This window comes from Hippopotamus amphibius, chromosome 7 (assembly GCF_030028045.1).
Source record: "Hippopotamus amphibius kiboko isolate mHipAmp2 chromosome 7, mHipAmp2.hap2, whole genome shotgun sequence".
NCBI lineage: Eukaryota > Metazoa > Chordata > Mammalia > Artiodactyla > Hippopotamidae > Hippopotamus > Hippopotamus amphibius.
In genome coordinates this window covers 148,396,375-148,531,284 of record NC_080192.1, presented here as the reverse complement: position 1 = coordinate 148,531,284, position 134,910 = coordinate 148,396,375, and the positions used below count along the sequence as shown (strand labels likewise).

Here is a 134,910-nt window from a genome sequence, read left to right as displayed (position 1 = left end):
TCTCTAGAAAAGCACTACATCCCTACGTGGTGACGTCTGCTCCTCGTGACTGGCAGAAACCCCTGCAAATGAATGTGTTTGATTGGCATGCGTGCCTCCTTCACCAAGAATACTTACATACGAATCTTCTCCTTGCCTCTTTAGAACAGTTTCTCAGAGCTATCTGGGATGCTGTCTCCCAGGTTGCAGTCCTAATTTTGCCCCAAATAAACTCAACTCGCAACTCCCACGTTGTGCATTTTTTTAAGTCGTTTATATAATGGAATATTACTCAGCTGTGAAAAGGAACAAAATTGGGGCATTTGTAGAGACGTGGATGGACCTGGAGACTGTCATACAGAGTAAAGTGAGTCAGAAAGAGAAAAACAAATATCATATATCAACACATATATGCAGGATATAGAAAAATGGTACAAATCAACAGGTTTGCAAGGCAGAAATAGAGACACAGATGTAGAGAACACACATATGGACACCGAATGGGAAAAGGGGGGGGGAGGGAGGGGGTGGGATGAACTGGGAGATTGGGATTGCTATATATACGTTACTACTAATAAAAATAATCAAATTGTACCCTTTAAACGTATGCAATTTATTGTATGTCAATTATATCTCAAAAGTTGTTAGAAAAAAATAATATCTTTCATTGAACAGAATTTCTCAATTTTAGTGCAGGATGCTCTATCTGTTTCTAATTTATGGCCAGAACTTTTTGCATGATGTTGAGGTAAACTTTACTCCAAGTTCATGAAGATGTTTTCATTTAAACACTTTATTATTTGCCTTTGGCTTACGTCTTTCGTGCCGCCGGATCTGACTTTGTGTGTGCTGTGAAGCAGGGTTCCAGGGTCACTTTTCTGTGTGTGGCAGCTTGCTCTTTGCCGACCTCACTGCGGGGCCACGTTCTTGGCACAGGGGCTGATTGTGTGCGCGCGTCTCCTTCGGGATCCTGGATTCTCTCTTTCCACTGAGCTGTTTTCCTGGAGCAAAGGCCCCGTTTCAATTGCTATAACCTCGTGAAAGGTCTTGACAGCTGGCTGTGTGCGTCTCAAGCTTTGCTTCTCTTTTCCCAGGTTGCCCTGACTGTGCTTGTCTTGTATTTCCGTTTAAAATTCAGAATCACTGTGTCAGTTTCTGAAAACTTGCTGAGTTTATGACTTTCTGTTGTTTTGAGTCTCAGATTAATCTCAGATCAGTGTTCATTCATCCACCTCTGGAGCGCGGCCTCTTCCATGACATCAGGTCCTGATGCCTTCCTTAACAACGCTTCAGAATTCTCAGCGCGGAGACCTTGCACGTCTTTTATGAAATTGGTTCCTGGATATTGGTGACTCTTCATGCTCCTCTAGGTTGTATCTTTTTACATCTTTCAGTTGTTATACTTGTTGTGTTGCAGAAAACCGATCCCACGAGAAACCAAGCACAACACTCAGGGAGTTGGAGAACTCAGGTTTATTGAGCCGGCGGACCCAGGTGAGCTAACGCTCCACAGTTCTGGGGCCCCGTTTCAGGGGAGTCTTCTCCTCATATAGGTTAAAACATACAGCTATCATTGGTACAAACTGATTGGCTACAAATCACTATAGGTCACGGGCAGTTACAGAGCGCGGGAGTTGCCGGGGGTTACCCACATGGTAGGGGGTCCTAACAGGAACTTGGAGGAGCCGGACATTCCATTCCCATCAGGACTAAGGTCCCAATGTGCATTCTCACATTGGTTGCAGGTTGACGTGAATGGTCACTTAACAAGTCTATGTGCAAAGGGTCTCAAACAAAGGCTTGGGGTGGGTGCCTGAGAGCGAGACAGTCTTCCCTTATCTGATCACGCTTCGTCATTCATTTCACTGTGTAACAGAGAGTGGCGAGCAGGCCTTTGCAAGATAGAGGAGAGGAAGCAGTTACAAGTATGGAAGTTTCCACTTCCTCACCAGTGGCTGATATGTTGACATGTACTTTCAAAATATTGACACAGCAGCCCATTAACTGATACCTTCATTAATGCCACGACTCATCGCTTATCTATTTCCGTACTTTAAGATGATCTCCATGCTCAGTAATGACCTGTGTGGGAAATACTAGCTTTGTTTTTCTTCCCAACCTTCAGGCATTGTATGTACGTAGCGGCAGTTGTGACATAAAGAGCTGTGGGGCTGTGGGGAGGCGGGTGGGGGAGCACCTCTTCCTCAGTCTCCAGGAGGTCGGTTTCCGTATTCAGTCCTGCGAGCCACAGGTGCTCCGAGTCTTTTTCAGAGGTTTTCCGGAAGGTCAGTGTTGACTTAATGAATATATGCACAACGTGAGAGTTGCGAGTTAACTTCTACTTGGGGCAAAATGAGGACGGCAGCCCGGGAGGCAGCATCTCAGGTAGCTCTGAGAAAGGGCTCCGAGGAGGCCAGGGGAGGAGCCAGGATGTTGTAGAGGTTTTGCAACAAAGGACAGGTAGTCAGGAATGTCGGGAGATTATTGTTAAAGAAAGGAAACCAGATATCTCAAGTTGAGGGATTCAGTGCTTTCCTATTATGGGGAGATGCCAGCTCTGGGCTCACTGAGATCTTTCCTTTGATGTGCACCGGAGCTACCTGGGGCCTGTAGCCTGGGTGTCCTCGGGGCTCCCCACAGGGAGGGTTGCGATCCTTGGTGACCCTCACATCCTTTGTTTATTGATGGCAGGAAAGAGTCCATTTATACGTATTCCATCCATCACTGGGGAAGGTACCTTTTATGAAAAGGCTTCACTGTGAAGGACTTTTATCAGATGGTTTTTTGAGACTGGTTCACAGTCACAGGAGCGCGGTGCTGGCCTCCCAGGAGTCCCGTCCGCCCGCCCTGTGTGGTCCTGTCCCACCTCCATCCAGGGGTGGTCTCTGCGTCCCTAGCGTTGGGCTGATGAGACATACTCAGTTACAGGAAAACCAGCTCCGTCCTGGGGCAGGTTACCTCTCTCTCACCTCTCACTTTCTGGGGATGCAGAGCTGTGAGCGGCCAGCTGCAGAGGCCCTGGGGCCCAGACCGGGAGCCCCTGCCAGCAGCCCAGGAGCAGGTGGGGGCTGACGGGTCACCCGGGGCTGCCTCCCGCCTAGACTGCTGCCCTCCTCCCCCCGCCCCCCGCCCCACGGCCGACTGCAGCGGAACCTGCATCCAGAAGCACCCGCCCCCAGGTCCCGGATGCCCTGAGGTTTGGGTGTCTTATTACAGCCGCGGCCGTAGGTAACTCTTACAGGGTGCAAAGGACAGTGACTTTCAGGTGAGAAACTACATTGCCTTCCTAGATTCACTGTTCAAAAAGTATTTTCCTTTTTATATTTTTCTGGATTCAATATGGTAATACTTTCTTGAGGATGTTTGCATTTATATTCAAGATGGTGATTGGTAAGTAAATTTACCACGTTATAACCTCGTCACTGGGTTTTAGAACCAGCTTAGCCTGGGTTTATAAGTGAGTTAAATGGTGTTCCTTTTTTGTTTTTCTGGAAGAGTTTGTCTAATAACATTATTTTTCCCGAAATATGTGGAAGTCACTGATGAAATTATATAGGCCTAGAGTTTACTTCGAGGAAGAAATATTTTTAATAGTGAATTCAACTTTTAAAACATGTCATAATATTTTCGTGCAAACAGTAATGAACGGGGTAACCGGGTGGGCGTGGCTGTTCCAATAAAACTTTATTTATAGAAACAGGCCCTTGGCTACCCTGAGATCATTGATTTTCAGCAGCTTTTTAAAAATTAAAAAACGCGTTAAAAGATGTCAATTTTCTTTGAAACAGTGTTTCAAAGAGTTGTAACTTCATTATTCCTTAAAGTGCATTTCCCTGTGATTCTTACACCGCTGATCTGTGGTGACTGGGAAGTTCACTGATTATCTCTGAAGGAGAGGAGATGTCCCGCTGTCGTTTTTGGCTCATTTTCCACTGTAGGGTGTGTGACAGGGACACAACCCGAGTGATTTTGACCCTTTGACCTCTCCCCCTCCCCCCTCCCCCCTCCCCTCCTCCCCCTCCCCTTCCCCTCCCCCAGTCGTCCCCATCCCCATGTCCCCTCTTGCTCTCCGGGCTGCAGGGAAGCTCATCCTCACAGGGGTTTAACCCGCTCTCTGTTGGCCTCCGAGCCCCAGGTCCTCGGGTCCCCCTCCGGGAGTGTGTGCCCGCGAGCAGAGAAGCGTGTGTCCTCCTGCAGGTCTGGGGGCTCTTGTGTCGGTTTCAGCAGCTTCCGTCAGGCGTCTGCGCTGTGACCTGAAGCTGGTGCCGTTTCTTCCCGTCGCCGAGGAGGGGGTTCTTGTCTGCGGGTGCCGGTGCTGGCGGTTCTGAGGGGCGAGGGGAGCCAGAGGACCCCTAAGCCGTCTTCGGGGACGGCTGCCTCGCGTGTACACGCCGCCCCCGGCCCCAGACACTGAACCCCGCGCCTCGAGGCCAGCCACGTGGACGCACGTGACGCCTGACCCTCCAGCGCTGACCTTGTGGGCGGCTGGTCGAGGGGACGCTGCCCGGAGCCTGTGGTCCTGAGGGCAGCACCTCCGGCCCTGCTGCGGCTCCCCGCACCCCGGGAACCCCGTGTCCCGGAGGCTGACCCAGGGCTGTCTCCTCGGCTGCTTCCTCCCCTGGGCAGTCTCCTCGCGGGTGTTTGGAGGGCAGCCCTCCTGAGTTCTTCTGGGATCTGCGTTTTTAATGATCTGACTCTGTGCTGTGAGCAGGGGCTGGGGTTTCCAGCACAGACATCACTGGGACCGAGCTGGAGGGTCCCGGGAGCAAAGCCTGGCCCACGGCCGTGTCCCCTGGTCCTTTGGGCAGGACCCGAGGCGCAGCCTGGAGGGCAGTGATGCTGGACGTGAGCCCTGCCCCCTGCCCTGTGGGCCCTGCTGGGTCCTGGCTGGTGATCTCGTGAAGGAGTGTGGAGAGGTGATTGTTTCTGTAAATCCGCAAGTACGAAGCAGCATTAACCGACTCCACAGCAATGAATACGTCTTTTATACAGACAAGCAGGCGACGACACCACGTCTTATATCATCTGAGGTTGAATTCATGTAGTTTGTGGATTTTCTTAGAAGGTACATTTTCAGTTGCAGAAACTAAATTAGGAAAACACCAGGGTAAAACTGAATCATATAACATTTCAATCCAACAAAAGTTCACTTGAATATGCGATAAAATTAGGCATTTTAGAAGCTAAAAAAAGAATACTGCCAAGACAAGCTGTTTCTTTTTCTTCTTCTCGATCCCTTTCATTTTTATTTCATTCAAAAAATGTTTGCTTCACGCGTCCTGTCTGTGCAGCCTGTGTAGGTGCCGAGTATACCGGGATGTAAGTGCTGTCACGGGGTCCTCCCATTACAGGGTATGGTCCAGGGTCTCACGCAGACCGTGCGTGTGTAATTTACACTGTTAACCAGGGAGAGAGGTGTCTCCTGTCTTCCGCCAGCATCCGTGCAACCCCTGCAGCTTACTTTGCGATCTTGCAAGTCGGGTTACACCTCAGAACCTCCATCGGCGTCCGTGATAAGTTCCCTGAGTTTGATCGTTGGGATGCAGTGATGTAAGAAACGTTCATTTTGGTATTTAGGTATCTAATTACACGTTTATGTATTATTTCTTTATCATATGTCTTTGTGCAACCATCATGATCAGAAATACAAGCTAAAAGAGTATAAAGTGATGTATTGTGGGGTGTGTGGCGTGAAGTGGCCCACGGGAGACCACGAAGGGTGGGGGAGTTGGGGGGATTACATCCTCACACTCTTCACAACGCGAGGCTGCTTGGTGGTAGATGGTGATACAGGAAGACGTGTGTTCCCATCTCTAGAGAAAACACTTGGAGATAGAACAAAGCTGTATGGTTAAAACAGTTTTTTTTAAAAAGTGATGAAATGGAAAACGAGCAACTACTTAAAATTCATCCAAAGATGGCAACAAAGAAGGAACAGAAGGATGGAGAACAGATGCCAGAACAGAACGATGGAGAACAGATGCCCAAACAGAGAACAAGGCCAAACGTGGTGGAAGTAAGTCAGACCATGTGGACAGTCCCCTCTTGGGGGGGAGGGTCTAAGGACTCCAGTTAAAAAGCCGGAACCTTGACAAGACCCCACTTTACGCTGTTACAGGAAACACATTGAGAGGGAGACAGAATGAGAGAAAAGGGTCCACTAAGACATAGGTCCGGCTCCTCTGAAGTAGGACGGGGCCGGGGCGAAACTTCAGGAGGCTGAGGGGACGCACCCGGGGCCTGACGACCTCTGACTGAGTCTGTCCTTGCGGGTGGGGGGGCGGCTTTGCAAACCCAGCTCATCCTGCTTCTGCTGAGAAGTCGCCTCGGTTCCAGCGGAGGGCCGCTCCCAGGGTCACGTTTCCAGAAGCTGTCGGGCACCAGGTGTCCGCACACCACAGGGAGGCTGGAAGTCACTGGATAGGCCTAGTTTTTAACAATAGTGTTCCTGCAAGTTGTGTTTTCATGTAATTAGAGAAAGAATAAAATATCCCTGCACTCACCTTCCTGTTTCGCACACTGGCAGGCCCTGGTAACACGGCGGAAGTTAGCACGGTCTCCACGTCCCAGATGTCACAGTCGGGCGAGTGACTGAGGTTATTGTTGTCATTGCCGGTCGTGGGCAAGTACTGTTAGTGATAAAATGCTGTAGAAGTCAGAAACACATTAAAGACAATAGCAGTTAGATGTTCTAATTTTCATAGCCATTTTCTATTTTATTTCCTATACGCTTACCTACTACCAGGTTTTACCTCCAGTGTTCGTAACAAAAACTGTCTTGACATTTGCTTAAAAACATGCACCACTTTCTTTAAATTCTTCCGCTGACAGTACTGGTGGAAGGTGTGACACGGGGACTTAATGATTTCTCTTTATGCACTCGGAGCTGCACGTGGATGACGGTAGTGGATCACGTGGCATTAGCGTGTGACCCGCTTCGTTCACAGTAGTTAAACAAGGCATTCACTTTCCAGTCGTTAAGGTCCCGTAGGTTGAGTGACAGCTGTTTACCACTGAATCATTGCAAGGTTGATGCCTTCCCTGGAAACGCCAGGGTTTTTCCTTGGTGCCGTTTAGAACAAAGCTTCTGAACCAAAATGTGCATCTTCAAAGACAGACATAATAATTTCCATAACACCTTTATCAGTCCATTGCATCTGTTCTACGATTTTGATGAGGATTATCCTGTAGAAGGTGGAAAGTGCTTATTGTAGCTGATCATGGAAAACATATCTGTGTTTGAACTTATATTCAGTATTTTATAAACTGCTAAATACCTCAGCAAGTAAGTCGTAACGTAAAGGACCATCCCTGTGACAGGCCTGACTTTATCAGAAGCTGAACATAGACAGATACACCCAGATGTGTGCAGTGGGTATTCAGGTAGCTGGAGTGTCCTTTCATGTTTAGAGTTTTTTTTTATATGTTTTTATAAATGAAAAAATCTTTGTCTTCTAGTTTACATCCTAAAATTGTCTGACCTGTCTGTGAAAATGAACTACAGTGCCTTCAAATTCCTGCCCACGGATCGTGATGGTATGATCTGTGAGTGCGGGCTCGTCCTGGAGGCACCCCTGAGTCGGGGACCGCCACCCAGGCCCCAGGAGGAGACGGGTGTGGCGGAGGCTGGCTCCGAGGATGTGGTACCCAAGCCCCACGTTTCTGGATGAAACAGGAGGAGGTCATTGGCTAGAGAGATGTCCAGCTGCCTGGTGGCCGGTGTGAGGCAGGCCGAGCTGTGTCCCTCTCCAGTGAGCGATGCTTCCACGTGCTTTACCTGAGAGAAGGGTCGTTTACCGGGGTCTTATCTGCAGAAGGGGCGCTGTGCACCTGCTGTGCAGCCTGGGGCCGCCGCAGGAGGTCGCGCGGGTCTGATGGCTCAACGTAAGCTCAAAAGCACTGTGACCTTGTCAGCTTTGATGGTGGGCTTTTTCTCCTGACGTTCTTTTTGGCCAAAATAGTAATACTAAGTTAGGTCTGTTTCCCCTGGGACTTGGAAGAAGTGGTTAAATGAAGAGATTTTAGGAGAATCTCTATTCTGTAATTAACTGCCTTTAACCTATAAATATCCCTAAAGAATTTAAAAGTTACTGTATATATATTGCCAAACATACCCCTACAATTTTACATTAAAACTTCCTTAGGAAACATTTTTCAAGAGTAAGTGAAGTGTAAGCTTAAAGCAGCTCAAATCCTGATTTATCAGAACTTCATTATTATAACAGGTACTGCTTAAATTAGAAGTCTGGCTTCAGCGAGAATGGCCTAACAGAGGCAGTGTTGACAGTGTGTCCCTTTCAGTTTTATTGCACTTTGACGTGTTTGAGTCACTTTCATGTATGTGATCTTATTTAATGCATTATTGCATTGCTGTGTGGGTCAAAGATAATGTCCTTTTAAATCAAAATGAATAAGATAACCTGGTGTACCCCCAAAAAAATAAAAAATAAAAAAAAAAAGAAAGAAAGAAAGGGAAAATATTAGTCAACAGGGTTTTAGAAGGTAAAATTGGGTGGAAAGTTATTGAAAAAGAATAAAAATTTTCACTTACTTTTTCCAAAAGAGAAAAAAAAAATGAATAAGATAATCACGGACTCACATGTTAATATGCAGAAAGGACTGATGCAAAGCTGATGTCCGGAGAGGAGTGGTAACTTTCAGAAAAGGTCGTGTAACCAAGAAAAATAGGTCAGGTGAGCGTTTCCGATTAAGCAGATGTAGCTCGTATATGTGCACCTGTAATTTAAACCCTGCCATCCGAGGCACCGCTCGGGCGCAGGGGGACGCGGACGTGACCTCGGGGTGATGAGTGGCTGGGGTGTCCCCCGCAGCAAGTCTCAGCGGACGACCCAGCTTTCCTGGGGATGTCGTTTATGTTTCTAAACTTCAAACTCTTGCTGTTGTGGGCAGAATATTATCTGTCTTTCTAGGGTAAAGCTTTCTTTCTTGTTGGCTGTTATAAAATGAATGCATTAAGGTTTTGCCTTTATTTACCCCCAGGAGACAGGCAGTGGTTGTTCTGATGTATTTTTAGGGGAAAATTGCCTGCCTGTCATTTTTGCCTCCGCAGCTGAACTCTTTGGGGCCGTTTCTCGCTAACATCCGGGTTGTGGGTTTTCCTGGCTCCACCTGCTCTTCCTGGTCTTCTGCCTGTTGAGGCCTTGATCCTTTCCTTTTGTGTGAAGTGCTGCAGGACTAACAAAGTTGATTTTTCTTTCTTGTGCCAAAAATGGCCTCATTTTTACGGACATGTAAATAGTGTGGAAAGATAACCTACCAGAGCAAGCCCTGGACTGCATTCTCCTCCCGCTGGTTTGAGACAGGCTGTTAGGAGCGTCCACAGACGCCATCTCATTGACTCACCCAACCATCCAGGGATGTTGCGATGATCTAGTTGTACCCGCCAGGAAACGGAGGCTCCGAGCAGGAAGATGGATGGTCTAGATGTGTGTGGCCAGCATGTCACAGAGGCTTACGTCATCTGATGCTTCTTCTGTGACATCACTGGACCTCTCTACGGGATCTTTCCATGTTTTATATATTACAAAAGAAATTGGTCAAGAGTATATAAACCTCAGAATTTCAGTTGTACCATGTACAGAATGTCTACAGTCTTTCCGGGGATATTTCGTATGATCTTTCATATTTGGTAGATCTAGTAAACCAAGATCAAAGAGACATTATTAGAAATTTAGAATTCTTTATTACAAAGTACTGTTTATAGTGCCCTTAGGTGTGCATTGCACTAAATTAAAAATCTTTTCCTCTCCTTGTCCCCCTGAATACACTGGTAAGGGATGCAGCTAGATCATCTTCCTCTACTGTGCGAGTTCATAGCTCTTTATGTGTATTTTACTTTATTTTTAGCACTTGATATTCATGCTTTAATTCATTTATGTCAACAATTCAGTGAAGAAAATATGCTTATTTCTGAATAAGCAAGGAAAATGCATTAAGACTGCCTGTGTACATTTCTCTGATCCTCCTTGGTAGAAAAGCCGTGAACACTTGGTGAGTGAGAGGTTGTCCTCCGTGTCCTGTTACAGAACAGGCTTCCGTTTTGTGTGGTCCTCCTGGAAACCGTCAGCTTTGCCACACTCCTAGCAAGCACGTGGGAGTGACTGGAGAGAGTTACACAGTTGTCAACTTTAGTCTTTATGGTTTTTCTGAGTTAGTGAGCAGACTGATCCGTGCCACCTCCGATCGTATGATGGGAGACCCATCCTAGCAGTGAGTGAGAGCGGACAGGTTAAACCATCCGTAACAGGTGAAGTGTGTGCGGATTGAGAATTGTGGACATTTACATAAAATATTGTTGTTTGGAATGTTATCATTCTAAATTTTCTCCATACATTTCTTTACATTTATATTTATGTACCACTTAATTTTCTGTATCTTAGGTGCTGTCGTGCTCTTTTCTCCTCGGGAGTTGATATCTGCGGACGCTTTTCTTGCCGACAGACTGGTCCCCTAGGTGTATGAGGTGTGTTGGGTCTGGCAGGCTCACAGCCAGTGCCACTCCACTTTACTCTTGAAGAGAGTGGAGGACGGGGGTTCCCATCCCCCCCGGGGCACCTGTCTGGGCACCTGTGGGTGGATTCCTGGAAGCAGAGACACCTGATCTCAGACCAGGCGGGAGAGACACCCGTGTTACTCCCGGGGACCTTCCAGGAGGCGGCCGGCACCTGCACGGCTGCGTGTGGGGACGCCAGGCTCTGCTCTTCTTCCTAAGCCTTTGCCCACCGACGCGTCAGAAATCATCAGTCACTGTTGAGCAGGTGTGAGCCGCTGGGTTACGGGCTAGGTTGCCTCTCTTTTCTCATTTACTGTGCATTTGACTCCTGCTGTTGGGAATTCCTTCCCGTGTCTTCGGCGCAGAGTTCATAGGACGTCCGCTTGTCCCCCTTCAGTTGTCAAACCGTTCCTGTGAACCTGGTGTCGGCCACGGGCATGTACCCTCGCGTGTGGCGTTCTTGTCCCACGAAAGCGGCATGTTTCCGAGCGGTGAGTTCCGTGGATCTTGTTTCAAGAACGTCTGGCTTTCGAGGGACGCTCACCCCACAGTGTTCCCACGCGCACACTAACAGTTTCTTCACAAACTTCCATTTTGTTTTTCTGCGTTTTTACAGGGGCTGATCTCTGGGAGTGTTTTTGAAATGAGGTGTGAGAACCGTGTTTACGATGGTTGAAATCACGAAGCGACAGTCTCAGGATATTTTGGGGACGTCCCTGGTGGTCCAATGGTTAGGGCTCAGCGCTTCCACTGCCGAGGGCTCAGCGCTTCCACTGCCGAGGGCCCAGGTTCAGTCCCCGGTCAGGGAACTAAGATCCCGCACGCTGTGTGGCATGGCCCGTAAAAGAAAGGGGGTATTTTGAACTATTTCCAATGATGTAATTGGAGTTTCCGGAGCCTCCATCTACCTCTTCCATCAGACTGTTTCGCGCCACAACACGTGGTGGGTTTAATGTTTTGTGGATCAATTGTCTTCTTTCAGCACCAGTCTTATTTCACAAAATATAACTTTGGTCTCATCAAGGTAAGTTTCACAGTCGTCTTCATGGGTTTTTACTGGCATTGCGTGCACGTGCAGATGCGTTTCTGGGAAGAGGGTGGTGTCCCTGTTTCCTCTACTTGCAGAGCGTCCCCTGTGCTCCTGGAGCCGACGGGCTTCTGCTGTGGGTCTGGAGACCGGCGGTGAGATCTGGTCCCTGCGCCCGGGACGCCCAGCTGCTGGCACGAGGCGCACGGTCCGATGGGTCGTAGGGAGAAGACAAAGCCGGGGACCGGGGTTGGGGTCCTGTGGCTGCTTAGGGGAGGCCTGTCCAGAAGGCCAGTCTCAGCCACGACCTCCAGGGGCCGCGGAGGGGCCGCGTGGGACGCGGAGGGACCAGGGGACGCGCCAGCTGAGGGGCAGATCCTGGGCCAGGCTGGGAGGCCGCCGCAGGGCTGGGACGAAGACCCGGGCCGGAGGAGAGGCCCTGCTGCGGGGGGCACCCTGTCCAGAGGGTGGGGGGCCTGTGTGGACAGTCGGCTGACAGGGTCTTCCTGGGTCGCTGGGGGGTGCAGCGGGGGGGGCGGTAGCCCAGATGCTGAGAGCCGCGTGGGTTCTGGGCGTTTGGAAGGCAGAGGCTGCGGGATTTGGCCGCCGGGCCCAGCGTGGGGGTGGGGGTGGGGGGCCTCGCACAGGGGCCTCTGGTGGGACAGGGACGCGGTGAGGACGCGCCCTTGCCGAGGGGGCGCCGGGGAGGGGGGCGCATGGGCAGTGCTCCTTTTGTTCTTCATTTTGGGGAGTTTAGTCTTGTTTTTAATCTTTTTGCTTTGGGGTTGAGTTTTGCTCTTAATAGTTTGGCTTTTGAATGGCAAAGACCAACATGTAGTTTGGAAGCAGTTGTTTCGTTTCTGAGGAATGTCAAGAAAGTGTGTTCAGCTATGTAAAGGGGGGCCTTGCTGACCTCGGCCGGTGCGAGGGGCAGCACCCGGCTCCGGGGCCCGGGAGGGACTTTGGGCCGTCCCTCCCCTGCCCCCCATCTCCTGTCCTCTGCGCCTCCAGGCGGGTCCCGTGGGGACGGTGGTGCTGGGATCCCAGGAAGGGGCTGCTCCGTTTGTATCACAGCGGGCACGCGTGTCTGGTGCAGTGGTGTCACCGACAGAGAAGGAGTGTTTTTCCAGAAGAAAGTGATGAGACGAAGATGGTGACTTGGAGTGGCAGGCTCCCCAGTTTGGTCGTGTTCCTGACTGTTTTCCATCATTTCGAAGGGCAGCTGGGTGTCTCTCGGGGCTCAGCTGGCACTTGAGACAGCAGACGACTGCACGTGGTTCTCCCCGAGCCCCGTCGCTGGCACGGGCGGACACCTTACGTGTTTAACCCGGTTTGAGTTCCGCGTCTGCCTTGCGGCGGCGCCGCCGCGTGCCTGGGCCTCTGCCCCGCTTCCCGCGGCGGCCGCGCGCGGGCTCCGTCCCCAGGCCTCGGGCGGAGTCGCCGGGAAGGAGCGCCGTGCGCGCCCCGCGCGTGGCTGTGAGCGCGCGGACCTCGCGCCGCTTCGCTGAGCTGGAAAGAGCCCTCCCTGCGGGGCGGCCCGGTCCGGTCCCGGTCCCGGTGCTCCTTGGTGCCGGTCCCTTCGGTGCCGGTCCCTCCAGCCCCGGCCCCGCCCGCAGCCCCCGGGCCTCTCCCGAGCGTCCCCGGTGCGCGGGGCCACCGCGGCGCGTCCGCGACGCCGGAGCAAGAGCGCGGGGGGGCCGGCCGAACCCCCCGTCCCCACAGAGACCCCCTCCGTGGGAGTAAAGCTGGTTTCACCAGAGGGTGCACCAGGACCTCTGACCCTGCGCGCGGGGAAGGGCCTCCTTGCGGACACTGGACACCGGCTGTCCCTCTTTCCTTAATCGGCCTCTGGTTTTCCGTTGAGTTCTGGATTCTGACCTCACAACCGAAGGCTCGGTCTGTGTGAGCCAGACCTCTGCTGCCTGCCCTGATCTCCCCGTACGTTCATCGCATGCTGTGCACCCGCATGAGCCTGTGTAGGCCTCTGTGCACGCGTGTGTGTGAGACTCCGTCTGTGTGCACGAGTGTGCACGTGTGTGCACGTGTGCCTGCTGGGACGACGCAGGGGGAGAGGCCGTACCTGGTCGCACCCTCGCTCCGGGGGCCTGGCCGGCGCTGCAGCGACCCTGGGGGCGTCCTCTGGTCTTGGCCTGAGGACCAGACTCCTGCAGCCCCTTTTCCCAGCATCCTGCCTCCCCCTCTCCCCCCGGGTTCAAGGCCAGAGCCCTGAGCGGGCATGAGAGGGCCAGGAGGGCCGTCCGGGGGCTCGCCCGGGGCTGGGGCCCACCTGTGCGGACCGGGCGCCTCTCATCCGGGGGCTCGTCCGTGACTCTGTGCGGAGGAGGTGACTTCTGATTCATCCAGGGGAGCCTTTCTGACTCGTCCATCCACCACCTGCTCAAACGTGTTTTATACAAATCCTATAGAAACTACTCATGAAGAGATGTTAAAAATTCCGTTCTTCTGTGTTAAATTCATCAGATCCTTGTCAGATGCACGCCTATGTGGTAAATACACAGGCATGTTTCAGGAGGCTGTGAACGGGGCAGGGTCCGTGCTCTCCGGCCTCACACCCTCCGCCGTCTCCGCTCTGTTTCAGACTAAAACCGGGATGGCCTTGTTGCACGGTGAAGGCTCTGGGCACGCCTACGATGTCCGCCTGAAGCTGACGAAAGAGGTACTGACAATTCAAAAACAAGATGTCATCTGTGTTAGTGGCAGCAATCACAGTGCAAATGTAAGTGCTCCCGCGGCCCCAGGCCCCAGGGGTGTGTCTCAGACTGGGTCGCCCCCGTCAGCCAGGGGGCTCTCCCAGACGGAAGCCCCCACGGGTGGTCCTGCAGGGTCCTCAGCCTTGTGAAAGGTCCCCGTTATCACAAGCCAAAGTATCTTCTCGAGTTTCTATTGTTTACACTCTCCCTGACTTTCTTAATTTCTTTATGAATATATTTTCCTTGAGGAGCTTTACATTAAAAGTATCCACAGACCCCGCAACACGAGACTAGACATGTTCTCACTGGAAACTAGAAAGACATGATGTGACAGATAATCTCCTTCCTGAAGGAATAGTAACCGGAGGGTTTCCATCTAGAGCGACAGGTGATGAAAGATACAGCAGGTGGTTTTCAGTGTCAGCCTGGTCCCTCCTCTGTGGGTGCAAACAGGGATTTTCACATAAAGCTTAGTCCTTCCCAGCTTCAGTCAGTTACATGTGAAATTTTCTTGAGGGTGAGAAACTTATGTATTAGATGCGTCAGAATATTGAATAAAGGTTAGGGGAGAGTGTTTTTGCAAGTTTCACCTCCACGTTTAACTTGGGACGACTGCGAATGATGTATTAAATACACAGTGTGCTGTATTTGAAATTTCCCGTTTTCCTTTCCGGCCGGGGGGACACGGGTGCGTTTGGTGTTTTGCGTCTGCACGTGTGATGATGTGTAGACGTTATCAGCAGCCGTCATCCCTGTCGCCTTTGAATCGACCCTCCCATTAGCTACAAAAATGGTGCGCGAGAAACCATGAGAGGAAGGGAGTTCCCTCTGCGTGCTTTTGGAAGGGCGGAAGGATCCCCGAAGCTCTCCCATCCCAGGTCATGGCTGGCTCTTCCGGAGGCTCTGAGACCCCTGTTTGTGTGGACTTCTGGGTCCTTGTGACCTTTGCTCCGGAGATGACGTAACCAGGGCGTTTGCACCCTGGTCCGCAGTCCTGCAGTCGGTGTGTCCTCATCAGGACCCTGTCACACGCCTGCTCACCCCAGTGTGACGGCCGGCCTCGGCTGAGGGCCCCTGTGGGTCCAGGATGCTGGAGCCACACGAGGAGGGGGGACACAGGACTCTGTCCTTCCGGGGTCCTCCCTGGAACCTCAGGCCCGGGCCCTGCACCCCGACCCCCAGAGCCCCCGGTGCAGAACCGCCACTGCACCTGTCAGCAGGTTCCCGCGGCCCCCAGGGCTGCTCTCTCTCTAACAGGCGGTGCAGTCTCGCGCTCACCTTCGCGTGGGCCCGTGGTAACCACCCCTGTGCCGATCTCCCCGCACGTGTTCCAAGTACCGCACGGCGTGGGGTGGGGGCGGGGGGCCGCAGGGGTGATTTTGTAAACAAAGGGTCACCCTTCTTAGTCGTGAACTTGTAACCTGTAGAGAGTCACAGACACGTTAGAGTAAAAACAGGTGGTGTTTCTATGCTGTGTTGTCCAGGAAAAGTAAAGGACACTCTTTAGAATTCAGTGTCAGGGTCTCTGACCAAGGTTACGTTCTTGATGAAAATTACCGGCTCCTTCACACGAAAAGTGGGTCTGTGTTCAGACCTATAAATTTATGTTTACAATTTCAAGTGATTCATTGGCGCCTAAAGCTTGATATTAGAATTTGCTGCTTTAAATGAGAGGGCGGTTCACACGCATTTGTTCCCAGGCTCTGCCGGCTGCCTCCTTACTCATCTGCTGCTTCCACAGGAAGCCCTCCTTTGTGGCAAAGGAGTGAACGTGTTCTTGAATGAAGAACGTGTATCCGGGCTGGGTCACTGGAAGGGGGAGTCAGAGGACGTTTTTGTACCTAGAACACACTCAGCTGCTGCGATGAGACCGTCTCCTCGGCCCCAGACACAGAATCGCACGGGCTCGGTGCCATTAGTTTGAGGAGCAGTTGGAACCCTGCATTCTTCAGTGGCTTATAGAAATAAAACCAACCTGGACGTGAGAGTTTATCACGTGTTTGGAGAATAACAAAGGTCGTCACGGCTGTTTGTGCAGTCAGCACCCCTCTGGGCGTCGGAACGAAGCGATTCTGGTTATGCCCTTGGTGTTGAATGTTTCCACGTAAACCTGCACCGGAGAACCTGGGGGAGAGCAACTATTTTCCATCTAAAATATTCTGAACAGCAGCAAAGGAAGATGAACAATGATTCCACAGCTGATCAGCCGCAGCGAGAGTGTGGATTTTACATCTCAGCAAACCTTGAGTCCCTGGGGTCCCAGGAGACGAGCACTGTATCACCAGATTCAGTTCAGCACACGCGCGCTGCATCTGCAGTACCGGCGGTGGCGTGGAGCCCAGGTTGGCTGGTCGCCGGGACCCCGAGGCCCAGTTAGTGCCTCACGCAGGCCCCTCACTGTCGCGCGGGCAGTTCTCGCTGCTGCTTTGATTTTCAAGATCGGTTTTTTTATTAGAAGATAATACTGATGATTGATTCTCCCATTTCAAGCTCTATTCTCAGTGGGAGGTCCACGCTCGCTTCAAAATCAACATGCTCTGTGCTCCAGCATTTACTCAGAAGGCGAGCCTGGAGGGAATTTGGTTCTCTCGAAACCCGGCACCGTTGGCGCTGGACGTAGCGCCTTGGGTTGCACTTATATTCTTGACTGTCTGAGGCTTGTATTTTGTGTTCTTGAAACTGCTGAAAAAATAGGCATTATATCAGTTAAGGATGGATGTTGTTCTTATCAGGAAAGAGGGAGAGAAAACTCAATTTACTCTTTAATAAAACCGATTGATTCTCAGATCTGCTGAGTCGACGTCAGAGTTTAGCATCGGCAGCTTCATATACCATTTGCATTCCTATCCGTTTAGATCATCAAGGCTGCGGATACAGAAGCCTCCGGGTTTTCTCATTACCTCCTAACAAGAGTGTGTGCTTTGCAGTTTGAAGGAATTGGGGTGTTCTCGTGTTTCAGGGTTTAAATTGCTTTAATTTTATAATTCTCTCTGTACATTTGACATATTTTATTTTTCTAAACTGTAAGTTTACGTCTGTGGTTTGAAGGTAGTGCGGCAGTAACATACAAAGAAAAAAATTAAAAGGTCTCTGTGTTGTGTTTGGTGCTGTAAGTCATAGCACATTTATGGTTGGAACGTGTTCTGGAGAATTCCAGGCCCTCATTTTACTGTTTGGGAAATTAAGATTCAGGAAGAGGCAGTTGGTCTGAGCTCACAAAGTTAATGACAGAATTAAGGCAGCATCTTGGCGACTCCTCTGCTGATTTATAATCCGGGGGTGGGTCTGATGAATTCTCTGGTTGGCACAGAGACAGCGAGATGTCAGCGGCACCGGGCACGGAAACCGCGGGGCGACTGTCCTCGGTATGTGAGCTGGGCCGGTGTTTGCGACCCCACATGAGCCGGGCACGGCCGTCAGCGTGGACATCGGGAGGCTGCCTGGGGCCGAGCAGAGGAGAGGACAGGCCCGACCCTCCCTGCTGGAGGAAGGAGCCTCACCGCACAGATTTAGAGCCTGAACTTGAACACAACGTTCTCCCTGCAGAAGGGGCAGTAAGAGTTCTTACCCAGTTGGCATTGGCTTCCGAAAGAAGAGGGGCAAAACCAGACCAATGTCCCTGAGGACCCCAACCCCAGCATCCCCTCCTGAGGACCCTCTAACCCCGACCTCCCCTCCTGAGGGCCCTAAGCCAGACCTCCCCTCCCTTGGGTCTGGTGCTGGGGTTGACACATCCCGTGTGGCGTGAAAAACCTCCAGCTGCAGAGGAAGTTTGAGGTGGTGTCAGGTTGGGGGTCTGCAGGGCCACACAGAGGGAAGATGCGGGTCCCCCTGGAGGACCTGAGATGACCCCCGTGCGGGGTCCCAGGCGCCCGTGGGGACAGAGCCCAGACGTGGGGAGGAAGCGGGGCAGAGGGGCCGTGGACACCTGGGGTCCCGGGAGACTCAGGCGCCCACAGGGAGCACACGTGCGTATCACTCTAGAGACTAAACCAGAGGTTCGGGTGGTCAGACAACCGAGGGAGGACGTGTGAAAAGTGACCCAGTGAATGCGGAACCAAAGAGAGAAAAAGCAATAAATGAGATCAGAACCTCAAGCTACCACTTAAGGAACATTTCAGAAATGGACGTCTGAGCTGTGAAGTAGATCTGAAGGAATCTCAGGAATGAAACACCGAGAGCGGGAAAACGTAGAAGACGGGGAGGAGGCCCCGCGCGCAGCAGGGAGCCGGTGGTTGGAGGCAGTGGGGAGGCCGAGAGAAGATGGGGTGGGGGGGAGGGGGGGCGGACGCCCGGTGAGTCCCTGGTGGGTGAAGGACCTCGGTCTTGGGTCTGGGACCCCCACGGATTCCAGGAGGGGCAGAGCTGCTCTCCTTTCCGTCCTGTTCGCTGTGTGTCATCAGGGGCTCACGCAGATCCGCGGTCTGCTCTCATCTCTCTTTTGGAAGCGTGAGTGTCCCGTCAGTGTTCAGTCTGGCTCACGGAAGGCTTGTCCGGCGAATATCCCAGATCGGTGGCCTGATGGTAGACGTCAGAAGCAGGTCTGAAGGCGCCCCGCTCTGTGCTCCGGGCCCCTGGTGCCTGGCCCTGACCTGACCTCCCGGGAACACAGGTCGGGTGGCGGCCCGGGTGCTGTTGGTGTGTGGGTGGTCCGAGGGCTGGTCCCACCGCTCTCCGGGTGTGAGCGCCTTCCCGCCCGGGCCCGGCTCGCTCCCTGCTTGGTTTCCCCATGTCTCTGCACCCCTGTGAGCCAGTGGCATCTGAGGGACTGAGCAGAAGTAGCCGCGTTTCAGATCACGCCCGGGGATCACGGCGCGCCTGGTGCTGCCCTGACGGCGGCCACGTGGTCCTGAGCCCTCAGGAGGCGTCCGCGGAGTGTTTCCTGTGCATCCCGGGGGTCCGCTGAGCTTGTTGAAATCGTTTTTAAAAATTCGATTTATGGCTTACATAGCAAGTCCTGTGAAGAATGTCGGCGAATTGCTATTTTAGTCCGGACGGAAGGACTGGGCGTGGATTAAACTTTCCAAGACCGGGAGCTCGTTACCATGACGCTGGACAGAGCAGTGACAGGTGCCGCTGAGCTGTGCACACAATCCCGCAGTTGCTTTTTCTGTTATAAAATAAATACATTCTTACTACTTTTATTTGTCTAAATTGATACCCTTTCTGAAGTCTCCTTTTGCTTCCTTTTGTTTGGGTCCATAAATCAGGAGCAGGTACCACTTCTATTTTAGTATTTAAAGTTTTTTTTTGAATTCTTACCATTAATCTCTATTATTATACTTCCTTACATGAGTAATTATTGATTTCCCATCAGACGTTTTGTCATTTGGCCGAACTACAAGTGACCTAGTAACAAAGCAACTCTTCTGCACTCACTGGACATATTTCCTCAGCTTTGTGTGTTTTCCTGGCTTTGCTATCTGTTCACTGACAACATTCATTAGTTTCTTAGTTTTTTCCATTTTCCCAAGACCTCAACTGAAAATCCATTTCCTTTTAGTTTCTGAAAATTGGTTTCTGCGTGTGTGTCCCCACTGTAAAGTGGCTCAGGGCCCCTAAGTGCTGCCTCCTCGGACGTAGTCAGTGAGTCGCTGGTCCAGAAGGTTCCTGTGCCGTCCGGTTGGTGAGGAGTGACCCCAGGGAGGTCTGGGAGATGCAGGTCACTGCACACCTGGGCCCTTCTTCCACCTGCAACGTGAAACACCACGTAAGACGGGTTGGTGATTATTCCTACAAACTGGGAGACAAGGAACAGGACAGCCGCCCTCTGAGCTTCTGTTTTTCCACGATTAGCCGCCCAGATGAAGAATTATATACGCTCTTTGGGGTGGGCCTGCATAAAACATGTGAATTACTCACTCATAGTACCGTTCTGTCCCAGGGGAGAGCTGTGTCTTCTGGTGAGTGACCGGCCTGCTTCAAGCTGGAAGAGACCCTGTGTGTGGGAACCGCTGCCTGGCCCTCTGCACGTGTGGGCACGAACGCCTCATTCCTGCTTGAGGTCTCTGTCGTGGGGTGGTCGCTGCCCTTTCCCTTGGGTCATTTCCAGACGAATTTTAATCGTTTCCATAGCCCAGGGCTGGCTGGTGAGAGAGGGTGACCTGTGTGTAAAGGGATGGAAAGACAGGAGGAGCCCTGACGCGCGCAGGTCAGTCCCGAGATGTGCCCTGGGAGCCGTCCCGGCGGTGGAGGCTGGAGCTGCAGGGTGTAACCAGGGCGGCCAAAGCCGCACTCTTGGGAGGAAGCGGGCAGTCTCTTCCGGGGGCTTCCAAACAAGCCATGAAACGCAGTCGTCTGCAAGTGTCCAGGAATTTCCTCTCGCCCTCAGGACAGCGGCTGACCCTGGACTCTGGTGGAATCCTGCGGTCCTGCCCTCGGCGCCGTGCATGTGCTCATCAAAGTGCCTGTGGCCTCGGCCCGTAGTCCAGTTCCCCTCAGCAAGGCCTGTTCTGGCTCTGACACCGTGGAGACCTTGACACAGTGGATAGATGGGCAAACACGTCATGAAACCCGCGGTTTAGTCTAAGGCTGAAATGATGGTTTATACGTGTTCGTGTGTGCACAAGCCACTTTATAAGGAAATTAAATCCAAAAATATGTTCTTCAGTGAAACTTTGAATGACTAAAATCATAAGGGCAACATGCTTTGCATAATCTGCTAAACATTTTTATTATTTTCCTTTAATTGTGCAGTTTTCCAACATAAAGTTGACAAGTAGTAAGCAGAATCCCACGTGATTACCGTGCACATTTACCATACGCCGGCACGCTTGCTCTAAATCTCTCCATTTTTTTAAAGAGATAAAACGTGCGGATGCTGCTGAAGGCCCACTGTACTGATATTTGTATATCATTATACAGGTTAAGTGTATAAATTTAAATTTTACATTTAAATTTTCAACTTCTTACTTTATGTGGATTTTCCACAGTCAGACCGTGCTTTTCAGATTTATGGGACTGGAACAACACTGTTCCTTCACTGTGCAAATATTCTGCTTTTTAAACTTGGCTGTGGTACATGTGGAAACCTGACCTTCCAGTAATGCATTCATTCTCTCAGAGCCCATTTTTGGCCCCAGTGTGGTGAACTCCCTTTGCCGAGGTTTTGAGGACGAAGGGGAAGGAGATCGTGTAACGTCTGCTCAGCTGCCCCTCAGCCTCGTGTGAATAGGCTGAGCTCCGAGGAGCTGGCGGTCGGATGCCAGGGGTCAGGATAGCCGGTTAAGGCACCAGTGGGCAGTGAAGGCCGAGCCTCTTCTGGCTCTGGTCCTGCAGGCGGAGCTGATGGGGAGGGGGGCCGGCTCCCTGGTCCTCGGACTCCGGGGCGGCTCTGGGACGGTCAGGTGGATGAGCCCCGAGGGGGTCACGGCCCCCCCCAACCCCGGCCCCAAGCAAAAGGCTCCTGTGTTTCATGGGCCCTGGGGGAGTTTGGGGTGGGAGGGTCCTGGGCGCGGGGCCAGCCTGTGGGGAGCGTCTCCAGGAAGGCCTGGCCGAGCGGAGGGGCGGGGCGTGCGGGTGTGCGGACGTAAGAGCCCGGCCTCGGGGTGCCGTCTGTGCACCGGGTGTGGGTGCGGAGGGCAGCTCCCCCGTCGTTGCTGCCGTCGGGCCTGAGAGACCACACGCAGGGCCCTGGCACCTCCAACTCCCCAAGAAGCTGGAATACGGCAGGGGTATTCGGTATTTGTAAATGTTAGGAATTGCAGTACATTTTTGGAAACTCTACGCCTGGTGTATTGATTTTTAAATCCTCCTAAAGTGGATTAGATTCAGTTACCAAATTGAACAGATACGCACGAGAGTTTTCAAATACGTCAGAGTTTTGAAACAATCACCACGATGCATGGAGGGAGGAATGATTTACTTATTCCAAGTGGTGACTCCAGACGCTTCGCCGCCTGCGGGAAGTTTGCCTGAGCGGACGCTTTAAAGAGAGTGGAGCGAGGCCACGACCGCATCCTGAAGGATGGCTGGCCGAGGCTTTGCTCCCTGCAGAGCCCAGCCCTGCGGAGGGAGCCCCTGGCCTCTGACACCCGCCTCCCACACCCTCCCCAGCATCAGAGTCCACGAACACTTCGCGTCCTGAAAAAAAACTTTTTAGGCGCTTTGTGTGTATGTGAGAAATAAAACACTTCAGAGAATTCTTTCCCTCAATTGCCAATTTGTAACATGTCTCTTTCGGGCCCTTCGATTATGTCATGAAAACTGAGGCTCGTGTGTCTGTCACTGGCGCCCCCGCCCCGCTCGTTCCCGTCCTCCCTGAGCAGCAGGTGTGGCGCGGGGGGTCCCGCGGGGGCGCAGGTGGGAGGCCTGCGGCGGGGGGGGGGGGGGGGGCGCGCGGAGGCCGCACTTGGAATCATCCAGTGACGGGAGAGGGTGTCGCGCCCGGGGGCACAGCCCCCCAGAGGCGAGTTTTATTTTAATAACTGACGGAAACCCATCTTTCTGGCGCCTGCAGTCCTCACATCTGAGCATCCGTTTGCAGCTGTAACAAATGTGAAGCTGGCGTTACGTCCGCAGTTAACTGTCTGAGTGAACACGTGCGGCCAGCTCGCACACGGGCTGCCGTGGTACCCGGGTGTTCTACAGCGACGGGGTGAGACTCCAGCTTTAAGGAAGCGGCGTCACTGCTCCTTCTAATGGCTGGGAATCCTCTGCGTCCTTGGAAACAGCTTTGCCTCGACGTGTCTACGTTCAGAAGGCAGCGTGGGGGTGGCTGAGTGCGGCTGTGCGGTCAGAGGCTCGAGGGCGCCCACGTCAGTGAGCATCGGACGTGGCCGGGGGCACCGCCTGATAAAATGCAGGAGCGACCTTATTCCTCATGTTTGTGAGAGAGCAGAGCTGGGCTGAATGTGCAGGGAGCCTCCTGGATAGTCCCCGAGATCCCACAGGTCCCCTCCGGAGTCTCCGCAGCCAGGCTGGACCCTTTGATGGGTGAGGACCTGGAGGGCCCGTTTCCGGAGAGAGGGACGCCTCTAAATGCAGCCCCCCCCCCACTGTTTCCTCTCGTAACCGAGCCTCTCGTTAGGTCATATCGGGGTCCTGGCTGTTCGGGCAGTCGACCCGGCAGAGTGTGTACTGAGTGAACTAGCGGAAGAATGACTGTTTTGGTTTAATTAATGCCTTTGATAACATGAGCCGTGTCCAGATAGCTGCTACAGAACCACAATGGAACATTCTACGCAGGACCTGAAATCAAAATGATCAGCCCTGGCTTGGCTGTGAGGAGGTGAATGTCTTCACAGAAGGAAGCGTGAGTTTATCTGGGCTGTGGTGTGAAAGGCTTCAGTTAAAAGCTGCAGAACTTTTGTTTGCTATTTGTTTTCCACCATCCACTAATTTTTACAAATTGCATTTTGAAAAATAAAGTGCTCGATGTGACAAGGGTAGACTCATCTTAGAGCCTTCATACCGATCGCTACGGAATCTTCATCGATGAGAGCGTGGATTAGCTGAGCGTTTTCTCCCAGCTTTAAGATACTGGAGTTGGTGATGCTTGAACGAGGGGGTGTTAAAAGATAAGGAAGAACAGCTTCTCATAGAAGAGACTAAACATCCTGTATTTTTATGAAACTTGCAGCGTTCTCTCCCGGAATTCTCTTACTTGGCCACTGTCCTGTGGCCGCCCTGACCGCAGACGGAGGGGAGGGCAGGGGCCTGAACAACAGAGGTTTATTTTTCCTGTCATCCTGGGGGCCAGAAGGTCAAGGTCAAGGTGCCGACCGGGCCCTGGTCAGGTTTCTGCACGCCCTCTTCCAGACGTCTGTCCTCTTCCCGTGTCCTCTGTGTGTGCGGAGAGAGCGCGGGGGTCTCGTCCTCTCCCTGGAAGGACCCCAGTCCTGCAGGATCAGCACCCCTCTCCCCGCCATGGCCTCCCTTAGCCTTGATTACCTCTGAAAGGCCCGATCTCCAAATGCAGGCACCGGGGCGGGGGGGGGGCTTCAGTGTCGGAATCTGGGGGACACAGTTCAGTTCACAGCCGCTTCCTACATAGGAAACTCAGGAACGTGCAGAAACTCAGTTTTGCCGAGGTTTAGGTGCCGGGGCCACGTGTGCTCAGAAAGGACCTCTTAGCAGGTTGCATAGAGCAGATGTTCTGGCTTGGCTGGAGTAAGAGGCAGTAGGCTCTTTGAGTTCCATTAAACAACCATCAAAGAGTTTTATGGCATGATTTTTTTAATTCTTTTTTCCAGATCTTTATTTGAGTATAACCCTTTACACTGTTGTGCTAGTTTCTGCTGTACAACAAAGTGAATCAGCTGTATTTATACATATATCCCCATATCCCCTCCCTCCCGCGACTCCCTCCCCACCCCGCCCAGCCCCCGCCCCCCTCGTCCAGGCCCTCTAAGGCATCACCCATCATTGAGCTGATCTCCCTGTGTTATGCAGCAGCTTCCACTAGCCATCTATTTTACAGTTGGTAGTGTATGTATGTCAATGCTACTCTCTCACTTTGTCTCAGCTTCCCCTTCGCCCCCCACCCCATGTCCTCAAGTCCATTCTCTGCATCTGCATCTTTATTCTTGCCCTGTCACTGGGTTCATCAGTACCATTTTTTTAGATTCCACATGTAAGATTTAGCATACGGTATTTGTTTTTCTCTTTCTGGCTTACTTCACTCTGTATGACAGACTCTAGGTCCATCCACCTCACTACAGATAACTCACTTTTGTTCCTTTTTTATGGCTGAGTAATATTCCATTGTATATATGTGCCACATCTTCTTTATCCATTCATCAGTTGATGGGCATTTAGGTTGCTTCCACATCCTCGCTATTGTAAATAGTGCTGCAGTGAACATTGTGGTACATGTTTCTTTTTGGATTATGGTGTTCTCTGGGTATATGCCCAGCAGTGGGATTGCTGGGTCATATGGTAACTCTATTTTTAGTTTTTTAAGGAACCTCCATACTGTTCTCCATAGTGGCTGTATCAATTTACATTCCCACCAACAGTGCAAGAGGGTTCCCTTTTCTCCGCACCCTCTCCAGCATTTATTGTTTACAGGTTTTTTGATGATACCCATTCTGACCAGTGTGAGGGGGCATAATTTTTTTCCCTCACCTGTTAGGCATATTACAACAGATTGGCATGCATTAACGCATTTTGCCACAATTGACCATTTCTTGACATTTCCTGTAGATTGTCTAACTAAGATCTATATGTGAATAAAATGACTGATTTAAAAGGTCATTTTTTGGTGAGATCAGTTGAGGCAGAAACCAACCTACTCCTTCTTAAAATATGTTTTCGCCAATATATACCTACTTGCTCTCAGTGAGGTTCAAATGCTTATTTTAATGGCTAAAATGAAAAACGCTATCGGGTGTTTTGAGAAATGTCGTAGAGATTCCTGGCTGATACATTAGATAATCCCACTTCCTCACATACTGATGCTCAGGAAGTTTCCCTGGGACGCGTCCGTGTGACTGTGGACCCAGAGGTCCCCCTCCGCCCACCGTGTCTGCTGTGCTTTGCCTCCGTGAGGATGACGGGAATATTCCTGGGTAGCATAGCAAATACTGTATGCGAACGCATATACGTGGTCTCTATGTCACCTGGTGTCCCTGTCACACAAGTGTCACCTGCTGCTCTTCAGTTTCTCACTGGGGTCCAGCCCAGGACCAGGGAAAAGGCAGAACAATTCTTCTGACGCAAAAGTCCTGAATCACAGTGTTTTTCTGCATATGATTATGTAAATACTTCATCAATTCAAAACGTCACATGTGCGAAAGAGCTCAGAATTATGAAATGTTCCACACATTTAAAATAGATTTATTTGCTCTAATATTTGATTTCTTTAAGTTTATGATGTATTCACTCCTAAGAATAAAATTACAAGTGGATTTTAAATACTAAAATAATAAGTAAAAATCATATGATAGATATAAATAAAACAGTACAAATAAAAAGTTGTAATAAAATTCAAGTGGCTGCACAGTTTTCGCGTCTTTTCTCGCAAGTGGAGAGCGGACACCAGGCTTGGGCAGGACACACCAGCTGCTCCCGGCGCCCGTCTCACTCTCTGCTCTTGTTTTGTAAACACACAGTCTTTGGAGTCATTGAGTCTAAAATCGCTATGTGTTTCCTTAATAATCAAAGCAATGCATGTCCCTGTTTTATTCCGATAGTACCTTTTGGAGGTAAACACACGTCCTACACCCCTTCATCTAACCCCAGGCTGCCCTTTTCACGCCCTCTAAACTAACAAATAGTTTAGACCAACATAAAATATGTCCCGTGGTTGAATATGTAAGAGATGGAGACCGCGACCAGCCCGTCAGCCCACAAGGGCGAGGTGGATCTCGGCTTCTCGTCAGCACCCACACCTTTAAACTGGTCAGCACGTGAGATAATCAATCGTTCATGAGTTAACACTGATTACCTAACAGGTCGTCGAAACATGACTGAACTGTACAGAGAAGCATGGTGCAAAGGGAACCCGTTTTGGGCTCCGTGGAAGGAACAGATTTTAGGAACAGCTGAGCGTGTGCCCTGCAGCCGCCCCGTTTGTCACCTGGGACACCAGGGCCGATGTTTCCCTCACGGGCCTCCATGCCTCAGACAAAACCGGGTGAGATGACCAGCTGTGCAGGAATTTTGTGTAGATTTTAAAGAAAGCACCTGATAGGGTCTGTTTTTATCAGTATCTTCGTTTGCATGTAATGCTGCTGATTGGAGGTTCGAAGTGGCACCGTCACTGTAGTACTTACTATCACTGTGGTAATTATTGTTACTGTGGTAATTATTGTCACTGTGGTAATTATTATCACTGTGGTAATTACTATCACTGTGGTAATTATTGTTACTGTGGTAATTATTGTTACTGTGGTGATTGTTGCTGTAGTAATTAAGCAACGCCCCTTGTGGAATATAAACAGCCACTGAAGTTCTAATTAAGAAGCAATGTATACATTCTGTATTCACCTTCTGAGTGTGCATTTTAACCTAAACTGGGTTTGTTTTCTAAATTTTTTAAAGCACAGAACTGTTACGCTTCGCAGACAGCCCGCGGGCGGCTTGGGCCTGAGCGTGAAGGTATGAGCGCCTTGGTTTCCCCGCCAGTCTTTCCCGTGGAGGTCCCCGCGCGGATCTTAACTGCACTCCTGCTGCCTGTCTTGCAGGGCGGCGTGGAACACGGGGTCCCGGTCGTCATATCGAAGATATTCAGAGACCACGCAGGTAAAAGCAGTGACCGTGTGTGCGGCAGCAGTTTGGATGGAAGTGTGTCATCTTAAGTGCGGAGACAGCAGCTCCGGGTGTTGCCTGGTTCCCTGTCTGCCATCTTATTTTGTAGCTGTCCACTCTCTCATCCCTGGTGCCAGGTGGCCCTTTTGCATTTCCCCTGATCCTGTGAGCCCTTAAGAGAGATACTGACTCACTGTGTGGTGTCACGTCATCCCCAGGAGACACGGACACGGCAGCGGTTTGAGCTCTGGTTTTTTAGGAAAGACAAACCACCGGGGGAATGCAGTGTGGACGGAGAGGCGGTGGTGATGAGGTTTCTGATGTAAAATTGCATCACACGCGAGCGCGCGCGGGAGGCCGCTGGCCGTGGTGCTGACGGTGGCTCGTTAGTCGCTGGCATGGTGAATCGAGGGCTTTGGGAGCAGATCCGTGGGTAGAAGTGGGAGTGAGGACGGGGTTCCTTCCTGTGCTGGGCAGCTGGTTTCCAGAAACGTGCAGATTTTTCTGATAAGCTCACTTTTCGGTGGCGTGCTCGGATCCAGCTCTTGTGGGCTCCTGGGCTCCCCGGGGCACCCGTCTGCCCTGTTGTCAGCTCCTCCCCATCAGCCAGGACCTGTTGTCCAGGAGGGGGCCCTGCCTGACCTGGGCGGAGGGACGCCCGGCCGTGAACCTGAAACCCGCGTTGTCAGGGGTGGGTGGGGCGGAAGAGAGTGAGGACGGGCGGGGAGCCCTGCACTGGGCCTGGAGGCTGCTGGCTGGTCCTGGACGGGATGTCCGGGCTCCTGGGGGACGCGCAGGCTGGGGGTGGGGCGGGGAGTAAGTCACGCTTTTCCCCAGAATGCTTGTGCCCAGCTCACGTCGGGCAGGGACCTGCCAGAGCAGCCTGGAGGCGCGGGGCCCCCAGCGTGACCTGGGACATCACGCCGCCAGAGGTCTCGGGATCTTATTTTGCTGCAGGGACTGTTCACAGAGAGCTGAGCCCCCGCCATGGCTTTGCCATCATTCGTGGGGAAAAGAGAGATTTTAACAAAATCTGCATCTGCGTAAAGACTCTTGTACTGAAAGGACACTCAGGATGCAGCTTAACTGCAGTTTCCCTCTCTTCAAGCAACGTCACAAAACTTACCTTTAAAGTTTGCAGCAGGCGGGATCACACCTAATAGGGCTGAGCCCATAAAGCGGTCTGTCCTCCACACGGGAGGGGTTCCACAAGACCTCCTCCAGCCGTCGTTAGGAGAGAAAACGAGACTCTGGTCCCTCTACACTGTTATTCTTGGTGACATAAAAGGATTTCCATTTTATGAGGAAGTACAGCTTTAATTATAACCATAAGTACACAGGTGTCTGAATCAAATGGCCACTCTTTTTCGAGGTTTTCAAAGCACTTTAGACAAACATGATTTTGTTGGACTGACATCCTCTGTTGCTGTGGAATTGAGAAGCTTGCCGGAGCTCAGTGGTCCCTGCGTTGAGTGAGGGTCTGCAGGGCGAAGGAGTCAACTCGGCATTGAACTTGGAGTGTTTAGTCATTTCCGCGCGGCCGTAGCCGTCTGGCTGGCTGGTTAATAACTGAAGGAAGGATTGCTCGAACCTACTTCTGCTCCTGTAGTTCTCGTGGACATTCCCAGTTCCTTTTCACAAGTAAATTTTAAAACTTGTGGATGTGAATATGTTTCAGAAAAGAAAGGGAAGAAGACAAAAATCAGAAAAGGGTTTTATGCTCAGTCCAGGATGAGAATCTACCTTCTCTGCAGAGGTGTGACCAGGCCGAGGAGGCCACGCACGGTGACAGGGGACAGGCTGCTCCTCCTCCGTGTCTGGGGGCCGGCCTGGGTGTGGGGGGCCGCTGGGCTCCCGGTCTCCGCAGCAGAGTCCAGATGTGTGGGTACGACTCTCCCAGGATGGAGACCCTGCTCTGCAGCCGCCAGGAAGCGTCTCGAGCAGCTCAGACCAGCGAGTCTCCAAGCCGGGTCCTCATGCCTCCCGCACCTCCTGGTCCCCGCCTCCATCACCGAGTCCTGCCTTGGGCCAGGGTGGCCTTCCCCCCTCCCCTCTGGGGTCCGCTTCATCCGCTGTGGCCAGTTAGTGTCTCCCACCCATGGCTTCCCTTCTTCACGGTGGGCTTCTTCTACACCCTAAACTCTTGCATCAAATGCTTAGTGAACTGTGGGCTTTCAGGGACCCAGGCTTGGTCTAACTTGGTTCATGTGTCCAGGGTCTGGCTCAGGACGCATGTCTTACAAGCAGGGAGCCCCTTTGCTGAGCTGGCCCACGCGTGGGTGTCAGGAAGGATCTGAGTGTGTGGGAGTCCAGGGTCCAGGAAGCTGGTCCACACGTGTGAGGTGGGTGCACGTGGCACCGATAACCCAATAACCATCACCTCAACCAGCAACCCACCAAGTCAGGGTTTCTCCTGGGAGTTGCAGAGCTTGCGGACGTGACGGGAACTGGGGTCCCCACTGCTCCTGCAGGGGCAGTGCCCAGCTTCAATCCCCTCCCCGAGGAAGGCAGATTCCCAGTCATTCCAGAAGGGCCTGAAGATGGAGGAATTCTCTCCAGCTCTCACCGTGGGGATCAGGGAGCTGGGCCGCCTGACGTCCACCTGGAGTTGCATTTAGGAATCAGGCGGCCGTAAACCCTTAGATCAGAGCAGAGTGCAAGATGGTTGTTTCAGTCATTCGTCCACAGGTGGACCCGACCATCGGCGACCACTGTGTGGGCCTTTGGGGCGAACGCGGTCAGTTGCACCCGTGTCCAGTGGGAGAAAACAGGCAGCAAGTGAACGGATCATGGTACACATTCAGACAAGGGCAGCTGCTATGGGGAAAATCAAACAAGGTCGGGGCATGAAGAGTGATGGCTACAGCATCACTGTTTCTGTAGTGTGGCCGGTGGGAATCTCTGTGGGCGACACTCAAGCATATACTTGGATCACGCAGAGTAAGTGGGGAGCAGACCCTGACAGGCGGCATCCTGGACCCAGGGGGGAGGAAGGAGGATGGCTCGGTGCGGGGAGGGGCTTGTTCACTCGGAGACAGGGAAGCCCGTGGGGGAGGGGCAGCTGGGGAGGAGGCCGAGGGGCATGGGGCTGGGCAGGTCCTCGGGCCTCACAGTCCTGGGACGGGACTTGGGTTTCATTTAGGAGGAAGTGGGGTCATTTGAGGACTTTCCAAAACAGGCTGATAAGATCTGTTTTACATTAGAAATCACACGGGCTGCTGTTAGGAGAACACGTCCCAGAGTCCAGGGCCAGTCAGGGCACCAGAGCTGAGCTGACCGTGGGGGCTTGAAGGAAGAGCTCGTGAGGTCATTTGCCCATCGTGGGTTCACTCTCCCCATTGTAGAGTCATGCTCGGGTCGGGTTGCGGGGTCCCGCTTGGTGAGGGCAGGGAGGCTCCCCACATGGGCCGGGGAGCCGGCCATCGTCCCCGGGTCCTCGGTCCTCACAGAGGCTCTCAGACGCCCTGTGACCATCCACCGGCGACTCTGCTGGAGAAGCGGGTGGTGGTCCCGTCTTCTCCCTGGGAGCGCTTGGCCCCTGGGCTGGGCTCAGACCAAAAGCCCTGCCCGTCCAGGCCCTGCTGGTGGCCGGGGTCCTCCCGTCCCTGGAGGATTCGGGGCACAGAACTTGGTGTGCGAACGGCCTCATGTAGCTCCGGTGGCTGCCAGAGGGAAGACGGTCCGTTAAACCTGCAGCAAGACATGCCAGCCCCTCTCGGGATGAAAGGCCCCAGACAGGCTGTTTTAGGAGAAGACGCTGTTTAGGCCAAAAGGGCATGTCTGGGGGTCCCTGTTCACAGGAGGGACAGTGCCTGTGCCGTGCTGTGGCTTGGAGCCCACTGGCCTGTGAGTCCTGGGTTCTGTGTGAGGGGGGCCCCGCAGTTCTCAGGGGTGCGCCCTGCACACCTGCACCCCCGCTGCTGTGAGGGGCGGAGCACACCTGCCCAGCCTAGCTGCTCCTGGGACAGGTGTGCTTGTCCACCAGGCTGTGCTGCAGTGTCCCCGCAGGGCCGGTCACCAGGAAAGCCGTTCAAACCCTAGAACCTCCGCGGGCAATGGGACTTAATGCCGGTCTCTGAAGGTCACGGCCTGGGTCTCGTGGGAATCCGCGCGGGTTATATGTGAGTGCAGTGCTCACGCCGAGAGCAGGGTTGCTGCCTCTGTCCTCGTTCTTGGAACTGCGATCTTCCATGCGGCTCTTCTGTCCCCTGGCCCAGAAATCTCCCCGGACCCTCTGCTGCTGACAGAACACGTAGGTGCTCAGGCTGGACATCTGGGCCCTTCTCGGTGTTACTGGTGCTTCTGCAAACCTGGACCTGGGCCCTGCCCCCCGGTGCGCCCCCACCTCCATTCCCACGGGAGCTCTGCCTTCCCGCACCCGCCACACCCGACCTCTCCCGTGAGGCTGCTCGCGTGCTCTGTGATAGATACACGACGGGCACACACACGTGTACACACACACATGCCCACACACGTGTGCGCCCACACACGTGTGCACCCACACACGTGGGTGTGAGGCATCTTGAGTTATACACACATCTCCTTAATGGCATTTTATGCTTCTGGAAAGCGAAAGCAGCGATGGGAGGTTGTCTAGTCCTCCTTTCCATTGCTGGTCACAGCGGCTTGACCACAAGGTGGTCACCACTTTGTACTTGATAAAAATAAGCAAGAATGAAGAGTTTTCCACAATGGAATAAGATTTAAATGTAGTATTTCTAATATGGCATAAACCTTAGAAACCCAAAACAAATCGTATACAGCAAATAAACAGTGAAGAGAAACACGGACGGTAGAACGGCTTAGAGTTAGAAATTGTCTCAGCAGCGGTTCATCACGTCAGGATAACGCTTGTGTGACGTGGAAGGGACTTTCGTTCTCATCGGTCTTCACGACTAGACAGGGCAGGTGTGGCTGTTCACGCTCACAGGTCAGGAAACAGACAGACACGGGGATTCACCCAGTCTCACTCTGCCGGTGAAGGAGGCTTAGTCACGAGCCAGGTTTTCCTGGCTCTGAATCCGGTTCTCGCTACTGCAGCACGGCTTCGCGGTATGTGCTCGTAAAACCTGCTCACAGCCGCGGTTTCATTCAGTTATCCTCGCAACGTTTTAATAAGGTTTGGACAGATAGGCCTGGGCCCTGTGACAGGTTCGGTGCTTGTATTCAGAAGGGAAATGGGACAATTAGAAAATATCCAGAAAATTGAAATAAAAGGGGTGAGGGGGGGAAGCTTGTCCCACTAGGAGGGTAAAAAGAATCAGGATTGTTTAGCTTTTTTTACGTGGAACAGTCATCCTTATGTGCCGCTGGATGGTGGGGTTGTGGAGGACGTTTCCATGACAGCTGAGTGTGGACGGGAAGGGATGGCTGTGTCCCTCGTGAAGATGCTGCACGTTTGCACAAGATGACCCTTCCTGTCGTCCAAACACAGGTGTCACGCCAGGGCGGGGGACCCAGCCGGCGCCCAGGAGCTGCGTGCGCGCCCCGCCCGGCGCGGGGCCGGGGTCGGGGGCCTGAATGCAGCGGACCTCTGCCCTCTAAAGCCGCAAGCCCACGATCCGCAGGAACAGGGCTCCACGTGCTTCCTGGGGCGTGAGGTCCCCTGAGACCCCGCCTTTTATTTTTCTCTAGGATGTTCACCTGTATTTGGTGTCTTACTGCTGTGAAATGCTGCTGCCATACAAGATTTGTGATTGATTGCTTTTCACATCTGTGGCATTTCATTAATTTAACTGATTTTGCTGAATTCAGTGTAAAGCTTTATCTTCCCCTTGATCCTTGCACCACCCCCATTCCTTCTCCTCCGGCTACACATCAGCTCCTGCATCTGTGTTAATTCTGAGGCCACGTGCCCCCCCCCGTCCCCACCTGCACAGTCCGTGTATGTGGCCCAGGCTTCAGGAAGCAGAGGTCACAGAGCCCAGGCGACCTTGTCAGAGAATGCGCCTGTTTTGCTGGCTGTCCCGCTGGTGTCTGGGGTTCGGACAGCCGGCCTTTGCCTCCGTCCGTGTTAACCGCGCGGCCCCTGCCCCGGCAGCAGGGCCTGCCTCGCCCCGTCTCCCTCTCGTGCTACAAAGGGCACGGCTTTGGAAACGTAAGATGTGACACAAATATTCAGGTCCACGTGCTCACCGATGGTCAGTTGCTGACTTCTTTCTGGAGTCTGTAAATATTTAAGAGTCCCTCTATTTTAGACGGTGTAGCCTGGATCCTACTGAATTTGTGTAGAAACAGACAGGAAGTCCTCTCCCCTCAGGAAGAGCGTGTGGAGCCGGATTTGTAATTTTTAGGTCAGCCTTTCCTTATCCTGCTGCCTGAACAAACCAGAATCTGCTCCTTTTGCCCCAGGTCGGCTGGATATGGGGTGAAAAGAGGCCCTTCCCACCCCAGATCCAGATGGGGTGCAGCTCCCTGAGTGAAGAGTATTTCAGCATTCTTTCTCCTTCATCGTTAACGAATCAATGAAAAATATGCTTTTAAAGCCATCAAGATAAGCAGAACTTGAAACAGACGATAAAAATCGACTTGGCAGCTGAATGAGGAATGTTGGAACGTGGACAGGACGTACCAGATCTATCAGAATCTCTGAAGGACGCATGTCATACATTGCAGGTTTAATTTAAATTCCACGTGGGGAGAGCCTTCCTCTTCGGTAGCTGATTGCTAAGAGGGAAATGCAGCAGGGGAGAGGGCTGGCAGGCTGCCAGCGTGTTCTTCCTTTTGAAGGACCACTTGGTGTTAAGATCGGAGGCAGGCAGGTTGGCAGCGAAGAACCCCGTTGTCATGGCTACAGAACGTGCCTGAGATGCTCCCCTCCCAAGTCCCTCCTGTCCTGGACCGGCTTTGTCGTTGCTCCTTGAATTCTCCTGTTACCGTCGAAGGTGTCAGCTTCCACGCTCTAGGGCCGTCCTGGAAGATGGGAGTACTTTTTAATTTTAATTTACATGATGCTTTGAAATGTCTGAATATCTGACATGACTTCAAGAATTCAGCACGTACGTTGTCAATAGCACATAACCCCCAGGGCCCCTTGGAGACGGGAAGACAGACCCCGTTAGCACCTCCGTGGCCCAAGTTCAACCTCAGCATCCTGTGCGGTAATAGGCATCTCCCTATGCCGGGGGGGAGCTGAAGGTCGGAGAGGTCTAGGGATTGAACCAGGGCAGAATTTGGACGTGAACCTTGTGCCCCGAGTCTGGTTCAGAGGCAGAGGGCGCGCCTGACCCCTCGGGGGTCTCCCCAGGTGGGGCCAGCCCTGTCCCTCTTCACACTGGCTGCTGGAAGCAGGGTTGGCTGTGCTTTTACTTCATGTGAAATTGAACGAAGATGATTGTTGAAGTGTGACCCCAAAACACCAGGCGGCCAGCGCAGGGGACGGGCTGAGTTGTGTGCGGCTGGGGCGGCATCTCAGGCCGAGGGTGTGCGCGCTGAGGCCCACAGGCGTCATCGGCTTTTCCGGGCTTTCTTTCTGAGGATCAGGCCCGGTGAGCGATAAGAGATTGAAACGACTGTAAGCTCATGCGATGTCTGTCTCTTACTGCAACGATGAAAATACGCAGGAACATTTCATCCGTGTGACACCGTTAGAACGATAAGCAAATAAAAGCCTCCGAGGAGAGCAGTGTGACGGGAGCACAAGGTGACAGGCAAAGCCGTGGTGCGGATGTGAGCCTCTCGTTCCTGCGGAATCATCGAGGACGGAGGCCCTTCTGGCGTGTGGGTTTATTTTCAGTAAATTGGATAGAACCCTGAAGATGATTGACGCTTTCCCTGTTAATTCCCAAGTCATCTCAGGGCTCCAGGGGCCTGGGGGGATTGTTTGTGGGGGATCCGGGCAGAGGGTGCAGCAGGCGGAGGTGTCAGACAGCTGATTCTTCACATCCCTGACACCATCGCGTTGTTGTTTACTGTTAAATTTTAACAGTGATAACGTTTACTGTTGTCCATTTTTCTTTCTCATAACGTGAAGAGGATGTTTAAGTTTTAAAAACATATCATTGAACTTCTGGCTCCCTTTGGGCTCCGGCTGCTTCGATGGTGTTGAAGCCCTGTCTGGGCTCACTGAGAGGGGAGCACGTTGCCTTGGTGACAGCCCGCGAACCCTGTGGGTTCCCAGTTCAGGACCCAGGACAGAGGCCAGCGCCCTCTGCCAGGACGCGGCAGCCTCCGGGGTGGGACGGGTGAAGCCTGGGAGCAGGAGCTGGACCGTGTCCTCGGGCGACCAGCCGAGCCCCACCCGAGCCTGGTAGGACCGCCAGCCGGGGTCCGGCGGGAGGCGGGGCGGCAGGTGTGCCCTGGGGTGCAGACCCTGTGGGGCAGCTGCTGAGAGCTTGGACCCGGCCCCTCTGCTCAGCTGTCATCCCCCGTCCCCCCCGCCCTGTGCCCCCCATCCCCCCATCCCCCCCATGCCCTCCCGTCCCCGCCGTGCCCCCCGTCCCCACCCTGCCCCCCCGTCCCCCATCCCCCGTCCCCCCGCCCTGTGAGCCCATCCCCGGGGGCTTCTCCCTCTGGGATCAGGTCATCCAGGAGCTCAGAGCTCGGGTCCGCCGGCTTCCTGCTGACCCCCCAACCCCTGTGCCGACCGAGCGCTGCTGAAAAGACAGTAACAGGTGGAGGAGGGGCGTCCGCGTCCCCCCCACCCAGAGGGGCCAGCCTCCGTGCTCCCGTGTGCCTCCACGCCGGCTGGGCTCCCAGTCCACGCCGTGCAGCCTGTTCCCTTGAAACTCCCACTTCGCTGTGTGTGTTTCCCCGGAATTCCCACTGAGCCCGCGGACCGAAGGACGCCTCGCGTGGCCTGCGTGGCCTCTGAAGACGGACACTCTGCACCTCTCCTCAGACTGTGCCACCTTCCTCTGCAGCGTTGGGGGAGTTTTCTCCTTTTTTGAGTCAAGGGTGTGTGGAGGAGCCCCTCCGCCAGCGCCCCATCCTCTGCACCTGCGGGCCCGGGTCTCCCCCCCGCTTCCCTCTCATCCTCCCGCATCGCTCGCTCAGGGCCTGGTAACCTCCCACCCGCGGGGAAATCGTCCCAGGGTGAGTGTCGAGGCGAGGCTCACGGGAGCACGTGAGATGTGTGTGCTCGCTGCTTGTCTTGTACGTTCACAACGTACAAACTTCAGGTGGTTTAAAATGGCTGAATGTTCTGCTTATTTCATTCTTAACGAGAACAAGAGGGGACGAACCCATCAGATCCGGTAGAAATTCCGGGACGGGACGTGGTGGTTTGTAAATAACACAACACGTGGACGGTGTGGTGCGCGGCACACGACCGGTGGCACTGCTTACGCCCGCCGCTAGGGCCGGGCTCTGCTGTCGCTCACCGCAGTCCTGCGGCCGGGGCTGTGGTACCCAGGGGCTGTGGTACCCAGCGACTGCGGTGCTGGGCTTTGTGATAAACACACAAAAGCTTTTCCAAAAAGAGCTAAAGGATTACATACACTTTCACTTCAGTGTGGAGCTATACATAAACATATTGTTTTCAATAATTTACCCCCCGACCTGCATTTAAGCTTGTGTGGTGGAGGTTGCTCCTTCCCACAGGCTTTGCGACACACGAATGTCTGCTTTGTACATCGATCCTGATGTGTCACGATTTCTGTTTTGTTCACGGGGTGCCTGCGCCAGCAGAGAAGCCACAGCACGCGCACATAAACCTGTGGGAAATGGGCAGATGCTCCCGTTCTCCCTGCTTCCCGCAGACTCTCGCTTTTTAATCTGAATATTCTAAACAACGTTTCAGTGTAAGAAAGGCGCCGCGGTGCTGTGGTGAAGGCTGAAACGGTGCTGGGAAGAGGGCTTCTCGGGGTCGAGGTTAAGGGTGTACAGCCTCCCCGCCGTGTGCGCCACGGGGACTGAACGTGGGACTCTGAGCCCGGGCGCCTGTCACTGCGCAGCTCGTGTGACCGCAGCACCTGTGACCACCTGCTCGGTGATGACGGCGCCCACGCGTGGCTGTGCTGGGTTTCAGTCATTATTAATCCGGATTTCCAGTGCACGTAAGACGTTAACAAGTATTATCATTTTCTCATATTACCCAGAGGTTTATGACAATAAATATTTAACAAGTGTCTGAATTTTACGAAGACTGATTAACTTGCAAAAAGAACAAATTACTTCTGTTTTAACACAATTATATTTCAAACAATGATGAAATTTACATAACCTCATATAACACTATAGTAATTTGACTTGAAAAGGCAAGTGTAACATAAATAGAAAATATCTCATCGTAGCTAATTTGCATATTTGAATATTTACATGGATTGAAACACATTATTCTGTATTTCCATTTTACATCCTGATGCAATGGCAGGATTACCATGGAAATAAACTAGAGTCACTTTTCAGCTGAAATCCACAAACCTAGCTTAATTTGACCAAAGAGTTTATTTTATTTGGGAGCATTAATTAAAATTTCAAATTAAGATCAAACTTCCATGGTTTTATTTTATCACCCATTTTACCACTTTTTAATTTGTTTCCTTAAGACTACAGGTGTCCATCAAAGGGACAACATTTCAAAGATTTAACTGGAAATGCTTTTAAATTAGCTGTTATTTAACGACAGAGACAGAGAGATAGAGACAGAGGCGGAGACGGGGGTGCTTCTGAAAGGGACCCTGTGGAGCTGGAAGGAGCGTACATCTCACCTCGTGGGTGATGGAGGTATTCTGGGCAAAGTCTCAGTGTAAATAGTAACTTTATTAGTTGCCTAAAATTTTACCATTACCTTCAGTAATACAAAGGCTCTATTTTATTTTCAACAAAATTTAATACTAGTTAATGACTAGAACTAATATGAACAGTTGACATTAAATATTTATCTGCAATTTAAAGAATTCCAGTGTTAAAAGAATAACTTATTACTTGGTTTCCAATATTTAATCAAAGACTTACAAGTTAAAACAAATCTAGATGAAGGCAAAAAAACCCGTTGAAGATGTGTTTTGTGCGGGTCTCGGCCTCGCTCTAATCCGTGCTGTGGCTGGACCAGACCTGTGGTTCTCACTGTGGCTGTAAGATGCCTTCAGCGGTCGCCACGAGGGGACTTTGAAGAAATGAAAGTCCGTTACTGACAGGACCTGGAGATTACACAGCACACCTGGGTCCCACAGCGAGCCTGGGGTCCCCGGCAGAGAGCGCGGGGGCCTGGGGTCCTGCTTTCACTGGGGGTGGGGGGCAGTGTTTCCAGGGGTCACTCTTTGTTGGTGAATTTAAACATAAGAGTGGGAATTTAAAGCCCAGGAAGGGAAAAAACAAGTGGCCCAAATGGTCAGTCACTGAAATCAACCAAGATGTCTGAGGCCCGGGGGCCTCACCGCGGTGGGGGGGGGGGAGCGGGGGAAGGGAGGGGGTGCGGTCAGCGGGGGTCCTGGCTCTGCTGGGGTGTGGTCGGCAGCGTGTTATTCAGAGAGGGCCTCCTCCGGAGTCAGGCACTTGTGTTACACAAAAACAACAAAACAAAAACAAGAAACCCCCCAGCTGTCCCTGTTTACACGGCAGAATGCTTTACATGTGGTGCAAATTTGTTGTCTTGTTAACAGGAGTTATCTCTCTGCCTCTAGGAAAATAGAAAAGTTAAGTGGAAATAATGCTGCAGAGATTATACGCAAGCTTCACAATACACAGGTTTTCTTTCCTTTTTCCTTTAACGTTCTGGGCACGTTCTCATTAATTAAGGCAGTCTCTGTAAATGTGCTCCCGAGAAAGAGGGGAAACTCCTAAGTGGCTTCTGGGATTCCTGCTTAATGTCTGTGTCGACGTAATGAAAACTGGGGTCCTGACTTTCCACGCGTGTGATGAAACCGTCACTGGGAGGCAGTGGCGTCTGTGCTCCTCATGAAACAAGGCTTCTGCGTTTGGAAAGTGAATCTCTGAATGTGCTTAAAATGATCACGGCAGGGAGGGGGCTGGTGCTGTGCTGTTGGCATTTCCCCACACCCGTGTACACACACGCACACAGACACACGTGTGCTCACGTTCTCACACACACGCACATTTCACCCCCACAGACTCCCACATGCACACACATCCACGTGCACACGTGTGCACACGCTCACACTCACGCCTGCACACGCACAGGGCCAGCTGCTGCAGACGCTAAGCCTGAACGCCTGCCACGAGGCGCACGCTGTCTCTGAATCTCTCTTAACGCTCTTGCCCCTTTTGCGACCCTGCAGCCGACCAGACAGGGATGTTGTTCGTAGGGGACACCCTTCTCCAGGTCAGTACTTTAACTTCAGCCCTCAGCTCTGTTGCATGTTAGTTCATGTTAGTTTTGAACGGAGACTCATCAATCATTATCCTCAAAATTCTTAATTTCTCATCTTTTCAGGTTAACGGCATTAACGTACAAAATGCAACCCACGGAGAAGTGGTAAGTCTATTATATTTTATGGCTTTTGTTGTTTTTATTAGATATTCGCTTTTTGAATCATGTTTTTCTCTGAACGTACGTTTCACTCTGTTCATGGTCACAGAGCTTTAGAAAAGCTCAGCAGGTTTAGTAAGTCGTGTTTCGAAGGGGCCTCCGTGCCACGTCCCTTCACAGTCCACACGTGATGGTCCTCTCAGATGCTGTACGGGGTAGACTTGGTGGCTCCTGTTATAAAGATGGGAGGGTGCACATTCAGGGAGTGGGGACCCCACCCCAGTGGCCCGAGTGCCGCCTGTGAGGCCCCCCGGCTTTGTGCGCTCGTCCGCCTTGGAGGACGTCTCAGGACACTCACCCCTGCGGCGTGTCTGGATGCTGGCTGTGGACGTGGGGGCCGCAGGCTCCGCCCCAGCACTCCTTTCCAGACGTGAACTTTGCCCCAGGTCAGGTCAGACCCCACAACACAGCATATTAGTAATTCGTTACTAAGGGAGGAATTACTGTACTGCGAGCCTGGAACCGGGGAGAGATTCGTGGGTGGGATGGCCTGTTTCTTGGTCTCAAGGGATTTGTGGTCTTGGGTTTAGGTTCAAATGGATGACATGCTCGCATCTATTTACTTCCTAAATGTAACATTTGGGTTATTTTCCAATTTCTGCAAAAGTTTGCTTTCTTGAGTGACAAAACGCATAGTAATTCAAAAAGAGACAGTGCACACGTAGGTAACTGTATCCCAGCCCAGGGGAAGTGAAAAACCTTCATCCAAAAAGAAAAACTTTTGAGTAAATGATGTGTACAGTTTATAAATGGAGCTATTCCGATATTTGACTGATACAAATACGCTTTTTGGACCAAATTATCAAATTACAAGTCTACCGTCTTCTGTGACACAAAAGCCATGATTGGAACACTTCTGATGACACAGTCTCAGCTTTTCAGATTCATGAAGTTCACAAAAATATTAAATTTGTAAAAGACCTCATACATCACACGGTTTCGCACCCTCATTTTTCAGAGTGAATTCTAGCTTCACTTAATCCTAGAAGAAGAAGGCCAGTCGTGCTCAATGCAAAAGAGCCACAGGGTGAACCTCGTCCTGCATACTGTCTCCTGCTTTGGAGAAGCTCCACTGCTTTAGGACGACGGAAGCGTGTTTATTTCCCTCTTTTTAGTACACCACGTGTGCCACCCACACCAATGTACATACGGAAGCGGGCCTAGCAGAGAGTAAGATTTCCATGATCTTTCTGGGCAAATTCTGAGACATCTCACTATTCAGAGAGGAAGGAAATTGACGTTTGGAAAATCACTCCGTCTGACCTGCGTGCAGAGGTCAGCGATGCCTGGGAGGAGGTGGTGCTGGGGAGCTGGTCCCTCTGCAGGACCCAGCCCCACGCGGCCAGGAGGAGACGCGGCCACGGAGCCCCACAGCAGAACCCAGACCGACGTCCAGTGAGGTCAAAGCAGGGTCAGTGCTCGGTGCTGCAGGATCTGAGAATGAGAAATGTTACAGAGCTTCATGTTTACGCAACGTGATCAGAATTTTTAAAAAATCTCAAATGTTAACTTAACTTCCAGTGTAGCATGGCAGGCCCGAGTCTTAGGCCCTATAAAAGCTGCTGATGAAAATGGCCCTAACTGATAAACATCACAGCCTCATTTCACGAGACCTCCTTTTCAAGGTGAAATGAGTCCTTTTTATACATGTTTAGTCATGACAGCAGTTTTATGGTCACTAAGGTCTCAGGACAGATTCTAAGTCCTGGTGATTTTGAACTCAAAAACCCTTAGAAATAAAGTCTTCAATTGTGTTTAAAACACGGTAGAAATGGAAGCTTCCCGGTCATGGTTCCGAGCAGCAGCCCGGCCGACAGCCCCAGCAAACCGCCATCACACATCTCACGGGCGGTGGCTCTGGTCACTCGGGAGATGGCGGCTGCGTTTCGTAGGTGTCTTGAGGCTGGGTCGCCGGTTTCTCCAAGTCGTTTGACAAGTACGTGCTTCAGCTCCTTCCCCTGGATACCGAAGCAGGGCGTCCATCAGGAGTCAGCGAGGCCACTGCCCTCTAGGACGGGCCTCTGCTCTCGGGCCCCGGGGCGGTGGCCTTCTCCCCCCCACGGCAGCCCCCGCCCCTTCCAGCAGAATTCCTCGCGGCTGCCCACCGCCTCCTCACGTCAGCTTCCCTCCCCGGGGTGATGGTCACCTTCCCTCGGTCTCTGCTCATACGCGTGAGTGTCCCGAACACAGGAGGGTAAGGCAGCCTTTCCATCTTGTTGGAAGGAGCGTTCATTAGATAGAGAATAGATTGAGGGATAGATAGATAGATAGATCATGGGTGGATAGATAGATCATGGATGCATAGATGGACGGTTGATAGGTGGATAGATAGGTAGATGATTGATAGATGATTGATAGATGGATGATGGATGGATGGATGGATGATGGATAGATGGATAGATGGATGATTGATGGATAGATGGATGACTGACAGGTGGATAGATGGATGATAGATGGAACGTGGGTGGATGAATGGTGGGTGGGTGGGCAGATGGAAATGTAGAGACAGAGGTAGAAACCCACCAACAGCCTTTGCTTATGCACGTGCTGGAAACTGTTCGGAGGCGTGGTCCTCAACCCTGACGCACATCAGAGCCACCCGGCCCCCTGCGGAGGTGTGACGGGTAGCTTTGGCTCAGCGTCGCTGCTCCCTAACTCCTGGATCTCTGAATTAGCAGGGTTCAGAGTCACAGGAGCGGGAACCTGAACTCCCAGGGAGGTCACGGGTGTGTCTGCGGGCTCTTTGTTGCTGCCATCACACTGGGGGGCAGGGGAGTCTAGCTCTTGGTCACGTGCTCCCTTCCTCCCCGGGGCCAGTCCAGGCTGGTCTTGTATGAGCCACTCCCCTTGGCAGTGGAGACGCACACGTCTGGCTCCCATGGCCTTGGGGGATGGGGACACGCAAACCTGATGGACAGTGTTCTGCCTGCGTTGCGGCGCTGACCGTGGTCGAGCGTCCAGACCCAACCTGCGCCCAGCGGGCAGGTAGGAGCTTTCCCCCGGGGACAGCGCTTGTTAGCAGACCCCGCTGTGCCCGCAAACACAAAGGGGTGTGTGTCAGGCCGCCTGGCCTCCCTCTGCCGTGGACGCTGCAGCGCCCGGGGTCTTTGGGTGGTGGGCCCGGGGGGCAGGGCGCTGCACAGGGCGGCGCGGACCTGGTGCAGCGTCGCAGGACGGTGGACGGTGAGGGGGCGGGAGGAGCAGCGTGTCCGGCGGTGGGCCGCGTCCCCATCGGGATCCAAGCCGACCACCAGGAGGCCTTGCTGTCCTGGCTGCGGGGCGGGGGCTGGGGGGGGGGGGGTCTCCTGCCGCAGCTCCATCTCCGTCAGAGGTGCGGGCCGGCCGCTTGTCTACCTGTGGCCTCACTTTCTGCTCCGGCACTTCTGGGTCTTAGTGAACTCTGCAGGGTGTTGCCTCAGGTCACCCCAGGATGTCACAGTGTAGCAGACCCGCGGGAGGCCGCGAGGGGTGGTGACAGGTGGGGGGCGGGGTGGCAGAAAGACAGGTGACGGGCCTGGCCCCGGTGCAGAGCCCACTGTCGCTGCGGCTTCTGGTGGCATTCGCCGACCGCCGGAACCTCCGGAAAAGGGAAGCGTTGGCCGTGCCTGTGGTTGTAACCCGGGTACCAGGAACGTGACCTCTCTGTTCTGGGGAAGAGAACGCATCTGGGACAGCGGCTGTAGCTGTAGTTCTGTCCGTCCGTCCTTACAGTAAAGCACCGTCGTTCCTAACAATGCCTGTGCTCTCTGCCGGGGCCGAGGTCGCACGTGGCCGGGGAGGGCAGAGGAAGACGCGCCTCTCCGTGCCCCGGGCCCGCCCAGCAGCACGGCCGCGCTTTCCCGTCTGGCCGCAGAGCAGCCGTCCCGGGGGTCCCCACCTGCCCCCCCTTACCTGAGAGGCCTGACCGCCTGGGTCAGGAAACCCGCGTGCGGATTCTACCAGTTAGGGCACGTGTCTGCTCACCTCTATTCAGAGAAGGGAAAGAGAACCACAGGACGTGTTGGGGACAGATGCGGGGCGGGTCCGAGGCGCAGGGCAGGGGCGCCGGCCGCCTGCTGGGCAGAGGGCGTGTTCAGGGCGATGCCCGCTCCTGCGGGTCTGCAGAGACAGGCCCAGACGCAGACGGGCAGGCACGGAGGCCGGGGGCGCCCCGGGGTCCGTGACCAAAGGGCCTGTTCCCGGGGACCTGGCTGTGAGCACAGAGGGGACTAGCCCAGGGGTCACCGCGCACTGTGGCCGGGTCTGTCAGATAGAAGGACACAGGGAAGGGCTCGGGCGGGGGGGAGTAGAATAAAGTAGAATAAAGAGGTGGTGAGGGTGCTGGCACCGTGAGGGCTGGTGCCAGAAGCTGTGGGTGAAGGATCCGTCTTGTTGGGGCCAGAGAACACGTCCGTGGAGCGGGAGGACAGGACAGGAGGGGCTTCCTGTTCTAACACAGTCAGTGCGTCGTATTTCAGTTACAACATTTTGAAACGGCCCCAGCTCCTCAGACATGACCGTGGGGGAGATGTATCTGCTCCCTGGAAGGCTCCCAGGCGAGGCTACGTCAGAGACCCCCCGGAGGAACTGCGCTGAGGCCGCGAGGCTACCGGCCCCCGTCCCGGACCGAGAGTTTGAGCCCCCGACGCACAGGATGGAGCCGTAACCCCTGTGATGATGTGGGAGGAGGGGCCTTTGGAGGGAGATCAGGGTTTGATGAGGTCGTGAGGGTGGGGGCCCCCCAGGAGGACCAGCGCCCGTGTGAGGGGGCCCCCAGAGCTGGCCTGGTGCCCTGTGAGGGCACAGAGAGAAGGCCGTCTGCAGCCAGGACCAGGGCCGTCGCCAGAACCCAGACCCCCGGCACCCTGGCCGTGGACTCTGCCCCCAGAGCCGTGACGGAAGGTGTCTGTTGGTCCAGCCCCAGCCTGTGGTGTCTTCTTTGGCAGATGAAGTCGTTTCCATGAGACGCCCCAGTGGTTTAAACGGCTTGAGTGGCATTTTAAAAGCTTGGGGAAAATTCGTATGAAAATTGAATCCTTTCTACAAAGGAAATATGCCTTCTATGGGGAGAAGAACATGGTCAGAAAGCATCCCTGCTCCCCTGTGCTCACAGCAGCACTATTTACTACAGTCAAGTCAGGGAAGCAACCCGAGTGTCCGTCGACCGAGGAACGGATGAAGGAGACGCGGTGCACGTACCACGGAGTATCACTCAGCCACAAGAAAGAATGAAATGAGGCCCCTTGCAGAAACACGGATGGACCTGGAGACTGCCATACTGGGTGACGTCAGACAGAGAAAGAGATACTGTAGGACAGGAATCTAAGAAGAAATGATACAAGTGAGCTTATTTACAAAACAGAGACAGACTCACAGGTTCAGGGCAGGCCCTTGCGGTTACCCGCGGGGAAGGGAGGGGAGGGATGGTGGGGCGCGTGGGACCGCCGTGCGCGACCGCCGTGCCCGCTGCTGTGCTGAGGGGGGGTGACCGCCAGGGCCTGCCGTGGAGCAGGGAGCTCTGCTCGCTGCTGTGTGGCGGCCTGGACGGGAGGGGAGTCTGGGGGAGGACGGGTACGTGTGCGTGTGGCTGAGTTGCCCTGCTGTGTGCCCAGAACCATCACAACATTGTTAATTGGCTATACTCCACTATAAAATTAAAGTTAAAAAATTAAAAAAAAAATAAAAGTGAAAAAGAGATATGCTTGACTGGCCTGTAAGGACGTGGCAGCCCAGCTGGTGAGCCGGAGGTTGGAGATCAGCCCCTGCGCGTACTTGGTCAGAGCAGAGCAGACGTGCAGGGCGCTAGGGCTGGAAGGTGCCGGAACCGCTCATCTTACTTAGAGGCAAAGGCAGCTCTGTGCTGCTCTGAGGTGGAGACAGGGCCGCCCCTCCCAACACCCCGCAGTCTGCAGGTCATGACTTGAGGATGGAGACGTGGTTTTGAAGTCATTCACTGAATTTGCAGGCGTTCACGGTCCATAGTCAAACGTATTCTCAAGCAGCACATACACACTTTGAACTAAATTGAAAAAAAAAAACGAAAAGAAACTGGTGCTGAGGTAAAACCTTGGCCTTGTCCAAGCATTTCAAAGCCCAGAAGCATCAAGGCAGACCCTTGGGATTTGAAAAATAATAAGTTGACGTAAAGCCCCGTCTCTCACGGAAGGTGCCCCTGCCTCGTGCTTTAGGGTTTCTCCCAGAGAAATTAACGTGTCCAAAGGGATACTTCTTCAAGGGCCTGGGGCAGGACGCTGAATGACTCAGTTACGTAAATATTTGAGTCTTTTTTGGGTTAAGTAGCCTTTATTATGTAGATTTTAATGCTTTAAACCGCGATTCATCTCCAGAAAGACTTGTGAAGTTATTATGTAACACTTGTTGAGGTGTGTGCATGTGCAGATCACATAACAGAAACAGCAGGAGAGCTTGACCCCAGAGACAGTCACAAATCTCAGACTCTTGCCATCTAGGTGACACCCTGGTCTTACATTTAAAGCCACATGAGCTCTGAGGACAAGGCAGGTTCTGTCCGCTACTCGGACGTGACCCCCACCCTCTCAACACCCACATCTGGAGAGGGCAGGGTTGCAGGCTTGGGGTCCTTTCCATGCAGGAGGGGAGGATGTGGTGACACTGTGATTTTATCAGACTCACCCTGGTTCTCCCCACCCAGGGAGACACGAGGGCCCTGCTGCCTTGTCAGCTGGGAGGAGCTGAGGTGATGGGTGATGGTCTCTGGGGCCTCGGGCCGGGTGGTAGGTGGTCCCAGACGAGCCCCAGCTGTTCAGTCGTCCAAGCAGAGTGCCTGTCTCGTGGTCACGTTGCTCTCCTGGATGTTTGACGGGAGGGTTTGACTCCTCCCTCCTCCCGGGCGTGGGCGGCAGCCCTGACTTGGGGAAGGCACCCCCTGGGGCATTTCATCCCGGTTGCCTGTGTCTGTACCCACGTCCCCCAGCAGGAGGAGAGGGGGCTTCGGGAAGCGGCGACCGGGGCAGGTCAGCAGCAGGGTTGCCAGGACAGGAGCCTGGGGAGGCGTGAAATGGAGAAACGGCCTCAGGGTCACGACACGTGGAAGGGACACCACAGCACCCGTGACGCAGGAGGCCGTGGACACAGGGGGGAGGAGGCCATACGGATGCTCGACGACCCCAGGCTGGGGTTTTAGTGGGATTTCACAGGCGGAGGCGGAGGGGAGGACTCGGAGAAGGTCCCCGGGGGACAGGAAAGGCGTTCCTCTGGTCCTCCTGGCAGAAGCAGGTCATCAGCAGGTGTGTGTGCAGGTGAGGACCAGGGTGGCTCAGACACGTGCAGCCTCTCTCTCCTGGGCTTCGTCTCACGTGTCTGAAGCACGTTTGCTTAAACGAGGCAAACACACTGAGCGTTGAAAGCTGACTCTGGAGCAGAAGTCGTGACCTGTTTGGGCTGCGGGTGCAGGGCCTGAACCGCGGGAGGATGACTGCCGCCGAGGAGGGCGAAGTGACGCCCGCTGGTTTCTCCAAAGTTAAAATGTCGTTTACGTTTTGAAGCTCGTTTTTTCGTTGTCACAGTTAATCAGCTGGCGTGTGTGGCCCGTGTCTGAAATTTGGCAATTTGCCCTCCATGCGGATTTCTCATGTGACTTTAGTTTCTGGGATGATGTGTGTAGAGTGTGGAGGGAGCCTGGTCTTGAACCTCTGTTGACGTGTGAACATGTGTGTAGATGGGGCATGGGAATCGTGTACCTGGGGACATACAGCCACCCTTCGTTACCCCAGGCAAGGCTTGCAGAACTTCCAGAGTTTCCAAGGTAATCATGAACACTGACTTCTCGAGAGACAGGCGAGGTGCGTAGGGATTCACTTTTTATTTCTGCGCTGGTCCCTCTGTGATGGTAAAGCAGCTGTCTTTTTCACATTGACAGGTGCATCTCTTGAGAAATGCTGGCAATGAAGTGACCGTTGCTGTGGAGCATCTCAGGGAAGCACCATCATTTCTGAAGCTCCCGTTAGGTAAGGGGAAGGGGAGAAGGTCAAGGGCGCCGGGCAGCCATTGTTTATCCAGATGACGTTGCACAGACCGGAGCGCAGGTCATTTCCTGAGCTCGTATTCAGAGAGAGGAAAGATGCAGAGAGCACCTCAGCACCACCTGTTCCTAAGACGTCCTGCCCTTTAATACGTCCACGGGCTTTTTAAAAGAGGGCATCCCCAGACGGCCCTTTGTCAATAAATTAACTAAGCTTCCTTCCTCAGGTCACCTTGCTGTGACTGTGTTTACCTACACCCATGCGCGCACACAGGTATAGAAACAAAGTTTGCATTTGAAACATCTCTGCTGACATGAGACATGTTTAATGTAAAGAAGGAAACAACAGTAAACCTGCACTGTGACGTGTCTCCCATGTTTTCATGCAGAGCCTGTAATTCTCTGTTATACACGGATGTGGTCCAGCAGGGAAGAGGATAAGTTGCACGTCTATAAAAACACTTTAATCGAAACAGGTGCTGTGACCCATTCTACTCAGGACCTTTCTAAAGGAAGGCTGCCGTCTAAAAGACCAATATTAGAAATGTATAAAGTTTCCATCCTTCCTCGATTTAGCGGCGCTGACTTGGAAGCAGAGGGGCTTTGGCCTCGGGGGCGGGGCCTCCGCCCGTCCAGGCTCCTGGGAGGCGGGGCCTCCTCCCCAGCGGCCGACGGCTCCTCTCTTTTCCCTTCTTCCCCCGGTGCCTTCTCGCCCACGGAGCAACAGCTCCCCTCTCCCGGGCGGGCCTTGTGGCTGGCATCTTCTCCCTCTTTCCCATCCGTTCCCCGGTTGTCAGGGCCTCTGCTGCTACCCCTGGGCCTGGCCGGGTTCCGGGGCCACGGCGGCTGCTGAGACCCGATCTCACGTCCGCATCCATGGTGACGGAAAGGGCCGCTGAAGGGCTGGCCCGGCTGTACATCACCTTCCTGAGTGACCGAGCAAATCCGTTTCAGCAGCTCGATGTTTGTCCCCATCAGACCTCAACCCGGAGACGGTGCTACTTGCTGATCTCAGAAAAACGGATGGTCCCCCCACCGCTGTGAAAATACGAGTCGTCACACATCCTACCTTCTAAAAAAGACCAACATTAGAAATCAGGCCACACGTTCAAAGAGAAATAAATGCCGTAGACAGCACGAGAGTTTCCTGGGTTCCCCAGTGGTTCTTCCAGAAGAGGGTAAAGGCCCACTGACAGCAAATCCCCAGTGTCCGCGTGGCGCCCGGGTGCTGGGCGCGAGTGAAGGCGTGAGGCTGGTTCACAGGAGCATCGTGCGTGGGGGCGGGGGCTGCACGCTCTGCGTGGGCGTCTGTCCTGCGGGCACCTCCGCGCGGGGAAGGCCGTGCTCACCGGACAGTGCGGCCGGGAGGGCGCAGGAGGGGGACGCGTCTCCCCAGGAGACAGGGCCGACTTTGATGTTCTGCGTAAACTCAGACTCTTAGACTTTTTATGAGGTAGAATTCACATACAGTAAAAGTCACCGTTTTAAGGCGCACGCTTCAGCAGCTTTAATATTGTCCCTGTGCTGTGCAGCCATCACCACTCTCTCATTCCGGAATGTTCCCATCACCGCATAAAGGAACTCTGTACCAGTCCTCCCCTCCCCCAGCCCCAGGCCGCCGCACATCTCTGCTCTGTCTCCGCGGATTCGCCGTCCTTCTGTGCCGGCGTCCTTCACTTGGCAAGTACCCCGTGTGCCGGTGCTTCCTTCCTCGTTTTAACTGAATGATTTCCGCTATATGGGGAGACCAGGCTTTGTTTCCCTCTTCATCAGCCGAGGGGCAGGCGGCCTGCGTCCCCTGGGGACTGCTGTGCCGAAGCCGGCGTGAGCCCTTATGTGGTGGTTTGCGGGGACGTGCTTTCCGTCTCCCGGCCACACGCCTACGCGTGGGGATGCTGTGTCACATGGTCAGCTGTGGTCCGCTTGTCGAGGACCTGCCGTGCTGCTCTCCACGGCGGCCCCAGCATCTCTCCCCACCAGCCGTGCGCGAGCTCAGTGGAGTTCCCATAGACCAGAGCTCGTTTTATTAGGTTAGGTGTTTTCGTTACTCATTAAAACTATTTGTGTCGTATTTTTTCTAATATTGTTGTTTTTGACACCAACTATTTTTATTGTTAATAATTATGGACACTGATTATTTTTTAAATAATGGGTTTAATTAGTGAGAAGCAGAAAAAATATTACAATGTTCAAATTTCTCTTTGGGGATGTAGATGAAAAGATACTCATTCACCAGAAGTAAGTTGCTAGAAACCAGAGCTTGCGGAAGCGTCGGACTGGAATCGGCTCCCGCCCGCTCTCAGCCCCGCCCACAGCGCTTGTCTGTCACCCTCAGTCCCCGCCCTCCGGTGAGAGCCTTTGCAGGATGAGGGAAATGAAGACTATTTTGATCTTTGCTCCGGAGGCACGGATGAGCTAAGTTATGGAGATACCACACGTGCCGTCAGGATAGAAGACGTCGTAAGAAGCCGGCAGAGCTCGGGCAGGACAGACTCCAGGTCCGGAAGCCGCCTGCGCGTGGGAAGCTGTCGCTGACTGTGCAGCAGGTGACGGAGGCGATGACGCGGACGGGGCTGGGGCATCAGATGCAGTGAGACCTCGAGCTTCGCGCACGCGCCGCGGAGCCGTTCCCGCGCTCCGGAGCCCTCTCGGAGCCTCTCAGGACGTTTCTCCTCCTGCAGGGATGCGGCGTGGAGCCTTGTACAGACGTGTCGGGCCTCACAGACACCGTGGGGATGGGAGGGGCCGGGAGGTGTCGCAGCTGTGGAGGAGGGGCTCGGCCGCAGAGCCCCCACCCCCACCCCGGCCCCGCCGGCCCTCCTCTCATCCCAGAGCGCAGACCATGCGGTGGGCCCCGCGTGCCGGCGCACAGAACTGCGTCCAAGGGGCTCCAGCTCCGCCTCACAGGCTTCTTCCCGCGGGAGCGTGGAGGCGGGAGGCCCCGGCGTGCTCTGCACACGGCATCCTGCACGTGTTACGACGTGTCCTGCTGCTGGGCCGTCCTCAGGGTTTCCGTCCCCTCCTCCAGCGCCCAGGGGACCTGTGACAGGCGCTGGCTTTTGCTCAGGCGTCGGGAAGGGTCTCCTGTGCTGTATTTGCCAGATGCTCCTGATTCCCGCAGCAGGGAATCTGCACGGTCAGGATGCCACGTGTGTCGCATCGCCCCAGCGTGAGTGGACGGGAAAGCTGTCCTCACTTGTATTCCGGCCGGGAAACGTTTGGGTTGGGGTCGTAAGGTGGTAGAAGAACACAGCCTCCCTCCTGAAGCTGTTCGCTGACCTTGGCGGTGGCCTGGAAGATCCGTGTGAAGGCCCATGAGTGTGTCTGGTGCTGTGGAGCAGTTTAAAGCTCTGGCTGTACAGTCTAGGGTTTAACACCAGCGCCTGCTTTACCCGAGCTGTGCCGGGGCTTTGGAGGGGAGCCTGTACGTGCGTTCACTGCTTTCCAAGGAGAAAACTGAGGTCACAGGAGCAACTCGCCTGACGCCCGCGTCTCGTCCTCACCTGTGAACGGGCGGTAACAGATAACGACCGCACCGGAGGCTTGTGTGTCGACATCCTAAACACAGCGACACCGCGAGGCTTTCAGCTCCGTCCCCGGGGACACAGACGCTGGTGACATGTGTGTGACCCGTGCTTGTCCTGCTGCACGGGTGGGGCACGGCCGCTGCTGCCCGCAGACCCGCAGACCTGGCGGCGGGGGTTGGGCGGGACAGCCCCCTGGGCTCCAGCCCGTCACCGTCCCTTGGGAACTTGACCCCAGTGGAGTCCGTGTGTTGTCGTCTTCCTAGAAAGTGAGAAATCTGGGTTTTTAATGCAGTGTCTTTGTTTTGATCAAACAAAACCGATGTGCAGGTCAGACTCAGCTCTGCCTGCCCGTTTGGAACATGTGCCCGATGTGACTTGTCCCAGTAGCTGGCTTCTGACAGCAAACGTTGGCTTTGAAACTTTTTAAGCTAAGAGAAAAGAAGGGCCCGTGTCCCAGGCTGGCCCCGGCCTTGGCCGGGACACGCCCGACCCTACGAGGCCCCGTGGGGCCCTTCCCGTCGCCCATTTAGTAACGGGAGACGTGGGGTCCCTGGCTTCTCCCTGAAGTTGCCGACTGGGTTGGGAAGACGGGGTGAGCCTGACCACGGCGGTCCCGGGGCCGCTGAGTGGGTCTTGCTGATGTGTTCGGGGGAAGGGCTTCTTGCCTGGGGGGTTGGGGGGGGCTTCTCCTTGCCCCCGACCCTGGCGCCCCGTCCAGTGCCCAGCGAGGGGCCCCAGGCCCTGGTCGGGGCGATGTAGCTGAGGTTCACTACCACTCCTGCTGTCCAGCTGGCGCACTGGTCTCTTGGGCGGGGGCGGGGGTGGAGGGAGCCGGTGCTGTCCCCCCCTCCGCTGCCCCACCTCACCCGGCGCGCCCAGGGCCGCAGTGGAGTCCGGGAGGCGGCCGGGTGGTGGGGGACGTGTGGGGACAGGGCCCCCGGTCCTGGAGCGAAAGGACGTCCATCCCCGAACTTCCTGCTCAGGAAGCCCTGACTTGCCTGAGACGGACACTCGACGTGGACCCTCTGTTCACCCGGGACCCGACCTTGGCTCCCTGCTGAGCCTAGAGCGGCTTCCTCTTTCTTTAAATATCACTTTCCTCAAACTTACCTGATTTGTCTATTTTTCACTAAAGCAATTTGCAGTGCAAAGATCATCAGAAAATGTCAAACAAATAAATAATATCGAAATTCAATCGGAAAGTCAAGAAGAACCTGTAGGAAATTAGCGTTGTTACCCTTGTGGGGGTCCGCGCAGGTGCGTGAGGCCCCCGGGGCCCGGGACCGGCTGGGGAGGCCGCCGTCCCTCTGGACCTGGTGCGGCTGTGGCGCGATGCTGGCCCTGGCCTCCTGCCCAGCTTCCCGCGGGATGCAGACGGGCGGCCACGTGGTCGGGGTGAGGGGCCGGCGCCGGCTGCGCAGCCTGTACCGGGGACCTGCTTCCCCCCGAGGCACCGGGGCTTGCCCAGGGGCCTCCTTAGTGGCCTCCTTAGGTGGGCCTGAGGGTTCACGCGCTAGGGCTCCTCCTATAGCTGCGTCTCAGCGAGTCTCTGTTTTGTTTGCAGGGTCCCCGGGACCGTGCAGCGAGCCCGCCAGCGGGGCCTCCTCCCCGCTCTTCGACAGTGGTTTGCACCTGAACGGAAACCCCAGCAGCACAGTAAGCCGCCCCCGCTCACCTCTGATGGAACTGGACGCCCCTTCCCTGGCAGAGTGAGGCAACCCTCGCTGCCCGTTTCAGAGGGAGATCACACCCGGGCCTCGGGTGTGCTTCCTCGGGTGTGCGTCCCACGTGGATGCCTGGGCCTCCACCTGGACGCCTGGGCCTCCACGTGGACGCCTGGGCCTTCACGTGGACGCCTGGGCCTCCCCGTGGACGCCTGGCCTCCACTGTTGGGCACTTCCAGCTCGTCATTCCTCTCGTGAGCAGGCCTGAGTGCATAATTTTGAGGTAGTTTCCGGAGTCCCACCTCTGATTCTCCCTGGAACCCGGACGGCGGGAGCTGCCGGGCCTTGTTCTTCGGAAGCTTCCCCCAGACACACAGGAAAGGGTTTCATTCCCGAGTTAGTGGACTCACCCAGGACGTGTGGTGCCGTGTGTCTGCAGTGAGTTCCCATCACCCTCCAAGTCTCCACCTTGCCCAGGAAACCAGGGTTGAGCGAACCGAGGGGCGGGCGGCAGGTGGCCTGGGTCTGGACGGCCACCCCTCCCCGAGAGAGGTCTGGCCTGACCTCGACCCCGGCTGGGTGGGTGCAGAGAAGGGTCAGCGTCCAGGGTACGGGTGCATCACCCACCGAGCCGTTAGAGACACGGGTTAGAGTCCTGTAAGCAGTTTGAGAAAATGTTTTGTGGAAATCATACCCCTCTCGCCTCCCGACCACCGGCTACCCGGGCGGCAGTCAGTGACCCGTGTTTGTACAATCCACCCTTAAAATACCATTCTCTTCCACTTTCAACCCTTTCATATAGTTCCTGATATTTTAAAAATTGTGTTTAGGGTCTGCGTGAGTTATGAAGCAGAAAGATAAAATAAATGTCCATGAGCTCACGACGTAATCTGCAGTTAGGACGTTGTCCCCGGCTTATGCAGCGGCTGCCTGTGTCACTCCCGTAGCCCGTTTTCTGGCCCACCCAAAATAAACAGCATCCTGAATCTTGGGTGCGTCACTGCCTTGATTAAAAAAAAGCTTTATCCGTATGTATAGATCCCTAAAATATACCATTTCATTTTATGTTGAGCCTTGTAAAATGTTATTCTGCCATAGCCTCCTGGGATCTCCTGTTTCCCTGCTATTATGTTTTTTGAGATGCACAAATGTTGTCATGCATGTGCCCGATTGCTTTTCGCTTGTTTGTTTTTTCATTACGGCTTTTAAATGTGTGAATATACTACAGTTTATTTACCGATTATCAACCATCACGAGACACTTGGCTTTTTGTTTCTCGGTTTTCTCTCGTCTCCTGGCACTGAAACCAGGGCTGCCGTGAACACACGCGTGAGTATGTCTTGGCTGCAGACCCAGAGCTAGAATTTCTGGGCACAGATGAGGCCAGTGTCTGATTTTCAGAATAATGACAACTGCTGTTCCCAGGTGGCCGTCCCAGGTCACCGGCTTCTCGGGGCTCCGTGTTCTGGGCTCGTCTTTCCACGCACAGCGGGTGCGCGGCGGCCGCTCCCAGGTGCGGAGGGGCCTGCTTGCCTGTCCTGCCTCCCCGTCCTGTGACGTGTGTGCAGCACGTTCGCTCCTTGACCTGTAAAGCTGCTTGTCTTCCTGATCTCTTGGGAATCTCCACAAATGCTTGGAATTAATGTTTTGTTGGATTCAGGTCTGAAATCTCTGCTCACACTTTGCAGCATGTGTTTTTGTTTTATTTGCGCTACCTTTTGACAAATAGGAGTTAGTCTTGGTGGAGCCAAGTCCATCCGTTTCTTCCTGGGAGAGTTTGTGGTTTTAGGATCTTGTTCAGGAAACCCTTTCTTATCTTAAGCTCATAAAGATATCTCCTTGTGTTTTTTCCCTAAATATTTTTAAAGCTTGTTTTTCACTTTAGGTCTCTAAAACATACAAGACTTATCTTTGTAAAACACGTGAAAGGCTGGGATCCAGATTCATCTTCTTGGGTAACCCGTTGTGCCAACCTGTGTCCCCGGTCACTGCGATCACATCGCACTGTCCGGGCCGTGGGTTTGTTGCTGAGACCTTGGTTCTATTCTGCTTGTCAGTATCAGTCCCAGACCTCACTGCTTAGTGACTCTGCGTTTATAATAAATCTCGTCGCTGGAGGCTGGGCTGTCACACAGCCTCTCTCACTGCCTTTTCCTCGTGGACTCTGTAATCCGCTGCTGACACGGGGAAGCCCACAAAGCTTTGACCTCTGGAAGACCAGGGTCCGCAGTCTCTCTAGGCTGGAGAGTGAAATGGACTCTGCCCTGCGGTTTGTTTTCTCAAAGGAGATGAGTTGGAGCCGTCCTCAGACGCACAGGGTTCAGGCCGTTTTCGTTGGCTGCACCTTCAGACACGCGCACATCACTTCCCTCCTCCGGGACCAGACGTGGTGGAACGAGAGGCAGCGTGTGCCGAGTTGAGACGCTTTATGACCACAGGAGCCCGGGGGCCGGGTTTCCCCTCGTGGCTCTGTGCCGTGACCCCCGACGCATCTGTAGCCCCCGCGTGTGGGGTGGGGGGAGCTTGGAGAGCGGTTTTCACGCCGTCTGTGACTCCCGGAGCTTTCCTGGTGCTGCCTTGTGTGTTTGACAACTTTCCTGGGCGCTCGTTTGAAACCAAAGTATCACCTCCTCCCGCAGACGCTGCGTCGTCTCACTCTTCCCTCCCCCGCCCCGGGAGAAGCAGTCTGCTCGCGGCTTCGCCCCCGGGCCCCACGGTCTCCTCCAGACCTGGGTGCGGCGCACGCGGCTGAAGGGTCTGAGCTCGTCACTTGCACGCGTGGTTTCTGTGTCAGGATCCTCGCTGATATTTGTAACAGCAAGAAGCCTGGCTCTCGTTAGCGTCGCTCGTCTAGACCGACCCGTGTGTCGGGTCCTGCCCTCCCCCGCCGTCCCCGCACCCCTGCGCGCCCTGTTCTGGCTCCGGTTGGTGGGTTAGGGGTCATGTTTTCCTTCTCAGAGGGAACAGAGAGGGAGGATTCCTTGATCACCTGATGGTCCAAAACCGTTTTCCTGTTTCCTGAGAGGTGGCTGGTGTTTTCACTGGGTGTGCTTGGAACTTGGATGCCCGCCGGGTCCTTTGAGGGGCTTTAGACGCCAGTGTCTCTGCTTTCCCTGTGGCCGATGCAAGACTGAAGTGGGTCCGATTAGTTTCCCTTTGTCGGAACACCTTACCAGAGATAAATAAGGAGCTGCAATTAAAGAACAAAGGATTCGTATTAAATGCCTGATTTTCTAAGTTAAAATTTTCAAAGGATTAACTCAAAAGTGTATACAGTGAGGGACACAGTCATTTACAAAGGCATTGAAAAGTGAGTGGTATACGCCAAACGCTGCAGCGATCACCTGTAGGAGGAGAGAATGTGGGTGACTGGGTGACTTTTATCTTCTCCCTCATATGTATAGATCTGTTTACTAATAATAGTATTAATAACACAATAGCCACAATTTACACAGCAGTTATTATATAGCAGCAGTCCTTCCACATGTTGTGTATCTATCATGATTACCTTCTTTGTATGGAAGAGGGTAAAACTCCCACGCAGAATTTAACACGTTTACCAGGGGAACACAGCTAGTGCCTGCTAGTACATAGGAAGGAAACATGGCTAGTTCATGCTAGTGCATAGGAAGGAAACACGGCTAGTGCCTGCTAGTACATAGGAAGGAAACATGGCTAGTGCCTGCTAGTACATAGGAAGGAAACACGGCTACTGCCTGCTAGTGCATAGAAAGGAAACACGGCTACTGCCTGCTAGTGCATAGGAAGGAAACACGGCTAGTGCCTGCTAGTGCATAGGAAGGAAACACAGCTGGTTCATGCTAGTACATAGGAAGGAAACACGGCTAGTTCATGCTAGTACATAGGAAGGAAACATGGCTAGTTCATGCTAGTGCATAGGAAGGAAACACGGCTAGTGCCTGCTAGTGCATAGGAAGGAAACACGGCTACTGCCTGCTAGTGCATAGGAAGGAAACACGGCTGGTTCATGCTAGTACATAGGAAGGAAACACGGCTAGTTCATGCTAGTACATAGGAAGGAAACACGGCTAGTTCATGCTAGTGCATAGGAAGGAAACACGGCTAGTTCATGCTAGTGCATAGGAAGGAAACATGGCTAGTGCCTGCTAGCGCATAGGAAGGAAACACGGCTAGTGCCTGCTAGCACATAGGAAGGAAACACAGCTAGTTCATGCTAGTGCATAGGAAGGAAACACGGCTAGTGCCTGCTAGTGCATAGGAAGGAAACACGGCTAGTTCATGCTAGTACATAGGAAGGAAACATGGCTAGTTCATGCTAGCGCATAGGATGGAAACACGGCTAGTGCCTGCTAGCTCATAGGAAGGAAACATGGCTAGTTCATGCTAGTACATAGGAAGGAGACATGGCTAGTTCATGCTAGTGCATAGGAAGGGCACGCGGCCAGTGCCTGCTCGCGCACACCGAGGGAAGAGCTGCTCAGAATTTGAACCCCATGATCTGGTCCTGGAGTCCTGCTCAAGTCTGACGGAACAACTCAAGTATCTATTTTTGAAATGGATCTGTTTTTCTTCCATTATTATCAATTCACAAAATGTTGATTTTTCTCTCTCATAACTCAGAAGTAACTTTTCTCTGATGTAACTTTTTGTGCCGTTGTTTTCCCACGAACCAAGTCTGTTCCTAAGAATCTGGACACCGGAAACGCGGCCCCTTTGCTCACGCTGGTGCCTGAGCTCTGCGGGTCGCAGGATTACGTCAGGGTGTCGTGTCCCCGCCGAAGCCCCCCAGTCCTGCTCATAACGTCATGTTTTTCTAAAGCAGTATTTGCACACTGCTCTCTGCTTTCATCCCCTGCTTCAGTACTTCACTGCCCTGTATCTTAAATCGGTTCTGGAAGCTGTAAGGACCTCACGTGGTTTCCAAATAGGCCTGATTTACAACCACCCAAAGAAGCGTCTAAGCATCGGGCCCTACTTCACCTCATCATTCGTGTTTCATAAGATATTTTTAATCTTATCATCGTAATAATGATTTCAATGTGAAGAATAAAGCAGTAACCTGTTGTTAGATACGTTCATTTGCTTTTAAGTTATTGTATTGCTGTAATATTTTGAAATTTGTATGACTCAAATAATTTAGATACTTGGCTGTCTTCACAAAATTAATGAATTCATTAATAACAAACTAAGCATTTCCTCTCAAAATATGTCAAATTCAAATAGAAAAATCATTTTCATACTGCTATGGCATGCAGAGACCCTACCGCACAGCACTGCTGTTTTGTTCCTGAGATCTATGTCTTAATTTAGCTGCAGAAAAATATTTTAGAGTGACCCTCCCCCTCAATAATAATCAATATTCGATGACTAATTGAGACTTTAAGAGCTGCTCTTTGGAGGGAAAACAAACAAAAATTATTTTAGTGAGAAGCACATTTGATTAAAAGTTGACAGATACGACACTTTTGTAGACTATGCGCGCATAAACCTGTGCAGAGCTGCCTGTGTTTTCTTAAACTACTTTCCTAAGATGCGGTGTCATTGGTCCTTGTAACCTTAGTGACCTGTCAATAGGTCACCTCCCAAAAGAACGGCAGAACCCCTGCCGTGCAGGGTGTCCGGGGCGTCACGTCCAAGTCCAGGGGCACCTGTTCTGCCCAGGGGCTCCTGCAGGTCAGCCTGACTGCCCGGGGGGGCCGGGCCCCTGGAAGATTCAGACGCAGACGTTATTTCATGCCCGTCGTCTGGACGGGAGGCATTTTCAAAGAAAATTACAACCGGAAATGCAGTAAAAGCGGAAGCTCTGTTACAAAAATGTTTTCGTTCTGGATCTGTGTTAGAAAGAATTGGGAAGAAGAGGAGGCCTCTCAAGCCTCCCAGGCCTAAGGCGCTCGTCTCCTGTCTCCGAGGGAAAGTGTTGCCGTCAGGAGGTGACCCGTGAGAAGCGAACCCAGAAACAGTCCAGGGCCAGCACGCAACGAAGCGCATGGAGGCCACGCGGCTGCTTTCCTGGAGCTGCGGCCCCACTGCCCCCAGCCTCGCAGCTTCCGTGGGACGGGGTGAGACTGGGCACTGTCTCCATGAGGAGCTCTGCGGTCTCCTTGGCCATCCGCCCCCAGAGCTCTTCCCTGCTACCAGGTGCCCCCTCGCTGGGCCCGGGCGGCGCCCTCAGGCCTCTGGTCCAAGTGGATTGTCCGCCAGCCTGTTCTGGACACGGCCTGGGGACACGGCCGGCCCTGTCCCAGCGCCCCAGGGCCACACCCCTCCTGTGTGGTGGGAGGAGGGCGCCAGGACCAGCTCTCCCCGAGACCCTCCCTCTCCCTCTCCCTCCCCCTCTCCCCCCACCCCGGCCGCGGTCTTCAGATGATGCCCTGCAGCTCCCAAGGGCACGGTCGGCTCAGGCCCCGGCCGCCGCCCAGGTCCCCCCAGCACCTGCAGTCCGGCCCCGACACCGGCTCCTCTCCTGGCCCCGCCCTCCGGCCTCGGCCATGCCACCTGCACAGCCGGTGAACGATGCTGCCGGCCACCCAGACCCCAGCCCGCGTCCCGCGGGGCTGTCTGCGGACGGCGGCGCCTCCCTGGAGTAAGACTCCCTGTGTCCTAACGCGTGGATGACTGTTCTCCCAGCAGAGTGCGTGCCGGCCGGGCAGATGGACTCGTCGCCTTGGGACCGTTGTTACGAAGCACACCCTCCGCTGGGCACGTGGCCGGTGTGGACCCTGGGGTCTGGGAGGGCCCGGGGCTCCCCAGGAAAGGCCAGGCGTGTCCCCGGGGCCGACCCTCTAGAGCGGAGGCACGGGGTGGCCGCGCAGGTGCAGTGGAGGCCATCTCCTTCCTCACTGACTCCGGAGCCTCTTGGAAAGTGACAAGAGGAGAGAAACGGGGTGGGGGGGTGCAGGGAAGCTGCTTCCCGAGGCGGGGGGCTCCTTTCCTGTCCCGCAACCCCTGTGACTGGAGGACGCAGGTGGGACCCCAGGGCTGGAAGGGGGACCTGGTCCCGCTGACGCCACCGGCCTCGTCCCTCCGCTCCCCACCTGCCCCAGGGATGGGTGTTTCACTGCTGAGTGATGGGAAGACAGAAACGTGCAGGAGGCCTGTGCGGGGACGTGCGGCTGCCTCTGCACGTGGCGCTGCTTACTTCTCCTGAGAAAATATCTCCGTAACAAAGTCGCCTCTGGTGCTGGGAGGCGGTTGTGAACACGTGGTTCTGAGGTTCTTCAGGAGAAACGTGAACGTTCGCGGCAAGACCTGGAAGTGACCCTTTGCGTGGGTCACTTAGCCCACGCCGCACAAGAGTAAAAGTCTTATCTTCTTCTCAAGCCTCCGGGTATTTAGCAAACATGTGAAAGGCACGCTAGCGCGGACGCCCTGCAGCGCTGGCGTCTGTGACGTTACAGAGCGGAGCTCCGGTTAGACCAAGTGCAGCAGCCGCAGGGGGTGTGTCGCTGAGAGAACTAGCTGCGCCCTGAGGACCCAGAGTTTTCTTCTGCGGCAAAACATTGTATTCCAAGTATGTCTCGTTCAAGGTTTCTTGAGTGCGTAAATAGGGCAGTTTTGTTGGTAAATTTACTGATTTAAATCTGAGAACTCACAGCACTCAGGGGCAGGACAGGCGGACACGGTGGTGGGGGCGGGGATGTGGTCTTGGAGGCAGGATGCTCGTGTCTGCCCCTCAGAAGCGCCCGCCTGATGGAGGCGGACCCAGGTCACAACCCGGGGACAGGCTCTCGCTCTCAGATGCGGTCCCCCCCAACCCGGCAGCGATGCTGTCCGGGGCCAGTGAGGCCAGGCTCCTCGTGGGGCGAACGTCAGGGTGAGTCTACACGCGCCTTCCCCTCGGAGTGGACTCCCCAAGCGGTGGAGTGTGTGCATCTGGGGCCGCGCCCTTGAACCTGACGAGTCTCATCTCTCTGCCCCCCACCCTCACCCGGGGACGGCCACCTGCCCACCGGGAGGATCCAGGACCAACAAAGGCCACGTGTCATGCGTGTTGCCTGAGGACGTGGCAACGGGCAGAAGCGGGTGGTTTAGAAGCCGCAGAGCAGGGCTGGACCGTCACCCTCACCAGAGAGGAAACCGCGAGGAGAGTACTTTCCTGGGTAAAATTTACCGCGGGGAAGCCACAGCAGCGAGCTGGAGGAGAGATTACAGTGGAGACACAGCGTAACCACCAACGCTTTCCCCGGAACGAGCGCGAGGCCTGCCATATATCAGCGTCATTACAGTTGTTTAAAATGAGTAGAGTGAAAGCATCGTCTGTGAATACTGCAAGGGGACCATCCTGTCGCAGCCAAAACATTCCGTCATGGAGACGCTATGCTCTCACCTCAAATCAGACACTGGCAGTAAAATTAATTGTATAATTATAAAAGACTCTCCCCACAAAGAAAAACTTTTCTCTTAAGAATATGCTGCAAAACTCCGAGCTAACTTCTCAGTCTGTGTCTGCCTTTCTGTCCTAAATCTCTGAATCCTGAAAAAATTGTGTTTCAAGTATTTTGTTTCGAGCAGTTAAGGTCTAAAATTCCAACATAGTATCTGGGCCAGCATCGAAAATGCAATGTGACTGTTTCATATCCAACTTTAGGTCTCTCTTTTTGGGGAAAAAAATCTCTTTCCTCAGACTGTGTTAGGTTCTTTTTTCTTTTCAATTTGTTAAGAAGCGTAGGTTTGGTACACCTCATTTTCCACAAAAAAATGTGTTTATAAAAGTCTCATATAAATAATTTTGTTCTAATTAACTCTAATTTTATGGTATACGATCAATATCTTAGCAAGGCAAGGAGTACTTTCAGAACGTGTCTGTTTTGATGGTGGGGAAGGAGCGTAACTGGATGCCCAGACACAGCTGCCGAAGACACGGTGCGGCCGTGAGTCGATTTGGGGTCATTCGCTGCCGTCTCCGTGGTCGAGCTCCGGCTCCTGGCCCACCGTGAAGAACCACGTTCCAAGGCGTTCACTCTGCGAGGAACTGCTCCCCTCCCCCCACGCCCCTCCCCCCCCCACACCCCGAGTTTCTGGTTTTCGGTTCTGAAATGAATTCGTGGACGAGGCGATGATGGGAGCCGTTCCCGGTTCTGTCTGCTCCCCCTTTCCCGACGTTCCCACGCCACGAGCTGTCTTCTGTTCCCCTGGATCTTTTCCCCGGAAAGATACTAGAGGATGTTATGGCGGAGAGGACCCTGATGGCATTAGCCTGGTCTAAGCAGTAACGCCGGCTTCTTCCGTGCGGGGTGCCTGGGGCCACAGGGGTGTGGACAGCGGCCTGGAGGGGCGCCCGCCCGTGAACAAGCCGGTGGGGGACGCCCGCCTGGGGCAGCCTGACACCGGGCGGCCGGAGCCACCTGTCAGGCTGGAGCCGTCGTTTTCCAGCAGATGCCATGGCAGGTGAAGGGGCCTGGGTGTGGGGGTCGCAGCGTCGAGAGGACGTCGTGAGAACCGGCGAGGGAGGCAGCGCTCACACAGGAGGGGGGCGCGTGGAGCACAGGGACGGGGGACCGAAGCGGGCACCAGGGGGCCGCGGGCAGTCCCGGACTCCTCAGCCCCCTTTCCCGTGAGCTCGGAGCCGTGTGTCCCCGTCGGTCCCAGAACCAGGAGGGGCGGCTCTGAGCACAGGTTGCTCCTCGGGGCACCGGGAGCTCGGGGACGCCCCGAGGGGGAGAATTAGGGGCCCAGGAGGCCTCCCCGCGTCACCCCAGACCCCGCCAGCCTCAGCTGCCTCGGCTGCTTCATCCTGAGACGGACCGACACGTGGGCACAGGGGTTCGGCCCTCTGGACATCAGGTCTCGGGAAGGACAGTCAGTGGATGGAAGCTCTGAGCTGCTCCGGTTTCCTCAGAATCGCAGGATTTACTCTCCCGGTGGAAGGTGGAGAGGAAGCATGTCCGTGGGGTCCAGCCCTTCTCCGCGGGGCCGGACCCCCACTTGGCGGTACGGGGGGATATTCGCTCCACGAAGACCGTCAGGACACACAGCCCACCACACGCTGCCAGTTAGACAGGAGCTCGGGTCCCTGACCAAGCGTCTGCCTCCACCAAAAGGACTCTGGAGACGGGAAAGCAAGAGAGAAACAGCAGCCAGGAAAACACAGACCTGCCGTGTTCAGAGCTGGCGCAGGCCCCACCGTGCCGCCGTCCACGCCGCAGGGGCCAGGGGCACCGCAGGGAGGACCACCTCTCCGCGTGGCCCGTGACGGCTCCGTGAGGCAGCCGTGGCGGCTCCGGCCTTCCCTCTGCATCACCTGTCGTCCCCTCCTCCCCGGAAGCTGCGATGCCCAGAAAATCAAAGGCGGAGAGAGCGGCCGGGGCTGACACCTGTGCCCCCGGGAGCTGCGGCAGGGGGGCACCGGGGTTCAGGCAGGAGCCAGGGAAGGGCCTGGGGGGGACCATCCAGAGCTGTCCCCGCGCCCCGGGTGTCGCGCCTGCCGCTCGCAGACCCCAGCAGCACCCTCAGGTGGTCTCCCCCGCGACCACATAGGGCCGTGCCGGTCACATACGTCTCACTAAGTTCAAGTATTGGGATAATTGGGACTTTTCCAAGAAATCCTTCTTTCTGAAGACTTATGAGGTGCATAGAGAGCTCAGACTCCCTCGACGTCCTGAAGCCCCTACAGGGGCAGCGTGCCATCCTGGCCGGCGTGTTACAGTGTGATCGCTTCCGGCTGAGGCACCTCCCAGGGTTCTGCTCTCAGTGCTTCGCTGTTCCTGCCACAGCACAGGCTGAAATTGTACAGGAAGCAGGCCCGCCCTCCAGCAGAATCTGTGAAGGTAGCCGGTACAGACCTGCGGCCCACAGGCGTGTGTCTGCCGGGCGGGCACCTTACTCTCATTGAAGGTGACGTGGTGACTGTTTAGCTGCTTGCTAGCTTTTGAGTCTTTCCCTTAGGTTTAATAATTATATTTATTGATCAAAATTGTTAGAAAGGAATAAAAGTCACATTATTGGGCTTATCTAAAGCCACATCTGGGTGTTACAGCAGGCCAAGAAGAAGCACCTTCTGAGAGCTGTGCAGGATACAGCCGTGGGTCTGGAAACGTACGCGTGCATCTGTGTCACCGAAGGCTTCACGTCTTCTCCCGTGAGCAAGTGTTTGCTCTGTGCTGGGTCAGACTATCCAAACTCAGACCTGCAGTAACACCACCAAGCACCTGCTGCCCGTTCGAGCGACTTACTAGTTAATCTCATGGAAATAGGCGTTATTATAATTATAATTATTATTATTATTACTATTCACTGTGGACCGTCACCTGTGAGCCCAGCCTGCAGATTCTCAAGCTGGATACAGAGAGCACACGACAGACACGGATCGTATGGTACTCGCTTCTCATGTGAGACCACGCTCGAGAATCACTTTAACCATCACATTTTATTCCAGTTATTTTTAAAAATCGCCGTTGGTAGAGGCACACCTCCCTTGTCTCGCTGTGCAGACCCTGCGTTGTTTCCAAGAGGGAGGTTTGTGGCAGCCCCACCCACGCAGGTCTGTCGGTGCCGTTTTTGTGACAGCGTTTTCTCACTTCATGTCTCTGTGTCGCATTCTGGTGACCCTCGGTGTTGCAGACTTTGTTGTTATCGTGCTTCGGCTGTGGTCACCTGTGGTCACTTGTGGTCATCGTGGTCACCTGTGGTCACCTGTGGTCAGCCACCTTTGACATTACTACTGTGACTGGGGGCATCCCAGACCTCACCCACGTAAGATGGTGAACTTGATCGATAAAATGTTTTGTGTGTTCTTTGCCTGCCGGCCGTCCCCCGTCTCTCCCCCTCTCCTCGGGCCTCCCTGTTCCCTGGGACACCAAAGTACTGAAATTAGGCCAGTTAATGACCCTACAGTGACCTCCAAGTGCTCAAGTGAAAGGAAGAGTCGCACGTCTCTCACTTTAAATCAAAACCTAGAAATAGCAGAGCTCAGGGGATGGCATGTCAAAGCCGAGACAGGCCGAAAGCTGGGCCTCTTGCTCCAGACGGTTAGCCAAGCTGTGATTGCAAAGGAAAAGTTCTTGAAGGAAATGAAAGGTGCTGCTCCAGCAAACACACAAATGATCAGGAAGCGAAAGAGCCTCCTTGCTGATGTGGAGGAAGTTTCAGTGTCTGGGTAGAAGGTCACACACACCAGCCATAACACGGCCTTCAGCCAGAGCCGGATCCAGAGCAAGGTTCTAACACGCTTCAACTCTGTGATGGCTGGGAGGTAAGGAGGCTGCGGAAGAAAAGTGTGAGGCCGGCAGAGGTTGGTCCACGAGGTTTAAGGAGAGCAGCTGTCTCCGTAACGGAAAAGCCAAGGTGAAGCAGCCAGTGCTGACGTGGGAGCTGCAGCAAGTCCCCCAGGAGGTCCAGCTCAGCTTGCTGATGAACGTGCTGCGCTGGGCACTAGATTCCCAGTGTAGGCAGAATAGCCTCCTACTGGAAGAAGATTCCCTGCGGGATTTCCGTAGGAAGAGGGGAGAAGTCCATGGTTGGCTTCAATGCCTCAAACAGGCTGGCTCTCTTGTTAGGGGCTGAGGCAGCTGGCGACTCCAGGTTGAAGCCGGTGCTCATTCACCACCTGAAAATCCTGGGCCCTTAAGAACTGTGCTCTGTAAGTGGAACAGAGCCTGGAGGAGAGCACATTTGTTTACAACACGGGTTCCTGAATATTTTAAGTCCACTGGTGAGACTTACTGCTCAGAAAAAAGGGATTCCTTTCAAAATAGTCCCGCTCACTGACAGTCACCTGGTCACCCAAGAGCTCCAATGGAGAGGGACCGCGAGATTCATGTGGTTTTCAGGCTGGCTAACACCCATCCACGCTGCCCATGGATCAAGGAGTAATTTCAAGTTTCAAGTTTTATTGTTTAAGAAATACACTTCATGAGGCTGTAGCTGCCATAGACAGTGATTCCTCCGATGGGCAGAGTCCACTGGAAACCCTCTGGAAAGAGGCGCCATTCTAGATGCCATTAAGAACACCTGTGATTCCTGGGAAGGGGTCAGAATATCAACATTAACAGAAAAGTTTCTCCCAAAACTGTTCACAAAAATCTCCTGTTCTGAGGAGAATCAGTGAGCACCCAAAGGATGAGATGAAGGTGTGCCAAGAAAAAGCAACACAGTGTGCCTCCTGCAAAAGTACATAACCTGTTATACTCAAAAAATCAGGCACTTGTTCTCAGATGCTGGGCAGCTGGCAGTTCCAGGCAGTGACCCTTGGAAAGGGAGACCATCACAAGGTAAGCACCACCTGGGGACAGTGGACCTCAGCATCGCACGTGGTCCTGCTGCACTGAGGGACAAAGGTAAGGATGCAGCTTCTGAATCAGCTAGAATCTGGGGGGCAAGGCACCGGAGAGTCAGAACCCGAAGGAGGTGGCAGGGGAGCCGGAAGATTTAGGGTGTTGGGCCCCGGCTGAATGTAGGATGCCCATGCACAGGAAAAGACCATCAGTGCCCATCCAGGAAGGGCTGCTGAGGGACAGGAGGAAACCAAGATGCTAGAGGTCCAGCAGTGGCTGGATGAAGTTGTGTTTCTGCTTTGCCTGGAACAGGGAAGAGTATTTAACTCCCCAGACATGCTGCTAAAACCCCAGAAAGGCTCCACCTTCAGCACTGAGACCACATTAAACCTGTCTTAACAGAGTCTAAAGCCATGCTTTGAAAACATCTGCAGAGACGATAGAGTCAGAGGCTTAATTTCTCTAAGTTACAAAGTTTAGTAAACACCTTAGATTTTCCACAGAACCACCTCAACAAAGCTTAAGACTTCCTAAATTTAAGATGCTTAAATAACTGCCTGTTGAACAACAACAAAAACAGCTGTTGAGTGGAAGATAATATATCCATAGTCCATACCTTGTGTTACAATGCCCAGTATGCAATAAAAAATTACTAGTGATGCAAAGAAACAAGACAAAGTGACATAAAGCTACGAAAAACTCAATCAGTAGAAATAGACCTCACATGAAGATGTTGAGTTTAGCAAAGACCTTAACACAGTAGTTATTGGTACCTTCAAGGCCTTAAGGAAAATATGGTTTTAATGGTTGAACAGACAGGAACTCTCAGTAAAGAAATTGAGATTTCAAAAATGAAACAAGCAGTGGATCTGAAAGGGAGGGAAACACACACACTGAAAGTGTAAAAAGAAAAAAAAATGAAACAAATGGTAATTGTAGAACTGAAAGTGCAACAACTAGAATTTTAAGAAAAGAAAAAGTCTACTGAATAGGCTTCATATGAATTAAAGGCAGCAGAAGGCCTGGCAGTAAACTTGGAGGAACAGCAGCAGAAATCTGCCAATCTGAAGAACAGAACAAAGGCTGGAAAACAAGGGAGCACCAGTGACCTGTGGGACACCGCAAGTGGACAAAGCTGCAAGTGCTTGGAGTCCAGAGGGAAATGGGAATGGACACAAAGCCAGACGAAGACAAAGAAAACTATACGTCAGCACATCCCCATCCAACTGTTCAAAGACAAAGAAGAGAAAATTTAGGTAGAAACCAGATTTTTTTAAAAAGACATATTATTTACATAAGAACAGAGAGATGAATGAATATCTACTCAGAATTCTATATCCAGGGGAAAATTTTCTTCAAGAGTGAGGGGATACAAACATTTTAAAAGAAATTTAAGCTGAGAGGAAATATCACCAGCAGACCTGCCCTACAGGAGATACTGAAAGATGCTCTTTGGGCTGAAAGGACAGGATGCCAGATGGAGACTTGGACACACAGGAGGAAGTAAAGAGCAGCGTGAATGGTAAATATGTGAGCGTGTGTATAAAACATCTATTCTCCTTATTGTGTTTTCCTTTAAATACAAGTAGTGTAGAGGACAAAATGATGAGACAGTAAAGTGGAGTTGATAATGTATGTGGAAGTACAAATGTAGCAAGAACAGCACAGAGCATGGGGTCAGATAAATCGAATTATTCTGCTGAAACTTGTAATATTTGTGACATGAGGTGTAGGAACAGTGATGTGTCAGATGGGAAGTTTGAAGTGATACAATATGATAAACAAGCGTTGATAAATTAAGAATACATATCATGATTCCTACAACTAATGAGAAGATAAAAGAAAATAATGAAAAAAAGATTGATTAACCCCCTATAAAAAGTATGTTCAACAGAGCAGAAAAATCAAGAGAAACAAATAACAGGAATTGAATAGTAATTTAAATAGTAATTAAACCTGGTGACATAAGAATTACAATAAATGTAAATGGACTAAATATTCCAATTAAAAGGTAGAGGTTGTCAGACTGGATCTGAAAAAAAAAAAAAAGGCCCAGCTCTGCTTTCTACTAAAATTATAATTTAAACATAAAGATGCAAATAGGTGGTGATTAGTGGAGAACATATATTTTATGAAACAGAAACCAAATAATTGTGGCTATATTAATATCTGAAAAAGTAGTCTTTAAGGCAAGGAGTGTACAAGAAACAAAGAGGAACGTTGCATTTTGATTAAAAGATCAATTCATCAGGAAAATGTAAGAATCTTGCACATAGTTTGCACTTAGTAACAGAGCTTCCAGATGTAAGAACCAAACCTGGCAGAAATGGCAGAAACAAGACAAACTCACAGCCATAGCTGGAGACTTGAATCCTCTTTGTCCAGAAGTTGATAGGACAAGTAGACAGAACATCACGAAGGAGGTAGAGGATGTAACCAATCTTGTGAGCCAGCTAACTGACTCTTAGAGCAGCACACCTGGTCCAAAGCATGTAGAGTCACCGCTTCTTTCCAGTAAACATGAAACATTCACCACGATGGATGATGTGTGGGGCTGTGATGGTCAGGGAGACAGAGGCTTAGAGAGAACTCAATATTCTGTAATTGGGGAATCCTGTCAAAGAATAATACATCCATTTCACACTTCCAGAAGATTCCATGCATCCCAGCTGAGCCTATGAGGCCAGGATGTTACTACCAGCATCTTTCAGTGGCATTACATGTAAAGAATATTACAGACCAATGATCCTCCTAAATGTAGACAAAAAATCTTCAAATATATGAACAAATCGAAGGAAGAATAATGTGTCGTGAGCAAGTGAGGTTGATGCCAGGAACACAGGCTTGGTGCCCAAATTGAACTGGCAACATAGCAGCTTTGTTTATGTTATTCTTAAACTGGAAGTGCTTCAGATCTCCTTCAACAGGTGAATGGATAAAGACATGCTGGCACGTGCAAACAGTAGACTACCACTTAGTGATGAAAATCTGCTGAAACGCACAGTAACAAGGGTCCTCTCCCAGGCTTCCTGTGGAGAGAAGTAAGCCTCATACCCAAGTACATCCTGTGTGATCCTGCACACAGAAGTCCTGGAAGAGTGAAGTAGTCTATCGTGACAGCAGTCAGATGGGTGACACAGCCCCTGGGAGCTCTTCTTGGTGGCTGCGATGGGATTACTCTGTATTATAATTCAGGGCTTGGTTGCATGAGGTGGGTACATTTGTGAAAACTCATCAAACTGCGCACCTAAATCAGTACATGTCATTATGTGTAATTTACGCCTCAATATAGTTCAGTTAAAAGTAGAATAAAGTGGAACGTCCTCACCCATTCAGAGTGGAAATAAGACAGCAGCACCTAAAAAGTTGGCTTCACATCTCCTGCTTAAACAGCAAGTATTGAAACGTTGAACATTTTTCTTGAAAAGGGTGACTTAAAGACGCATCCCAGCACCCAAGAAATGAGGCAGGTGAGGAGCGGAGGAGGACAGGTGGAGGCCGGCCCTCACTGGTTTGCAGCTCGAGTCCGTGAATCGGGGAAAGCGTGGTCGTGGCTGCCATGCAGGATCCGCGGCCGACTCCCGCTCCTACGGCATCCTTGCCGTCTCCTCCTCTGGTTTGCAGTCCTCCACGGGCAGTGAGTTCCACGGGGAGCTTCCCATCACGCTAGGGGACCCTGAAAGGCAGGCGAGACGCCGTCCTGTGAGGCCGAGTGTGGAGCCTCTGCACCACCCACCCCAGCTCAGGACCGCCCGCTCAGAAGCCGAGGCATCCCAGCAACAGCCCTGCGAGGCAGTGGGTCATGCACAAATGTGTCAGAACCAGGACGGCCTCTCCTTCCTTACTCCTCTGGCCCCTTTGACTGCATCATAAATCAGAAGGGACGAAGCTTTTTGTTCCTCTTCCTCGGAAGTTGAGGTCGGGTGGCGGGTGGCAGGAGATGGTGTCGTAACACCCGAGTTCCCTGGGCTGCGTCACAGGGTCGGGAGAGGTGGCAGGTACAGCCACGCGTTTCAGTTCCGCTGGTGGGAGCACACCTTGTCACCTCTGCAAGCTGTTAAGCTGATGCACCACTTGGGGCTCTGCTTCCTGCAGCCGGTGAGCTTCCCTCCGGCCAGGACTGGCACACAGGGGAAGCCTGCCCGGCACGTGAGTGGCCCGAGCCATGGCCGCAGGTTCTGGAAGGTCTGTCCAGGCACAGCTTTGCTGGTGTCCATCAGGAGGGGAGGTCGGGCTCGCGCAGTGCTGGGGCCTCCGCTCTGGTTCCCCAGCCGCAGAGGGCAGGCAGCTTGTGTCCTGCGGCCAACGGCAGGAGTCCAGGCGCAGAGCGAGCCTGGGGGTGGTCCCGGCCATGCTCCTCCTTTTTTCCAGGGCACCCCCTGAACCCACCATCTAGGAGGTCGTGTGAGCATCACAGAAAACCCTGCTGACCTACGGAGACCTGGTGTCCTCCTTCAGCCTCATGGTTCTCAGGATTATATAAAGTATTTTTCCAGAGGAAATATCTGTCAAATCAGACCTGAAACTCTGGGCTTGTCGGTGGCCCCTGAGGGAGAAGCGTTCCAAGGCAGAGGGAACAAAAAGCTTCCTTTAAAAGTGATAATCTGATGCTTAAATGTGCCCAAGAGGTTATGAAATGCAACTGATTTCATAAAGGAAAAAGATGTTTTTCTCAGTGGGGAATTGCTTTTTATTCTATGTTTTAAAAAGTAACTTTGAAATGGTTTTATAAAATAACCATGTTCTTCTGCTCCTTTAAACATTGCTTGCTGTACACGGAATCCACTGTGACATTTAAGTGGTGGTTTTGCAGGAGTAGATGTGTGTTGTCCCCTACAACTCTGAATCAGCGAGAGCAGCAAACCGCCCTCAAAGAAAATGCACAAAAGCATTGTTCCTAGTGGACCCTCATACCCTAAACGTAGTGTTGTGAATGCAGAAATGGTGATAAAATTCAGCGAAAACTGTAACTGAAGACGTGCCTCAGTCTATAATACATTGTAGCGAATTCTTACCCAGGCAGCAGCGGTGCATTTGGCAAATGGGCACCTCGACGGAGCTGGGAGGACGTCCGTGGTGAAGTAATAAATCTGCACGCTGTGCGCACGTGCACACCAGAGGCAAACACTTTACCAGGCGTTAGGACGCAGTGCGGAGGGTGACAGCAAATGAGGGTTAATAAAGGCTAGGTCGGCGTCTGGTGCTCCAGCGCCGCTGCCCTGGAGCTCTCCGCTGTGGAACTGATGAAGTCAGAAAGAGAACGTTACGAGGAGACCCCAGACCCAGCCTCCTCCAGGCGTTGGCAGGGCTGCTTTCTCCAGTCTCCAGAGGAGGGTCCTTCCTGCCCCTCCCGCTCCTGGGGTCCCGGGCGGCCCGGGCGTGTGGCCACGTGGCTCCTGTCTCCACCTCCGTCTTCACAAGGCCCTACCCCCTCCTGTCTGGGTTCCCCTGCGCCCCTCTGTAAGGATAGATGCCACAGCGTTTAGGGCGCCCAGAGAACCCAGGGTCGCCTTAGCTTAATCACACGGGCAAGGACCCTTTGTCCAAATAAAGTAGCAGGTCCCCGGATTAGGACCCGAAATGTTCTATCCTGGGGTGGCTGCTATCCGGCCTGAGACGGTCAGACACAAGACTCGTTGGGAGTTTGGCCTGAAAGGAATCATCACCGTAAGTGTGGCTTGCCGGCCCTGCTGGCGTCTTGGAGTGGGCGCGACTCCACAATAGTCCAACATCCGCGCATCCCCAGCGGCTGTAACGGCCCAGGAAGAGCTCGTCTCCAGCGCTCACCGTCGCTGCCCTGCAGGCCCCCGCTTCCGTCAACGAGATGCTGCCCACGTCCCCGCTGACACCCGTCAGGACAGCGCGGGGCGGGGCCCTTGTGGTGCCCCCGTCCTCACTGTCCTCAGCGGTGGGTGAGCCGGTGCCCCGCGGGTGCGCACCGCCTCCTGGCCGCCAGCCCGGAGCTAGAAGCTGCCGGGGATCCTGCCTCTGTCCCCGGAAGCCACGGCCGTTGCGAGGACGCTTGCGCCCGGCCGGGCTATCTCCTCCGCGGTGGCTGGCGGCCCCTCGCTCAGAGCCTGGGACGGGACAGTGTCTGACCCTGTGGCTAACGGCGTGTGCGGGACGTTGTGTCCGGTGACCTGGTGGTTCGTGTGGCTTCAGCCACGTTTTCCAGCATCTTGCTCTTCCCTGCAGGCCCCGCCGGGGGCCCCCCGTCCCCGCTGGCTTCCTCCGTGCTCTCGCTGGACCGCCAGCGGGGGCTTTGCCGCTGATGAGCAGGCGGGGTCTCGTGGGCCGGACGCCCGTGAGCGTGTGGTCAGCGTTGTCACGCAGTCAGCTCGCTCTGCGCCGGCCTTCCGCTCACAGCCTTCCCGGACCCCCGGCCTCTGTCACGTCCCTGAAGGTCCTTCCGGTGTTCGTCTCTCTCCCCGTCCCTTTCCCTGGAACTTTCTGTCTTTGGCCGTATTCTGTTTAAAAAATAGAGGAGGAAAATCGTTTCCATTGAAGTAGAAGAGCACTTACTTCTTTCCAGAGCTTGGAGAAAATGATCACAGGTGCTTCTGCAGCAGCTGAAGTGCGTTTCGTTTGCGTTTGGGGGACGTGGTGTCGGGGCCTCTGCCTGGGTGTGGTGCTTTCGACTGATTCTCGTCTGTTCTGCACAGGCTCCGTCCTCGCCTTCCTCGCCCGCGGCTAAGGAACCAAAATACGAGAAGCGCTGGCTGGACGCCGTGTCACTCCCTCTGTCCATGGCTCGGGTCTCCCGGTGCAGAGCTGGAGCGGAAAAGTTAAGGTGTGTGACTGTTGTCTGAGTGGGAAATGCCAATAGACCCCAAAGTGCGTGTCCCTGTCTCCAGGCTGACGTAGCCGTCATGAACGTGAGCACCATCAGACACACTGGTCGGCACGGGGGCGGCTGTGTCGTCACGAGTGGTCCTGGCTGCGGTGACTGTTCGTCCTTCTGAGACACAGGCCTTAGCAGAAGAAATCGTATTTTCAGTTTTACATGTTAAGAGAATTAGATTGCAAATAAGACTGTACTCTCACCCAAGTTGGATACTATTGCAGAAAAATCTTTTAAACCCAGTGAATCTCACCTTTTCCATTAATAAGATGAGAGGTTTAGACCAGCACCAGTGTTCATTAAACGCTCGCTAGTTTTCGAGCCTGGTTGACGAAGGAATTTCAGAGTTTCATCTGTAGAGGTTGTGTGTGCGTCACTGTTTCGTGGAATGAGGTAGCATCTTCCCCTCCAAGTTAGTACAGTGTGTCAGCTGTGGCCAACGGTGCTATCATGTTACCGTGGAAAGGCCGAGAAGTAAGTAGTTGGTGAGTTTTCTTTCCCTTTGAAGAACGTGGGTGAGCAGAGGGAGAGTGCTTGTTGTTTTGAAATTGAGCACTTTCCTTGATAAAACACACGTGCCTGTCGAGGTCGTGTTTGCGTAAACACAGGGCATCTGCAGGAGGAGGGACCCAAGAAGGCACCCACCCCCCGCCACCCTGGGTTGGTCACACGCCCCTCCTTGGCCCTGGGAAGTGCTGTCAATCCTAACAGCAAAGCAAAGGTTTCCATGTTGTTTTATGAAAGCAAACATATCTTATTAGCTTTGCTGACTCTTTCATGATTTTAATATGGGCAGGAAGGTGCAAAAAGTAGAAGAATAAGGACTGAAATTCTGCATCTTATAGAGTGTGTTTGTGTGCCATGCATCAGTATGAAGGTGCACGTCTAGAGGCTGAGCCATCCCTCTGGCCCTCTGGCCCCACGCTGAAGAGGAGGAAGAGGGCAGGAGGCCTGAGCACGTGGCCCCAGCAGCCCGTGTTGGATCTGAGGCTCCCATGCTCTCCCGAGGGGACCCGCGTTCTGAGACGTGCAAGGAGCACTTTGGAAGTCACCAAATCTGAATCAAACGCCTTTTAAATCTTAAAACAAAGGCTCTGAACTGTAGCCTGGGAAGGATTTTTAGGAGACCCTTTGAGTGGATAAAAAAGTGGGCTGAGCAGGTCAGAGGCTGGCGTCCTGGGGTCCCTGTCATTGTCCAGCTGCAGGACGGACATTTGTCGCCACCTCCTCCGTGTTCCTCTTTGTTTAAAGTGATGGGGCTGATGATGACTGAGGGGCCTTAGTTTTCTGTAAAAAAGTTTCAAAAGAGTCTCTAAAGATGCATATGTAAACCTAACGTTGGGAATACGTACTGAAATGATACGAATCAGTTGTAAAGAGTGTGACTTCGCCCCCGGGGGCTGCAGGGCTGTCCCCACCCGAGGGCCTCTCGCACCTGTTCCCTGTCAGGTGGAGGCCAGGGTCAGCGGTCCTTGGGCACGGTGGGAACTAAGCTTTTACATAAATTATAGTCACTTTTAATGAAGGTTCAGTCATTGACTGCACAGGACAGGCAAAGATGGTTCCGTACGAATCTGGGGGGAGAACATCTTGATATGAAACTGAAACAGGTGTAAAAGCAGCACGAAGTTCGGGTAGGGTTACAGACGACTCCTTACAGAGCAGGGCTGCTCAAGCGCTCACAGAGGAAAGCAGACGACGCGTGCAGACGCGGGGAGGTAGCCACGAGGCCTCACAGATCCCGCAGCAGCATCACGTGCTTTGGCTACTAGGCAGTTACTCCACATTTCTCCGACCCTGTGTGGAGGAGCGCGTGCTGGTGGGACCGATGGTTGTGAAAGGGCGGGAGTTTTCTGACAGGACCCTGTCCTTTCTGTGCCCACGTAACCGGTTAGTGCAAATTAGCCTCAAACGCCCAAGTTCATCATCTCAGTCTCCACCGTAGGGCCGGCTGCTGTGTGTGCCGGGGTCTCTCCAGGCTGGCGCCCGGGTGTGGCCGGGCCCCTCCCCAAGTCCTCGCAGGTCGTCGGCAGAACGCGGGTCCTCGAGTTCGTAGCGCTGGGTTCCCCGTCTCCGAGCCGGCTGTCACCCACGTTCCGGGCCACGTGTCCCCTCACCTGTAAGGCAGCCACAGGTGACCTCCTGTGCGTGGAATCTGACTTCCTGTCTCTGGCCTCCAGACGCAGATGTGAAGGGCCTGAGCCCACATGGGGCCACCTGGACACTCCTCCTCCTTTACGGCCCGCTGACTTCAGACCTCACTTACACTTGCAGAGTCCTGTCTGGCAGCACCTCGGTCTGCATCCGCTGGAGTGAGCAGGCACAGCTGCCTGTGTACCGGTCGGGGATCCGAGCCTAAGTGCCCGGCGCGTTCAGACCCGTCCTAGGAACCTGCCCTTAAAAGATGCCCTGAGCCTGGGTCTGCGGGTGGCTGTGCTTTCACGTCCCCATGACCAGCCAGTTTGGGTCCCCGGACCTGGGCTGAGCGAGGCACCTGCCTTGCGGTGTGTGTTTTAGGAAGCTGAGGGGCAGGGACCATCCTTACGAACAAGCGAAACGTTCTGTGCTTGCGAGACAGTCGGTGCAGTCGTGAGGGAGCTTTACGAGGCAGCCTCGGACCAGGGGCTTGAAGCCTGGGGCTCTGGGCTTGGGTGAGTGGCTTTACCCCCGGGGAGGCGGATGGTGTGGAGGGAAGAATGGGGTTTGGAGGGAACCATCTCTAATCCCGCTTCGCCTCTGGGCCTCTTGGGGCCGCGTGACCTGGCAGGGAGCCCGTCCCCGACAGCCAGGTGGGTGGGACACGGTGAGTACCCCCTGCTTCCTGAGATGGTTTTATGGAGAAAACGTAAAATGACACCGGGATTAAGGGAGCCTTGAAACCCTTTAGCCGTGTGCTGACAGGTGCGGCTTGTTACTTGCGCGGGGGGCGAGGATCTTGAACGCGAGGAACTGAGTGATTACCGGGGGCCCTGCACGCTCACCCTGCACTGGTGAGTTCTTCACACGAGGTGCTGCTTTTGGTTGCTCTGCTCAGGTGAGCCCTGCCCAGGTCTCTTGTTTCCTGTGGGCCTCAGAAGTGCTGAGGAGTCACGTGTCTTGTTCCTTCTTCTAAACGGGAGGGAGGGAGGGAAACCCCAGCTCTAGCTCTTTTTGCCCCACACCTCTGTGTTTGTGACAATAACAGTGAAGTGACATCTTTTCAGTGACAGTAAGACCCCCTTTCGCTCCGTAGGAGGTTCCCGTATCTCAGAGGAGAGAGCGTGGGAGGGCCCAGGTGGGCTTCGCGGCAGCCGTGCTGGAGACACGCTGCAGTCAAGCACGTTTTCAGGAGTGATGCTACAAGTCAGAACTATCCTGCTAAACACCCTGATTTATTTTGCAAAGGATGTCTTCATGTTTAAATACTCGTGCCAGAACCCCCTCCACCGTAGTTGGGAAACCCTGAAAGCGCAGCTCACTTGATGCCGGGGTCGAGCAGGGAGGGGAGACCGTGTCCCTGGGGGTGTGGGCGTCTCCGCAAGAGGAGGGGCTTCTGGTGGGTGGGGGTCGTGTTGGGGGGTGGTAGCAGGGTCCGGAGCTCAGGGTCTGCTCTGCACTGGGGGCTCGGACAGTGGGCCCCTGTGGTCCTCGTTGAGCTTGACTTTATCCCGGAGGCTGCAGATGGGGGGGTCTGGGGGCAGGGCCGGGCCTGTCCTGGGAGAGCACCGTCGTCGGGGAGGACCGGTGGGGGATGTGGGCGGGTCTTGGTGGCCGGACAGCCTTTGTGTTTCCATCCGCTCGGGCAGGATTTTGAGCCCTTTTCTCTTACGTGTGGAGTTTGGGGAGAGCCCTCGTCTGCTGTGGACGGTCTCGGAACTGTTTACGTTCATCAGAAGAATCCCACCGCCTGGCCGGGAGCTGTCGGGTGTCAGGCTGAGGCAGGGTCCTTCCCCACCCCCACGTCCTCCACCTGCCTTTTGTCTGTTGGAAAACTTTAGCCAAAGAATGAGTTTCATCACAAAATACAGAAACAAAGGAACACAGTCCAACAAGACTAAATAATACGAGGGTGAGTCAGAAATTCCCTGCACTCCGGCTGCAGAGTTTCTAGATGTTTTCATATCGCCGGAGGGCGGATTGTTTTTGACTCACCCTCGTGGTTTAGTCATTAGGCAAAGTCAAGGACCTTTAGTTCCTCCTCGGGGCTGCGGGTCGTATTCTGAGCCTGTCCTGGGAGCCGCCTTGCAGACACTGAAACCCCCACCAGGTGGGAGACGTTACCCACAGGATGGCCAGGCTGCGGCCGTGACAGAAGCCGCCACACTTCCGAGAACTGGCCTCAAAGAAATGGGAACAAACCGACCCTGGACCTGCAGACGAAGTGTGCCTGAAACAGTCAAGACGACGCGGGTCAGACCACCGATGACCCACTTCAAGATGACGGTCAGGGCTGCCCGTGCTGTTTCTGCATGGAGCCCCTCCCTCGGCCTAGAAAACTCTTGCTCCTGATTGTTGGGGTCGGGGGGGGGGTCGGCTTCAGACAGCAGTCTGGCTTCCCTCGGGTGCCTCCATCCAAAATAAAGCAAACTTTCCTTTCCGCCAATCTTGCCTCTTTATGGGCTTTTGAGCAGCGAGCAGTCGGACCCCACTTTCGGTACCAAGGCTGCTGTCTTTCTCAAGTCACCGCGTCTTTAACGTTTCCTGAAATTTCCACGGTGGGGAGAGCAGGTTAGGGTGTGCGTGTTTATTGGGAGAGAATGGTGCGGGTGTCCCCCGAACACCCGGGCTCCGGGCACGCCCTGCACACGGATGTGGACGGTCTGGGAGCACGAGGCAGGCCAGCGTCTCTGGTGCTTCTGTCGGGTCGGCCGCGTCTGCAGCGTCGTGGGGAAGCCCGGCCTCTGGACACGGTCGTGATGGGACGACGGACGGGGCGTCAGCCGGGCTGTGGCCGCGGACGGCAGCCTGGGGAGGAGGAGGGCAGCCCGGGCCACGTCCCCGTCCCCGTGCGGGTGTGGACGGAGGACACTGCCCCCGGACGCCTGTGGAGAGAAATGGACGTTTAGCTTCACGATGTGTTCTTGGTCTGCGATCGCTGGCTTTAACTCTGAAGGCTGCCCTGCTTTCTGTGTGAGCATCTCCAAACCGCGGGCCACGTGAGTCGCCCCTGCGTAGACGTGCTGCCCTGGGACCGTGGCTTCTCGCCGCCGCCGGGAGGTCTGGACGGGCCCCGGTCGGCCCTCGGGGGTCGCGGGCTGCCAGGTGGGGCCACGGCCGACACGTGGAAGCCTCGGGGCCCCTCCCTCCGGGGCTCGTGGGAAGCGCTGCCTGCCTGACCCCCGAGGACGCTCTGTAACCGTCCGGCTTTGTGCTGCACGGGGCTCCCGGGTGAGCCGGGTGAGCCGCGAGGCCGGGACCCCTCCCGTGCCCTCTCCCCGTGCCCCCTGCCCGTGCCCGCTGCCCGTGCCCCCTGCCCGTGCCCCAGGGCCGGCAGCTCCGAGCCGCTGTCTGCGGTGCTGACGGGGGCGGGGCTCCGGCGCCTCTGCCGGGTGCCCACCCCGACCCCGCGTTCACACGCCTGGTTCTCGCCCTGGGAGGCGCTCCTCGTCTCGGCTGGACTCGCTGCCTCAGAGATGCCGTTTGTCTCTCTTTCCCTCCCGCTGCATCAACGGCCGTCTCTCAACGTAGCCCCTCACTTCTCCTCCGAGGATGCCCGCCGTGACCGCGACGGGTTGGAGCCCCGGCTACGGAGAGACGCCCAGGGTCTCCGCGCTCGGACGTTGGGATCTTTTCCTCTTATCCGAGCAGGATATGTTCATCACGCGTCTTCCCTTTGGAACCTTACGTTGATTTTCCTTTCCTTTGTGTATAGAAATTTAATAGGCTCTCAGAGTTTGCAAAGAAAATACATAGGAAGGGGTTTTAAGGTGGAAGAATGGAGTCGCTGTGGACGAGAGGCTCCCGTGGGCCCGACGTCACAGCTCAGACTGTGGTTGTGGAACCAGACTCTGCGCTTTTTGTTTGGGGTGAGTGTGTGTGCGCGTGCGTGCATGTGTGTGCGTGTGTGCACGTGTTCTCGTGCCTTTCCAGGGTCAGGCCCTGTGACCTGGGTCGGTTGGTTGATCTGCATACGCCCCCGTTTCCTCATCTGTAAAATGGGAGCGGTAAGAAGACCTTCCGACCCAGGTTACCGTGAAGGTTAAAACCAGCACAGCTTATGAAGCGTTTCCCACAGGGCTCATCACAACGTCGGTATCAGTAAATGCCAACTAGCTGTTTTATCACTGAGGGTAAATGTCATTGTCAGTATGTGTGTGCTATCCTTTTCTGCCTCTCCAAAATTTATTAATTTTTTAACTTTAAAGGTGTACGTAGGAGCATAAAAAGGCAGCAGACGTGTTAAAAGGACATAAGGGTTCATTGCCCATCCCTGGCCTCTTTTAAACTGAGCGGTCAAAACACGGAAATCGGAGGAGAAGACGGTACAGGGTTCTGTCCTCTTACATTTCGTAGTTCCTTGAGATTATCTTTTCTTGAGATTATCTTTTGGTCATTTTTGTGCTCCCATAAAAGCGATAACATAATATTAGCCAGAAGACAGGGATGGGAGGCTCCCTGGGGTGGAATTTCAGCAGCCTGTGGACTGGGAAATTATTACAAATTATTACAAAGGTCACCGCCCGATGTCCGCAGGAAGTGGAGAGTACGAAGGATCAGAGACGGCATTTTTCTCATCTTGGGAAATAAGAGGTCTTGCCTGTCTTTGCGTTTACAGCTCAGGGAGTCATCCAGGCCCACGTGCACCCGGCCGTGCAAGGTCACGGGGTGTGGAGGCCCGTGTACCTGTGCACGTTCCATGTGGTTTCCTTCTGCACTTTCGGGAGCGGCGCTCAGCCTCCCCACTTCCCCCTACCTGGGACCTAGGTAACTCCCCTGTCCTGGTCCCCGTCCCCAGGGACCGCCCAATGTCTGCAGTGCGTCCACACTGCACACCAGGACCAGGAGGTGTCACCGGAGAGACCCGGGTGTTCAGGGTACCGAGATGGGGTCCTGCACCGCTGCCTGGAGACACACTCACCCTCCCTGGTGTCGACCACCTGAGCCCTAACCGTCCCCTGAGCACGTGGAAGAATTGAATCTCCACCGTGGAACTTGTACAGGAAGCACTCCTCGACCACCGTTTATTGCCGTGTGCTACAAAGGAGAAGAAACCTCCTTTCTGTCTTCTAAGTGTTTATATTCTAGCAAAGAAACAATTAAATTGGAAGAAAAATGTAGGTGTCCAAAAACCACAAGGCTTTCCGATTCAAGCATGAGAAGGACCATCGGACTTGGAGGACGAGGGCTGTTCGGAGGGCCTTGGGGAAGGAGAGGTGCAGCCCTGAGGACGTGGCGCACCTGCGGGTGTGACGGGCAGGAGCTCCTGGCACTGGGGGGTCCTCACACGCATACACGCACGCACACGCACACAGACATGCATGCACATGTGTGCATGTGTGTGTGTGCGGACACAGGTGTCTGCATGTGTGTGTGCACACACACATTTACACATATATCTATAGGTTGCACAGCTGAAAATATTACTTTTGGGTAATTCGGGAAATATAAATGAGCGGGGAAAATGTTAATACACTAAAATTTTACCACGAGATGAAGCTGCACTCTCCGGTTGACGTGTGTTTGTCTGGACTTTTCTGTAGAGACCACGTGGTGGACGGCGGTACCGGCGCTGGGGTTTAATGAGATGCTCGTCCTGTCCGCATGCACAGTGCTTCCCCGCGGCTCCTTTATGAGGGGACCAGGGGCTTACTTTTCTTTTAAAACGTATTTGGGGAATGCTGTGACTTTGCTGTGTGTAAATCGTTCACCGTACCCGCCACTCCACTAGAACAGGCAGCGTGGCAGGGTTATGGGATGAGAGGCTGGAAACATTTTAAGGCCTGAAAGACATTTTGTCAAACATCTAATTTACCACCAGAAACTTCATCCCCTTGGCAGCATGCCAGTATTCACGTCTCTTGAATAAGTTCTTAAGTTAACTTCCTATGAAACAAATGAGAAAATATGTTTAAAAATCAATTATTATGCAAATAAAACTGAAGGCTGAAAAGTGAAAAAGTCTATTGACCAGTAAATCCATCGCCCGACATGAAACTCACCTATTTCACAAACATCTATTGATTCAGTTGCTTTCAGAGGCTAACAACCTCTTCATTTAGATGAAAACAGCATGGGTTAAGTAGTTAGAAGTATGGATTTTAATTTAGAAATAAAGGCTAATTAGCACTGGAGAAACTGGAAGGCTGTGTGGGTAAAACGTGTGTTTTTCGAGGAAGGAATTGCCACTCAGAGCACTCTCCAGTGTAGATTATAGCATTTCAGGAAGCTTGCATATTTTCAGCCAGTGATTCAGATTCTCCTGGTAGGTAAGTCAGCAAGGTGCAGCAGGGAACTGGGGTGTGTTCGCTTCCTCGGGGGGCCTGCTGCAACGCTGTGCTGGTCAGCGGTCACTCCCGTTAGCCTGGCCTCCCGCCGACTTTGAAGGAGGTATCCAGGGGTTTGAAAGCTTTGCTTCGTGGAAATGAAAGCCTTTGAGGGCCAATTAGTGCCTCCTGGACATAGAAGTCCTGACGGAAAGACAAAGAAAATGCAGAGAGAGACACAGCGTTTGCTGTGTCTAATGTCCTTATTCATAGGAGAAAGCTGCAGCCCCCATTATTCAGTGGAAAAGGTTGTAAAAGGAAAACTTCAATTCTTAGAGGTCCCAGAGATTTGAGCCACCTGTGAATCTTTTAGAATGTGTTTTATTTTATAGACAATAAATATATTTCTCTGTTCTTGATTTACACCACTTTGAATTTGTTCAAAGTAATTTCAGTGATTATGGAAAGTGGAATTTTCAAGTCCGTGACTAATTGGTCACCCATGAAGAACTGAAGAATACAGGGAAGACGACGGGACAGGTTCTGCAGGCATCCTGAACAGGCCCAGAGCCTGCTGCCCGCGCACTGAACACCGCGCGCGTGCCTGTGACCCCGCGCCCCACGTGTGGCGGGCGCAGGGCGGCCACCCCCCGCCTCACCTGCCCGTCCCCCGGCCCAGCGAGCGGTCCTCCCGCCGCCTGTTTTCAGACGAGGAGGCCGCCCCCTGGCCGGGTCGGGAGGACAGTGGTGCTACGTCAGCAGGCAGCGGGCGTGGGGGGGGTCACGTCACACTGCGTGTTCTCCAGCGTTTCTTCACACGACAGGTCCTCTTGCGCGCCTGCTCCGCGCGGGGCTGTGGTCGATGCTGGGGGCGGTGGGTGAGCTGTGTGCGTGGGAAATGAACAGACTCAGGCATCCGTGCTCTCCGGAAGCTTCCTGTCCACCAGGAGCTGCAGGCAGGAGCAGGCATACGATCGGACCAGGAGGGAGACTGGACGAGGTGGTTTATCTCAGTGGGACCCTGGGAGGGGCCCCGCATCCGGCTGCGGGGAGGCCCATGTGGGACCCGCCGCCCTCACACCTCTCAAGCCCCAGCTCTAGACGGGCCGGGGGCGCGGAGACGCAGACCTGGTCTCAGGACGGTGACGGGTGACAGAGGAGGACACGTTGGCTTTGGGGGCAGCGCAAAGGAGAAGCTATCTTTTATTCTGGACGTGCTGAACTTTTGTGGTGCCCGGAATTTTCCAGTAATGACGGCTTTTTAATAAACAAACTGATACAGGGAGCAGGGTGCCTGCGTTTAAATCGGCCTGTAGAACCATGAGGCAGGTTCCGCCTGTGGACCGGGCGGGGGTGGGGTGGGGGGGGGTGCATTGCAAGGGTGTCTGAACACCGAGCACGGGAAACGCTGAGAAGATGAAGCCTCAGAGGCGATCAGGGCACACGCGTGTCCACCCATCGCTCGGGCATGCGTGCACAGAGTTTGCATAATTGACACTAATTAGTGACTTTTGTAACAATAAGCCGAAGTGTGCATTTTCTTCTCATGCTTTGCTGGTTTATTGGCATCTGTCATCAGCATTAATGCCAAGACTCTCACTGTTTCTGCTCATATAATGTTTAATTTGTATCGCTTTCCTTGACAAATAACCTCACTGAGCAGCAACCTTTGTTTAGCACCTATGGGTTTACTACAGCCACAGTTATGTCATCCCATGTGTCTCTCCCGGAATTTCCATTTCTGGTATAACTGGCATCTTAGAGCCCGCAGTGTAGACTAGGATCTCAGAGGCTAGGCGTCTAGCTTGTCTCACAAGCTGAGGCATGAACGTGCTGGGATCTGAAACTTGGAGAGCCAACGGTCTATACCTGTGCGCGGGCTTCTGTAGGGGTCCCTTATCAGACTGAGAACACTCCCCTTTAGTCATAGTTTCTGGAGTGTTTTCTTGCATAAAAGGGTTTTCGATTTTGTCAAGTGCTGCTTCTGTGTCTGTTGAGAGGATTCTGTGATTTTTTTTATCCTGTTGCTATGATGTGTAACATTAACTAATTTCCAGATGTCACACTGACCTTGAATTTCTGGGATAAAGCCAGGATTGTGGTATATAATTCTTCATAGATGTGCTTGGATTGAGTTTACTAGTATTTCATGCAGGAGTTCTGCATCCGTATTCAAAACAGATATTGGCCTGCAGTTTCCTTGTGATGACTTTGGGTTTTGGTATTAAGGTAGCATTGACCTCATAAACTAAGTTGGGAAATGTTCCATTTTGGGGAGAGTTTGTGAGTAACGGTCATTCATTCTTCTCCGAATGTGTGGTAGAACTCAGTGGTGAAGCCATCTGGGCCTCAGCTTCTCTACGTGGTTAGTTTTGGGCTTAAAAATTCAGTCTCTACACTTGTAATGTTGTCTATTCAGATTTCTCCCTGAATCAGTTTTGGTAGTTTTTGTATCTTTCTAGGATTTGTCCATTTCATCTGATTTACCTCATTTATTGGCATACAATTGTTCATGTAATTTCCTTATAACCCTTCTTGTTTCTGTAATATTGATAGTAATAGCTCCACTTTCACTTCTTATTCTAGTATTTTGAGTCTTCTTTCTTTTTACCTTGGTCAATGTAGCTAAAAGTTTGTCAATTTTGCTGTTCTTTTTAAAGAACCAGATTACGGTTACATTGATTTTCTCTGTTGCTTTTCTCGTCTCTGCTTCATTCATTCCAGCTCTAATCTGCATTATTTCCTTCCTTCCGCTTTCTTCTTGTGGAGTTGGTTCTTCATTTGTAGGTATTGGGATGGCCAAAAAGTTCATTCAAGTTTTCCCCTCCTCCACCAGGTGAAACTTCTGAGCCAGGGCTCTGGAGCAGGGTATGGGGACAATGACACACTTGTCTGTAAATGAACCTTAGGTTAGGGTGGGAGTGACACCTAGGCTGGGATATCTGCTTATAAAAAAAGACAGAAAGCTCATTTAATCAAAGAAACTCTGGTTTGGTAGATTTGGAGGAAGAGCTTGCAGAGCTGTTCCTTCTCCGTCTCTTTCTCCTTCGCCCGGATGAAACCATGATTGAACCCACATCTGACAGACTATTAAAACACAATTTCATGGGAACCTTGTTTTTAAAAAATGTTTGTTTTGTTATTTTTTTAGCCTTTCAATTATCTTAAGGACATGAAGGCATAAGCTACATGGATTAATATACATTTTTCTTAAAAAATGAACAGACGTATAAATGACATTCCTTTATTGTAATTGTTGTGTTAGTTCAGGCTTCCTTAGCAAAATACCATGGGGTGTGTGTGGTGTGGTACTCCAGTTCTGGAGGCCGGAAGTCCAAGATCAGAGTTCCAGAGGGTTGAGTCTCTTCCTGGCTTGCTGATGGCTGACTTGGCACTGTGTCCTCATACGGGTCAGAGTTCCAGGGTGTCTTCCTATAGGGACCCCAGTCCTATAGCATCAGGCCCCACCCTTCTGACCTCACTTAAGCTTCTTTCCTCAGAGGTCCCATCCCCAAATACACCCGCCCTGGGGATTAGGGCTTCAACACCGGAGTTTTGGGGAATACAAACATCAGTCTGTAACAATAGTTGTATGTGAGTTATCTTTGGAAAAAAGGACCTGCACCATAGGGAAGAACTACTGAATCAGAGACAGTTCTACTGCTGTTATTAAACAGTGTGCCGTGGTTGGGTTTGTGGCAGGTTGATTCTCATGGTAAAAGTAAAGGTGAACCAACTTCTTCCAGAGCTGTTTTGCGAGTCAGAAACACACATGTGGTCGTAAATGCCATCGATGCTCCATCATCACTGGGTCCCGCCGTGAGGGGTCTTCACAGAGTTCCTACCAAGGGCCCCGTGAAACAGTTACTCCAGCATTTCTGCCAGGGCAAGGACATGGCCTGCATGAGTCCCCTTTCATATTTTTATTAAGTTAGAAAGAGCTGTCAGTGAGGGATTTCAGTTTTGAAGTTAATTTCAGGAAACCTGCCTACAATACCAAGAGCGGTTAGTCACATGTGCACAGTTTTGAGCTGCGCTTGCCTGGTGACTGCAGGGCGGTGCTGAGCGGGGATGAGTGGGGGCTGGTGACAGCCCTGCCCCCTCCCCTCCCGGCCCTGAGGCATCGGATCCAGACCCCAGGGGCCTCCTTCCAGCGTCTGCTTTCCTCCTCCTGCAGGTCCAGCGCGTTCGAGGTGCAGGCCCTGGACGGGGCGAGCTCAGGAGTCCTTCGGTTTCACACGGCCCAGGAGAGCGCCGACTGGCTGAGGGCCGTGTCTGCCAACATCAGCGCCCTGATGCTGCAAAATGTGAGCACGGAGACCTCTGCGGTCCATGTTTCTACTTTTCAGTCCACGAAAACAATTAAGATTTTTTGTTATTTATGATTAACCCCAAAACAATTGGTAGTGACATTAAACAGAAGACCATGCACTTGTTTTCAACATATCAAATCTCTGACTAAAAGCAGTTAAAATGTAGTCATCTAACATTTCCTGGTGTAAGAGTACAGGCTGCGTCGAACCTCTGGGCACTTCCCCGCTGGGCCCCTCTCCCTGTCTTCCTCTCTTTCTTCCCGCGCACCTACACAGAGGTCGTTGTGTGGATATAAGTTATACACACGCTGTCCAAATGCATCAGTGTAATGTGACATTTTTATTTGGGGAAGCTAATTGAGTTAAAGATGTAATTCCCCAGAACATTAAGGAAACGTAGAAAGAGGCTCTCGCACCACAAATATCCCTCCTCAATGACCCCCTGAGGTACCCAGGGAAGAAAACGCCCTCTGTTTCCTCGACTGGTCCACTTTGTGATCAAGGTCAATGTGAAAATAAATAAATAATAAAGCCAGGTGGGGTGAGAGTGAAACATGAACAAACTACTAAGTTCCCTAAAGCAACTGCTGTATCCCGCCAGTAACCTGATGGCCAGCGCTGCAGGAGGCTCACGGAAGGACCAGCCCTTGGCCGGAGGTGGCTGCGGGCCCGTTCCCTTGTCCTCACTCCCTGCCTGCGGACCTGCTCCTTGTGCACACTGGCGCCCCAGGGCCTGTGCTGGCCTAGGGCAGCTGGCGCAGGAGGAACCCGGGCGTTTAGACCCACAGGGCCTGAGCCAGCCAGGCTCAGGCCCTCAGCAGCCCCTGCCACCCTGTTCTTCCTCTCACACCTGCCCTGTTCCTGGAAGCTGCCGCACAGAGGTCGCCTGAGCACTTTGACATATCGGGGAAGCAGAAATGCGTGAGATTTCTATTCCAAAGGCCTCAGAGGCTCTCAGCTGCATAGGCGGTAACAGACCCTTTCTAAGAGCTCCGTTTTCCAGCTTGACATTTTGAATTCCAAAGGTATCTGGATGGATAAAAGGAAATGCAAAACCCAGGTGGTGGCAGCCTGCTGTTTGCAGAAATGCATGGTTCTAGATGAGTCTCACAGTGGCCAGTGGGCTGAGCCAAGGGAAGGAAACTCGAACACGTTAGAGCCGGAATTGTGGATTCAAAGCCACTTCCCAGCTGTGTGGCCTTGGCCACCTTATCACTCTGGACCCTCACGTCATCACAGGTTAAGCTTTGTAGAATTGCCGGAAGCATTAAGGAGGGAGCACATGTGAAATGGGAAAACCATCATCATCACCTAAGATCACGTAGTGCAGACATCATTTTCCCCGATTTTTTCAGATGTTGGAATCTGAGCATCTGCTGCTTCACCTACATAAAATGCTGATGCTTGAGAGAGGATATGCAGGTGCGCTCACCTTGGGTTTCCAGTATGAGAATTGCTTCCGTACATTTGCATGTGCTCTGGTTTGGTTTTCAGGCAAGAAGTGCATCAGAAACGAAACTTGCTTCCAGGGACACATCACATGGCTAGTTAATGTCAGCACCAGTTAGACAGGTTGAAAGGTTACGGCATCAACACACTCATCACCCTGACACCTTGCCTCCCTCTCTCGACAGGTGAAACTGGCAAATAAGTGCTGTCCTCCTTGTGACCAGGTAGGATTTGTGGGTTTTGTGTTGCTTATACCACGTCTCCGAAGTGGCCTCTTTCTGGTTTTGAAATTTGATTTGGAAATTGTGAGCGGGAAGCATTAGCCCGCATGGTTCTGAAGTCGGGGTCCTCACCCTCAGTGTTAACTCCGTAAAGCTACCCGCTTATCCCGGAAACAGTGTAGGAGAAATCGTCCTGACCTGAGCGCGCTGTGTTATCAGTGATCTGTCGGCAGTTACATTTTATAAGGAATCGTGATTAAAGGATAAGCTGGATGTGATTGTTTTGTTTTATAAAATTTATTTATTTATTCATTTATTTATTTATTGGCTGCATTGGGTCTTCATTGTTGCACACGGGCTTTCTCTAGTTGCAGCAAGCGGGGGCTACTCTTCATTGTGGTGCGCGGGCTTCTCAGTGCGGTGGCTTCGCTTGTTGTGGGGCACAGGCTCTAGGCGTGGGGGCTTCCGTAGTTGTAGCACATGGGCTCAGTAGTTGTGGCTCACGGGCCCTAGAGCACAGGCTCAGTAGTTGTGGCGCACGGGCTTCATTGCTCCGAGGCATGTGGGATCTCCCCGGACCAGGACTCGAGCCCGTGTCCCCTGCATTGGAACGTGGATTCTTAACCACTGTGCCACCAGGAAAGCCCCTGGATGTGATTGTTTAAGCTTAGAGGGGTTTGATGACTGAGATACACCTGTGTCATTTGGAATCTTCAGCATCATGTAATTTTCTTAGATAACATCCCCGTTTGGGGAGTTTCACTCTCGGAGGCCTTAGACTGCGCAGCTGCTGTCGTAGGTGGGGGGCAAGGACCGCGGCCCCTCCGCACCCCCGACGCGCAGGCTTGGTTCACCTTGAGGCAGCGGTGTCCTTACCCAGACTGGGATTCACTGGTGGCGCTACCTTTTCCAAGGACCCTCAGCTCTTTCCTTCCGAGAGCAAAGGCCACCTTGTAATATGCCCGGTTTTCTAATTCAAGGGCTGCTAATTTACTAGGTCTATGAGTATTTAGTTGAGTATCAGGTAAATAAACTTTGAAGTCACTACATTATTTTTCTATTTCCTTTTCGATAAAGTCATAGTTTAAGCTGTAAGTGTGAACTTTATTAAATGTATAGCTTCTTAGCTTTCTGGTTGTGCCTTTCATAGGTTTGAGGAAGTATGCACGTGCTCAGTCTGCTTTCAGTAGTGCTTAGAAACACTCTTTACATAGTGCTGAGTGGTAAAATTTGAGTTAAAATAGAAAACATTCGGCAGAGTACCTGCCAATCAAATGTTTACTGAAAAAGATAGGGAATTAGGACCATGTTTTAAGTTAAACCCCTCTAGTCAATATTTTTAAATTAGAAAAGAAACACTAAGAAAAGTTCTTTCTAATTTTATTTCTTGTAATGTTTTCCAAGTTTATGAAGAGCCACTGTTGTTTACGCAGCTAAGGGGGGGGGTAGCTATTTAATGAGTAATAGTTTCATAAATGACTTCAAGTTAGTATACAGCTCATTTCATGCTCTTGCACGTAAAACATAGTTTTCCTGCTGTACTTTGTGTTTCTACGACAGAAGTTTCTCTTGGACTTTTCCCTTGAGGACGTACCTCCCCGTGGTTCACACTTAAAGCCTATCTGCTCTGGATTCATTTACCAAACCTGGGGGCACAATAGGCCACATTGGTGCTTTTGTCTCCAAGAATAATTTGCCATTTGCAATTGGATTTCTGTTGGCACAATCAAAAGTAGCCGAGTGTCCCGGGGATCTTTTTTGTAGTAAATCAGAGACTCTTCTGAGACGGATACCAAAAATCGGCCTCCGTACACTGGCACCAAATTGAATCTCGGAGACAGAGTGTGGATGAAGTAGAAAAGAAGAGCTTGATTGCTTTGCCAGGCAGAGGGGGCCACGGGGGCTGACGCCCTGGAGACTGAGTGTCCCGACCTGGAGGGGGTGGTGAGGAGTCTCGTAGTCCAGGGGGTGGGGCTCAGGGCGCGTGCAGGGCCCGCGCTCCCTGCGTCCGGAGGTCACCTGGCTTCAGGTGGTGCTGGGTGAGCTGCGACCTTCTCTCTGGAATGAGGAGGGCTTCATCGGGTAGTTAACATCTTCCATTTGGTGGGGGTTTAGCTCTTCAGCAGAGCTCAATGACATTGTTGTGTGTGTCCCTTGAGGGCGAACCAGGGCCCGCCCCCGAGGCTGCACTGTGGTTTCCCGGCTGCCCCTCCCTTGTCTCCGCGTCCCCTCCCTGCCCTGATCACCAACGGTTTGAAGCTGCCCTTTGGAACCCAGGGAAGGTCCTGGAGGCTGAATGAAGCCTCCTTCCTACAAATAAGAAATGAGGGCCACAGAAGGGCATCCGTGGCCAGGAGCCCCACGGGTCCCGCTGGGTTTCAGGACCACAGGAGAGAGCGCCCTGCGTGGAGCCCCTTCCTTCAGCTTCCCCGACTTTCCAAACAGGTCACGCGCGGTCAGTGGTTTGGAAACGGTCACTTACATGCGCACGTGAGCATGCGTTATGCTTTCGCAGGACTCGAACTTGACGTATTTGGAGAACACTCTGCGTTTTTGTGGCTGTACTTGATTGCCTGGTAGGTTGGAAAGAGCACTAACCTGGAAATCAAAACATGTTTTGTTTTGCTTTGAAATTTAATTCCTCTATCACTGAATCACAAGAGAGAATCACGAAGTAAGTTCAGGGAAAGTTAAAACTATCCAAGGAGCAAAACTCCCAACACGAAGGACATGAAATGAATTATGGTTCAGAGACTTCTGAGGCAGTGGAGTAATTTTGCTTTGGTTTTAGCTTAGTAGAATTTTATCACATATTAAGCCACATTTGTGTGATGTCAGGCCTTATGTGAATAAAACCTGGATTCTAATCCCAGCTACTCCCTTTTCGGGTGGTGTAGTTGGAACAAATTAACATCTGAGCCCTAGTTTCTTCATCTATAAAATAAGAAAGTTGCTGTTAATCTAAAATCTTTTTTGGACTTCCCTGTTGGCGCAGTGGTTAAGAATCCACCTGCCAGTGCAGGGGACACAGGCTTGATCCCTGCTCCTGGAAGATCCCACATGCCGTGGAGCAACTAAGCCCATGTGCCACAACTACTGAGCCTGCACTCTAGAGCCTGCGAGCCACAGCTACTGAGCCCACTAGCCGCAACTACTGAAGATCATGTGCCTAGAGCCCAAGCTTCACAACAAGAGAAGCCCCCACAATGAGGAGCCCATGCACCACAATGAAGAGTAGCCCCCGCTTGCTGCAACTAGAGAAAGCCCGTGTGCAGCAGTGAAGACCCAATGCAGCCAATAAATTAATTAATCAATTTTTTTAAAAATCTAAAAATTTTTTTAACCTTAAAATTTCTATATAACTTTGAATTTATTAAGGGCTTGAATTAGTTTATCTGGAAAGAAATATTAGAGCTGAACCTCATTACATGTGGTTGTAAAAGAACTAACCCCTGCCCTAATTTGCCGAGTTTTCAGTAAAGGACTGTTTCACATTTTCTCCGAAAACTAAATATTTTGTATGCATTATAGGTGTTTAGATTTATGATGTTGGACTCTATTTTAAAAACAGGAGGGATTTTTTTTCTCACTTTGAACAATTAATTATTGATTTTGATATGTAGCAAAAAAATTATATTGAATAAATGTGATAAAACATACTGACAACCACTGAAATTGACAAACAAAAACAAAAGAAAACAGGATTAGAAGGATAATGCAATTCATAAGTATAGCTTTTTAGACTCATATCTGGTAAATAAAGTGACTGTATAATTTGTCATCCAAACTGGGACACTTCTTTCTGTAGTGGAGACCAACCTAAAAGTAATACTAAGACAACAAGAGTAAGTTTAGAATCGTCCCAGGAAAACCAGGACATGTGTTCACCTTACGAAAATAGCAAGCATCTGTTTTCCCAAATAAATTTCTTCTTGAAAACCTGAATTAAAGGAAATATGGGTACCTTAATCACCAAATCCAAAAGAAGCTTAACTCAGAAACTAAGAAATGTAGTTGAAAAGTTATTCCAGCTTTTTCTGTGAAAAGGAACAGACCAGTTGTCCAACTACTGTCTGATGGGTGCTTAACTAATTATTTTGACTCAGTCAAGTGAAAAAACAAAAAAAACGGAATATTCTATAAAAATGGAATCAGAAAAGATAAAGGAAAATATGCTCCTTTATTTCAACGGTTATATCCCCTTCACTTAATACAGTCAGGTAGGTGTTCATAAAATCGTAATATACATTTCTTGGAATATGTTACAAGCCATTAGAAAATTCATAATGTAAAAGATAAAATTAGCTTCCCTTAAAATGATTTATGAACTGCATATACCTAAGAAAGATTCATAAAGCAGCCAGGGTTTCCAGTAATAGCTAAGTGATGACATTTCCTTGCTAATTAATCTAGGCAGAATTAAATTACATATGGGATTTCATCAACTTCACATCCAATTTTTAGATGTTTCAGGTTATTAACGATCTGTATGTTGCCATCTTGGCCAGAAAAGGAGCTCCTAGTTTCCTCCTCAGTGTGTAACTCCTGTTGGATGCTGTGCCTAGCTCTGTATTAACCAGATACGGGAAGGAAAAGCAACAAAATAAAACAGCACTCCAGCTCCGGAGGAGGAGGAAGACGGCAGGACTGGAGGGGAGGGCAGATTCCACAACCAGTGTCTGTGTCTCCAGAGAAACGGGCACCTCTCGGGCCGAGTGGGAATCAGGTGGAAAATCTATCTCTCGACAAAGTGTCCTCACTAAAAGACTCTTGGGGCTTCCCTGGTGGCACAGTGGTTAAGAATCCTCCTGCCAATGCAGGGGACATGGGTTCGATCCCTGGGCTGGAAAGATCCCACATGCCGCGGAGCAACTAAGCCTGTGTACCACAACTACTGAGCCTGCGCTCTAGAGCCTGTGAGCCACAGCTACTGAGCCCACGTGCCACAACTACCGAAGCCCACACACCTAGAACATGTGCTCCATAATGAGAAGCCACTGCAATGAGAAGCCCGTGCACCACAACAAAGAGTAGCCCCCACTCGCCGCAGCTAGAGAAAGCCTGTGTGCAGCAACAAAGACCCAACGCAGCCAATAAATAAATAAATGAATGAATGAATAAATAAATAAATTTATAAAAATTAAAATTAAAAAAAAGACTGTTGTTGCTACTATGCTAGAAAAAGAATCCCAGCTTCTCCAGTTCAGCCCCGAAATTATACTTTCAGGTTTCTACTCACCCTTGAGCAATCTATAATGTGAATCTATCTATCATCTGTCTATCTATCATCTATCTATCTATCTATCTATCTATCTATCTATCTATCTATCTATCATCTATCTATCTATCATCTATGTATCCATCATTATCTATCATCTATCTATCTATCTATCTATCTATCTATCTATCTATCTATCATCTGTCTATCATCTATCTATCTACCTATCATCTATCATCTATGTATCCATCATTATCTATCTGTCATCTAACTATCCATCGTCCATTCTCTGTCTGTATTCTTATGTCTGTGCACATCACAGCCCTGTCCTAAATTGAGTTCCTACGTGTCAGGGTCCAGTACATTATTCACCCCCGGTGGAATCTGCATTCCAGTGTATGACTGAGTGTCCCATGGAGAGAAAGCGGACACTGGGAGACTCAGCAGCATTTGAATATATGCCTTAAAAAATGAAGGGAAAGCCAGCGGGTTTGTCCTCCCGACGGCCCCCTTTAAGACCCAGAGTTGCAGTTTGGTCTGTTAGGCATTCTCGGCAGAGGACATGACGTGTTTACAGGTTTTAGGGACCTCTACTCCACGTCCTAGAGGCTCCCTGAGGGCTGTTTTCTTTCCGTTACTTAGTTTTCGTTCTGGATGGTGATTGTTTTTTATTCCTACCAGCCCTTACTTGAAAAGGATCTGGGTAAGATTCCTGATGATAAATATAGTATCAAAGCAGGTATTTTAGCTTGCTGCCGACTTAAAAATTTGCAGTAATTAAGAATTTAAACAATCTCCTATGTTTTCTAGAAATTCTGACTCCACACTTTAAGGGTAACCAGTGAAACAAAAGGCTTCCACTTCGCCAACCTGATGGGTACAGGAAGCAGGTCCTCCCTGCCGTGATAACTTAACTTGCCATGAAGTCACAGGCAGGGACAGGTGACGAGACACTCACTCTTTCAAGAAATTTTAGGGGACAAGCCCTCCCTGCCGGTCCTGCGGGTGTGGAGCGGACACAGGTAAAGACACAGGTGGGCGTGTGGTCTGACACGGACCCAGAGGGAAGCAGTGTGCGAGCCCCAGCAAGGACACCCCGCCCCTGCTCAGGGATGCTGAGAGGGCCTGACCGCACGTGATGTCAAGCATCGCGGTGCACGCGGCTGTGTCTGCCCTCAGAACAGGCGTGTGCAGCAGCGGCGTCCGTCCCCTCTGAAGACAGGGACACGGAACACAGAGCCTGTGACGTCCGTCCGGAGTTCCCGCCCCGGAGCTGCTTTCACTGAGCGTCTGTGTGGTGCCCACCCCCGTGCTGAGGAGGCAGCGCTCTAAGAAACAGGATAAGGAGGGGATGCTGTCCCCTCACGGGCTCCCATACACGTGACCTAAGAAAGGAATGCGCCCAGGCTGCTCGCCGGGCCCCGCGAGACGCCCACGGCGACGGGCTCGTAAACCGTCGCCAAACACCCACTGCCCCTGCGACGCTCCCCAAGGTGGTCCTCACCCACTTTCAGGAACCATGACAGCCTCTTCCTGCCGCACAGCCAGGGGGCTGAGCGTGAACACATCCATGTTTTTCACTGTATAAGACCCAATGCAGTTGTAATTCTTCATTTTGGTAGCCGCGCTGAAAAGCAATCCTGTCTTACAGAAGCGACACAAATCCCTGTGCTCGTGTGGTGGCAAGTGTGGAATTCACAGCCACCCACTAGTTCATGCTGATTTTAGGACATCGAGGAGCTGCTGAACGAGCGAGAGAACATGAGATGCTTCTTCCCCAAAATATACACAGAACTCTGAAAAGTCGACAGTAAGCAAACAACCCAGTTAAAATGAAGCTTGTCTTAGCAGTGGAAGTTGAGCACGTCTTAGGATTTCCAGCAGCATTGATGCTCGTGTTATAAGGAGCAAAAGTCTGCCTGTGTGATGCAGCCAGACGAAAAGGGGAAACGTCAGTCAATTAGACGTTTTTAAGTAATCCACTTTGTCAGTTTAAAATCCACAGGACGTTCAAGGACTCAGTCCTATCTGGGTGGTGTCCACAGAGTTCCAATTCCACCCGAGCAGTGTGTCACTTGCCTGCTAGCACTTTGGGAGGGGGTTTCCTGTGTTACGGTGTTAAGTTCTCGAAATTACCATGTGAGGGAATCCTAGTCCTATCTTATGATGAGCAAATAGAGACCCAGAGACACTGAATGACTCCAAGGACACGTGAAGTGAGATTGTCTTGTTGGCTAATAACGGGACTCTCGTTATAACGTTAAACCTTCTCACGTTGATGTGCTTCGCAAGCCTCCTCGAGACGCTAGCTCAGCCCCAGAGGGAGCAGATAAATCCGTGAGGCCGTGGAACACTTGGCTCCTTTACGAAGCTCTGTGTATCGAGGACACTGATGCACTAGACAGCCGTATTTAACCCCCAAACCCAGCCTCAGGCTGACTGGTTGGCTGTGGCTACTCCCTCCCTGAAAAGGTACTCTCTTTTCCATTACTAGGAACACTGTGAAAATATTTTTGTAAAATTTCATCTGGCATCTTGACCTGGGAAGTCTTTCACCAGGCGTGAGTGAGAGCTGTCAGTGATTTATCAAGTAAAAATGGAAAGGAAAGGACCTACCTTGAGCCCACACATAGGCACTTTGCAAGGTGGCTGCGAGGGCATTTCCAAGGGCTCCGGTCCCCAGACCTGGAGGGCACCCCCCTTCAGACAGTCCAGAGGACCATTCGTTCATCTCCTAAAGCCCTCGGCACGTCTGTGACAACTTACTGCTCATTTTGTTTAAATGTGCAAGTTGTTTTAAATATTTACTGCATACGAATATGCTCATTTTTTGCTTACGTGGCAAAATGAGGAAATGAGAAAATTTAAATGAAATTATATTAAATTCATGCACTCAGTTCTTAAATCATATGACTATTTCCATTAACTTTTTAACCATATTCTGATTTGTTATAGTTTGCATTTTGTGTCACTAGACAGTCAGTGGCAGTTGTGAGAATCTCATATTGTTGTATTATTTTCACTGTTGTTACGAGGTTGAGCTGTCAACAAACAGTCCTTCCTCCCATGTGTATCAATGATATGTTTACTACAGAAGTGGAAAATACAGTCGTTGTTTTTGCCACCTCACAGGCACATCAGAAACACTAACCCCTAACAGGATGTAGTTAAATACTGTGGTTTTTAAAAGCAGGCAGGAGGCACCCGTCTGCTGTAGCCGAAACGTCCAGCAGTGGCCAAAACTCAGAGAACTCAGGACCCCATATTCAGAGCCGGGCCCCGTGCAGAGGCAGGACGTTTGAGCCCAGATGTCACACCTTGGTGCTGCGTCCACTTGACTGGAGGCTGGACGTGGCCGAGGGCCCCCCGTCCCTCCCCATCCCTGTCTGCGGACCGTGGGGTGTTGCCTGTTCTCTCCACCCCGGGGGCCCTGTGCATCTCCCGGTGGTTAATTCTGAAGGTTTCGCTCTGCAGGTCGTCCACATGGGATGGGTCAGCGAGAGGCTGGGAGGCACCGGCTCCCCTCAAACCTCCAGATCCAGGTTCCTGGCCCTGAAGGGCTCGTCCTTCTACGTCTTCGTCTCTCCTCCGGTAAGCAGGCCTCCGGGAGTCGGGAGGGGTGGTGATGAGGCCGTTCTTGTAAGAGAAGCGCGGATCACGTCTGGTGTTTGAAGAGGCCAGAGAGGGTGTGTGGCCGACGGTTCCCCGCGGCTTCTACGACGCCGATGGAAAGGGCTCTGCTGTAGACCCACTGGCTTTTCTTACTCTAAATTCATAAGCTAACGAATCCATGGTTTCCCTTCCATTCACACAGCCATTAAGACAGTAGGGTATTTTCCTGCTTCAAATATCAGCTGATTTGGACGTGGAGATGCAAAGGCTTAGATGCCTTAGACCAACAAGGACACAGTTGAAGAATCCAAAAGCAAACAAAATAAAAGAAAACCCTTCTCTTAAGACATTTCTAATTTAAGGTCAAATAATGAAACTTAAAAGCTATTTTTCCCTCCTGTCTTCCAAGTTTTATAAAAATAAACAGCCTGATTTAATAGGGCCCATAATAGAAATTTAATGCTGAATGCTACAGTTTGCAAATTATTTTCCAATTCCTACAAGCGCCATTTATCCAAAACTGACCAAATATAAGGTGTGTGCCCTGCTTCAAAGTTTATCAATTAAGGCAATTTCACATTCTGAGAGTCCAAACATCAGAGCTGCATAGGAACAGCAAAACCTGATAGCTTCAGGCATCTAAAAATTTAGATGCAATTTACCTACAATGTTGTTACTTTCCTGCCATTAAAAAAAAAAAAAAAGGATGTCCTTCCTTTTAAGGCTGAGTGCTATTCCATCGCCTGCACACAGCACGTTTTCTTTGTCCGTCCACCCGTCAGTGGACATTGTGGCTGCATCGTGCCCTGTCTGCTGTGAATGGTACTGTGATGAACATGTGGGCGCAGGTGTCTTGAGACGCAGATTTCATTTCCGTTGGATAAATATGCAGAGGTGGGGTTACTGGATCACAGGGCAGTCCTGTTTCTAATCTCTTTGAAGAACTCCCATCCCGTTTCCATGGCGGCCGCACCAGTTTACATTCCCACCGACAGTGCCCGAGAGTTCCCTCTCCTCATACCCTCGCACACTTTTCCTCTCTGACTTTGCAGTGATGGGTACATTTATAGCAAACATGGGGGTGAGGGTTTCATGGGTTTTTTCTCATCTTCAAACTCATCTAGTCGCGTACGTGAAATTTGTGCAGCTTTCTGAGTGCCAATCACAGCTCAATAAAATGGTTTATAAAAGAGTGACAGAGAACTTGCGCACAGGGGAGGAGGATTCGTACGTACCCTCCCTCCAGGGTCCCGAGGGCTGACCCCGTACAGAACTGTGGTCTGTTGGTTGAGACTGAAGGATTTTCAGTGGCACAGCACTGGGGACTAAAGCACGGATGCCACCAGACCTCAGCAGCCTTCCCACGGAGTTCTTATCTGTCCCCAGGAACAGACGGTCCCTAAACCCTCTGGGTTCATCTCACTGGATTCTACGTGGTGACCAGATTCAGAAGCCATCTGCTTCTCCTGAATCTGCATGATTTCCATTTTCCAGGGTAATCCATTCTCGTGATGCCCAGGAAGAAATGAAAGGAGGAAGGCAGTAGTATTTATAGACACTCACTCCAAAAATTAGATTGACTTGATTTGTACCCTTCCTGATGTCTTTAAGTAATTTTTAAATTTCTGGTAATCCACTGTCACAACTAAATATCACCTAATAATGAGTATAAAATAAATGCCTTCTTGAGAGGTTTTGAGATTGAAAGATGTCTTATGGGAAATGACTCTATGTTGGTAAATGCTACATATGCAGTTTGTTTATTTTCTGCTGTTCTGGGAGCTTCTTAATGTGCTTCCATTGAACCTACCATCACACTCAACGTGAAGACGGTGCTCCTTGGTTATTAGTTGAATAGTCAGCAAAGTCAATATTAAGTATTAAATAAACATTTAATATATTTATTAATATAAACATTTAGTAATAAGTATAAGCTTTGTAGTTGAGCTTTGTGATTTGGAAATGTCATCCAATCCTCCCTAAAGAGAATACAGTTGACCCTTGAACAGCGTAGGACTTAGGGGCTTTGACTCTCCACACAGTGGAAAATCCAGTATGACTTAGAGTCAAGCCCTCCTTATACGCGATTCTTCTGTGTCTGCGGTCCTACAGCCCCAGATTCAACCAATCTCAGATCGTGCAGCATTTACTACATGCAATTACTACTGAAAAAAACCCACGTAAAAGTAGATCTGTGTAATTCAAACCCATGTTAGTCAGAGATCAACTGCATAGAGGAAAAATCCACCCTGTAGATTTTTCGGCAGGTGTGGGCAGTAAGCCAGCAAATCTCAGCATTTTGTGACGGAAGCCCTCAAGTAGCAAGAGCAGGTCCCACAAGCAGCAGAGACAGGCTACGCTAGAGTCTCTCCAGCCTTGCAGCTTAAAGGACGAGGTGGGGGAGGGGTCATGCAGGAGGCCGGATCCAGGTGCAGATCAAGGCAGAGCCTGCATCCCGCACACTTGCCGCCACGAGTTCCGCACCGAGATTCCTCAGGTGTGGAAGTGTCCCTGCGGGGACGGTGTGGCGTTGACGCGCCATCTCTAGACTTTCGGAAAGAGTTCCAAGCGTTCGTTTACATCCTTTAAGGTAAAAATGGTAGCTGTTCCATTTCTATTTCAAGTAAATAAGGAAAACAAAGTATGTAAACATTTTCCTACTAAAATTAAATATTTTGAGAACCTTTGAGAGTGCATAGTGTTAGCACTACAGGAGTTAGTAGGGATCAGAAAAGCACGAAACACAAAAATTTCCAAAGTCAGAGCATGAAGGCAGGATGCTTGTGACTCCTTTTGGTGTGCAGGTGTGTGTGTGTGTCTGTGTAGGTGTGTGTGTGTGTGTAGGGGTGTGTGTGTAGATGTGTGTGTGTAGATGTGTGTGTGTGTATAGGTGTGTGTGTGTAGGTGTGTGTGTGTAGATGTGTGTGTGTGTAGGTGTGTGTGTGTGTGTGTGTGTGTGTAGGTGTGTGTGTGTAGGTGTATGTGTGTAGCTGTGTGTAGATGTGTGCGTATGTGTGTGTAGGTGTGTGTATGTGTGTAGGTGTGTGTATGTGTGTAGGGGTGTGTAGATGTGTGCGTATGTGTGTGTAGATGTGTATGTGTGTAGCGGTGTGTGTGTGTGTGTGCCTGTGTAGGTGTGTGTGTGTAGATGTGTGTGTGTAGGTGTGTGTATGTGTGTAGGTGTGTGTATGTGTGTAGGGGTGTGTAGATGTGTGCGTATGTGTGTGTAGATGTGTATGTGTGTAGGGGTGTGTGTGTGTGTGTGTGTAGGTGTGTGTGTGTAGATGTGTGTATGTGTCTGTGCAGGTGTATGTGTGTGTCTGTGTATGTGTGTGTGTGTAGGTGTGTGTATGTGTGTAGGTGTGTGTAGATGTGTGCGTATGTGTGTGTAGATGTGTATGTGTGTAGGGGTGTGTGTGTGTGTCTGTGTAGCTGTGTGTGTAGGTGTGTGTGTGTAGATGTGTGTATGTGTGTAGATGTGTGTATGTGTGTAGGTGTGTGTATGTGTGTAGGGGTGTGTGTGTGTAGGTGTGTGTGTGTGTGTCTGTGTAGGTGTGTGTGTGTAGATGTGTGTGTGTGTGTAGATGTGTGCATATGTGTGTGTATGTGTGTAGGTGTGTGTATGTGTGTAGATGTGTGTATGTGTGTAGGGGTGTGTAGATGTGTGCATATGTGTGTGTAGATGTGTATGTGTGTAGGGGTGTGTGTGTGTGTGTGTGTGTGAGAGATGTCATCGTGTATAGTTTAGCACATGCCCACTTCCAAAGGCAACCACATGAGAATAATTCACCTTGGAATCTGCTTTGAGATGAACAGGCTGCGTATTAAGCACAATATGTAAAAGACGTGAAACAGCCTGGGTAACTTTTAAAGATGCTGCTTATTTTTAGAGTGTTTGTAGGATTCCAGTACACTGGAGGGCAAGGCACGGAGATTGCCCTCTGCTCCCAGACCCTGCACATCTGCAGCCCTCCTCAACATTAGCACCCCCAAGACGGTGTGCGTTTTACCAAGGATGAACCTACGTGGACACATCTTGTCCCCCCAGGTCCACAGGTCACGTTACAGCTCTCTCTCTCGGTGTTACACATGCTGTGGGTTTGGACAAACGTACAATGAGTCCAAATTGTACTGCTCTACCACCATGGCGGCTTGGAGTCGTTTCACTGCCATGAACATCCTCGTTGACCCACATATTCATACCTCTCTCCCTAACGACACTGACAACCACTGATCTTTTCACGGTCTCCAGAGTTGTGCCTTTTCCAGAATGTCAGGTGGAATCACATGATGTGTAGCCTTTTCAGATTGGCTTCCTTCACTTAATAATACGCATTTAAGTTTCCACCATCTCTTTTCCTGGCTTGAGAGCTCGTTTGTTTTTAGCACTGAAAAAATATTCCATTGTCTGATGAACTATAGTTCATGTATCCATCACCTACTGAAGGACATCTTGGTTGCTTCCGGGTTTGGGCATCTATAAATGGAGCTGCCATACACGTCCACGTGCAGGATTTTGTGTGGACGTAAATTTTCAACACCTTTAGCAGAATGTCAGGGAGTGTGATTGCTGGATCATGTGGTGAGAGCATGTTTAATTTGGTGAGAAACTGTCTTCGAAAGTGGCTGTACTGCTCGGGGTTCCCACCAGCCAGGACTGAGAGTTCCTGCGGCTCCACAGCCCCGCCGGCCCGGGGTGTTGTCCGCATTGGACTTCGGTCATTCTGGTAGGTGCGTAGTGGTCTCTCGGTGTTGCCTTAATTTGCATTTCCCTGATGACGTATGACTTTGAGCACATTTTCGTGTGATTATTGACCATCTGTCTGTCTGTCTCCTTTGGTGAAGGGTCTGTGAAGGTCTTTGGCCCGTTTTTACTCAGATTGTTTTCTTAGTGCTGAGTTTTAAGAGTACTTTGCATATTTTGGTGAAGAGTCCTCTATCAAAAAAATAAAATAAAAAATAAAAAACAGTCCTCTCTCAGGTGTGTTTTTTGAGAATCGTCTCCCAGTCTATGGTTTGCCTTATTCTCTCAGCTTTGTCTTTTGCAGAGCCTCAGTTTTTCATTTTAGTGAAGTCCAGCTTATCTCTTACTTCTTTCACGGGTGGTGCCTTTGGTGTTGTATCTAAAAAGACATCACCACATGCAAGATCATCTAGCTTTTCTCCTATGTTATCTTCTATGAGTTTTTCATAGTTTTGTATTTTGCAGTTAAGTCTGTAATCAATTTTGAATTAATTTTGGTGAAGGATGTAAGATCTGTGTCTAGATGCATGCTTTGTGTTCATATATCCAGTTGTCCCAGCACCATATGTTGGAAAGATTGTCTTTACCCCCTCGTTTTGTCTTTGTTTCTTTTTCAAAGATCAGCTGAGTCTATTCATGGCGTCTCTTTCTGGGCTCTCTGTTCTGTTCCATGGATCTATTTGTCTTTTCTTCTACCAGCACCACACTGTCTTTACAGTAAGTCTTACCGTTAGGTGGTTTCAGTCCTCTGACGTTGTTCTCCTTCAAAGGCATTGCCTATTCTGGGTCTTTTGCCTCCAATATAAACTTTAGAATCAGCTTGTCAATATCCACCAATCAACTTCCTGGGGCTCTGAATGGGATTTCGTTGAACCTATAGGTCAGGTTGGGAAGAACTGGCATTAGGCAGTGTTGAGTCTTCCTGTCCATGAATATGGATATCCCTGCATTTATCTATTTCTTTGATTTTGTTAAAGAAGTTTTGTGGTTTTACATCTACATCTTGTATATATTTTGTTAGATTTATACCTAAATATTTCATTTTGGGGGCTGCTAATATACATGGTATATATTTTTTTGGGGGGGGGGTACACCAGGTCATGGTATATGTTTTTTATTTCAAATTCTACTTGTTTGTTGTTGGCATATGAGAATGTGGTTGAATTTTGTGTGTAAACCTGATATTCTACAACCTTGCTGCAACTGCTCATCATTTCCATGGTTTCGGGGGGGAGGAGGTCAACTCCTTCTGACTTTCTGCAGGGAAGTTCTGCAAACAAAGACAGTTTCATGTCTTCCTTCTCAATCTGTTCACCCTTCATATGGTTCTCGCTGTACAACGTCAGCAAGGACTTCCAGCCGGAGGGTGGAAGCAGTGGTGACGGGGACACCCTTGGTCGTCCCTGACTCCGGGGGGAAGCTTCGAGTCCCACCCCCACGGCGGGGCTGTGAGTCTTTGCCGCACAGTCTGAGGCTCTGTTGTTAGCTGCACACGTGGTAAGGATTGTTGGGTCTCCTCTGAGAACCGACCGCTCATCATCACGTGATAACCTTTTTTTGTCCCGATCACATTCTTTATGAAGTGTGTGCTCGTAGGAAAGTAATAACGCCTCTGCTTTCCTTTGATCGGTGTTAACATGGAGTGTTTTCTCCGCTCACTTGCTCTTAATCCGTGTGTGTCTTGGGGGCCACGATCGGCCCTTGTCCTCCCCTCTCTTGTGGATCCAAGAAGAGTTGTTGATTTTTCCATCCATTCAGCTTTGTGCTGCTTGTTATGTGGGAGTGGTGATGCTCAAGCTCCTTACATGCAGAACTAGAAATACAATAACTTTTAAATAGAAAAAAAAAAAAAAAACATTACCACTACACAGTGGCATTATGCTGGTTTAAGATAAAATGTTTTAAGTCAATTTCACATACTATCCAAAATAACAAGAGCGTATTTGAAAACAGGGGGCTGACAGATTTTACAAGAAAATGGAAATCTTTACTCTGCAAAATGTTAGGAAAAAGAGCTTTAGTGGAAAAAGTAGCAAGTTAATGATTGGAAGCTTTGGGCTGTAAACGGAATCTTTCTGTTTCCTGGCTGTGGGACCACAGGCACCTAATTCACCCTGTATTCAGCAGTTTCCTCAATTTTATGACGGGTAGTAAATGCTAGCTGAACACCTCTCAGGCTGAAGCGGAGCACTGAGGGACTTAATTTTCTTATAAATGTCTGAAGCTCCAGTACCTTTGAATGTAACAATTGAAATTTTACTCAATATTCAGCAACTTCTCATTGTAAAGGCAACACACAAAATATGGCAAGTGAATCAATACCTAAATATTTGCACATGCTTTTGTCTGACCTCGATTTTTGTATCCTGGAGCTGGAGGCAAGTTGCCAATAACAGTTTCTGCTTTGCCGGAATCTAACACAACCTTCTGTTAAGTTCTTAATAACTCTATTTATTTATCTACTTGATGCTGACATGAAATGTGAGGTTGTGAATATGAGGTGGACTGTTACAGCCTTTTCTGGCTGCCCCTGCCTCCTCCCCGCAGGTGGGTGAGTGAGGCTGGTGGGCTCTGTGTGCACAGAGGTTTGGGCCACGTGGGAGGGGCTCGAAGTCCTTAAGCGTCTCTGAGCTCAGATAACATAAACAGCTCTCGGGAGAGGAAGAGGGGTCTCTGGTCTGTTCCTCTCTGCAGTGAGAGGAAATAGATTGCTCCAGGGGAGTGAATCTCCACATGTCCCTGGTGATTTGCTCTCAGACCCCATCTGGGTCCCCTCCCCACCCCTCCGCCCCCGGGAAGGTGGTCTTTGCCAAGAAACACACACTTGTGGAGCCTGGTGCTAACCCTTTGCATCAGAATATTTAAATGAACTTGTAAAAGGCCCAGAGATTCTGCGGCAGATAATTTAGGAAAAATTGAGGAGAGAATCCTGTCTTCAGGGATGGCTTCTGAGCTCCTTTAAGATGCGGGAAAGGGAGGTTGTGGAGGACACCAGGAAAAGGAAGGGAGAAGGGCTGGAAGACAGGAACGGAGCAGCGTGGGGAGGGGAAGGCGGTGCGTTTTCTGGGGCCGAAGGGGGCACAGCCAGCGCTGAAGGACTGAGACCGCAGGGGTCTCTCGGGGGTGCTGATGGGCGCGGAAAGGCTGGACGAAGCCGGCGTTCTCTGGCTGTCCTCACGCCCTCGACTGTCCCTCCTTAGCGTGAAAAGTTATTGCCGATTTGCAAATTGGAGTCTAAGAAATAATGTTTCAGCTACTCGTGTTTTCAAGCATCATTAAAATGTGTTGAATAACACATATAAAACCAATTTTACAGCATCTTCTACCATTAACATATAAATTATATAGCAGTTGAGTATGACTATGCAAGAAATAGTAGAAGTAATTTTAAGGATGTCAATTAGGGAAGAATATTCTGTCATTTAAAAAAATATTTACTTGGAAAGAAATAATTTAAGTGAAGATTTGCAGACTGAAGACATGTTAGACAATTATGTACCTAATATAGAATATTACCGTATGTCACTTCTGGGGGTATACAAGTGTCCCACAATAATACTGAAATATGACAAGATGTTACATCTGAGAGTCTACAATTTCTGCTCTATTTGAAGTCAGATGTGGTCAGGTGAAATAGGAAATTGTCAAGGCAGAGTGCAAGGAAGAGAAAGACCTGCTTTTGAAAATTAATTAATAGACGTCTTTTAGGATTACAGAAAAGTGAGTGGCAGGCAGAGAGTTCAGGCCCCCCATCTCCGCTGTTGTCACCACCCTGCCTCCGTGGGCGCGTGTGTCACAGCTGATGACGTGCGGTACATTGCAGTGACTGATGGCTCCGTGGTCCCCGCACAGCTTCCAGAGGCTCTCAGGACGGAAGCGCTTCTCCTCAAGTCCACGGGAGAGGCGGTTCCATCCCAGAAGCACGCGCATCTTCTCAGCCCCACCTGTGCCTCTGACTGGGCACGTTCTCCTTGAAACAGTCACCGTGGCCCAGAGGGTGAGGCGCAGGGACTGACCTACGTCCGAGGGCACCTTCTGCCTGGCCGAGCTGTCACCCACCAGGAGCACGGGAGCCAGGTGCAGAGAGGGGGTCCTCCTGTGGGGGGTGGGGGGAAGGAAAGGGCAGCCTGAAGCACGGATGGCCCCTGCAGACTCACAGGACGTCGGGGCCTAACAGAGACGTTAGGGACGTAGCGGACTGGGTGAGCAGGTGGGCGCGCCGGCAAAGCGGGACTTTCCCTGCAAACTCATGACCCTCTTAGAGCCTCTAAATTGAACCTGAAGTTGGCCCTTAACGTAAAAGGAATCCGAAGAGAGTTCCTAAAATCATGCCCAGTGGGTGCGACAGGTAAGTTCCTCCATTACCAATCCTGGTGTCAGTAACGTATCTAAACATCTTCGTAGCTCAGGCCAGCAGCAGGACGTGGACTTGCTCACCAAATCCACCGTGACGTGTAGGTTAGTTTTCCAACGGTCCTGCTCCTGGTTTAGAATTTAATTAAGGTAAAGACACAGTGACTCGCCCCATTGTTGTAGATGTTTAAGTTCTCATACTAAAAAATAGCACGTGTCTTTTCATGTATAGTTAAAAAAAATTTTTCCCGTTTATTGAGGTATGATTGACAAAAATGTAATATATTTAAAGTGTAGAGTGTGATGATTTGGTATCCGAGTACTTGTTAAGTGATTCCCACAATCAAGTTAGTTAACACCTCCACCACCTCACAGTTCCCCTTATTTTGGGTGAAAACACATGAGATTCATGTGGCTGTCTTTTATTTCTCACAGGTGAGCACATTAGACTGGGTCCGAGCAGAAAAAACCTATAACCTCTGTGAGGTCCTATTTAAAGTTCACAAGGTAAGTTTCCTTTGCACACCGGATGCTTTCGTATTAACAAAGGTCCCTTTGGGCTTAAAGAGTGAGAGAACTATTTGGTCACCGCTGTCTGTTGGAACAGTAGGATAACATGAACATCGAGGTGCAGCCCACTGTCACGTGTCAAAATTCCACAAGAGAACATCGTGAAGGAAATTTAAGTCTTTTTCTTTGTTTTTTGTCGGCTCCTCATTATTTCATGCTGGCTTTTTTATATTTTCAGCTTGTTTATGTGGCTTTCCACACACCTGAGATGTTCATCTGCCATTGGGATGTCTTCAGAGGACCATCATACTTTATATGTGTGCTTCACTAATAAACTATAGAGCCTCTTGTATTTTTATCCAGCATATCTTTTCTGAAAGACTAAAAAACATTTTAATCAATAAACATGCTATGAAGTAATTATGAAATCATGACGTTAGCCAGGAGGATGGCTACAGTAAAACTATTAAACTCAATTCAGGGCAAATAATTACAATAATAACAATAATAAATGTCTAGCATTCAACATTTTTAAAAAGGAGACTGAATTCTATGAATGTCCTATTGCGAGTCTTTAGCGATCTTACAAAATCTCCCCCTTTTCTCGTGTGCCTTTAATGGTTGATGTTGGTCACTTTGCACATGTGAGTTTGAAATTATCGAGTATTTCATTCATTTCTCAAAAATTGAAGTAAATGTGTGATTATTGTAAGAAATAGCACTTTAGTATAAATTTTTTAAATGATTTGTTTTCACAATCACCATTTCAAAGTATACTCATTAATATTTAGTCCAGAAATCAAATTTGGTGGTGGTGGTGGTGTTTTCCTGTGACACTTTCTCCTCTCCAAAAATTCCTTCTCCCGGTCTTAAATTTCTGCGTCTGCATTTCACACCCACCATGAAAGAGATGAGAAAACTGAATCAATCAGACCTGACTGCAGTCGTGACTTACATCATAAACAGCGAATACTGAAAACATCGCTCAACAATGAGGCGCTTCCGGCACAAATACGCCCTCTCGACGTGCGAAGGGCCCATTTACGTTTTCCAGTGGAACGGAATCTACTCCTGTGTCTGGCAGAGGGTCCTGATGATGACGTCTTGTCTTTGCTGAGGGCACCTACTGGAGCCTGGCTGAGAGCTCCGTCTGCGTCCTGAGTTGATCCTTCCCGACCTGCGGAGTCAGTCTTCACCTCACAGCTGAGACTCAGACACACCGAGTAGGCGAGTAACTTCCAGAGGCCTCACTGGAGGCGGGTGGGGTCCAGGGTCCTTGGCCTAAGCTCAGCTAAATCCTATTCTCGTTTTTTTACGTGTAGACTATTCTTTTCCCCTCTGCACATGGAAGCATACACACCGTTCCACACGTCACTTTTTGCTCTACCATTTATCTCACGGATCGTCCTTCAATATACACAAGGAGGTGATTCCACTTTAAAACCACCACCTAGTATTGAATTCCATGCATGTATCATGTTTTATTTTACCAAGTCCTTATCAAGGAATGTTTAAGTTGTCCCTGTTTTTTTTTTTTTTTTTTTTTTTTTGCAGTTACAGACAATGTAATAAATCATTTCACACATGTGCACGTATATCACCAGGAAAAATTTAGAGAGGTGGAATTTCTAGATCAAAGGATGTGGACTGTTTATTGTGATAACCAACAAGGACCTGCTTATAGCACAGGGAACGCTGCTCAATATTCTCTAACAACCTAAACGGTAAAATAATTCAGAAAAGAATTGATGCGGGTACATGTATCACTGAATCTCTGTGCTGTACGCCTGAAACTGACACAACACTGTTAGTCAACTCTACTCCACTATAAAATAAAAATAAAATTACACAAGAAGAGAAAAGAAAAGAAACGCACGTGGAAACCATGAAATAACGTGTTTGCTGATTAGACAGTCAAAGATGAGAAGGTCGTGAGATGCGAGGAAGGACCTATCAGAACGTGAACGGCCCCCGTCCTTCGACCTAGACGCGCCCCCCTGTAAATCCTAGTCCACCTTTCCCGTCGGAGCACTGGCCGTGCCGTGCGCTCTCGGGAGTGTCCTTCCGTGACCTGTTCTCCAGCCACCTCTCAAGTGGAGCCGTGTGAGTAATGAGAATACGATTCTCAAGTCCTGTTCGAGGAAAACCGCACCCAACAAAGTTAAACAGGCGAAGAAGACGTCATTGGGGGCAGAGGCTGAGCTCAACCCCACTGACACAAAGGGCCGGGGTCCGCGGGCTGGGTGAGGGGTGGGCGTGGGCCAGGTGGGCCCCAGCCGAAGGAAGAGGAGCCTCTCTCGTGTCTTCATGGCGGGATTTAGTTTCGCAGCTTGGCCCGGGCCCCGCGGAGGGAGGCTCCCACCCACAGAGACCAGAAGACGGGCCCTGTGTCCACGCTCTGGGGGCATGGGTGGCGCCCAGGCGCGGGCTGTGGGACCGGCTGAGGCTTTAAAATCATCTACGTCTCCAAGGGGCAGAGAGAGGACTTGGAAGGATGAGTTTTCTACTGTAAATGCTCCAAGGATGGCAGGTGGGGGGGCAGAGTCAGGCAGGGGCCGTGCCGCTGGTGAGGCTGCGGGAACGAGGGTGGGGCAGCCTCTGTCACTGTCTCCGCAGCGGCTCAGGGACCTTTAATTTTGTAATCGCTCCCACGTTTTAGTCCTGAGGACACTGCCGTGCGTAAGAACTGGGTGACTGTTTCCAAAAGGAGCTGCAGAAAGTGTCTGGGCGTGAGCTGTGCGGCTCCGTCCCTTCACTTACGCCCCAGCACGCGCGGTACCTTGTTTTGGAGGAGGCTCGACGGGCTGAGTGGCAGAAAGTATCACGTCCGTGAAATCCTTCAGCGTCCTTTCCTGGGATGTCTCAGGCTGTTCAGAGGTGATTTTTGATTCTTCTCTCTGTTCTTGCGCATAGAGCTGAGGTTGGTCCCCTCCAGTGAAGACTCACAAACACCGCACTGCTCCATCCAACCAGCTCGCGCCCCAGAACTCACTCTAAGCAGGGACTTCACAAGAGTCAGATAGCTGCGCGTGGAAATATTTAACAATACTCTTAAGTAGTGAACATTGGAAGAGCGGTCAGGAGACCACTGAGAAGTAAAGACCTAACAGGATCGTACCTTTTAAGCACTCCATTAACATCACGTGACGCATTTATAGAATTCTGTGTACGGAGAGACACTGCGTGGAGGGAGTGTGAAAACAAATGAGGTGATAGAATGGCCTGTCTTTAAATGTCCTGTATTGTTGCTGTCATTATTTCAAATAAATAAGTAGGAGCAGGAAAAAAAGCCAGGTAATTTTTTAAAAATCGGCTTTGCCTTTTGTTTCCTGAAACGTGAACCCAGGGTGGTCTGTCTTCTCGCAGTCTGGGGCGGGGGTGGGGGGCTCCTCAGGCGCGTGCGGGTGGGGGCGGGATGCTGGGTTGTGTGGCCGCTGCGTGGTAGACGCGACCGCGAAGGCTGGCCAGGGCCCGCGCCGCCTCGCGGACTGCGTGCTCTGTGGGAGCCGCAGTGAGCCGCACGCTTCCTCCGTGCTGTCGCTGAAAGCCTGTGACCGCCTTTCTCACACCCCATCTTCTGGTTCAGAAACGGAGGCGCAGAGAGAAGCGAAAAGCTCAAGGTCCGCCGCCGATAATTGGCCAGGAAGGTCCCACGTGCTGTCTGTCTGACCCCAAAGGGTGTTTTTCCTCCGTTGCAACACACAGCCCCCCCACCGCAGCCGTCCCAGGAGAGCAGCGCCGCGCCCTCGGCCGCGTCAGCCACGCAGACGCCTGCCCAGAGGCCTTCTCTGCTGGTCCGTGCTGACCCTCGAGGTCGGCAGGGACCGACGGCGTTTCTGAGGCGTCCGGTCAGCGGCTCACGTCCGGCTCTCCCTGGCTTGTGGCCTGATGTCCTGTTTCCTGGAGAGTCTCTGCGCCTCCCCGGCTGAGCTCAAGGATCCGGGGGCTCCGAAGCCAAAGGGCAGCCTCTGTGCCAGGTTCACGTAGGATGCGGACGGGGGCACCAGGCGCACACGCGCACCCACGGGTGCACACGCGCACCCCCACACCACACGCCGCAGGGCAGCGGGTGTCTAAACGATGCGCGAGGACAGGTCCCTGCGTGACAGAAGCAGGCGGACGGCACGGAGTAGGTCCTGCACAGCGGCCTCGAGGCCCCGGGAAGGGAGTGGGGACCCCCGCCCTCAATGGCAGTCACTGGGTTTACACGCCTGCACCCAGAAAGCAGAAGCATGTTTCAAATAAAACCTGTGGGCTAACGAGGAAGGTTGTGCAGATTCGGGAAATGAACTCTGACCCGGAGTGTGAGTGGTGGGTGTGGCTTGTCTGAATGGCCCACGTGGGTCCGAATAGCGCCGAATCAGGCTGTGAAGACCTGGCCTGTGGGCAGCCTCGTGCCTCGTGGTGCTGTCCGGGCTGTGGTCACGTCCCGTCTCTCCAGGCCGCTCAGCAGCCCCGGAGGGAGGTGCACCTGCTCCCTTCCCCCGGAGGCTGTGCAGGCAGGGGCACGTCTAGCGCAGGGCCTGCGCGGACTGGCCATGGGCGCCTGTGCAGCGAGTGGGTGAACGAGAGACGGAGACGGCTGTGACCCTCCAGGGGAGAGAGACAGAGATGCAGGGAGGCAGAGATGTAGAGATGCAGAGAGACAGAGATGCAGAGAGACAGAGAGAGACAGAGACACAGATGGAGAGACAAAGAGAGAGACAGAGATGCAGAGGCACAGAGACAGAGACAGAGAGACGCACAGAGAGAGAAGGGGACCCAAAGGCAGAGAGAGACAGAGAGACAGAGGTAAGGCAGCCTTGGCCAGTGACGCTGACCCATCTGGGACCCCGGTTCTCCTGACCCCTGAGTGAAGCCTGAAGCTGGCTGCTCCTTCGGTGGGTGTGTCCACGGCTCGGGGGGCAGGTGCTGGAGATGCCCCTGCCCCGTGGTTCAGAGCCGCCAGGACACCCTCCCGGGCCACCTGTGACCTGCGGGCTGATTCACACGTTGTGCTTGAATGTTTAACCGGAAACTGAACAACAGCTCTTTTTTGTTGCTTTAACCTTTGCTTTTGAAGCTATTTCTAACACGTCTTCTGTGTGGTCAGGATCTCTGGGGACACATGATTAGGTATCGGTGGCCCTCGGGGACCCCGGGTGCTCTGCACGCAGCCAAGGAGGGGTCAGCCTTCAGGGACCCGGCAGGGGGGAGCCATGGGGCCCCATCGTCCTCCGTGTTTGCTGGTTTTGTGCTCAACTCGTGCATGAACCTCTCCTGACTCTTATCTTCATCTTTAAACTAAACATAGAAACAGACATTGTGGCCGCTGTTGTTTCAGGGGAGAGATGCTTGCGGGGCGTTGGGAGTGGACACGACGGACGCACGGATGTTCACTTCCGGACCCGTTTCCACAGCCGTGACGCCAGGGACACTGCTCCTGAATCCAGACGCGTGGCCGGGGGGGCCACCTGTGGAGCACGGCCCTGGCCCCCAGCCCGGCAGGGGCCCCTCCATCCCGGGCGCCCTCGTGGAGTGGTTCCCCGGGGACCGTCCCCTCTAACCCACGTCCCCCCCCGTGTTTCAGTTCTGGCTCTCGGACGACTGCTGGGCACAGGCCAGCCTCTGCCCGGGTCTCCAGGACCCCGGCTGCAGGGACCACAGGCCCTTCTGCTTCAGCGTCCTCGTGGGCCACGGCGGGAGCCATGTGTTCAGCGTGGAGCTGGGGAGCGAGCTGGCCACGTGGGAGCTGTCCTTCCAGAGGGCCACCTTCCTGGAAGTGCAGAGGATGGGGGTAAGCGACGCCATCGTGTCTGATGAAACTGCCCGGGTCCCCGAGACAGCGATTAGAGCGGGTGTAGCTATTGTTCCAGAAAACGTGAGTCTTCGGGAGCTGGCCGTGTCTCGCCTGGGTCCCCACGTCAGGTGTGCCCCGTAGGTGAAATGGGTGAATTGGGGGAAAGGTGAGACGGGGTGGTTTCATCTCGTTTACATCTGTCTTCCTGTCTGACGCGAGGAAGGGGCTCCGACGCCGTCTAAGGGCAGCGCCCTCCGCCGCTGGGGCAGCCAGGTCCCCGGTGCTTGTTCGCTGACGGTTTGCTGTGAGGCCACCTGGACGTCTGTCCTGTTTACGGCGCTTAGTGGCCTCTCGCCTCAGACTCAGCGATCCAGCGAGGAGCCTGAAACAGCTCGCGTGTCGAGGTCGCGTCTCCCTTCTCGGGTCACGGTGGGGGGGGTGCGCCGAAAGATGAGGCAGAGCGTGCTGTCATCCGCGTGGTTGTAAACAGCGGCTGTGCGTCACGGGGTGGGGGGGGGCGGTATGCGCGGCGAGAAACCGGAGTGACAGGAAACGGACACGAGGCGCCGGGGTCATTCACCTGCACACGGGAGCTCCGGCTCCTTGCTGGCCTGGGGTCAGCTCCCACGCGCCGAGGGCTTGCGAGCCGCGCCTTCGTTCATCAGCGCTGCTCTGATTGTGAAAAGATTCTGTGTCATCATGTAGCTCTCGTTCAGGTTGTGAGAACGTACGAGTCCCATGCTGCTCGGCGCTGGCACGGGGCGTCCCTTCAGCTGCGTGATGTCCTCTGGCATCTGCGGTCCACACAGTGGGTCCCACGGAGACGGTCACGGAAACCAAGCCCGGTTTCCTCCGAGGCCCTGCCGTCCCCCTGTTCAGCTGCAGCTCTCTCCCAGCAGGGTGAACATCTTCCCTGGGAATCTTTCATTTATTGTTCATGAACTGACCTAACTTTCAGTTGGAAACACCGTGGATATAAGAAAGTGCTACCCCGTGCATTTGAAGTCACAACCATGGCCAGTATGTTTAGGAAGCCAGGCTTCAAGCTGGGCTAGACGGCATCCGTGTTGAAGACTTTAAAATTATAATCCACCTAAGTTCTACCAGACAAGAGAGTCCAGCTTCTGTATCTGCAGAGTCTCGTCGCGTGCGACACACCGTGAGTCTCCCTGGCTGTACGGCACAGCCCTCTCTGGAATGTCTTTCCAGCCGGCCCGGACGTCTTTAGTTCCTGCTCCTGGAGCGGTTTTCCCCTCCACAGCCGACCCCGTCAGCAGAGAACCCCGGCATTTCCTGGTGTCGCCTCTACGTTGGTTCCTTAAAGTGAGTTGGCCCCCCTTCGCCCGTCCAGATGCTCTTTACCTGCACTTTACAAATTAAGTTTAAAATATAAGCAAGATGCTCAAAACGCAGACGTCAAGGCAGACGTGGCGGCAGGAGGTCCGCGGCGGAGCTGGAAGGAGCTTCGGGGCCGGGGTTTCAGATCCTCTGAGCCAGGTGGTGGAAGTGGCCGCCCGAGAGGCAGCCCGCCCTCCAGGCCTTGCAGGTGTCCCCGAGCCCCCAGCCAGGCTGCTCCCTGCGCGTCCAGGGGGACGGCAGACGGTCTGTGCCTCCGACCCCCGCACTACTGCCCTGGACCCACGCCTTCCCCAGCATTCGCGATCAGGCTGCGGGTCAGGGCGCCACGCTCTGTCCGCCCCTCGGCCTGAGCCCACGGGGCCTCCGCTCTGGCCTGGGGGTCCCGCCCGGCCGTCCTTCGGCCACGCGCACCAACGCACAGCGGGGAGACGGTCCCCGGCTCGTGTGTGCCTCCTGTCCGCCCCCAGGTCCTAAGCGGACGCGTCTGTGGCAGAGCCCGCGCGTCCCCGTGTCCCCGCGGCCGTGCATCACTGCAGCGCGGACGGCACTGCAGGCAGGTGCAGGCCTGGCTCCGGGCCCGTGAAGCTGTCTGGGGGCTGGATGGACTGTTGTCCTTGACCCTCGGGCCTCACTGACCTCCCCCACGCCGCAGCACCCCTGCGGCTCCTTCTGCGTCTGTGGCCCGTCCTCCGCCCACACCCTGGTTTTCCTTTTGGACATAGTGTGACCCCAGGCCTCGGGGACACGGGTCGCCCCCGGGTTCCACCGTGCAGGACAGATGGCCGCTGAGCAGCGTTTGGGGACGCGGGTGGACGGCGGCAGCCGTGCCGTTTGGGGACTAAACTGTTAAACAGCCCCTGTTCCTTCTCCAGCTGCTTGAATACAGAAGAGCTGCGGGTGAGAAAACACATCTAGACCATCGGAGCCGTGCTCTCCGTGGAAATTTTGCTTGAAAACTCTAAAATGAGCAATCTCCACGGTAAATATTTGCAAGTCTCCAGAGTGAATTGCCGACATCTGTGTAATTGTGAGAGATGCTGTTTAGTGCTGTTCTTGGTCCAGATGAGCTCTGCTGAATGTTCCCCGGGAAGATGCTGGAGCACGGACTGGGTTACCGCTCGGCAGCTCTGAGGACCATTGCAGCTTAATTTAATGAAATGGAAACTCGGAGCGCTGCTTGCAACGTTTCTATTTCTGCTCCTGAGTTTATTCCGAGGTCAATCCAGGCCTTCAGTTAGCGTTCCCGTCACGGAAGAGCACAGCCAAATGAGCCCTTATTAACCGTCCGTGCTCTAAACCTCCCTCTTTCCCGCCTGTAATCATCTGGTCCTGGGGCTGAGGGCAGGAAGGGAACGGCGACGTGACCTGAACACGCGGCTGAGAATCTCATCTGGAACAGACTCCTTTTGTCGCCTCCTCTTGCCTACCTCCGCGTGCCTATTTGTGTGGGTCGGTTACTTTTCCCAATCCTGGAGGAGTGGCTTCTGTAGGAGACGTCCTGGGGTTCCAGCAGGGCACTCCCCTCTGGTCATCAGAGCTCTGTGCTCTCGTGGTGCCCCGTGTGTGTGGTGGGGGGTCCTTCTGCTGTGGTGGGTGGACTGCTGTGGGCACCCTGGTAGGCGAGGCTGGCCCCCGGCCCCGCTGGCGGCCAGGCCCCCTTGTGCTGGTGGTGGAGGTGTGTCCTGATGCCACTAGCTGTGGGCCCCAGGGGCGCCTAGGGCTGGTCCAGACCTGCTAGTGGGCTGGGTGCCTCGGGGGGACCCAGGGCTGGTGCTGGCTTTCTGGCGGGTGGGCCTGAGTCCCCACTTGACTGGCTGCTCAGCCTGGGAGGCCCCACTGGCTGGTGGGTGCAGCTGGGCCCCGGCACTAACAGGCTGCGGGGAAGACTCCACGGTGACGCTCGGCAGGACCAGTGTCCTTGTGGTCAAACGTGCTCCCAGAGCGGCCGCTGCCACCATCCCTGTCCCCAGGTGAGCTCCGGCCGCCTCCAACCTCCCTGGAGACGCTCCGAGATCCGCAGGTGGGTCTGACCCAAGCTTCTTTCGGATGAATGACCCAGGCACCAGAGGGACGCCACACCCAGCAGGTCAGGGTGTCCTTGGCCAGCACGGCACCCGCGCACAGAGGGTTCCGCCCCCGTTACCTGGATAACATCATCTTCCCAGAATCATTTCCCCAAAGGGTGCAGCAACTCATATGGGGAGAGCGACTCTTTAAGTAGGAAATGTCCTCTTCAATAAATGACCGCCCTTCCTGCCTCGAATACTCCTTAGTGTTAACCCGGTCCCCAGAGGTGTTAAGTGAGGACGTGGAAAGTGTAGCCTGGAAGCGTCAGGACGGGAGGAAATGTCTCCTGAAATAGGACTCGCAGGAGGCACAGTCCCCGCCGGCGGGCTGGGCGGCGTGGGGAGCTCAGCTCCGGCTTCTGCCTGGTGGGTCTGCTGGTGCCCGACGTCACCCACCGCTGCGACAGGATCCCTGCGCTTAGCGTAGAACTGGATGGAGTAACGACCACGGGAGCCATTGCTCACCCGTCTGGCGCTCGCACGTCCCGAGCCCTGTGACGGGCTCCGCACACACCCACCACCTGATCCTCGCAGAGCCCGGGCCTGCTGGGGCCACGGGTGCCCATTTTTTAGGGGGCAAAGTGTGGGTGGAGGCTTACGTAACGTCCCCGGTTCTCCGTGCTCGTCGGCTGTGCGGGGACGACTCAGGGCAGGTCCTGGGCTGTGACCGCCGCCCCCTGCCTCTCACAAGCCGGAGGCCCCCCGCACGGACTGCCCGCCTGTCTCCCGGGACGTCGCCGGGTTCCTGACGCCCTGCTCCGTGCCGCCGTCCACGGACCTGCCCGGGCCGCGCTCTCTGGCTGCTCCGCCCCCGTGGGAGCCCTGCTCCCGAGGGAACAGGCAGCGGGACGCGTTCCGGCCTGGCCCAGGGTCTGGAGACAGATCACGCTCCCCAGGGAAGCACGGTCGTGGAGGGTGTCACTGTTAGCAGGGGCTCACGTCAGGAGACGGCTGTGCACGCAGTGGCCATGGAGGGAAGGGGACGCGCCCCGCGCCCTTCCTGCTCCGTGCCCCGGTGCAGGACACGCCAGGATGGACACGCGCCCCCGACGCGGGGCTCCCGAGACGTGGCCCTCGCCCCACTGACAGCCGCGCGGGGCCCCTGCCCGACGCTGAGCATCAAGCGGTGGCAGCTCCGTGGGAATCAAAGGCCGTTTCTAGCTTCTTCCTCGCTGTCTCCCTGAGGGGAGGTGGCTCGTTCCCAGTCGCCTTCATGAACGGAAACCTGCGTCCCACCGTTGAAAGTCAGGACCTAATCGCACCCTGTTCCCGCTGCACGTGCCTGTAGGGAAGGAGCAGGGCTGCCGGGTCCTCAGGGAGCATCCATCCTCACGCCCGTGTCCTGAACAGGAGACCGAAAGCAGGGGCGCCGCGCCCGGGAGCCGCAGCCCGGGTTCCGTGTGACCTCGGTCCTCCAGGCTGCCTCCCCGCGGTCTGGTTTTTTAAGACTAGTCTTTGACGGGGGACGTGTTGTAACGGCCTGGTTCATGTTGAACGTCATTATTAAAGAATGTTTTCTCACCGCGAATACCTTTTTCTAGTCCAGGACGTACACGTGCAGCTGGCAAGGAGATGCTCTGTGCTTCACGGTGGATTTTGCTCTGGGGTTCACCTGTTTCGAGAGGAAGACCAAGGTAAGGGCCGAGCCTGGGGGACGGCGACGTTCGCGGTGTGTCTTCTTACACTTCGGGGCCAGCGCCCACGCGTCTGCAGCCGTCGCCAGCCCCTACAGCCTGTGTCGTGCGCAGGCTGTCCTCCGTGGTGGGCCTTCTCTCTGGAAGCTCAGGGTCTCAGGATCTCACAAGCCCCAGAGCCGGGCAGGGCTGACGCCACACCACCGGTGCCCGCGGGCAGGTGCCAGGGGCTGCGGTGGGGGGGGACTGCCGGCAGGACCGTCCCTCTCGGGGGCAGGCTCCTCCGCACCGACTGAGCACTTTGGGGGACCCCTCAGCCCCGCCGGACCTAACACCTGGGCAGTTTGGGCAGGAGGGCGACACCGCACACCTGGTGGAGCTGACCTGGTGCTGACTCCACACCTGTGAGCTATGACAGGAGCTTAGTTTCACTGGACGTTAAATGACCGGTGTGAGGGGTGGGAAATAAGACCCGTTCCCATCAGCATCTCCAAGGGGCCCGGGTGTCTGCAACCGCACAAGCGCTGAGGATTTTGCTGCCAACACAAAGCCAGTATTGTGTCCCTTAATATTTTTTAACATCCACTGTCTGCTAATTAGGATTGGAGAGGAGGCAAGAGCCCCTCCAGGGACACGGAAATGTCACAGCCTGGGTGGGAGCTGCTACCGGCACGCAGCGGGGAGGAGTGGGCGGTGATGTCCCAGAGTGCGGGGAGGGGCGGGGGCCACGGACCCCGCGGGGAGCCCCGTTCTGGGTGGGCGTCCACACCCTGCGCAGAGCTCTGGACCGGAGGCCCACTGTGCCCTTGTCATTCTGCTTCCTCCTGGGAGAATGGTGCCCCCAGCAGGAGTGCCCAGACTGTTTAGAGGGGCGAGGGGTCTGCCTGCGCAAAGGCCGGGTGTTGGGAAGGGTCTCCTGCCTGCCATCCGGCATCAAGGTCGCAGAGGGGACCAAGGGCTCCCAACCCCACGCGGGCATCCTCCCAGGTACCGCACCTGGTCCGCCGCACGCGTCCCGCCAGCTCCTGCTACGTGCAGGACCTCGTTCCACGTGTCCTCGGAGACGGGGACGCGACAGAGCACCTCCCCCTGAGAAGGGAGACACCCTGAGCACAGCTGTTAACCGGCAGCCCTGATTTACTTGCCTTGCGGTTCAAGGGACCCTGTGTGTCAGGAAATCTAAACTGAGACTTTCCAGAGTGCAGCCCGAGTGTGTCTCTGAAGCCGGTGCCCCTTCCCTGGCTGCTGGGAGGCCTGTGCAGGCCGTGGGGCCCGGCCTCGCCCACTCGGTCCGGCAGCAGAGCCTCCACGTCCTGTCCCCGTTTCTGTGGGCAGGTTGTTCCCAGCCAGCGGCTCTGGGGCTTCCGTCGGGGTTTGCACAGCCCCCGGCGCCCAGGGAGCTGGCCGGGGTCACCGTGTCTCCGGGTGGGGCCCCCGCCACGCGGTCTTGCTCTTTGGGGCCGCACGGCACCCACCCCACGGGGCCAGGCTGGGGAGGGGGCGTGAGTGATTCTGAGAGGTTGGAATGCGGGGGTGCCTGGCCCTCTCCCTTCGGGGGACCCTGAGGCCCAGAGCCCTGACGTTCCCGAGATGCTAGAGGAAGACGCCACTGGGATGGAGCAAAGGACAGGAAGCCGCCTCCCCAAGGACCGCGTCCCGCCGGCCCGCAGCCTGTGTGGCCAGGCTAGGTCTGGACGGCTCGGCGTGGCTCGCCCAGGGCTGCCGGGGGTCTGGGGAGCCCGGGCTGGTGTGGGACGCCCTCAGCCCTGCCTGCCCGTGGGCCTCCCCTTCCCTGGCCACTCGTGTCTCTGTCTTTAGGGTCTCGCCCCCGCGTGCCCCCGTCTCCCAGCAGCGGCAGGCGGGTCTGGGCTCGGGGCCCCGGGGAGACGGTCCCCAGCCCCGCACCCGGCACGTTTCCCCGCTCCGCCCGCACGCGCATCAGGTAAGACTTGAAGCAGCCACACTGTGCGCAGCCGGGCTGTCGTGTTACGTGCCTGGCAACAGAACTGCGTGGCTGAAGGAAGCTCTCCCGTCCAAGTGCACGTATCCGGGGCCCGCGACCAGCTCACTCTGCCGGCTCCCCAGGCTGCCCCTCGGCCCCCCCGGCGGAGAGGAGGTGGCTCCTCCAGCGGGGCCCCGGGGTCCCGCGGGGTGGGGGCGGGGGGGCAGCTGCCGGACGTCCCGGCGGGGACGGACGCGCGGCCCCCGTGTGTGGCCACCACAGCCTCCGCCTTCCGGCCGCCCGCAGCTGAGTCTTCCGCTGCTCAGTGTCACGTCCACTCGCGCTCAGCCGAGTTTTGATAAAGTTCCAGTTAAGCCTTCCTTTTGTTCATGCGACTCCCTGGGTCGGACGCCAGACCCCTCCCCTGGCCCGGGTCCCTCTGAAGGTGGGCGCTTGCGGCCGCACTTGTCTTGTGATTGCTTCTTCATCGCGAGAAGTTCTGGGCCAATACTTACACGTTTAGGTGGTGTTCAGACAGTCATGGAAAAGGAAACCAAGATATGGCAGAAAGAAAGGTACTCCAGAGGCTTGTTTCATGGATTCCTTTTGAAATTTTATTTTCAGACCTCACAATATTTGAATTCGTTTTGAAAAGAAAAGGTTTCTCAACCTGACTGTGAAGAGTGTACCAGTGAGTCGTTAATATATAAAATATTTATAATTTTACTTCATTTGACGTATCTTCAGCCTTAATGTAGGATGACATTTGCACGTTCAGTATTAATAGGATTTCAGTTATTTCTAGATTGATATGAAATAATTTTGAAGATAATTAAATAGCTATTGAGTATGAAATAATTACGAGTAATTATGAAAATGAGGTTTTTTTCCATATGCCCTTTATGTAAGTCATTATAGAAAAATGTGGGGGCCCAAAAATATTTAGATTGGGATTGATCATGCTTATTTCCACAAGATAATTAGCACTTCTACGCTACATGACACTGTTAGACCAGCCCACTTGTGTGTGATGTGTGGGTGAAACTTAAACCCACAGCCTGGTAGTGCTACGTATTAACCAAATGCTTTAAAAAACGCTCGTAGGATTTGATAGCAGCCCAGATTTTGATGCCGGACACATGCATGGCGTCCCCCTCAGACGCACACACGAGGTCGCATTTCTCAGTTCCCCGCCTCTGTGCCCGGCAGGGAAGCGGTGAGCAGTGATTTCCAAGCTTCGCCATCCGTTCTCCTTTTCAACATGGATAAGGATGAGAAGATCTGCAAGCACAGCGGAGAAGAAACACGTTTGGCCTGGAAATTTTTTCTGCACTTATAAAGTACGTAAGAAGATCATTCTCTAGTATTTTTAAACTTCCAGACGAACGATTTTTAAAACATTAACCCAGAATAAACTAGAACCCCATCCTCGGTGCCCACCCCCCGTCCACGCTGGAAAGGAAGTGCGTCTCGGCCCATTTCCAAACGGACCTATTTTTTATTGATCCCTCCGGTTTAGGGCCGACCAGTGTCCTGTTTCTGCCGTGATTAAGCAGAAGTGGGAGAGGACGTAACAAGACTCAGACAACAGAGCGTGGACATCAGGCCACAAGTGGACAGCCCTCGGGCCAGCCCCTCCTCCGGGCTGTGTGTCCTCCACGGGCTGTGGACTCTGGTGCTGCCCACGTGCACGGCGTCCAGTGTTTGGGACCTGGAAGCAGAGGGAGCTCTTTTCCACGTTTACTTCTTACTTGGGGACATTCTCCTGGTCTCTAGATGTCAGCGCGCATCCACGTTTTCTCTTCAGTGTCCAACCGTCCCCACGCGCAGCAGGAAGCTGACGCCTCTGTGTCAGGGTGATGGGGGGTCCCCCTGACGGGCCGTGTCCCTACATTCCCCGTTTGTTAGGCTGAAGCCTGGTGATGCCTTGGGACTGAGCTGAGATTGAGGTGGAGGAACAGAAAGAACAGGAAGGAACTGACTTTCTTGTAGGCGGGGACGTGAAGAGCTGGCTTTGGCCCGACGGGCGAGAAGACCAGTCCTGCAGGACAGCCCCGGAGAATGCCAGCAAGTGGGTCTGCTCTAGCACCTCCTCCCCTTCTCGTAGAGTCTCTGGAACAGATAGTTGGGTTCTTCGTTGAATATTGCTTCCCGCTGTCAATGTTTTAATAATAATTAAAATGATTGAAATTTGCTACAAAGGAAGGTGGTCATCATTGACCTCCTGCAGTCATAAAAATAAAACATAAATGTTAGCGTGTTTCCTGTAACGCACGCTTAGCTGTAAAACCGTACTTTAACTACTAAGACCCTGGAGTGATGTTTTCCGGTCTAGAGATGAGGGTTCCCTTCCCGCTTCAGGTGGCTGGCAGGGAGACCGGGGCCGCTGCGATGCGTCCCGGGGCTGCTGAACCGCCGGACGCGGCAGGCCTTGGCAGTCCGGCCAGGCGGCATCTCTGAGCTGTGAGTGGACAGCGTGTCAGGCTCTGGCCTGGAAAGTCCAGTCGCGCAGAAAAGCGCAGGGTCCTGAGGTTAGGCTGTGACCCGCAACCACGCGTAGGTAAAAATCACGGCAATGGAAAATTCTTTTTTTAATAAAAATGACCATTTACAGGTACCTGCGAGTTCAGAAAGAGTTCAGAGAGGCCACTGTTGGCGACATGAAGTCCCCCGATGGTGGGAGGACTGCTCCCCGCCCCAAGGCTCCCCTCCTGCCCTCACGCTCAGGACGCGTCACCTCACCCCAAACGGGCCAGCGTGTGAAAGGATGCTTTCGAGCAGGGGAGCTGCGGGCGCGTCTCACGCGCTGCGTTTTCCTCGGGGGGCCGTGACGCAGCCGCAGGACCTCGTTGTGAGCGTCGCCGCAGGGGCTTTGAACGGCGGGCAGGGCTTTGACGTGGGGATTCTCGCACCTTTCTTGTCTGTGCTGTCTTAATAGCTGCTTGTGAGTCTATGTAAATAATACGTATGTGGGTTACTCCTAGAATGTTACCGCTACTGAGCGCTGCGTCTTCATAATCACATTTGAACACACGCCAGGTGATGTTCCCAGAGCACTTTGGGTCTTGCTTATTTTGTGAGGAATTTGGCAAAACCGTGATATCGGATTCCCCCGGCTCCTCTGACACACACCCTTACGATCGCAGGCTCCTGGTAGGACAGCTGGAGGGCGGGTAGTTTTAAAGGCAGGTGAGATGTGGGCTGTTTTCATGAAATCTTAGAGGCTGAGACCACAGCCGTCTTTCCCAGCCCTCCGAGGGCGGGCTGAGGCGATGCCCTGGACGGCGGGAGCTGCCTGGCGTGGGGCGCTGCAGGGGGGGCCTGAGAGCTCCCCTCCCCCTGGTCATTGCTGTTTCTGTGGCTTATTTCAGTGGACCAGCAGCCCTTCTGGAGCCTCCCACCACAGCGGTGATGGACGTGGTTTCTGAACGTCCTCATTCTGGATGGGTCCAGTGATTCTGATCTGAAAGGGCCCTGGTGCCCGAGGGGAGGCATGGACCCCAACTCCCAATCATGAAAATGGAAGGACTGGAGTCACGGTTCCCTGACACCCCATGGGGTTCCAACTTCCCAGCATCGAGAAGGATCATGTGCGGTGACACGTGGCCCTGAAATGAGAGCCTCTGTTCAGCTGCAAGACTCAATATAAAAGATGTGACAGGAGCCTCGGGGCCGTGTGGGTGTGACTGGGCGGCCACGGAGCAGACAGGATACAAGCACCTCTGGAATTCTCCCCACGTCCCAGCCTCTTGTGCTACTTGGAGAAAAATACGTTCATTAGTTCAAAATAAATGCTTTTAATACAAACGTATAGCTTGCTAAAAAATAATTGCTGTTCTCTGTTGGGATTTTTCTGGGAAGATAAAAATTTATTGTCATAAAGCGTCTATAATTAAAGACTATCTTTTATAAAAGGCAGCCAATAAGTCTTTATTTGCTGCAGCCTCTTTTTTTAATTGAAGAGTAAGCGTTTATAGAATACATATCACCTCTAAAGTACCTTAGCAAACATTAAGCAATTTCTGCACTGGTATTAAGAGGTCGTATCATCTGCGTTTTTCACCGCGGTTCAGGAGACACAAACATTGCTTTGAACGTAATCTGGGGGGGTGGGGTACGTGCCAGTTGGGAGAAAGGTTTTCATTTTTTCTGCACTGTTGACCGTGTCTCATACGCTCTATGTAGCAAGACCTGGGCCTTGGAGTGGCGTTTTTTAAGTTTTAGGAGCAGAAAAGGCACAAAGCTCCTGTGATGCTTTTAGATGAAAGGAAAATCCAAGAGAAAGCCAGAGGGGTGCAGTGGGATTAAAGAGGAGACCGTGGGGGCCTGGGCTCGGAGCTGACCCGAGGGACCCCCAGGGAGGCTGGTGGTTGGAGGGGGTCCGTCCCTTAGGCTCAGAAAGAGAAGGTGGCGGTTCCAGTCACCACGTGCTCGGTGTGCACCAGATAACCGAGGGGATGCATTTATTTAAGTAGATTATTTCACATACTGACAGATGGTAAAGAAATGAGCTCGCGTGTCTGTCCCTTTACAGAATGTGCTCTGGAGATTTAAATTCTCTCAGCTGAAGGGGTCGTCAGATGACGGGAAGGCTCGGGTGAAGCTGCTGTTTCAGAATCTGGACACCAAGCAGGTGGAGATGAAGGTAGGCCTCCGCCCCCGCCCCGGCCCAGCCTCACCCGAGCAAACCCGCGTGTCCGCGGGTGGCGGGCCATTCCAGCGGCCTGAGGGCTGAAGCCCCTCAGACGTCAGCAAGGTGGCCGTGAGCGCGTGTGCTGTGTCTCCTGTTAGAGGCTTTACGTCCTAACGCTGTGGCCGTTGAAACACGTTCCTCGATTCCCCCCAAAATCATGAGTTTCTTAGTAAACATTAGCAAGAAATCAATATTTACAAACACAGGGGAAGTCCATGTTTAAAGGAAGAGTTTTAAAAACTGCATTAAGTGATGAGTTGCCTGTGATAGCAAGGACAAGTGCTCTGTTAATTCCAAGGATCCAGACATAACTTACAAATTCACTGCACCGAGCTGCCATTTGACTACGCCAAGTGTTGATTTTTTCCATGTTTTGTGTATAATTGTGTTGTCCACAACTCAGTCTGGATATAAACGAAAGGCAAACGAAAGGATAGGTCCCATACACAAAAGAAAAAGAAAGAGAAAAGAGAAGTGTGAGACACACATTGTTTGGAAGCTGTCAGTGCTTTGCCTGCACTTTTCGGTGAAACTCCTCAGAGGGCACGTGGCGTGTGACATGGTTACAGCCGAGTGACCTGTCAGGTTTTAACGTCTCGTTGAGTGTGATGAGGTGACGCACCACATCTCCTGTTTGAGTACAACTACAGTTGTGCAGAAATGCTCGACGTTCTTGTATTCAGGGCGTGGATAAGACAACAATCAGACGGCAGCCACTGTCGGGGCTTTCAGGTCCTCCGGCGGGACGGCGGCGTCGGCAGGGACACGGGACCCAGGGCTGTGAGGGAGAGCTGGCCGCGCTCAGCCACGCTGCCCTGAGCAGAGTCCGGGGATGTTGCCGCTAGCAGAGCGGGGGTCAGAGGAGAGCGGGCAGAGGGAGGGGGGCTGAAAGGACTGTGCTGTGTTCGGTGCGTGGTCTGCACGGGTGCGGCCGCCGGGGGGCGACGCCACCTCCTCCCCGGCGGATGCGCTGACTTGCCGCTTTGCCCGGGGGCTGTGGTGGGGAGGAGCCCCGGGCCCCTCCAGGCGCAGGACTGCGCCGTCCGTGTAAGCCGGGGGACGCGGAGGAAGCCAGCCCCCAGCCCGTGCGCCTTGCATTCCAGGCGCTTCGCCAGAGCACCTGGGGTCCCGGGACACGGCTCGCGTGGTGCCGGGACTCCCTTTTCACAGGGACACCTCTTTCGTTCGGTTGAAAAGTATTTTCTTTTTCTTTGCTAACGCTTGTCAACTCTTGGTTACCTGTGTTGATAAAGGGAGTAGACGCACTGGACGACCTAAACCGGACAGTTGGAAACACATGACGTTCATTTGAGGGCAGGTGCGTTTACGCAGACTCGGTTTCTTTGTGGCCTCGGTTTAGGCGGCTCCAGTGTCCATTTTCAGGGAAAGAGAAAGTCCTAGAAAGTTGTGGAGGCCACAGGGGTGGATACAGGATTTGCAGAATTGAAGCTTAAACAGTTTGTAGGTATCTCGTTACGAAAAAAATACAAAATTACACATGCGATACCCTAACTAGACACAGAAACGAGTGTGAGACGGATAGCACCTCCCCGGAGACCCAAACGGAACACGTGTCCACCTCAACCCCGATCCCAGAACCGCCAGCAGCCTCCGTGCCTCCCCTCCGGGGCTGGGGTGCAGGGGAGTCAGGCAGAGGGGCCCAGGGTCTCAGCAGGTAAAACAAGGACCAGGTGGCCCCTCGTTCAGGCCCCTCCCGGGCCTTGCAGGGCGTCCTTGCAGGTGGGAGTCAAACTGGGGACAGAAACGGTGTCCACATCGTCCCGGAGCAGGAAGTGTGCACGTCTAGAGCCTCAAATAAACATGCCTGTTTGTTTTAAGAAAGTACCTTGAGGCTGATGTTCTGCATTTATTACAGCTTGTGAGACAGGAAAGGTGGGAAACACCAGGTGGGAATCCAGATCCCGTGAGAATTCCTGGAGTTACTGCTGGATTTAAACCTGGAGCTGGGCACCGAGTTCTGAGTTGGAACCAAGGCTGTTGCCAGTGCAGGAGGGGGCGGTGTGATGTCATCGCTGACCAAGAGTCCAGAGAAAACTATTCCTGTCCATTGAGTGTTTAGTTACAGGAGGGACTGTCATGGAATGGTTATTCTTTGAGCGTTTATTGAAAGTATTTCTGGGAAGTTTAACCAGATCGCTGCCTCAGGAATTAGCATAAGGAGAAAATGCTGAGTTTCTTGGGAATCTGAGGGAAGATGCTGGGGCTTTGGGAGCACAGAGAGGAAGTTATTTTTTCTATCTGCTATTTACAAAAATGTCATGCTGTTCAGGGCCTTGGGCTGACTCCATTGCGATGCCAACGGCTGGAGATTTGGGATTGCAGTATTTTTTAAGGAAGTATTTGTTTTCTTCTTTTTTACCTCTTTCTTCTGAAAAAAGAGCATAGCGCAAACGAGTTTTGTGAAATGAAGGATTTACTTTTCTACCGTTCTGCTTAATAGGTTATGTGTTGTTTAAGCGAACTCTGGTTAAATTACAAGGACTGAACTTGAGGTTCGCTGTAAGGGGGGACCGTGACCTTCTACATCCCGGCCTCGCTCCTGTCCCTTGTTTATATCTCCCATGTTTCTATATGATTTCATGTCTCCCCTAGCCTGAGCCGCCTCAGGGTAGCGTTCCTTTAGCTTTTTATCTTCAGCACTTGGTAAATGTGTTTAAATGAATAAATTAATGAAGAAAGAAAGAGCAAGTTAGTATTGAAAGAAGTGCTGGACACACAAAAATTTTTATCAGTTTTTGAGGAGAAAATTGTTACAATTATCATGAAAATCCCTGACGACTACAGACCTCTGCACATGAAGGTTTCTGGCAATTGCAGTGAAGAATCCATGAGGCCGGGCTTCCCTGGTGGTGCAGTGGTTAGGAATCCGCCTGCCAATTCAGGGGACATGGGTTTGAGCCCTTGTCTGGGAAGATCCCACATGCCACACGGCAAGTCAGCCCGTGTGCCACAACTACTGAGCCTGTGCCCTAGAGCCCACAAGCCACAACTTCTGAGCCCGTGTGCTGCAACTACTGATACCCGTGCACCTAGAGCCCATGCTCTGCAACAAGAGAAGCCCGTGCAATGAGAAGCCCCTGCACCACAATGACAAAGCCCACGCACAGCAACAAAGACCCAACACAGCCAAAAATAACAAAAGTAAAATAAATTAATTAAATAAAAAGATAAAGTTACATTAAAAAACAAAGAATCCATGAGGCAGACGTTGGTCCTGGAAGGCAGCGCACCATGTGATGAGGATACTTACAATCTTACGTCTTCGGGAGGGACAGAGGCAGAGTTTTCACTCTCTGGTGCCCCGTGAGGGTAAACTCCACAGGAAACTATTCCTCAGCGGCGTGAGTCGGGCAGACGGTCAGACGTGGCTGCCGGGGGCTGAGCAGGGGCACGTGGACATTGTGGGGGAAGGCGAGGCTGGGCCCCTCCTGAAGATGGCGTGAAGGGGGCTCCTGGATGCAGAACAGGGGACACACGAGTGCAGCCGCTTCCAATACGGCTCTGAAATTGTAATCTGTTCCCAGAAGGGAACAAAGCTTTCCTTTCTTTCCTCTCCTTTTCCCTCCTTCCTTCCTCCCAGGTCCCCTGCTGGGTCAGTAAGAGGCCCCCTCCTCCGCGTGGGGACAGGGAAGTTGCCCCAGCCCCCTCCTGCGCCCCTGCGTCCGGGCTAGAGCCCAGCATCACCCGGCAGCCCTGGGACCCTGCCGCGCTGGCCGCCCCGCCACTCTCCTCTGCTGGCCTTGCTCTCACTCTGCTTCTCAGCGTCTTCCTGGACATGGTGCTTCCTGTAGACATGTGCCGGGAAACATTGTCCAAAGGTTTGCTGTGTCCAAGAGTCTCTGTGCGGGAGGGTCTTCTTGGTTACGACACCTGCCCGGGGGCCCACCTGTCCCTCCGCGCCTTCCGGGGCAGTCAGGCCTTCACCGTGGCCTGGGGGTGGGGTGGGGGGCTTTTATTGCACACGTTACGTTACGAGTCACTGCTGCGCTCAGCCCTTCATAGGCACGGCGGCATCACCCCCACGGCCAGCCCCGGAGAGCAACGCTGTCATCGCAACGTATGTTTATTACGGCCCAAAACAGACTGTTCACATTGGCGTAAAGTCTACGTTAATTCATGGAGAAGCCAGAACAACTTCCCCAGACCTCGCCATGTGAACCTTCCTTCCATCAAGAGAGCCGGCCTGTCCTTGGCGCTCTGCAGCCAGGCACTGACGTTCCCTGCAGAGACGGAGGGCCTCTTGCTGCAGCGCAAGGCTGCTCCGTCCGCTGGTACTGGGTGCAGCCGCCCTCATGGGTGACCTGAGCGGAGGCTCCCGGGGGACGTGGTGCTGCTGCTCCAGCACCTGCTGCCACCCCCGGCATCTCAGTGCCTCTCCCTGCCCGGCTCCGCCCGGCTCCCGTCGCTGCCGGACGCGCCAGGGCCGCTTGGCCCCCAGCCAGCCCCTCCCCGCCACCCGCTGTCCTCTCGGCCCTGCCCGCAGGACGTCTGTGCTCCTCCAGTGTTGAGGAGGCCAGGGTGTCACTGCGGTGCTGTGTGAGGTGCCGCCCTGCTCCCTGGGCTCCTCCAAGACGACGTCCCCTCCGCAGAGCCTCCGCCTCCGAGGGGCACACAGACCACCAGGCACGCAGAGGGGGGCGGCCGAAGAATCTGCATGTCCAGGAAGTTCCTGGATGTGCTGATGCCTGAGGACCGCTCGGTGTAAGAGCTGGGACAGTAAGAGTGTCTTCTGGGGCGCTCTGTCGGGAAACAGCGAGGGCCCATTAAACCAAAGGTCGTCCTGGCTTTCAGTGCCAGCTCTGTGACTGATTGTCCTTGCCACCGTGCAGAAGTTATTTAAACCCCTACAACCTCATTTCCTCCTGGAAAATGCACTTCCTTTACTCTGGGTATCCTACTTCACTTCTGACCTTCGAGGCTGAGGATGCTCTCTTAACAGGAGGCTTCAAGAGGAACGGTGTTGGCTGGGCACCGATGATGGACCGGAAACCACCCTGTCCTTCCGCAGCCTCCTGTTCAGCCGCAGCCACGCGGGGAGCGTGGAGGGACCACTGCCTCTTCCGCCCGGCCGGGCTCAGTCCTGGGCCGCGTGGGCCACACCCTCAGGGAGCCACTTGGTGAATTTTCAGGAACTTTGCCAGCCTGTCGTCAACCCATGGGGAGTATTTACACCACAACCATCAGCAAAGGCTGCAGCTCAGAGGCCGGGCACAGCAGCACCTGGGCCGCAGAGTCCGCGCGTGGAAGCCGCGTGTCTGCTCCCCACCGTGGGCCTGCCTCCACACCCAGATGCGCTGTCCAGGTCTAGTTCCCAGAAAACTACAGACCAGTATCACTGATGAATTTAGATGCAAAAATCCTCAACAAAATACTAGCCAACAGAATCCAACAACACATTCAAAGGATCATACACCATGATCAAGTGGGGTTTATCCCTGGACTGCAAGGATTCTTCAATATACGCAAGTCGATCCATGTGATACACCATATTAACAAACTGAAGGATAAAAACCACATGATCATCTCAATAGATGCAGAAAAAGCTTTTGACAAAATTCAACACCCATTTATGATAAAAACTCTCCAGAAGGTGGGCATAGAGGGAACCTACCTTAACATAATAAAGACCATATACAACAAACCCACAGCAAACATCATTCTCAATGGTGAAAAATGGAAAGCATTCCCTCTAAGATCAGGAACAAGACAAGGATGTCCACTCTCGCCACTATTATTCAACATAGTTGTGGAAGTCCTCGCCACAGCAATCAGAGAAGAAAAAGAAATAAAAGGAATCCAGATTGGAAAAGAAGAAGTAAAACTGTCACTGTTCGCTGAGGACATGATACTATACATAGAAAAGCCTAAAGATGCCACCAGAAAACTACTTGAGCTAATCAATGAATTTGGTAAAGTTGCAGGATACAAAATTAACACACGGAAATCTCTTGCATTTCTATACACTGACAATGAAAGATCAGAAAGAGAAATTAAGGAAACACTCCCATTCACCATGACAACAAAAAGAATAAAATACCTAGGAATAAACCTGCCTAAGGAGGTGAAAAACCTGTACTCAGAAAACTACAAGACACTAATGAAAGAAATCAAAGACGACACAAACAGATGGAGAGACATACCATGTTCTTGAATTGGAAGAATCAACATTGTAAAAATGACTATACTACCCAAAGCAATTTACAGATTCAATGCAATCCCTATCAAGTTACAAACGGCATTTTTCACAGAACTAGAACAAGAAATTTGTATGGAAACACAAAAGACCCCGACTAGCCAAAGCAGTCTTGAGAAGGAAAGATGGAGTTGGTGAAATCAGGCTTCCTGACTTCAGGCTATACTACAAGGGTACAGTGATCAAGACAATATGGTACTGGCACAAAAACAGAAACATAGATCAATGGAATAGGATAGAAAGCCCAGAGATAAACTACGGTCAACTAATCTATGACAAAGGAGGCAAGGATATACAATGGAGAAAAGGCAACCTCTTCAGTAAGTGGTGCTGGGAAAACTAGACAGCTACATGTAAAAGAATGAAATTAGAACACTCTTTAACACTGTACACAAAAATAAACTCCAAATGGATTAAAGACCTAAATATGAGGCCAGACACTATAAAACTCCTAGAGGAAAACATAGGAAGAACACTCTTCAACGTAAATTACAGCAAGATCTTTTTTGATCCACCCCCTAGAGTAATGGAAATAAAAACAAAAATAAATAAGTGGGACCTAATGACACTTCAAAGCTTCTGCACAGCACAGGAAACTATAAGCAAGACGAAAAGACAACCCTCAGAATGGGAGAAAATATTTGCAAACGAATCAACAGACAAAGGATTAATCTCCCAAGTACATAAACAGCTCATCCAGCTCAATATCAAAAAAACAAACAACCCAATCAAAAAATGGGCAGAAGACCTAAACAGGCATTTCTCCAAAGAAGACATACGGATGGCCAAGAGGCACATGAAAAGATGCTCAACATCACTAATTATTAGAGAAATGCAAATCAAAACTACAATGAGGTATCACCTCACACCTGTCAGAATGGGCATCATCAGAAAATCTACAAACAGTAAATGCTGGAGAGGGTGTGGAGAAAAGGGAACGCTCTTGCACTGCTGGTGGGAATGTAAACCGATACAGCCACTGTGGAGAACAGTATGGAGGTTCCTTGCAAAACTAAAAATAGAGTTACCATATGGTTCAGCAATCCCACTGCTGGGCATATACCCAGAGAACACCATCATTCAAAAAGACACACTCACCCCAGTGTTCATTGCAGCACTATTTACAATAGCCAGGACATGGAAGAAACCTAAATGCCCACCAACAGATGAGTGGATAAAAAAGATGTGGTACATATTTACAATGAAATATTACTCAGCTGTAAAAAGCAATGAAACTGGGACATTTGTAGAGACATGGATGGACCTAGAGACTGTCATACAGAGTGAAGTGAGTCAGAAAGAGAAAAACAAATATCGTATATTAACACATATATGTGGAATATAGAAAAATGGTACAAATCAACCGGTTTGCAAGGCAGAAATAGAGACACAGATGTAGAGAACAAACATATGGACACCAAGTGGGGAAAGCGGGGGGGAGGGTTGGGTTGGGATGAATTGGGAGATTGGGATTGCTATACATACATTACTAATAAGAAAAAAATACCAAATTGTACACTCTAAATATATGCAGTTTATTGTATGTCAACTGTATCTCAATAAAAGTTCTTTAAAATAAATAAATAAATAAAGGTCTAGTTCCTGCAGAACAGCAGGTGGTGTCTCGTGTTCTGCGCGTGGTGTGGTTACCCCCCGAGGACTGTCACGTTCGATTATACTTGTGTTGCGTTTTCCCCTGGGAAATTCCAGAGCTTGTTCATTGATTCTAGATACTCTCTCATCTATTTAACAATCATCTCTTTCAAGTACAGCTTTGATCAGCCTCCGTGTTGAATTCTTTGGGAAGTTTGGAGGTTAAGGCTCCGTGTCTGAATTGCTATAGCTAAGTGGAAACTCTTCTCTTAAACGGCTGTAGGCTTTAAACTTTCCCCCTTGTGTGTTGGGCCATTCGTTGACGATTCGATTAGGGAAAACTAAAAGCCCAGGGTGACTACCCCTCCTCAGAAGGGCTGTCTGTCACCCCCAGGCAGTTTCTGACGAATGTCTGCAGCTTGTGCTGCGAGACAGAAGAGTGGGCGGTGCCCTAAGGAAATGTGACTTCTCCTGGAGGAGGCTCATTGAGGGCTTGCGGGCAGGATTAACACTTACACATGGACTGAAAGTGTCACCTTGCGATAGATGGGACGTTCCTGAGAGCAGGGAAGAAATGTTCTCTCAGGTTTGGGTGACCTCAGTCTTCAGTTTGAGGAGCCCAGTATAGACCCTCATGGCTTCCTGAGAGTTTAACCAAATTAAGGAAAAGTTCAAGGTATTACAAGACTCAAAAGTTGATAATTATGCCAAGATGTAGCTCATATTTAAAATCAGTACTTCGGCGACCGTGAAATGTTAAAAGACTTTATAAAAATCTAGGTCATTAGGACAAATAAATTGCCCAGGAAAGTAACCAGGTGACAGGGGTTCAGTGGGCGAAACTGACAGAACACAGGACCAAACTTACTAGCCGTGCCCCCCGGGCTCCAGCTCCACGCTGGGAGCTCTGTGACCCACAGAAGCACGTGGACACGCACATCCGTGTGCACGAACATGCACAACACACGTGTGTGCATGCGTGCACACAGGCACATGAGTACAGGGCACACACGTGCACATACATCCACACACGTGCACAGGCGCAGGCCCACGCCTGCAGGGTGAAGCACGGTTCCTTCTGCTCCGTTGCAAACACCGGAGCTGGGCTGTGTGAGCGCCGGCGGGGCGCTGTAGCTGCGCAGGCAGCCGTGGGGGCCGAGGTGCCGCCGTGATGCTGCCCGCCCCGCGACGGAGGACCCTGCACAGACGGAGTCAGATGCCCTCAGAGGACCTGGGCGCTGAGCTGTGTTAGCTGCAGGAAAGTCGCACATTCAACCCCGTCGTCAGGATAGCAGTGCAGAAGACCCCAGAAAACCAGTGTGTTCCTGCTTACAGGCACCTGTCTTGGTTCGTGTGTGTTTGTGCTTGAGGAACTTGGTTGTGGCTCTAAGAGCACAGCACCTGCTAGATGTCTGCAGCGAGCGTCTCTAGCGTGTGTGACATGTAAGAACGTCTTCTTTCTCCCGCAGGAGCTGGAGTTCCAGGACCTGACGGGCGTCCTGCACTGCGTCCACTCCTTCATGGCGGCGAGGGTGGCCTCCGTGGATCCCGAGTTTATCGAGAGCCAGAGCGTTACCAGCAAATTCATGCACAGCAGCTGAGCAGTGCTTCCGCTGAGTGCTGAAAATTAAACTATTTTCCTAAGAAATGAATATTTCCCACACAATATTGCCACTTTGTGTGATTTTATAAGGATCCTACAGTTGTGATACCAATAAAACATGTCACTAGTTTCCAGAGACAGGCCGGACTCGTTCAATCTGACTAGGAATGCAGCCTCCCCGCAGGCAAAGCTGTGGCTGGGAAGACTCAGCCTCCCTGTGAAATCATCTGTGTCACCCGCATCCCTCCAGGTCACGTCCAGGTGCCAGGAGCACACCCTGCAGGCCCCACGCTGCTAAACCCACATTTTATCTCCATAAAACATACAACAGAAAATGCCCGAGAGCTCACCGCTTCTGTTTTCCCCAGGACTGAAAAGTTTTCTGTTGGATTTCCATCATGGTTTATCCCAGGACAGTGAATACAGTTCCCTGTGCTGCACAGCAACCAGAGATGATCAGACTGAGTGAAGTAAGTCAGAGAAAGACAAATACCGTAGGATGTCTTATATGTGGTCTAAAAAGAATGATGCAAATGAACTTATTCACAAAACAGACACGGACCCACAGACACAGAAGACAAGCTTACCAAAGGGGGAAACGCAGGTGGGCAGCGGTAAAGTGGGAGTCTGGGATTAACATACACAGAAACACTACACACACGCGCACACACACACACGTTTATGTATATACACGTACACATAAAAGAAAGAAAAAGATAGAAAGATGCAGTGGTCATGGACAGCCAACCTGATTTTACTCAGAAGAGCCTTTTTCTGTCTGTGGCCGAGAGCCTGCGGACACAGGGCTGTGAGCACAGGACTGCCGTCTCAGGAGGCCTTTCCGCCCACCGCAGCCGCCCGGGACAAGTGATCCCTGGCCACTCGGCAGCTCCGCAGACTTGCAGTCGGGTGGATGGGGGTGAAGGGACACAGGCAGCCCAGCAGAAGCACAGCTAAGTCAAAAAGAGAGCAGGGGTTGGTGAAAACGCACAGTGGAAACTTTGTAAAGCTCCCAATGGGCTGCAACCCTGGGATAAAACGAGCACAGCGTATGTTCTGGAAGACAGCGCTGCACTGAAGTTACAAGAATCTATAAATCCAGGAGAGAGTCAAAATCAGCAGTAGCTCGTGTGAGAGAAACGTGGAGGTCTGGGGTGCACCGCTGACACTGGGTTTATTCACCCAGCGAATACCTGCGGGCCGCTCGGCGGTGCAGACACCGCAGTCCGTCCCGCAGCCACGGCGAGGGGATGCCGAGGGCCCAGCCCAGTCCAGGTGCAGCTCTCGGGCTCGGACGAGGCCAGGTGGCCTCCGGAGGCCGACGTGACGGGCGATGGAGGGCAAGGTAGCAGACGCGACGCACCATCGTGGGTCAGTTCAGACATAGGACGTGGCCTTCATGCTTCCAGAAGAACATTGGCATATTGGTTCCAAGTAGACAATCATTTTACAGTATAACACGTTTTGTATAAACTACGACTCTCTACCGCAGCTTAGAAATTCTAGATTTTTATGTAATAGTTAGGAAGCTGGTTTACTTTAAAGCCCTGGACCGCTCATAAAATGTGGTGGTAATTGTACAACTTTAGCAGGAATTCCACGAACTGGCTTATATTAAAATGTTCTTGTGTGTGTGTGTTTACTTAAAAGCTCAGAGGTGATACCCACATCACTTAGTGCACACTTGGAAGTTTGGAGAAGAGTGAGGGCCTTGTTCCACTTGGGCTGCTGGAACAAAAACCGCAGACAGGGGCTTATGAGCCAGCTCTGGAGCTGAAGTCTGAGCTCGAGGCACCCGCAGACCCCGAGCCCCCTTCTAGACCTTGCATGGGGTCTTTTCGCCCTGTCCTCACCTGGAGGAGGGGGTGAGGGAGCCCCCTGGTCTGTTGTAAAGTCTCCCATCCCATCGTGAGCTCCATCCTGGTGACCGCAGTGCCTCCAGAGGCCCCGCCTCCTGACACCGCTGCCTTGGGGGTGAGGCTTCAGCACCTGAATTAGAAACATCCAGGCACAGCAACAAGGAAGAACACAGAGTTAACTGGCTTTGTGCCTCTCTCGTATTTTTCTCCTCAAAGTGTTGAGAGTCTGGACAGACTTGCATGACTTTCCGAACTGCAGGTGACTCACAGTTCTGTGCTAGAGGACGTT

The 134,910-nt window shown here is 52.5% G+C and overlaps 1 protein-coding gene across 1 annotated transcript; it reads left to right on the top strand.

The window, feature by feature from the left end:
• Positions 1–13,878: 13,878 nt before the first annotated feature.
• SNTG2 (syntrophin gamma 2) lies at positions 13,879–132,760 on the top strand. Its single transcript, XM_057742662.1, has 17 exons — positions 13,879–14,026; positions 14,119–14,256; positions 27,215–27,271; positions 27,358–27,415; positions 39,601–39,644; positions 39,756–39,797; positions 47,731–47,818; positions 52,924–53,015; positions 72,879–73,006; positions 85,637–85,766; positions 87,407–87,445; positions 96,135–96,251; positions 105,805–105,876; positions 111,449–111,655; positions 116,625–116,717; positions 123,194–123,304; positions 132,629–132,760. Exons 1-17 carry the CDS (start codon positions 14,012–14,014, stop codon positions 132,758–132,760), a joined length of 1,563 nt encoding a protein of 520 aa, XP_057598645.1. The 5' UTR covers positions 13,879–14,011.
• The last annotated feature ends 2,150 nt before the right edge of the window (positions 132,761–134,910 follow it).

Excerpts from the sequence above, each read along its gene's own strand:
- SNTG2 (XM_057742662.1), top strand. Across the intron at positions 96,252-105,804 it reads ACGTCTTCGTCTCTCCTCCG|GTGAGCACATTAGACTGGGT; the intron begins GTAAGCAGGCCT and ends TATTTCTCACAG. Across the intron at positions 105,877-111,448 it reads TCCTATTTAAAGTTCACAAG|TTCTGGCTCTCGGACGACTG; the intron begins GTAAGTTTCCTT and ends CCCGTGTTTCAG.